Source organism: Amblyomma americanum, chromosome 10 (assembly GCF_052857255.1).
Source record: "Amblyomma americanum isolate KBUSLIRL-KWMA chromosome 10, ASM5285725v1, whole genome shotgun sequence".
Classification (NCBI taxonomy): Eukaryota; Metazoa; Arthropoda; class Arachnida; order Ixodida; family Ixodidae; genus Amblyomma; species Amblyomma americanum.
The window spans coordinates 28,180,913-28,322,603 of NC_135506.1; the positions used below are offsets into that span (position 1 = coordinate 28,180,913).

A 141,691-nucleotide genomic window follows, 5' to 3' on the forward strand; every position below is an offset into this window, starting at 1 on the left:
CTGCGAGATTGATGCCCGGTGACATATTTTCGAAGAGATCATAGTTATTAACCCACCACCCCTGCCATTAACGCGATCTACCCTGAAAACACAAAATTTTTTTAATGTGAATGATTTAAGTGGAGAGAGCCACGTTTCTTGTAAAATCACAATATCTGGATTATGTTTATGAAGAAGTAATTCAAGATCCGGTAAAGAAGAAAGTACGGAGCGACAATTCCACTGCATAACTTTTAGACCCGCCATGATTATCGACTGATTAAAGAGGCATCAACAGCCTCCTTCAGCACATCAGTCTTGGGAATTAATTTGGGGGGTCCTTTCTTTGCTTTGACTTGCGGAACAGCTGACTTCGAGGGTGAGGAAGAAGCTCGACGCTTCTGGGAAGTGGTGAGCATTTCAACGTCCATGCTACAAGTATCTACGTGAGCAACACTGTCAGGAGCGCTGTTGGCAGGCGGTACTTGGGGCACGGTAGGAGGCGACATGGAATGACTCTTACTAGCAGCACTTGGGAGTGATGCCGGTGTAGCCGTCGAAACATGTGATTCAGTAGGCAGAGATTGGCCAGCATAAAGTTAAGATAGAGCCTCGGTGAAACTGCCCAGCATTCGCTCGACCACCACAGAAAGAGCCTGTTCTACTGAGGACACTATTGAAGTAGTCAAACTTGACGGTATATCAGCAACAGAGCTTCGCGCACGGCTGGCATATGTAGTATCCCTCCGATCCAGAAGTGCATAAGCATCTGCTCTCGAACATCGTTTCGCTTGAATGATATCGAGCAGGCTTTGTTCGTCGGCTCGTTTCGAGCAGTTGACATCATCAGCTGAGTGGTTGCCCTTGCATAGGCAACACTGGGGCTGATCAGAGGCGCAGCTGTCATCTGAATGCCCTTCTCCACAAACACGGCAGCGGGTCGCCGACTTACACGGTTTACCACTGTGACCGAAACGCCAACAGTTGTTGCACTGAAGAGGACGGGGCTGCAGAGGGTCCACACGATACACTATCGGCCAAACGTTGAGTTCAGAAGGACAGGAGGAACCAGCAAACGTAGTGTTAACTGACTCTGTCGCAACACGCACACCACTGAATTCTCTACTGCACCGGTAGACAGAAAGAACCCCCACACCTGCATCCTGAAACTCCTCCAGTATATCCTGCGGGGAAGATGCTGGGTCCACGCCACGAACAATACCTTTGGAACATGCGAGCTGTTCCGGGATGAAGGCTTTACCCGCTAATGACTGAAAACTTTTGCACTGGAGCAGGTCTGTGACACAATCAATGTCAGCGGACCTGCAAACAATGCCTCTCCGGCTGAACGGTCGCACCTCAGAGATCTGGAGGTAGTGGGTAGTGAGAGATCTTAGCTCCTGCTGAAGGACCTTGGAGCTTTTCGTCTTGATCGTTCTCTCACCGATCGGCACGAGAGCCACAGAGATGATGTCAATTCCATTTTTACGAACATTTTCTAGCGGCAAGCTTTGGGTGGGCAAGCTGGCAAGCCGGGTTGCCGACCCTCCACCCGGGGAGGTCAGCGACATACCTGAGCCAAACGCACCCTCAAATGCACATTAACCTGGCCTACAGACCTAACCTGAGACCTGGCCAAATCCCCCACACAGAATGGCTTCACCAGAGATGACCACGTAGGCACCACCAATACACCACAGTTGACCAAAATGCTGTGTGTTATTTAACTGCCAATATTGTTCTGTTGTTTTTATTCATTGATTTTTAAAAATTCACGATTGGTGCTACAATTTTATCGCCATCTTCCATGGAAACGTCTTTGTTTATTCTACTACACCTTGGCCAATCCCTCAGCGTGGGTATGTGCCATGTACCTGGGGTGAAGAAGAAGAAGAAGATGGAATTATTTTGAGGAAGGCGACGTTCTGCAATGCACGGCGCGAGAGTGTGGTGTAGCTTAACACAAGGTTGAGGACATCAACATCATTTGCGGCGATAGCCTAGTCAAATTTTTGCAGCTGTTCAAATGTTCGCGCGGCCCGTACAGAAATTTTAATAAAGAAATAACTTGCATGGCAGTGCAAGCCACTTCCCTGTTTCAAAGGCGACGCTCCTTATTTCATTCCGACCTCATTATGCGGGAAGAGACAAAAAGGAATAGCCAGGTTTTCCAAGAAGAGATTCTTAACTGAATTTGTCAAAAAGCTCTTGGTCATTTATCGAAAGCGCATGAGGCCTTCAGCGGTGATGTGCAGCGGGCAATCCGTTTAAGAAACAACGGTGGAATAATTTCGACCACCCACGTTTCATTTGAAATCTAGATAGAGGGTATTTTATTTGCTGTGTTTAACCCCTACTAAAATGCGGCCACGGCCTCAAAGCAATCGAAGAGTGTTTTAAGAAAGCAATGCACAGGCCTTTTTTCTCACGCACGCTACAGCACAGGACAAGGCACAAAGATCGGAACAAAACTGCTGCAACATGAGATAACACGGGACACGTCCCTGTGTTATGCTCATTGTTTTTTTCTGACGACATCTTAGTGAAGCTTTCATAATACGCATAACTGGCACATAAGTTTCAGATTCCCATTTTACGATGTGCTCACAGATTCTCCCAACTTCATCGTTGTAAAATTATTTCAGAACTACAGACACATGTGTACTACATTAGAATCAGTGTGAAAGCACGCATTCTGTTGTTGACTCAAGGGGATAATGGAGCGTACCCACTGGGCCAAGACACAAAGAGCGCCTGAAATGTGCCCAAAAACTGTTAAAAATGAACGCCGATCTGGCGATTTAATTTATGAACAAGTGAAAAACTATATGATTCGTGACTGAAACTGATATTGTGCCCGTACTTGTAGCCGTTAAAAAGCTTTTGGTTGTGAATTATGAAGAACTGTAGCCGGATGACGGAATTCGGAAAACAACGTTCATGGCATGGCAGCAATTTCATGTCTCAACGAAACTATAAATGGCGGAGAGCACATACCTGCTGCTGGTCGCAGAGGTAGAAGCACCAAGAGAGAGAAACAACCACGAAAGAGAAACTTACATCGTGCTGTCGCAACAGGTGCTGTAGCAGGCGCCTTCGTATAGAGGAGAAAAAGTGGCAGGTCACCAAGAAATGATCGGTCGTTCCGGGTTAAGCGCACAGGGGCAGCAGTGGATATACCGCCAGACCAGACCTACGCGGGTAGAACACAGGTAGCAGGTACGTACGCGACAACGCAGACGCGTGAAGAAACCTCAATATTGCGTGATTGCCAATGTTTACTGCACCACGTAAAGAGAAGGTGCGGGAAGTCGGGATTGGAGGTAACTGTTGAGGCTAAAAAATCCTTCAACAGCAGATACCTACCTGAGAACCTGGCTACTGTATTATATGCGCAACGCGGAAGCATTGTCATGACTGTGCCTTTACGAGGGACCTTCGCCATGGTATCAGCATCGTCATTTAAATTAATTCCTCTGTGTGCACGCATCAGGTCCAACTACAATGAACACACGTGGGGTGGTTGCAAAACATTCAGCGAGCGGTGTGCCAGTGCCTCCGTAGGCGCAGTCAGAGAGGAACACAGGGGCAACGAATCCGTCAAAAATACGGCAGAAGAAAGAAGAGCTGCGCAACTTACGCAAAACCTGGACTACTGCTAAATATTCGTCCATATAAATTGAGAAATCGGAAGGGCGGAGTGAGAAAGACATATCGAGGAAGAGAAAAATACGGACAGTGAGACGTCATTCGCAATGATAGCATTAGAGTGAGAGGTCTATATTTGCAGGTACTGGCACTATGGCTAAAGGTCCATTATTACGGCACTGCAGACGCTCAGCTGTGAACTGATCAGCGAGAAAGACCAATGGCCACACCTTGCGTACAGGTGGGCAAGTGGGCCGCGTAAACGCATCGATGAATATGTTGGTGGGTGTGTCCCTCCTATCCTCCACTCGACTGCATCGGTGAATGACAATTCAAAGTTAGTTTGCTTAGCGCCTCAGACGGCCTCATTCGTGGGTCTACACTACGGACTAACCCTTCTGAACGCGCCAGATGAAGAGTTACAAACGCGCTCACCGGGTGATTGGCGAAGGAGGCAGACGTGAGTGAGACGGCCACACATCCCTGGTCTTGCGATCTGCTAACTATTCCGCGAGTGCCGAACATCCGTCCATCAGTGGTTCCCATGTAGTTCGTGGCGGAGGGTCTCATAGCTGCCCGTACTGCCTCGTGGTAATTTAGTCTCATGAAGCTCCCATCCCCGGAGACGAAAGCAACGGGGATGCAGCTTACTGCGCGACGCAAGAAGCAGCCAAGTAACCACTGATCAGGGGAAAGAGGCCGACCAGGGGGAGCTCCCGTAGCCAGGAGAATTTATGGTCATCACCCGATGTTCACGCTTTCAGCTACCCCGGGAAACAAGAAGAGAATGCTGGAAACGTACCAGAAATTGAAGAGCAAGCGCAGATGCACCGGGTAGTCAGATGAAACCAACGGGTGCACCGAGATCGCAGAGCAGCTCGAGAGTCAGCACGCGTTCGAAGCGCAGGGAGACGGGCAACGGTTGTGCTCACTTCATCTACGTCTTCCCTCCAGCTGGTGGCCACGAGCAACTGGCAGAAGCACGCGCTCTCTCGGTTTTTTGCTACGTAGAAAACGACGATGCGAGGGCAGTGCCGTGGGACGGAGCAGATAGAGTTATGTTGAGGCAGGCGACGGTCTGCAATGCACGGCGCGAAAGGTGGTGCAGCATAACACAAGGCTTAGGACATCAACATCATCATCTGCGGCGATAGCGTGGCCGCATTTTGCAGCTGAAACTTAATAGTATCACTTTAAAAAGTTCGGGCGGCCCGTGTACGAACTTACACCAATCGTGCTTTATTTGCACTATGAGGTGTCGCCACGTGGTTGCCAAGATGGTCTCTCAGCTCAACTCTGGTGGCGTCCTGGCCAAGTACAGATGCAATGGTTAATGAGTTTGCGAATCAATACTCCTTTTTTCTACCACTGCAAGCAAGGTTGATGGTGTTCATGTTGCGTGCGCGCTGGGTGTCAATCAGTACTCCACTTTGTGAATATGAATGTGCCGGAGTAAATGGTCATTAAACCTTTGGCGAATAAGATGGAACTGACAGATTGAAACCTTCGAAAACTCCGGGACCTGACGGGCTCTCAGGCCAATTTTATAAGATAAAGATATTTTATTTCCTATTCTCCTAAAACTTGCTCAAACCAGTATTGATGAGGGATTTTTGCTGCCGATGTTTACCAAAATCTATAATGTCTCATTACCAAAAACTGATGATAAGGGAAAAACTACGATTTCTAGATGGCTGCGGACCGATATGGTTTTGTAATGTTGATTATAAAATTTCCACTTAAACACTCTCAAATAGGCTACAGCTTGCAATCTTTACTTTGATTGAACTTCATCAAACATCTTGCTTGAGGGGACGGTCAGTATAGCCTAATTTACATGTTGCGCACCCTTTTTTGCAGTGTTGCTGTGGCGCTCAAGAACAACTAACACTGCTACAGATTTACCTGGAAAAGTCATTTCATTGAGTGTGCCATGAAGTTTTTTTCTCTTTAGAATCACGTTGATAATTGTTCAGTTGTTTCTTCTGGGTGGCGCACTTGTTACAAGAACGGTTCCACACGCTTTACTGTATTCATGCAATGGATACACAGGCCACCGACGTATCTTGGAGTATATTTGAGTGTCTAAGCACTGTGCACAATACTGAAAAGAAGGCGCGCCAGCTCTTCACCGCTATGCTCTCACATTTGTCCCCCATGATCGCTGAATTTTGTGCAGAGTGATGCATTATAATAAACTGCACATTTCAAACCAAAATTTTAAATTTAACAGAAAATTTTCCAAGCAGACTCGGCTCCTTCATCAGGGGTGACTGAGGGCAATAGCTAGCGTCTTTTAAGTATGAAGGGGGGGGGGGGGGTGTTAAGAACGACAGCTGTGTTGCGAAAGGCGCGGGGGAGGGGGGTTTAGGCTGTTAGTCACGCTGGCGCACTGCAGGGAGGTGCTGAATGGAGACTTTTCTTTCGTTGAAGAGCGAAGTCCCTGGGCATATACTGGGGGAAGGTTTCCTTTTGTGCGGTTGATATTTTTCGGCGTGGTTTGGATATGCCAGGATTCCAGAAGTAACCTCTTGTGGTAATTTGTTTCGGTTCCGAGGATGCGGGTTTCTTCAAAGTTGATTCTATGGTCGGAGTCCTCGGAATGTTCGGCTACTGGATTGCGCTCTCTTGCGAATTTGCGGACGTCGTTCTTATGTTGCCGAATTCTTTATTTGAAATTTTTGGTTTCGCTGATGTAGCTTGCGTCGCAGTCGGTGCATGGAATTTGGTAGACAATGCCTTGGGCTCTTTCTCTCGGCGGCCGGTCTTTAGGAACAAATAGGCAAAGCGCAACAGTGTTTGTGGGCTTGTGCGCAACCCGGAGACCCGATTTTTTCAGGATTAGGGCGATGGTTTCGCTGACACAAACGACGTAAGGTAAAGTGACGTATTTTGGTGGTGGCGTTGGTCTTTGTGCGTTGATTTCTTGACGAATGTTGTGTTTGTGAAGTCGAATGGTTTTTCAATAAAGTCTTTTGGGTAGCTGTTCATGATGAGTTCTTTTTATATCGTGCGTTGTTCTTTTTTTCTGACAACTTCTGTGCTGCAGTGTGTCAGCTCTTCTGAACAGCGTCTTCACCACTGTTGCTTTATGGACTGTCGGGTGGTTCGAATAGAAGTGGAGGTACCGGCCTGAGTGGGTTGGTTTGCGGTATACGGAGAATGGAAGGGTATTGTGGTTTCGGGACACGAGCACGTCCAAAAAGGGCAGCGAGTTTTCTTTTTCCACCTCTAGCGTGAATTGAGTGTCAGGTTCCACGGAGTTTAAATGACGAAGGAAATTTTCAGCCTCAGATCTTTTAATGACGGAGAAGCAGCCGTCGACATACCTGAGGAAAATCTTTGGTTTCAGGTGGAATGAGTTGAGTGCTCATTGTTCGACGTGTTCCATGGTTAAACTGGCCGTCACGACAGAGATGGATGCTCCCATTGGTGTTCCTTTCACTTGTCGGTGAAATTCCCCGTTTGTCGAGAATTATGTGTTACTCAACGGGGTTCGTGCGCTGAGTGTGTAGTCGCGTTGTAGGGCGTCTCGGGTAGCGGTCACCGCAAGCTTCACGGGGATGTTTTGTGAAAAGGGACGCCACTTCGAAGCAGTCAAGGCATTCGTCGGCCTCAAGGGTGGCTTGGGATACCAGTTCGATGAAGTGACTGGAATGACGAATTTGGGTCGCTGTTTTTCCTGCGATTAGGGATATGAGTTCGTGAAGGTATTCTGACAACGAGCGAAGAGGGGAACACCAGAAGTCGACAATCGAGCGCAAAGTGATCCCCGGATTGTGGACTTTGGGTAGGCCGTAGAATGCTGGAGCCGATCCGTTGGTGCTCAATAACTTAAGGTAGAGGTTTCGGAAAGTGGGGTGTTTTTGGAATGCTTCTTTCAATGTTTTGTTTAGCCTTGCTTGGAAGTGGTTGTGGGGTCCTCCTTCAGTTTTTCATATTCTTGACTGCTGAGTAAGGTGGATATTTTCTCTGCGTAGCCACGTCTGTCCAGAACGACTGTTCTGTTGCCCTTGTCCGCTGGGAGGATCAGTATGTTGGTGTCGGTCTTGAGGCCTTGCAGGGCTTGCCTTTCGTCCGGTGTAAGGTTTGATTCTTCTCGGTGTGCTTGCACTGAATTCAGTACACCTATTGTTTTGAGTCTGACCTCTTCTCGTACACTCTGTTCCAGTTGCCGGAAACCGAGTTCAAGCGAAGATACGATTGCTGGATGGGGGGGTCTGTTCACCTGGAGGTTGAATTTGTGTCCCTTGGATAGGATTGATGTTTCGGGGGTTCTGAGCTTCCTGGAAGAGAAGTTGGCGACCAGGTCAGTACGGTCCGGTGGGGGCTGTTCGGGCCGGCGTTGAAGTTTCGGCATTGAGGCTGGCGTTGATGTTTCACAAACACAACATTCGTCAAGAAATCAACGCACAAAGACCAACGCCACCGCCAAAATACGTCACATTACCTTATGTCGGAGGTGTCAGCGAAACCATCGCCCAAATGCTAAAAAATCGGGTCTCCAGGTGGCGCACAGGCCCACAAACACTGTTGCGCTTTGCCTACGTGTTCCCAAAGACCGGCCGCAGAGAGAAAGAGCCCAAGGCATTGTCTTCAAAATTCCATGCGTCGACTGCGACGCAAGCTACATCGGCGAAACCAAAAAATTTCAACGAAAGAATTCGGCAACATATAAATGACGTCCGCAAATTTGCAAGAGAGCGCAATTCAGTAGCCGAAGATTCCGAGGACTCCGACCATAGAAACAACTTCGAAGAATCCCGCATCCTCGGAACCGAAAGAAATTACCAGAAGAGTCTCCTTCTGGAATCCTGGCATATCTAAACCACCCCGAACAATATCAACCACACAAAAGGAAACCTGCCCCCAGTATATGCCCAGGGACTTCGCTCTTCAACGCAACGAAAAAAAAAGTCGCCATTCAGCACCTCCATGCAGTGCGCCAGCGTGACTAACAGCCTAAACCCCCCTCCCCCGTGCTTTTCGAGACACAGCTGTCGTTCTTTTCACCCCCCCCCCCCTCCATATTTAAAGAGGCTAGCTACTGCCCTCTGTCACCCCTGATGAAGGAGCCGAGTCGGCTTCGAAACGTTGGGTTAAACTTAAGATTTTGGTTGGAGATGTGCAGTTTATTATAAGTCTTCAAATCCACCAGACAGGCAAATCTGTCAAAATGTTTAGTTTTCAGAGTGATGCATGTAATCCGTTTCTCGCTACTCAACTTCATTACCCACTACAAGTTATTCATCCCAGAAAAGTCAATATCCAGTGTTTTCGCCGCTTTTCTGTGGGATTCGTTTTTTGAATCTATGAGGCCTGATAACTTTTTCCAACCTGTAAATGCTGACGCCCTTGGTTTAGTTCACATTTACGTCCGGCAAATAGTTTCGCCTTTGTTGTTTTTCCGCGAGAGTATACACGGCGAATAGAGCGGGTATTCTCACAATTTTGTTCATGTTTTACCGAACCTCACTGTGCCTTTTAGTGCTTATGATCGATAGTGTTTTTATGGCTTCAAGCATGAGATGTATTGGGCCTGTTCGTTTCCTGCCTGTTCGTTTTTCCACAAAGTTCCTGTTTTCAGTGTTGAGGAAACGGTTGTACAAAAACGTAAAATTTATGTTGTTCCCTCCACCCATGTTCTGTTCTATGTATTCTGTTTTACCAGGACATGAGGCACTCAAAAGAGAACGTAAAATGCCCCGCTCACCGTGCACCACGACATTTTCCTCTAGGCCGCATAGCGAGACATTGCCTGTTAGAACATGGTTAGAAAGGGGCAATTTTTGTGACCACAGCTTATCTCCGACTTTGTGATGCTCCACAAACGAGTGAGGACTGTTTCATCGATTGCAAAGATGCAGTGCACTTTTGGGATATCTCGCTACGGACCGAGAAAAAAAACAATTATTTGACACCACATTCTGTGAGCTATCTCTCTGCACTGCCATTTGTTGGCGAATCCTTACACATGATCTTTCTGATTGGACTACATAGCCCGTGGAAAACGCGCATGACGGACCTACATTGTGAACCTGTTTTTTCTACCAGAAACCACTTCAGCAGAATGACTGTTCAGCTAAAGGAATTGTATGCCCAGAATGAATTTGAACCAGAGTCCCAACCACTCCTAGTACTGTGCTCTTCATTTCCTTGTTTCTAGTGACCCGTTGCTTAGGTATATGTGGTATTTTGATGTTATTGTGATATGGCCTGAGTCACGACTTTTCACGTGCTTAAATGTTTAGGTGATTCCTTTTAGGCATTCTGTTGGTTTGTGCCTTTTTTCTTCATTATTTGTACATAGGTCATGCTTTTAAAAAAAATGGCGATAGCCCAGTGGTTTCGCGCAGCGGCCTTTCGAAGATGACCTGTTCGCGCCATCGCGGGTTTGAAAACCGGTCATGGATATTGATGCGGTTTCATTTTCTATCGCGGGACGGCGCGCCCCTAGGCACATACAGGCACAATACACACCAGAGACGATTTTGCCCTGGTTGTGAACGTCCGGATTAGTACTTTCGCTCTAACACGAGAAGAGTATGGTATGCGCCCCTGTGTTAGCGTTGTTTTTTGTCACGACGTGTACTGACCAAGGTCTATGCTACAAGCGTGCGTTAGAACTGGCGCCTACTTCCGGAAGAGACCAATGCAATTTCCGCAATGCCGCTGCTTGTTTCTGTTCTGTCACGTAGACAAAAGTTCTAACTATCACTAATTTTCTAAGCCTTCGTGTATGGGATCAACAATTAGATTTTCGTGCCTAACGTGACTTACCCACGAATTACACATCACTGCCATTGTGCGGTTGATGAAACCGAAACTGAAACACCAGAAGAGATTCAGTTACACACTGTTTGAGTACCACGTCCTGAATCAATGAGCAACGAAAGCTCTTGAGAGGCCCTCGCAATCCGAGATGCACGCCAAAAAGTGTGTCAAATGTCAAGCGCTTTCGGGAGCACTACTCGGAGTCTTTGGCCGACGGCGCAGACAATAGAAAAGATAGGCCCATCGGCATTGGCTGGTTGAATCTCTGCTGCGCATGTGCAACCACGCAGACAACGCGGCTGAGGAAAGCGAAATGAGAAGGGGATAGCAGAGACGGGTTATGGTTCGAGCTAGAGGGCTATCGACATGGGGTTGCAAAGCGCACGACAAGGAAGGGGCGCAACACGAGCGCTTTTGCTCTGTTGCTTCCCTTTTGAGCACTATGCACTCCAAGAGAGATAGCAGGGGGAACCTTCATGAACGGCTACAGAAACTGTGACATAACCACCTCTCTTGAGTTGTTTCCTTCGTCCATATTGGGAACCATGTATTTTAATGGTTAACGTGCATCACTGGCAAGAGGAAAATATTAATGTAAAGATTATGTTAGTGGTCCTTTAACACCACGCCGGAAAGAGAAGCGGTCGATAGTGTTTTCAGAGAACGGGAATCTGCTCGCGAGAAGGCAGGCAAGAAGAAAAAAAACTATTGTACTCTAGTGCTTCTTTTCAGCGGTTTTTTGGCATCGTCAGAGGTGTTCTCTCCTTGGTTGCATCTCCAGGAGTCTTCTCTGTCGACCTCGTCCACTTCCAACCAATGGTCGGTTCCTCTCAGCCCAGGGCTCCGATGCCCACTGCCGCCTGTGGAGCTCGCTGTACCAGATTTTGTTGGCTCTCGCTGCGGTCGCTGGACAGCACAGTCGCCCACTGCTCTGCACTCAGGTTTTGTATTTTGGGGGCCAAGTGTGCTCTTTGACAGGCCCATGTGATGATATAGTGAGGATTTTTGGTCGCATTCGGGATATTTGCCCGGGAATATAGTAGGGTGCAGTTTGTTAAGTGTGACTAGTCTTGAAAGTGAACCTGCCTCTAGTTCTTTCGTGCCCATTGCGGTGCAAAGAGGTGTAAGATTTTTTCACGATAATGTTGGACATGAATCCTGCATTTGTAAGGTAATGTGGGCATGGAATAATATTCGTCCAGTTCCCGGAATACCAGAATCGGAAGTTGAACGCTGCGTCTGCAGCTGGTTATTATTGCGTTGGGACCCGGTGAACAAGGGCATACACGCTCTGCGCACACTTCTGCAGCATTCTTGATTGATTCCCTCTCTCAACAGTCTCTTTTTCTCATTTCCTTTTCGTTTGAAAATTCTGTCTCTCTTCGCGGCTGATGTGTTTAACCGGAATGATGTAGGCGCAAATCTGCTTCTTGATTCTATTTGATCCACACTCTGATGTGTACAGATTAATTACGCTGGACGCTGGAGTGGAGATTTTTCGCGAAATCAACACCGCACTTCGGTGAGGCCACGTACTCGATTTGGAGGGTTCGGCCTGCGGAACCGCATCGATAGCTGCGTGGCGTGAATGGTTTCGCCGACACAACGAGGCGTTGTCTCAGTTGTCAGGCGTAATTCTTCATTGGCTGACGAGAGGCGTGGACGGAAGCTGGAGACGGAAGTTGTAGATGGAAGTTGTCTGCAAAAATGTCTGCACTCACCATCAACCATAAGTTGAGTGGTGATTGAAATATAATGAAAACTTGACTGTAATCATAGTAGTGACAGTAAATTGTTATATAGTGATAGATATTAATGTAGCTACTGATAGTTACAGCGACAGTGCTAGAGATAGTGGTAGTGGTGGTAATGATAGTAACAGATACCTGCTGATAGTGATATTGAAAGCTACTGATAGTGAGAGCAAGTGATAGTGATAGTGACGATGACAGTGATCATGACAGCGAATGTGATAGTTCGTGATAGCGATGGAGAAGTAATTAAAAATAAAAAAGAAAAAATTAAATGTTTTAAGGTAGAAAGTCAACTCAAAATAAAAATGAAATATTAAAATAAAATTGAAATAAAAATATCGTAATAAAAATCACCAAAAACGAATGAAAATAAAAGAAAAATAAATTAGAAATGGATGGATACGGAGAGGAAATGGAATCGCTTGAGCTTTCCGCTCATAAGCAGACTTAAGTGCAATTCTGTATTGTATTACTTCCTTGAAAATATACCTTACGAGCCCTGTTAGGTGCATGCATGCATGCATGCTGACGAGATATAAGGGGTGGTAAAGGTTATTGCGCAAGTTTTTAGATGCCAGCAATAATGAGAGAGCGTGGGGGCTGGAAGGTTTCATGATGTGCAGTGGAGAGCTTTCAAAGCTTTGAATGCGCAGTTATAACCAAGCCCCACGCCTTTATATCTGAAGAAATGATGGGCATACTGCATTACAAGGAGTGATATATTGATTTGCTCATACCTTTACTGAGAAAATGGTGCGTGGTAATCATCGATTAGAATGAGACGATAAGATTGCATCATCGTGGCCTTAGATTCATTAGTTTCCTTCCTTCGGCTGCTTACAAAAAATTTAGAGATCACTGCGGCTGCCCGCATTGGAAGACTGCGAAAGCGTTCACGCCTCCTGAACACTGGTCGCCTTTCAAATTTTGGGCCATGCTTGTGTTCTCATTCACTTGTTTGATTGGTTATTGATTAACCCTGATTACACCCTCGTTTCTTTTTTAACGCGCCCCATGCAGAATGGGGCTACTCAAATATAGCAGTAGAACGGGAACGAACCTCTGAGAAAGCTCGGGCGCTAGGGCACACATTACTTACTCATCGACCATGACAAACCTACGCGCTTTGGTAACACTGTAACCAGGGGTACGTGCCCCGACATTACATTTGTAAGAAATATCACCGATGTGAGGGGAGAATCTCAACATTAACACAGGGGGCGATCACCATGTGCTGTTGTCCACTTTCCGAAACACGCATTGCAGAATGCGTCTCCGGAAAGTGAAGCACACGAATTGGGACGCCTTCAGATTTCTCCGCTCGCAAAGACCGGCGGAGGGCATAGCAGGTTTACGACAGTTTACGGAGCGTTTGCCTCAAGACACCGCCAACACCTCGAAAACTGTGACGCAGCAGGAAAGCGGTCCCAGTCCGGACGGTAAGCTTGTACGCATGATGGAAGCACAACGAAGTATACACGCCCGATGGCGTAAAAACAAGCCTAACGGGCGCCTAAAAATTCGACTAACCCGACTTGAAGATGATGTCGTGACATACACGTCGGAGCTTTGCCGTCAGCAGTAGCATCAGGCTGGCGGCCGCCTTCATGGGCAACTGCGCATTAGGAACACATGGTTTCTACCCAAGCATTTACTCGATTCTACGAAAACTAAGACCGAATCTCACAAGACCCTGCAGAGGATCGCGCAAGCTATCCAGGGCAGCGACGAAGAGCTCATGACCACATTCAAAAATCAGTACCTAAGCACCTCCAATAATATATCCACGCCAGGTGGGTATTCAGTGTCGCATAATGCTCACATGGATACGGTCTTTACCGCAGCGGAGGTCAGAGCTGCTCCTAATCAAATTAACACCACCTCAGCAGCCGGGGATGAACGCATCACCAATAAGATGTCGCGAAATTAGACAAGTCAGTAGGGGTCCTTACGAACCTCCTCCACAGATACTGGACAGAAGGCAGTATCCCCGACGAATGGAAGCACGCTATAATCATTATCATTCCTCAACTGGGAAAAGGACTCGACATTGGTAACAACCACCTAATTTCACTAACATCGTGTCTAAGAAAAGCCATGAAGCACATTCGCTTAAACGGGCTCCAAATGCACGCCGACACGGAATACACGTTTCCCTTCTCCATGATTAGGTTTCGAGCAGGTGTCTCAAATGAGGAAAACATGTGGCACGTACACGGCAAGATGTTCTAGATCTAAATCGCATAAGAGCCACGCGTACAATCGTCGGACTCGATGTAAGGCCTTTGACAATGTGTCACACGTTTCCATCCTCTCACACGTGTCACTGACGAACGTAGACTAACGAACATACGACTACATCGCCACCTTTCTCAGCGAGGACACGGCTACGCTGAATTCCGGGGACAAAAGTAGCGATGAAATTACACTAGCCACCAGAGGAACCACGCAAGGCGCTGCACTTTCCCATTTTCTCTACAACATTACTATAAGTAACCTCCCGCGTCTGTTAGACGCTAACCCACATATACATCATTCTATATACGCCGACGACGTCACCATATGGACCGACTCCGGATCCGGTGGAGAGATTGCCTAGTCATTGCAACGAGCCATCGGCACGGTACACTTTTTCGTGCAGGGAACGGCCTTGCCTGCTCGTCGGATAAATCGGAACTCTTAGTAATCAGGAACAAACAACCCTCTCAGGCAGCACCATCGGTACCCCGAGTTTCACACTGACAACCATCCAATACCTCCCGTAGCCACGATCAGGGTGCCTGGCATTTTGATTCAGAATAATACAACACGGAAGCGATCCGCCGGCTACGGGTCACGGCGCACCAGTTAGGCAGGCTGGTGAGGCGCATTGCCACCCGTTGCACGGGCATTAAACCTATGCAGGTTCATGGAATCATTCATGATAAGTCAAAAAATGCGCCTACCCGTTTTATCATCTGCATCACAAGGACGAAGATGAACATAATAGCATTATTAGAACAGCATACAAATCGCCCCATGGTCTGCCGGCATACAGCAACTCAGATCTACTGATGCAGTTTGAAATTTTTAACACGCTCTCTGAGCTAATCGAAGCCCGTAAGACGCCACAAGTGACCCGCTTGTCACGTATTGTTGCGAGACGCGTAATTCTCGACAAACTCCACATCCACCCCGTAAGTGAAGTATGTGCATCATCACATTTTCAGCTCGACATTACTGCTAGACTATTTGTTAACCTAGTACCCAAGAACATGCTGCCGAAGGCGCTTGAGAAGCAGTAAGAGAACGAACCACGAGCAGTGCACGTCGATGCAGCTCAACACGTCAAAGGCGGAACATACGTGGCCACCCTGGACTCGCCCCATCCTTAGCTAATCCCTTCATTTTGTGGCCGTAGTTAACGCCACAACCTTCATATTTGAACAGCGCAATAAAACTACGGAACACAACGAACACGCTAACTCTATACGCGTCGGAGAAGAAGGAGCTATAGCATTGGCCATCGCGGATCCCCGCACCAAAATTATTTAAGCGATTCTAAGACCGCCAATCAAAATTTCGCCAAAACTCGGTGAGCGCGCTTGCAATGCGAATTGTGCGCAACTGAACTCTCGATCACAACATTCATCTCGTACGCAATAGATTTTTTATTTTTACTTATTTTTAAAGGAAATTCTAAGACTCCTCTTCTTCCTCGCGGTTCAGTATCGCCGACACCGCGACTGCGATGACGATCACGATCGCCGCTGCGATACAGGAAAGTCCAACCCAGAAGAACGGGGACGCGACGAAATCCGACTCCCGAATACTTTCCTTTGCTGCATCCTCAGCTTGCGTTGTCGTGACCTTTGAGGTCGGGGCCCTGGTCGCTGTGGCTTTCGTGGTGGTAGCTATTGTAGTTGTAAAAGGCGGAGGGCCGCAGTCCAGAGGCGCAGGGCCGCAGTCCACTGGTACCAAGTTCGAAGTGCTGGTTAGCCCATCACTGTTAGATACTTGAACTGCCAGCCAAAAGTGCCAGTACAATGGGTCATATGGCTCACACCAGCAGAAGGTGAGGGGAATTGACAGAGTGACGTTGTGCTGGGCACCCGATGGTTTTGGGTCCAGGTTGCCTTCGACGACATTGGCTTCCGTGATCTCAGCCTGGTTTTCAAAGTCGTTCAGTAGGTGTTGGTAGAATGTTGAGACTCGAATAACCACGGCAGAAACTGCGAAAAAATAACGCCATTGAGGGGGAATCAGGAGACCATCCTTTGTAACGTCGTCCTAAGCTGTGCCAACTATTTGCGCTGATATTCTTTAGTTTCCCTCAGCAAGTTCATGCGACAGTTCTGGAGGTATATGTTTTGCACGACGAAACATTAAAAGGGGTCGATCGTGTTCGGGATGCCACGGGCGTCTGCCTGACCCTCTATAGCATCAAGTAGTAGTGATGGGCAAAGACGTGAGGTAACTAAAAACCCACAAATAAAGTAAAAGACCACAAAGAGGAAGTGTTAAGGGGTAAGTATCTTTAATTAGCACACTGGTAGGTGGTAACTATTTGCTTTATTTCAGTTGCACGGAATGGTCGTCAATTCCGCCCTCGTTTACGTTCGCACGTTTTCCAGCGCTAAGTCTGTTCTGATGAGTGCAAATAGTTTCGAAGCTATAATTCTCTCCGCTGTGCTAGCAGTTTTTCCCGCCATGTCTGTTATAGTCTAAAGGTTCAATTCAATTCAGTTAACTTACTTTCCTACATGTATATACAAAAAGAGTGAAATTCCTAGGGAACCTTTTCGTTACCTCTGGATTTTCCTTGAGCTTTTTATTCAAGAATGATTGATGTAGAAACGGTCCGCAAACTTAATATTAATAAATACCTACAGCAATACTGTGAAGCTGTCGGGGCCAGTTGCTGTATGTCTTCGTTATAATGTCGACAACGCAAGACGCAGTACATCAAGAGCCATTTCCACCCCATAACTGCACACATATTCGCCTGTTTGACATGGCAGCTGACCAGCTCAGGGGAAACTTGTCTTTATTCATAAATTACACGTGACATTTGGGTTTCACTATGATATTCATGTCTGTAGGTTTATATGAGACGGTTCTCTGCCGACCCCGGAAGGCAACCACCGGTTCTGAAAGCTTCTTTAAATGTTTTTACGTTTTCCACAGCACTACTGAATATTCGTACTGTGGAGGCAGCGGATAACAATACTGTGGATAAAGCGGGGTGTGTGTTAGCCTCAGTTATGTAAAATGCAGAACGCGTGGGATGAAACTCGATTTTATGGAGCAATCATGAATGCTACGGCAACATAGCGCGAACTGTGCCACGACAATAAAATCTTTACAAATGCTCCCCTCAGTCTTTCATCTGATGTAGTCACGCCTTCGATGAGACTGTCCCATAAATCGTTGCCAACTTGCGCAGTTTTTCATCCTTGAATACTGCACCTAATAAGTGGATTAAGCGCCTGTAAGCCCCGAACACATAACAAAACATGTCTGTTATTTAGTGCTTACCCTTTCCATACGACAAGCGAGCTCCAGGCCACGTCCAAGTTAGCTGCACCAGGAGAGTGTTTTTCTTTCCCGGAGTCGTGTCCACATCAATGGACCAGATCGTTCCGGGTGGGACGTGGTTTATCGTAATATTTTTCGTGACATTAAAACTACCACAGTCGGCGACTCTCCGGTAATCTTCTATAGTCTCCGCGGCTGTGCCGGTGGTGTGGTCGGTGGTGTCGTCGGAGGGGTCGTCGATAATCTCGAACATATAGATCGGGTACCCGGTCGCCAGTTCGGGAAAATCGGACGGCGGTTCGAAGCTGGTTCCCGGGGCTGCTCCTGCGTGAGTCGCAGTTGGAAAAGGGGCATAAGAAGAACGAAGAGGAGATCTCAGACGACAAATGAGTTCGCAAGCTGATGAGTTCGCAAGGACGATGCGCTCGTGCCTTTAGAACGAGCCACGCAACTTGGGCGACAACTTCCGCCATTTTTTCAACTGTGCTCTGTAGGTGTTTTGAGTCTCCGGTATATAGATTTAAAGAAATTGAGAGATACGTGCATGCGCGCACAGTTACAAAGCTCTCTATGTTTTCCATACCAATGCCGGATTCATAAGCAGACGGTTTTACACCAGGAAGACAACGCCGTGAGTGGCGGCTGATGACCACAGTCTGTCGCACGCAGCACAGCTCACAGCACCGCCGCCAGCGGAGAGGAGCGTGGCGCTACTGCCAGGGGAAAGCAGACGAACCCCCTCCCCCTGCCAGGCCGCTGTACGATCGCTTTTTTTCCGCATGCGCCCGCTTCGTTGCGGCAGTGCGCAAGGGCTGCGGAAGGGCCGGACCATAGTCGAACAATGGGGCGCATGAACGCATCCGCCTGTGCGCACGAAGTTCATCAACTTCAACTTTTTGCCGAGAAACGCATAATACTGGGCGCATGTAACTATGACGAGTGTTGTCAGCGACTTCGAGCTTCACAGTGTGCTACAGCGGCAAGCGGCAGTTTCCCTCAAGTTGTTTTGTCGCCGTCTACACTGAGTTGACCGAGCGGCCTTCAAACCTACGCTGTCTACGCAAGACGTATACCGTGCCGGTGTCGCGAAGTGCTTATTTGGAACCGTTTGTTACAGCTACAAGTGTTCTTTATTCACATGAGGATCTTAACGAATAGCAGCGATAAGCAGCTCCCCAGGGTGAATTTCCTTCACAGCGCAGTGACAAGTGTCAATGTAGTGAAAGTGATTGCAGACGGAACGAGTGATTTTGAGTCAGTGATATCGACTGCAAGTATAATTGCGTTAGAAAAGCTTACCACGCACGCCTTGTTATCTGAATGCTGAAATAAACTTAGAGCTGTACAGCAGGTCGTAGTTCGGGTGCACGCATATGTCCCGAGTTTGAGAGCAGCCGTGAGTGCGTCACGACTAAATGAACTTCGTGCTATGCAGCGAGTCGCATTCGTTGCAGTGGTTAAGTGATCGCTAGCACAAGTCGCTGTGCTACAACGTAGCCATCATCGATATCTAACGTAGTTCGTGTGTACTGTGTTTGACAACCGCCGTGAGTGTGACGAGACCATTCTGAAACTTGTGTTTTGCGTATGCGAAACGACCTCGGCTGCACGGTTGTTGGGCGGTTTTCTGCCAGGACTAACAAAGTGTCGCCGAAATTATCCGGCATTGTGCTCCATAAAATGCAATTTGAAACTATGACGCCGCGTTACGATGGTATGCCGGAGGCACTGTGAAAGCTGTGTGAAAACACCGGTGTGCAGGCTCGCTCTCACATTTGTGGCGTCCTTTTTAACTTCCTGTCGGCTGAGCAGGCCCATATCTGCCATAAATAGTGTTAAGCTTGGGTTGTAACATGTTATCACCAGATCGGGAACGTTGATGAAGGAACAAAAACCATTGTCGCAACTTATTCACCGTTGTTTGGCAATGCAGAAGTCTCTAATACGGGCCCACTGGCGACGCTCTTTCTCATGAGAATTTCATTTTATCTGATGCAAAAAAAGAAAAAAAGACCAGAGCAGATGCTTACGCTTCTCAAAGCAAGCAAACCATAGCCTATAAAATTGTGCCGTATTAATATTGTCACCGACAAAGGTAGCAGGAATCGGGAAACACAGCCCTTTACTGGAGCGCGGCTTGCCGAACAGCTGCGCTCATTCGAGACAAAGACGACGATTGGGCAAGCGCTGGGAAACAGGTTCGGCCACCAGGTTCGGCCACTCCACTCGACTGTGACGAAGTTGCTGGCTCTCGGAGGGTTTGTTTATGTGGTCGTCACATACGCGCAAGATTACCCTGCTAGGTTCGGTCGATGACCGCACCATACTCTTGAAGGAAATTCATGCCCAGAATGAGATCTTTAGAACAGTCACATAATTCGGCAAACGTGCCAGTGAAAGTAAGACCGGGGATCTGGATGCGGCTGGTGCACACACCGATCGGCGTCACTACATGGCCACCGGCGGTGCGGATCACGGCTCCACACCAAAGAGTCAGAGCCTTGCGGAGAGTCGTGGCGAGCTGCCTGCTATCACAGAAAAATCAGCTCCGGTATCGACGAGTGCGGTCACTACATGACTGTCGGCGGTTACTAAAATTTCAGCAGAAACTAATCGCTGCAGCACGTCGGTGCGGTCGTCGAATCGGGTCGTCGCCGCTCGGGCCGTCGCATCAAATCTTCGGGTGGAGGCTATTGACACTGTGTAGTGGCGGCGGCCCTACCCCCGGAGGACGCCGTCTTCAGTTTTCTCGGTGAGGGCACGTGCCTTTGAACTGACCAGAAGAGGAGGGCAGACCGGGAGAAGCAAAGCGCCCCGGGAATGGCGATCGCGATTGGCGCAGCTGCGAGGTCGGGGGCAGCACCGGAACGGCCAGGTACTCCTCTATGTACACTTTCTGGTACACTTCTTAAATCATATCTTAATCATCGCAAGCAGTGCGTTGTAATTAATGAATGGTGTTCTAGTGTACTAAATATTACTGCAGGGGTACCACAGGGCGTGTTGGGACCGATACTATTTAACATCTATAAAAATGATATAAGAAATGTTAGCAGACATGCATATTTCATTATATATGCAGATGACACTAGCCTTTTCTTCCAGTCGAATGACTTAAACGATTTAAAGATTTCCGTAAATACAACACTAATGAAATTGCTTCAGTGGACTAAAAAAACGGTGTAGAAATCAGTACTAGCAAAAGAAAAGCTCTGTTATTTGCGCCTGCGCAAAAAAATTAGGGACTTCAACATGCAGCTTGGATCAGAAGAAATAAAACTAGCAAGTGAAGTTAAAAGCTTAGGGGTAATCTTTAATCAAATCTTAAGTTGGAATACGCACGTGGACCATGGGGCAGGAAAGCTAGCGAAAGCTACGGGTTTGCTTTCTCGCTTCCGGCACATGCTTCCAGTGAAAATTAAACTTATGCTTTATAATTCTTTGTTTCTCGCCCATATCAATTATTGTAGCCTTATCTGGGCTGACACAACGCAACATAAACAAATTGCGCCTGCTGCAGAAGAAAGCCATTCGTCACGTAGCAAATGCTCCCTATGATGCCCATACACAAGTACTATTTTCCTCCTTTAATGTGCTTCCTTTACAGCGTGTCCACCAATTTAACCTCATTATGAAATACAAAGAAGCCATAAAAGATGACAGCGTCACTTTTATAAAGCTCTGTAATCTCAGGAAAAATCCAGAAGCACCCTATCCCATTAGAAAAAGAGAATTCTGGTCAATTCCCTTTTCACGCACAAATTATGGCCTACAAAGACTACAGTACCACATACCGAAGTACCTTAATCTATTGGAAGCAAATATTATTGACATATGTAACATCTCAAAGAAAAAATGGAAAGAATACCTCATACCAGAAAGCATGTAACTCTACCATTTTTTTTATGATTCCGGAGTGGCAAGGACTGTATTTGACACAAATTTGCATTTGAATGTTCTATCCTTTTTATGTTTTCTGTCGTATTGTTGTTGTTAATCTGACCTGTAAATGACTTTTGCGATGTTGTGTTTGAGCGCGTGTATGATTATGGCGTTATTTATGTTTTGTACATAAGTGCCTGTTGTCTGCTACCCATGCCAAGACAGGGGCAGGAACTCCGTCAAACTACTAGGGTAGTAGCTTTTTGTTCCTGTCCCAGTGTTTTTTCCTGACTTATTATGGAAAAAAATGCTGAATAAAAGGATTTGATTTGATTTGATATGTCCTGCGGCCTTTCACCCTAGCGCGGTCGAGGCGCGTGAGGTGGGAATCCTCTAAACCCCTCCGTTGGTACGGGAAATTCCCCAGATTATGGCCGGGCTCCCCCGAAGTGGTAGCAGAGCGGGCGATTGTTGGACGTTCGCCAAACGTGCGCTTTGCTGAAAGGAGGGCACAGGTCCTGCTGCTGCTCGACGTTACGCAGGTAACGACGGGGTGGTCGTGGTCCGGCAACACGGCGAAACGCTTACGGCTCGGGACAGATCGGCGCAGGGCATCGCTGTAAGACATGACGTGCGGCTCCGATAGTGGTACATGTGGTGGCTGCGCCCCTCGCCGGATTTCGTCACGGAGGACAGCGCCTTTAGAAGGTATGCTTACCGACGGAGCATCCAAGTGGAGGTTTCGCCGTTCTTCGCGGACAATGCTCCGCACAAGCTCTCGCACCGCCTCATCCCTGGGGACTGGCAAGGACCTGCTATATTTGCTTCACGGCCGTATTGGGCACTCTGTTCCCGCAATGAACGTTCCATGCCAGTAGCTTCCTTGGCAAAGGCGGTGACAGTTCTCGAAGGGTCGCGCATGAGGCCAGCAAACAGCTGTCCTTTACACCTGGCATAAGGTGCCGTACCTTTGTAGTTTTGGGCATCGCCAGGACGGCCGGTCTGCAGGGGAGGGTCATGTACTCAATAAACATGGCCACGCTCTGGTTGGACTGCTGTGAACTGGAGAAAACTGCAATTTCAGCATTTTCCTTTCGCTCACCCGAGCTGGATGTGGCGAGCAACTCACGGCGAAAAGCTGCCCATTTGAAGAAGGACGCCTCGAACCACGTTTTCGCGGAGGCTTGCAGTGCGAAATACACATTCATCAGCTTCCTCTCGTCGTCCCTTTGGTTGAATGCAGCAACATGGTCAAAACTGGCCAACCAACCTTCAACATCCTGGAACCGGTCGTCATGGAAGGATGGTGGCGACAGGGGTGCGAGAAAGACGAACGGCGGGGCACTGCCGGAGTACTGACCTGTCTGGGTGCCAGTGGTGGAAGTCATAGCTCGTACAGGCCTTGTCCGTGGCTGAGGCCTCGCAGGCGATGGCTCGCTGTGTGGACAGGTGTGGCCTCCGCGCGTCGGGGAGAAGCGTCAACGATATCGTCGAGGTCAGCCTACGTAGGATACGCCCCAGCACCTCCACCTAATGTCACCGACAAAGGTAGCAGGAAGCGGGAAGCAGAGCCGTTTACTATGGCGAGGCTTTGCCGAACAGCCGCGCTCATTCGAGACAAAGAAGAGGCTAGGCTACGGGCTTTGAGACAGGTTAGCCCACCAAATGGCGGTGGCAGAGTGTCAGCAGTGTAGCAGTACGAACACTTTGGTTCTGGATCAGAACTGTACGTACAGAGTTTTCCGTAATAGCGAACAGTGATTAAAAATTAAAAGCATTTTCAGTAAACTGCTGTGATTACAATGTGTGTTTTGCTTAGCAGCATGGAGTCAAGTTGGATTTTAGACAGATGGTTGCAATATTAAGTGCATTATCATGGTTGCCATGGCTATTAGTAAAGTGCAGTGATCTTGAAGTGCTCCTTGAGCCATGAAAATTGGGATAGAGACTGTACTCTTTGAATCAGCACCTGATTCCATATTTATTGTTGCTTTCATTACGCTGCTGTCGCCGAGGTGCTTAACAACTTGGCTTTTTTGGTGTCGAGCTGTTGTTAGCCAGCGTTTCCTAAGTAAACAGTACCAGCTTGTGTAAGACATTCTCGAAGCCTTTAGAAGGATATGTCATCAATGCACATGCACACATGCATATTCTGCGTTCATTTACCTGTGACTACCGGCAATTTACATTATTTGTCTGCTGGATGAAGGCGCTGGTCCGCCGATGAGAATGTAATTGTCAGAAATGCAAAACGCTTTCTAGATTTCCTATGCCTTCTTTCAATTGCCGCATTTCTAAATTTGTTTGCTTGAATGTATATGCTTGCTATGCGCTATTGCACTGTGGTTGGCCCTGCAACGCTGACGTTGTGCCGTTTCTGAAAGTCCTACAGTGTCGGTGCAGCCATCGAGCTATCGAGGCTGTAACCACATTTAGTTTCAACCCATTTTCTTACTGCTTGATTCTTGTTTGGAGATTCTCTGCTTTGCACCTGCCGAGTTCTCCCCGTGCCCGAGATGCTTTAATTGGAGTAGATTTTTTTTCTTTGTACCGTGCGCTGTGTTAAAAAAACATCAAATTAGTGTTGCAAGTAAACATCTGTGAGATTATAACAACAAGGTTATACAGCTAGCGAGCGGCTTAATTATTTATTTGTGCAGGGAACAAAAGTGGCCCAGAAAATGAGTCGCCGAGCCTTTCAGTGCCAATGATTTTGACACCAGGAAGAAAAGTGCTTTGTCAGTCAGAAAGTGCAAGCGGAGAGAGTTGGCTTGCATGGCAGTTCAAGGTTTAACAAAAACTGCAGGCTCTGCTACAAGTGGTATCAGAGCAATTCCAGGGTGCAACAGCCATATTATTGAGTCTATTTGTCGCCACTTCTAACAGTCCTTGCGCTCTGTTGTAGTATCTGGTTACCACAGTCCAGACGTTCGCAATGATGTCCATATTACACGACAAAAATATGCGAGTCCCAGTGGGCTTTGTGCATTCAACCCCTGTCAGTTTTCCAAACAGAATGCTTCCATGTTAAGGCATGCATGCTATGATAAAGTTTCATCCCTAGAAAAACTGTCCATAATTCAAGCCATCATTTTACAGGGTGGATACTAACGAGGCAAGGCTGCATACAGCAGAATGTGGATTTTTTTTAGTTCTGCTAATTTATCAAGCAACAAATCATAGCGCCATTTCTATGATTATCATGGGTTCCTAAGCGTGACAAACACTGTGTACTAGTATCACACTGCTAAATTGTTGTGGCCAATTAAATCGTTCTTTCGAAATCGGTACGCTTTTTGAAAAGCATTCCCGCGATAGCCAACTTTTCGTTCTTCGTGACATACACTTGCACCTTAGTTCCTTTCAGAAAAAATGCGACAAAATCCTTTATAAAATAATGCCTTGCATCGTATTATTCTGAGCGGGATTTAAGTTATCATAGCCAGCCAACAGCAGTTGGCCAATGCAAACGCTTTCTCTGCCTGCCTTTGTTTTTTCGTAATCTCGGGCAACTCCAATGGTATTGTACTTGGCCCTTCACTTTTTCTTACATTCAATAATTGCATTCCTTTCACTGTTTCATTTAACTAGTCTTCATTGATTGCTATATGGTCCGCCATCCCACTATCAATATCAACATTCCTACCCTCCGGAATAACCTTCTGCGTGCTTGAGAATGGCCTATTTGCCAATGTTGATAGGACTGCATTATTAGTTTTTATACTGTCAGCCATAGGCGTCTCCATTACGAGCTGATATGTGTCAGTGTTTCCTTCGTGCTTGTATAGTACTATGTTTACACATGTTGTTACCATGTACGTCGAAGATAATAATAATAATAATAATAATTTGTTTTTTGGCAAAGAAATGGCGCAGTATCTGTCTCATATATCGTTGGACACCTGAACCGCGCCGTAAGGGAGGGGATAAAGGAGGGAGTGAAATAAGAAAGCAAGAAGAGGTGCCGTAGTGGAGGGCTCCGGAATAAATTCGACCACCTGCGGATCTTTTAACGTGCACTGACATCGCACAGCACACGGGCGCCTTAGCGTTTTTCCTCCAGACATAACGCGGCTTTTCCGACGAGCTGACCCAGCCATGTTGTAAGCCAAAAAGCTGCGCCACCTAATGTGCGGTGTTAAAGAAAAGCTTTTTGCCGGCCTCGTGCGCTGTACTCCAATCACTGTTGTCTAGATTCTAGCGGAGGCAGTCACGATGGAGCAGGTCCTCCGGCAGCGTTCCACCGCGTACGACCGGCCAGCCTTTGCTCGTTCTGTTACTGAGTCCCTCACGGCTTTCAACAACAATACCGAGTTTCTCCGCGACTTGATCCGTGCTTTTTTCTGTGAGGAGCTAGAGAAGATTTGTGGTAAGTCGCAGCCAGCGGCCAGCTCCTTTATCAGCGTTATCCGCGAAGAGGTGCAGCAAGATATCAGGTCTCCTTTACTACGCGCCGAACCACAGCCAATCCAGACAGACTACTGCCGCCCGACATGCGCTGAATCTCTGCGAAGCCCTGCCCCAAATCCATCGGCATTTACACCGCCCAAGAAGACAGACTACTGCCACATGACCTGCGCTGACGCTCTGCGACGCCCTGCACCAGTTCTACCGGCATTTACACCGCCCAACGAGACAGACTACTGCCACAAAACCTGCGCTGACGCTCTGCGACGCCCTGCCCTAAATCCAGCGCCAGTTTTTTCTAAACATCGCGACGTCTTGGTATCCTCTGTGCAGCCAGGGCAGCACCGCATCCCGAGTGATCGAGAATCCCTGCGCAGAGCGGACGTCTGGCGTGGCCCTGAGCGCCGGCGTTTGTGCTTCCACTGCTGGGTGCCCGGTCACCTGTTGCGCCGGTGCCATATCTAGAGCTTTTTTGCTCCGATACTCCCAGGCCCCGGTTTGGCAAAAAGCCTCATAGAGTTGAAGAGTACCTGACCCAGCAACCTCAGTGGTCCATGGCGCGCCGTCAGCCCCGATCGCCGTCACCTCGCCGTCCATCGTTTTCACCGAATTTGCAGAACTCCTCGCGAGCGACGGCGGACCGCTCGCCCAGCCCTCGCCTGGAAAACTGAGGACAGCGCCATTCGGAGGCGTGGCCGCTGGATATCGACGCTGTGAAAACCCCGTGATGATGCAGACGACGCAGACATCCGATGATAGAGCTTTGACGATGTCGACGACAGCAGCTGAACTTAAGGACCGCTTTTCCTTCGACATACCCGTGCTTCTCGATGGTCACAGCATTAGCACGTTGGTGGACACAGGAGCGGAGTTTTCAATTATCAGTGGCAAATTGGCAGCGCTTCTAAAGAAAGTTACAACCCCTTGCTCTGGTGTGCAGATCCAGACGACGGGGGGCCACTTGGGCAGTGCACGGCTAGAGTCCAGATCAGCGACTCGACGTTAATAGTTAGCTGCCTGGTTCTCCGCGACTGTTCTCGTCACCTGATTTTGGGCGTAGATTTTCTCCGTGAAATTGGTGCTATTATTGACCTGCGGCACAGAACTGTTACGTTTTCTATAGCGAAAGCCGACTACACTTCCGACGTTTGTCAAAGCAGCTCCGCCCTTCTCAGCGCACAAACCCCGCTGAGTGTAAATGATGTGTGCCGCCTCCTGGAGTTGTGCCCATCAAACACATACTTGTCGTCAAACGGGGAATTATACCGACAAGTGAAAGGAACACCAGTGGGAGCATCCATATCTGTCGTCACGGCCAATTTAACTATTGAACACATCGAACAACGAGCCCTCAACTCATTCTACCCGAAACCCAATATTTTCCTCAGGTATGTCGACGACTGCTTCCCCTTCATCAAAAGATCTCAGATTCAAAATTTCCTTCGTCATTTAAACTCCGTAGAACCTGAAATTCAGTCCACGCTAGAGGTGGAACAAGAAAACTACATGCCGTTTTTGGACGTCCTCGTGTCCCGAAACCACAGCACCCTTCAATTCTCTGTATACCGCAAACCAACTCACTCAGGCCGGTATATCCAATTCTATTCGAACCACCCGACAGTCCTTAAAGCATCAGTGGTGAAGGCGATTTCAGAAGAGTTGAGACACACTGCAGCACAGAACGTGACAGAAAAAAAGAACAACGCACGATATTCAAAGAACTCATCAGGAACGGTTGCCCAAAAGACTTTATTTAAAAAACAATTCTACGTCAAAATCACAACATTCGCTAAAAAATCAACGCACAAAGACCAACGCCACCACCGAAATACGTCACTTTACCTTATGTCGAAGGTGTCAGTGAAACCACCGCCCGAATCCTGAAAAAAGCGGGCCTCCAGGTAGCGCAAAAGCCCACAAACACTCCTGCGCTTTGCCTACCTGTTCCCAAAGAGTGGACGCCGAGAGAAAGAGCCCAAGGCATTGTCTACAAAATTCCATGCGCCGACTGCGACGCAAGCTACATCGGCGAAACCAAAAATTTCAAAGAAAGAATTCGGCAACATAAGAACGACGTCCGCAAATTCGTAAGAGAGCGCAATTCAGTAGCCGAACATTCCGAGGACGGCGACCATAGAATCAACTTCGAAGACACCCGCATCCTCCGAACCGAAACAAATTACCACCAAAGGCTCCTTCTGGAATCCTGGCACATCCAAACCACCCCAAACAACTTCAACAGCACTAAAGGAAACCTGCCTCCAGTATATGCCCCGGGACTTCACTCTTCAACGCAACGAAAAAAAGTCGCCAATCACTACCTCCCTGCAGTGCACCAGCGTGACTAACAGCCTAAATCCCCCTCTCCCACGCCTTTCGCTTCACAGCTGTCGTTCCTTTGACCCCCTCCTCCCCCCCATACTTAAATGGCGCTAGCTGCTGCCCTCAGTCACCACTGGTGAAGGAGCCGAGTTGGATTCGAAACGTTGGGCTAAATTTAAAATGTTTGGTTGGGGATGTACAGTTTATTAAGTCATCAAACCCAACCAGACAGGCAAATCTGTCAAAATGTTTAGTTCTTAAACCACTTTAACTGGAACCAAATAGTCCAAGTTAGAAATTTTCACCAGGCCATTTGATTTATGACACTTTTCATATGTGGTCTCCCTCAAAAGGTAAAACTTGTCTCATTATGCACTGTTTCACTAACATTTCAACTACTTCATGCCCATTAAAGTAGGGCGCCTCTACATACATAACTCTAAAAACCAGCTGTTGTTGAAAGACGAGCTCTCAGAATTGTTTATGACCGGCCAAATAGACACTCCACTAAAAATTTATTTTCCAGGAATAAGCTAATCATCGTTTAAAATATTCATGCTTATTGACTGCTGCACAACTTTAAGATAGAGCAGCGAAAATGCACAGGCAATATATCGGACTTAGCCAACACTGAGCAAATTCATTGTATATTTCGAGGCGTTTACCACCTATGCTGGCTATTACCGCTCACGAAAACACACCCCGGATCAAAATGGTTTCATTTCAACCTCCTTTCGTACTTAATAATGCTATCTGACACAAATATAAGCAGAAAGCATTAGCTACACAAACCTCCTAGACTTCTTTATTCCGGCAATTTTCCATCCTTAGAGTTTTCAAGATGCATGTGTAAACGCTCCAATGCAGTAATACCCTCTTGGGGTCAAGCTGGTGCATGTTTTTTTTTTTCAAAATCATGCACCAACCATGCACCACCATCAAGCCGCAAGATGAGCTTCTACCGCACTAGGCGGATGTATTGTTGCTTGAGCGCGGAACTTATCTCTGGTCCGTCAAGGGAACGATTTGCTCCAAGATATATTTCCCAAGCGTCTCACCCCAGAAGAGCTGAGCACCAGGCCGGAGGAAACCTTGCACTCAATAAGAAAACCCGTTGGTCCCCGGCGGCACGGCGGATCGAACCCAGCATCTGCCGAATGCGAGGTGGGTGCTCTACCACAAGACCATGCTAAGTGTTTTAGAAACGCGGTTTCAGATGCCATTATTGTTGTTGTCTTGATGTATCTTTTCCTCAGCGAACAGTTTTCTGTTGCTTACGATCAAGTCAACTTTGCCTGTTTATTTTTGTTACATTCTTTTTTGAAATCGTGATAGAAGCGCGGTAGCATGGGACTGCTCATTTGCTGTGAAAGGAGTGGAAACATTGTCAGGCGTTAATTGCTTTTCCCTCCCCCTCCACCAACGTCCGGTAACGGAAATATAATTATTATTACAAAGAAGCTTAAATGTTTTACTGCCAGAGATTGAAACCAAGAATTGGAAAGCGTGTCTTCCTCTTATGCGGTCAGCATAATGCACACCTGATTTGCAGGACATACCTAAAGTAAGGCACTGGGACATTGAACTTCTTCGTGCTTTCTTCGTTCAGAAAACTTTGGTGGGAATCTCTACGCAATGTGCAGTGACCTTCTTCGACCTAAAGTCACTCATTTGCATTCGGAGAAGTTTTGCGGTATGTGTTTCATGAAAGTGGAGTTTATGGCAAGTTCATGAATGCCATAGCAGCTGCACCAGAATGGGTATGTGAGGGGCGCTGCAGGTACGTAAGCAAGAAGGCACGAATGCAACGAAATAATTGTTGCGGGTACGTAGGAATTTACGCCCTAATGCGACACATGGTTGATATCAGCGAAGTCGCAGTGGAGGGTAAAATAATAAATTATGCCACGTGGGGTTTTTTAACACGCCGTCACACCGCACAGTACACAGGCCTTTACGCATTTTGCCTCCTTCGAAATGCAGCCGCTTCGGCCGAGGTTCGATTTGGCCATCTTGGGATCAGAAGCCGAACACGAAAACCTCTGAGCCTCCGCGGTGCATTCAACCGCCCGAAGACATCAAACTCAAATTACCTGTTACAAAATTGTGCCTTCAAAAAAATTTCACGAGCTGCATTAGTAACAGCCCATTTGGCAGTTGGCGATATCGCGGTATTATTCCACTTTGATTTTTACATGTGCACAGGTGCGTCATCGCAACCCAGGCACCCACTGCAACTGCGCACTCTTGCGCACACACCTACTACGTATGCCGCTGACAGGCTGCAGAATCGTCAGTGTTACTGCGAATCAAGAATTGTGACTGAAAAGATTCCTGTTAATCAAATTCATTTATAAAACAGGGAAAATCAAACACGCCTCGACACTGGTCACGTTTGGACACCCCTGCCATTCTGCACGCTTACTAACGACGACATGACCATCATAACGAGGCGAATTTAATCCAAATCTATTTTGAATGTTCCCGCCACTCGACTTTAGCTCAATCAGCGACACTCCCCTGCTATTATTGTAACCAGCCTTTCGTCGAGGTGGGGAATAAGGAATGAATATAGTTGAAGGAAAAAGCGGCGTTACATTACCCCCCTCCCCCTTGTAGTCCCAATTCCCCCCTCCCCCCCCACCTTTGTATTCGAACATCACCAATATCGGCATTCGCTCGTAATCGCATTGTGCTCGCATGACGGCGATTCTCCATTGCCTTTACTCATAAGCACGTTCTTTTTCTTATAATTAGTGCGCTTGGTGGTTCTGCGATTGCCTGAGAGGTAAATGGGCCGAGTACATGGAAACTCACCCGTCGTCGCATGAAGAAATGACGTAGTGAGGAAGGAATCCGAGCCACTCAACGCGTAGGCCAGGCGAGTGGATTTCTGGTTAGAGACTTCCACCATGACGGTGTATCGTCCCTTGCCTATGAAGTCGACGAAGAAGCCGCCGTACCATCCATCATTTTTTTTATTATCGGGGTCTGGAAAAAAGTTCAGGAAAGGCACATGATGAAAGAAAGCGAGAGAGCGGAAGGAAGTAGGATTGAAAGAAAGAGAGACAGCGGACGAAAGATGGAGGGAGAGATAGCGAGAGAGTTGAAGAAAAAGAAGGCAGAGAGAGCAAAAGGGAAATGAAAAAAAAGAAGAAGAGAGGCGGAAAGAGACCAGCGCAGGAAACACTAATGCAACACCCATAACAGTGTGTTTTTAATGGATCAGAAGATTCACTGACCATGGTTACGTGAAAAATCCGCGTCATGTGGTCCTCCAGCTTTCCATAATCAATTATCATTAGACTATTAACAGAAACGCTGAACATCAAAAGAACAAATTCAACAGTCCGACATTCACTCTTAATCGCGCTTTTAATGCTTCGGTAGTAAGATATTCCCCTGGAGGTCTTGATTTAGGGTAGGTTCAGGTGTTTGGTAAACCGTTCAGATTTCTTGTGTTGCTCACCACAAACAAGGGAGACAAAAAGACTCTGGAGAACGTCCGAGCACAACATTTGTTTGATAGTGTTAGACTGCGGAAGAGGGCCGAATGTCTATTACCACACCTAGCACTGGCTCTTACATTCTCCGTCGTCATGAAGTGGGAACTTTATCGGCAGAGGATCCTTCTCCGGGCGGTAAACTCTGGCGAGGACGACGGCGTCTAGAACCGACTTCGTACCCTTGGTGACCTTGGCGAAGACGACCGCTCGGTCGGACTTGTCCACGATCAAGTAGGGCATCTTGCAGGTGACTAGTATCGGCTCGTAGTCTTTTGCTCTGGGTTCGGACTCCACCCGGACGCTGACCTTCACTGGGGTCGAGGTGAGACTCGTCATATGAGGTGTCCTGTTTCCAACCTTGTGGGCAGGAAAAAAGTGTCAGTGAGCCTTGGTAATGCTCAGCCACTAGACAGCCGCCTTTCAGTGCATTCAGGAAGCAGCTACGCGCTTGCACCAGCACTTGCAAGGTGACTTCGCGGACTAGCAGAAGTGGTGTAACGACAAGAGAGCTCTAAAGGCTGGATACTTGTCCCAGGATTGATTTAAAGATATATACACTTAATTTCATTGCGCGTTTTCACCTGTCAAATGATGCGTTGTACATTAGAGTACACGAATTACCGGGTGGTATTTGCCAAAGTATTTTACAATTGCAATTTTTTTTCTCATATTGTTTCGGTTTCGGTTTCATCGACCGAACGAAGACTGTGACGGCAAGTTTGTTTTGGTTACATTATAAACAAGAAAAACTGATAAATAATTACAGATATGTAGTTTTAAATCACTCTAACATTTAATCCGGCCTCTTCCAAGATCTAGAAATACAAAAAATGACCCGTGAAGAATTACATAGCCGATTTTTTATGCCTTATGGGACCTAAACACCAACCACATGTTACAGTCATCGTTACGCTGATTAATCCCAAAACCTAAACGGTGTCAATTATATTCAATTATAAATTATTTAGCGGTTGTTTTTATTATTATTCAGCTGTTATATTGAAATATAGACTTTTTCAGTTAGGAGAGCGATTTTATCGACATAGCATTGTGAGCAGTACAGTACCTTATAATAAAGCTAAGACGAGCCAGAGAGCAGGCTGGTTAACTAATGTTGAATGATTAACTCAACTATTTCTCTTATGCTTCTTAATTTTTGAGACGCGTGTAGCCTACCGTATGTAGTATCCATTTATGTTTCTAGAAATTCAAAAAAGCGGTTACTATCGGCGCTGTGACGCGAGAAATTTTGGCTACATCGCGTCAGAATACACGCGCTTTTGAAAAGCTTGCGGGCAAAGCAACTTCTTTAGTTCAGGTTACTCGTCGAAGTATTGAAAATTTGTTGAGCCAAAGCGCTGAGGGTATCTGCCTTTTCGAAATTCTAAAAACAGATAGGGATATTATTTTCTGTAATTCAGGAGCCTAACTTCAATAGTTAGAAATTTAACTGTTGAATATTAGTTAATTAGCCTGCTAACTAGCGCGTACTATTTGTTTCTTGATGTAGTACACCATTGAGAATGGTAAATCCAAAAAGCCTTCTTCTAAATCATTAAGCCGATTTTTAAAATTTGTGTAAAGTCTTAGATGAAACACCCTCTATTATAAAGCAGGTAAAAAGAGGCAGGCGAGTACCAGTCGCGATCCTCAAAGAGAGGACAATGACGGAGATGCACAGCGATACGAAAAGTAAACTGTCGCAGATTGTGGCAGTTACCGTGGTAATCGTAGCAGCGGGACTGAACAGTGACGCTGTGCATGTGGTGGAAAGATTAGCTCAAAAAGTTCACGATAGAAAAGCAATAGGACAGCAACGGCTGATTGGGGGGTGGACACTGCAGGCACAAACGGTGCGTAGAGGTTGACAGGGATGTGGCGATTGAAAATCGGGAAATTAGGAAGTCAAGCCTGGATAAAGGTTTGCACGTGGAAGAAACAATAAGGGTGTGTGGAACACGGTTTGGCAGAGGGTTTGCACGAGACGGCATCCCCCAGTTGAAGAGTGGGAGCAGAGATCGGCTAGCAGGCCATGCATTGGCTTTTTTAGGGACTCCGCGGAGACCCTGGACGTAGGACTAGCTGGCGGCGAAGCAGGAAGCATAGTAATGTAGGTTGTGCTCAATAAAGTGGCCACTTAGAGTTCAAGGAAGAAAAATATAAAAATAAGTTTATCACAAGGATCAGATATACAAACCTAGTAAGGGGTAGAAAGAGAGGGAACAGGTTAGAAACAGCACAGCACTTCGAGGACGATGAATAGGCGTGTACGCTCTATGCGCGACGCAACTGAGGGATCTGAAAAATCCTCCGCTTATCAGGGGCTATGTCTTGGAAGGGTGCAAAAGAAAAGGAACGGGGAAAAAGAGGGAGGGGAAGGGGTCGGTATTCTGATTCATGAAGGACCAAATTGGCACAGATTAAATCAACTTGCAAAACAAGTCTGGGTAACAGGAATAATTACCTGCAAAAGGACATTGTTACGGGTTGTTCATTTATGGACATGTGGCAATGGTATGCAAAAAAAAAACAGGTTCTAGTTAAGTGTCCCAATAACGATATGAAACAGTTGCGAAGTGCTACAGTTGTAATTGTATTCGACGCGTCAATGGTCACGTTGATGATCTGGATGGGTGCGCAGATTATAGAGGGAAGTTAATGCAAGACCTCTGCGAGCAGCGGGAATTATCTATTATAAATGGAGAAGCTATATGTGATAGACAGATCATCTAAGAATTACGGAATATGCAGACAACCTTGACTACGGCCTTATCTCGCAGAGAATTTGTAGCAAGCTCACAAAAATAGAAATAGGCGAGGAAGGGGAGTAGTGTCTTGGAAGCGATAATAAGCGTATTAATCTGCAGATTGGCGCCAGGATCAGTACAGGAACGCAGAAAATACAAAAAAGAAGCGAGAAATGAAACGAACAAAGAGTGATGATAGCACCAAGCGTTGAGGAACCAATACAGAAATGCCTAATGAAAAATTGGTATGGTAATCAATTAGAACAACTCATGAGTACGACAATCAAACAAGTGAAAGCGGCAACCCGCTAAAAATGAAAGAACATGCCACAAAGCTGGTGAAAAAGTAAAGCAAGGAGGCCAAGGGAGAAAAACGGCCAAACTGATCGCAACACAGAGTTTATGGTTTATGGGGGTTTAACATCCCAAAGCGACTCCGGCTATGAGGGACGCCGTAGTGAAGGGCTCCGGAAATTTCGACCACCTGGGGTTCTTTTACGTGCACTGATATCGCACAGTACACGGACCTCTAGAATTTCGCCTCCATCGAAATTCGACCGCCCCGGTCGGGATCGAACCCACGTCTTTCGGGCCGGCAGCCGAGCGCCATAACCACTCAGCCACAGCGGCGGCTCGCAACACCGAGTGGCGAAAAAGCCGCAGTTATCAAAAGATGAAAGGGAGAATAATGAGAATCTTATATACAAAAGAACGTGAGAATGCTGGCCCTCGCCAAGGGCAATGTAAAGCAGTCGACCGATCGCTGAGTGGCTGAAGTTGGCGATTCAATTAGAGGTGGTGAAGAAAATTCTGGAACCGTACAAGTTGTCTGGGTAAAAAGAATGAGATAGGAAGAATGGATTCAGGATACCGAGGGAAAATGCTTAGATGAGACAAAATGCTTAGAGGAGTACGATGCTGGTGGTAAGTATATTACATCAATTATCGCTGAGTCATTTAGGAGCGAGGATAGGGTGATCTCTCCGAACGAAGGAGGAAAGCAGGACTGCACGCTAGAAAGAACTTAGAACTGATTAATTTTTAAGTGGAAAATGGCTGAAGCAAATAATCTTAAATGCGTATCCTCTGAGGTGTACAAAATTATTATCAAGCCGATTAATGAACTCGGTTTTAGGAGCAAGAAAACTTTGTTAAATGCTATTCAAAATAGTAAACACAAACAAGAAAATTCTGGACAGCAGGTGACAGAGCAAACGCAATTTGATTTATGAAGGAAAACGACACAGGATCAACATAAAATTCCTTCAGACCGATTACGACAGCATCAGTTATTTACAGGCTGGCAATACAGGCGGTGAGATTAAAAATTCAGACATGAATAGAAACTAATATTAAACTCAAAAACACACAATGGGTGCAGGCGGAATAGGCGCTTAGATGATAGCCAGTTTCTGCTTACTGAAATAGCTAGTGCGGAAAGGAGACGTATGTATTTAGCCTTCCTGCACATAAGCGGTGGATACGTCAACGTGAACAGGGAGCTCCTGTGAAACAGAACAAGATGAAGGCATCTGTCATGAGATAATTGATTTCGAGCCGGAAATTTGGTGAGATATTGAAGTTGAAAGTGCGTTTGAAGGAATAACAACATTACCCTTTGAGGTACACAAATGATTAAGGCAGGGTTGCCTTCAGTCACTGCTGCTGATTATGCTTTATGCGATAAGTATGAAAGTGAGGCTACAAGAAAGCCATCTAGGTTGTAATCTGTCGTACAGACTAAGCGAAAATGCCATAGAGTAGCGGCTCATTGGTTTACTGTGTGCGGACAATACTGTACTATTAGCAGATGCGCGGAGGATTTGCAAACTCTGGTTAAATCTTGTGGAGAAAAAAGAGACGCTTTAGGGCTCACAATTAGCGCAAATATCCAGTTCTGTTGATTTTTAATGATTGAACTGACCAGGTGCTTGCACAAAAACGCCATGAAATAAAAAGATTTGAAGAAAACGAATATTTCAGGGTACGGGAAAGGAATGATGGCTCCAGGGCATAGTTTCAGGAATGCGGTTTTTTGCGTGAAGGCAGAAGTACAACCCAATTAGAGATTAATCACAGAGCCCTAAGAACATTAGTACTGGGTGCAACGTCATAATTAAAAACATGGCAGTACAGGGGGCAAAAAAGAATTTTCAAAAGGAGTAAATTAAGTGACTCATTAGTTTCTTTAAAAGTACCAATGTAGATAGATTACATTCCTAATTATTGCTCGCAAAAAGTGATGGAATCGCGTCAAATTAGTGCCGCAAAGAAATGGAATTACCTTGAATTTACCCTTTAGTTCTCGGGCATAAGAAACCAAAATAAACCGAGCAGAAGAATCTGCAACGTCTCTCGAAGAAGACATTCGTTGGCCTACACGCCAAATACCGTCCCAATCAATTATTGCCGCATCCTTTAGGGCCGGCCATTACAAAGATGAGGTGACGCCAACAAAACAATTGAAACAAGCAGAGATGAATACTCGTCACTCTCGGTGCGCTCAAGACCTGAGCGGTGAACTCATCTTGCTATCCTGAGCTCTCTCCAGAAGCGTAGCCAGCCATTATTGCGCCCGTAAGCAACATAACCTTTTGAGTTTGACATTTGGGAGTGCGGCACTCGCAATTGCAGCGGGACGCCATAAAGCCTGCCAGACGTCACGTGCTTTCGAAAGGAATGCTGGGAGTGTTTGGCCGACAAAACAGCCAGTAGTAACGCTCGGCACTGCGTCGTCGTCTGCTGCATTGTCTGCTGCGCATGCGCAAGTGCTCTAAAGCGGCCGCCAACTAGCAAGGAAGAGATGTCACGCCCGGCTTCAGAAAATATGACATAACAGTTTCTAAGTTTTTCTTTCCTCTATGTTTCGGGAGAAAGCTTCACAAAGCACTTGCGGTAGGAATAAGGGCACGCACCACGTCCGTTAAAATATCTGTGTGCGGCGGTGGAGAACACCCTCAATGTTAGCCTACTCTTAAATAAATACCTCCAAAGTAGAAGGCGCGACATGTGCCCATTTCATTCAGCTGGTAGAGCATCGCTCTCTTCTTGCGGAGGTAATGGGGAACGAGTCGTTGCGGCAACATATGGTTGCTCTTTCTTTTTTGTTCTTGCAATTACTCTAGCATTTAAAAACTATTAGAGAAATATTTTACCGGCATAAATTAAACCAGTAACAACAGACAAGCGCTTGCATTCTCAGCTTTTTTACGCGACCTGAAATAAAACTACTTCCAGGTATTCAGCGTAAGCAGTGTTTGAATAGATTATTGTATTAAGAATATTACAGAAAGAAAATATTGGAGGACGCCACAGCGCTGTTTAGAGTATGAATGCTCATAGCATTCATCCATCCATTGCCACATATACGCAGCAGGGATGGGAAGCTTACTCTAATTAATGGCGCCTTCTACCAAATGTCAAACTGGTCAAGAGCGCACTGAATTAAGCGGCCAAGTACCATTGCCGGACTCGGTATGGCGACGGTTGTTTCGTCCGCGTTCGCACTTTCCTGGCAACCCTGGCACGGCTGCCCGGTGGGGTCGATGAGGCTGGTCTGCATTCGCATGTTGCTAGGGCTGTTTTGCTGCACTTGCACCACCGTCGAGTTTCCCACGGCGGAGTCCACTTGGTAGTTACTGTCAAGCGAGCTCGTGAACTCTTCGTCGGCATCCAACCGCTGTTATGGGAAGAGATTGTCGAGAAGAATTAATTGAATGCAGTCAGTCTCAGCAGTGGAAGTAGAACTTATGCATAAGTGAAGAAAAAATAAAGAAGGAAAAGAAGGTGCAGCGAAGGTTGGCATGTATTCATTCTGTACACGTGGACACGAGAAAACCGTCTCTTAGAAGCTGGGGTAAAATTTTGCCCTTTGACCTTCGAGAGAAGAAAAAACTTACAAATGGCGAGCTTTATGCTCGGCATGCTGCTCCTTGGCTACAGCTGTAGAAAACAATCATTACAGTATAGCGAGTTCTACCAATGCTACAGACACACGTCAGTGCCAGCGCAGGCGGTTCGATGGCGCCGGGTTTCCGCAGGTGGCGCAGGGGAGACCGCGCATGCGCACCGGCGGCAGTAAGCGGTAGGTTCTGTTAACTTTATTTTCTTTCAGACCAACAGAACAGAACATTTTTTTCCAGTTCGGTTCATCTTAGATCTTGAAAAATTCGAAATTTCTCGCTTAATTCACACTGCATTTTTAAGGAAACGAAAAATATGGCGGCATCCATAAGCAGGAAACCAAATTTCTGTTGCATGTTATGCTTTCGGAATGTGTTCAAGACATTAGCAAACGACGGCCAGCATATTGAATTCGGCTGCGAGCAACTCATCTCCACTAGGATGCTGCATGGTGCAACGGGCGCCCCAAAGTGAGGCTACCGGAAGTAAGCAGCCTCATCCCGGAAGTCAGCCTTTGGAAGTGCACTAAACCGGACCTCAGCATGGTCTTTCGCATTCATTTTTCGTTTCATTCATTTATTCATTTATTTAATCCTTAAAGGCCCGAGAGCATTACATAAGGATGGAGTTTACAAATGGTTTTGCATAAATGCACTCATGATAAAAACAAGTGCAATGAACCCAACACTGCAACTCTAAAACCGCTTAAGAAATAAAATAGGGAGGATCAAGTGCTTACAAACAGAGCAAGCAAAAAAGCACAGAAATACAGAGAAAAATATAGGAAAAAGAACAGGGCAACAAAAGATTCACGTGTTGAGTTTCACTGCTGAGTTTCGCGCGAAACGATTTCCGATCGCTGCATGAAACTATGTCGTTGGGAAGGGCATTCCAATGGATCATTGCGTCACGAAAGGAACTGCTCATTGCTGAAGTACGGCCCTTGGTGCTGGCTATGGGGTGGCTGTGGCTGAGGCGACTGGAAGTCCTGGTCGGTGGTTTCAGCAGGGGGTGCTAGGACGTGGAATGGCAGAGAAAGCTGTGCAGTAGGCAAAGGCGTGAACTGATGCGGCTCGACTCAAGTCTGGGGAAGGAGATTGAGTGCAGTGATGCTACTCTCTCGTGTGTATTCAGAGGTGAAAAAACGGGGGGCGCGGTTTTGGATGGCCTCAAGTTCAGCGGTGAGGTAGGGTCGAACGGGATGGGTGATGCAAATTCAAGTTTGGGACGAACAAATGTTAGGTACGCAAGCATTTCGTCTTTTCGCCCTTCTCATCTTTTTACACGACAATGCCTACCCGTTAAGCCGTCAACTGCATGAGAAGAGCAGCAAAGTAAGTCTTCGGTAAAGAAGTTAACAAAAATAACGATCCATTGCATCGCCATGGGACGACGGTAGCAGACGACAGGACGCCGCTACACACAGCACATACGGAGCATGGTGAGCTCTGTGTCAAGCAGGTGCGTAAGCGTTGCAAACTCTGCTTTTGATATTGACGCACGTTTTCGCTCTATAATCCCAAGTTATGCCACCAATAGGGATAAATTTAAGAAAGAATGGGTGGAAACCTTCGCCACGCAGCCGCTGTCTCAGTGACCTCACATTTTACTGAATTATGCTTAGACTGAACGGGACTGAGGGCGAGGCTACTAACTGGAGAGGTGCCGACCGTGTTCTGCTGGTTTACATTAGCGCCTGAAAAAGTTAAGGCACTGCTTTTTCGACGGAGGGTATCATGTACTCTTTCGTACATGATACCCTCATGCGTGAATGGGCTTTTACTCGTGACGCTTAATGCAGTCAACTTCTAACAGCGCGTGTCACCCGCCTTGCAGCCTTCGTATTTCTCCTGAGTCGTTTCTCTCACGCTGTGCTGCTGAAACGTGGACTGTGCTATGGAGTTTGGTTAAAAGTACGTCTGGAAGATAAACAAACCTGCCATAGCTGAGAAGACACATCGTCCGCCACTGACTGGAAACTGAAACGGCGGCAGCTCTAAAACGAGTGGCTCTTCGAGTGTCAGAATTTCCGCGCCATCGACCAGTTTTTCTTTGCTACAATAAAATTTGGTTTTAAGACTACCTAACCTCATCGTCACTCCGCTACTTCTTTTTTACGCTTGGAAGACAAACAGATAAGAACATTGTGTTCGATGCACGTACTCATTTCTTCATTTCTTCGGTTTGTAGGAAATTACAAGGTTGCCAAACAATCTTCACATTTCGTGCGTTGAGCTTGCCTATTCCTTTGAAATTATACCGTAGATCTTAAACGTGATCAACGCGAAAAACTAAAGACGGAAGTTCTAAAGACGCGGCTTTCTGCAATGAAACACACAGCAGACACAGGACTTCCGGGACATGCCGCAAAACTTCCGGCGGCTGCCCTAGCGCCCACATCGGGTGGTTGTGGTGGTTACAACTTTTCTGCCACAAAATAAAAGAGATTAGTCGGGGCTGGGACGAATCCATGGTTGCCTCTAGTCGGGGGTGACCCCTTGAGGTCGCTTGATGAAGGCCAGTTGCGTTGTTTTCCTTGAACTGTCCAAGAGCTTGCCCCATTCTTCGGTCAAGGGAGCTGGCAAAAGTGTCGTCGGAGGGGTTTGCTGGCGCGTTCCCACAAAATTTGGCCGTGGGTGGCGTGCGTTCAGTCAGCGCAGTGCGGGCATGCAGGGACACACTCACCATTTGTGATTAAACATAATCAGTAGGGGTTAAGGATTGTCTTTGTTTGTAGGTGTCTCAGTCGTGTCTCGCGTCCTTTCCAGGTCGGGATGAGGTCGGAAAGCGGGAATGGGGCATCCAGCCACCTAGTGGAGGCCAGTGGTGCGAGCAGCGGAACGGTCGCTTTACATCACGTGTAGAGCTCATACTAAGTGAGGCGTCCAAGAGCTCCAGTATAATCGCTCCCTGTCCATGTGGTCGCAATAGCCGGTTCCAGCAGCCGGAAAGAAAGTGAGTGAATGAACAGCTATTGAACAGTTTTACTCACTCGTACCAAAAAGGCTTTACGCGCGTGGAACTCTTACGAGTTAGGAGTTCGCAAGGGCAGTGCGCAGCGGGTCTACGTGGGTCTCTTGGACGTAGGGGGTATTTCGAATCTTGCGAGTGTGCCTTGCACGCGTAGAGGGCTCTGCGCGCGATGATCTTGCATGATATCTAACAAGAAAGAGCGTTAAATGCAAGACGACAGCCGAATGCCGCTGATAGGTTGCGTTCAGCAGCTCCGTGTATTGATATTCAGAACATGCCGAATTGGCTTCGTTGCGACCCGTAAAGGAATGCAAACCCGCCGAGGAAAGCACGCGAGATGCAGTTGAGGTGGACGGACATTGCAGTGCGCTTTTAAGAAATGAAATAGTGTTCAGCATCCGCACGCACCGCACGGACCTGCAGCTCTTCTGGCCGAAGCGCATCGTTGGAGGACTAGGAGTGTACGTTGGAGGTTGAGGCACTTTGCAAGACACGCTGCACGAAGGCGTACGCGGGAGAGAGCTTCGGCAGCACAGCCGAAATAGGCGCAGAATGACGCCAGATAACGATTACACGAGTCACGAGGCGAGACATGCCCAGAAATTCTGAACAAAAACATTTTTGAGCGGGAAATCTTTGATGAACGGAATTGTTTCATAATATGCAAGATTTCTTTATAACAATCAATATACCCGGAGATCACCCGACGGCGGTCTTTCATTTTATTATATAAACGTTTTTGCTATTTTTAAAAGAGTTCCTCATTGGTTTTCTCGCGCAGTCAGTACTTTTCTATGCGATGGATGGAAGCACTTTGAAAGAAAGATTTCGCTGCGTATCAAAAGAATGGACCGTTTCCTCCGATATTTTCATAACAGTATCTTTAATTGTCCAGTTTTAAGAAATTTTCTCTAGACCTTTGGACGCTGATGGCACGGCTCAACGTACGCTAGCAGTACATATTGAGCAGAATACGTCCACATAATCGTTTTTTGTGTACGTCGCGTATGTGTGACTAAAAGCGTTTCAGAGGACGTGCGGATTCCGCCCGCAGAGTTCTCCCATTTGCGTCGGTGAAGTCTCCACGAACGTTTACTACAACTGCTTTGCACTGTGATTCTTCATGGTCTTGCGTGAAACCCTCTACTTGTGACGGACGTACCCGCTGTTTGTCTGGCGAAATCGAAGCCACAATGGAATTAAATTTAATCCTAAATCGTTTGCCAAGCGCAGCCTTATTTCACATCTCAGTGCATGGCTAGTGCTTTACGCACCATTCCGAGGAAATAACCCGGCACGAAAAATTTCCTCTCGGTTCAGGTTTAAGGGAGAAAAAGAGCGAGTTGCTTTGGGAGAATGCACGAGGTTTTTGAAAGAATCAATGACCGCCAAAAGATTTTGCTCACCCTCGTGCTTCTTGAAACGTTCAACTCAAGCGCCACGCGCTGCTGTAGGTCTTCGTCCTCCTGTGCTTCGTCGAAGGTCACCTCGATTCGCTTGGACATGTCCGGCATGGGCAGGCTGGAATAAGAAAACAATTCGCATTCGTTCTTTCCTTCGTTTTCTTGGACAGGTCGCACAATAATATGTGCAGATTCTATATTCATTAACCTCCAAAGAATAAAAACAGCCGCAAATTTCTGTTAGGCACGTTTAATAAATAGGTTGTAATAGCCACCGAACTCGCGTCTGAATTGGTAGTTCCTTTCGCACTGCAGGCTCTTTTTTTAACTTTCCGCGGATATTTATTGCATATCTGCAGGTAGTGCTAGGAAACGGGTATCGCTGAATAAAGAAATTTGTTTTTATCAGCGCTGAATTTTCAAACCACTTCAGGCATCATGATGCAAGAAAAAGTTTACTTAGAGAGATCTTTGCCGTACGCCACTCGATTGCGTTGGTGGGGAAAAGTAGGTTATGTCTTATTCGAGACAACTTCACTAAGCTATGTCATTCAGATTTCGTGTTGTATCCGACCTCTTAATGGAGCTCACTCGCCGAGTGCGCGGCCAGTCGTTGCGGTGCCGCGCGCTCACAGCAGCTGGGCCAATCGGAAAGCCACGTGCGGCGCGCGTGCTCACATGTGGCAGTTCAGATCATCGGCTTGCAAGTGCTTGCTCGCCGAGCGACAGTCCATTGGGGCCAGCGCTGCTATTCCGAAGTTAAGTAAAAAGCCGAGTCCGAAGAGACGCGCCCTGGCTGGCTACCATACCCACAGAGTAGCGTCGACGTTCAGGCGCTAAGTGCCGCCGATTCGCACCGAAGCAGGACGGCGCGAAACAACAGCGCCTACAGCAGGTACACAGAGAGGGTGGCTTCGATGCGCAGCGAAGGCTGAGTAAGAAGGGTGCCTAGAAGAGATGCGGAAGTCGCTCGACAATGCCGTGGTCGCGAAACCACCGATCAACACGAGGGTGGGCTCGAAGAGAGGCGTGAGGTCAGGCGTCGACATGCGTCAGGAGAATCATTACAGTGGTGTCGATGCCTGCTATGCACAGCACTTCACGCAGAACGAGTTCGGAGTTTATTACAGCGTGTGCGAAAGATGGCGTTTACGTAGGGCCTCAGTTGTGTCCACGGTCTGTGCGATGAGAAACTCTCACTATGCCGTGTTCAAAATGAGTCGCTTCATGAGGTCATGAACAAAGCTATGACTCTTCATCAAATCTTATCATAGCCAGTGTTCATGCAGCTTCTCCTCCCACAGGACGATAGAGCTACGTTATCGCAGCAGCCAATCCCGCCTCTTGCGGAACTGCGACACACTCTCGCTCTGTGCATTGCACGTCATTGTTCACCAAATTCCATCTGCGGCGCAAACAGATCAGACCAGCTTATAAGCCCGATCAGAGCTCAACCAGAATCTATTATCGACGTCGGGTGTTCCGACGACCCAGCAAAGCAAAATCTTGAGCCAAGCAGGCTAAACACGCGCTTTCGCACGAATGCTCGGTTTAGCTGCAGGATAAAACCCTAACACTTTTTATTGCTGAAGTCATGAGCTTAAAATGACAGTGAGGATGCGTGGAATTTGGTATGTATCTTTGTACCAATCAACGCATTCAAAAGCCAAACATGCTATTCACTTAAAGCAAGCTAAACAAGGCCCAAACGTTTTTCACATACCACAATATTGGCAAATAAACTGCGGTTCATCGACAGAGTTTTATGGGTGCGAATAGAATTGGGCTCAGTTATATCGCGATTCATTCCAAAATCCCATTAAAACTGTGCTCATGGAGTCCTTTGCGCGCAGACGTCATAGTCAAGAAAATTCTAAAGGAAATTTTTGACTAATAAACACGTCTTTCGCAACAGGATAAATATCAAAAATTCAAGAAAGAGGCATAAAGGCGGTTTTTACTAAGGATCAATCAGGACGGAATTGCTGTTAATGCTATTTAAGGTCCCAGACTAGCAATGTTGAAACTTGTTTCGATGTTCCTTGCTTCAGCCAAATGTTTCAGACGAGCAGTCTTAGTGAAGGCACTAAATTAGTGGTATAAGTGGCTCCGAGCGGTATTTAACTACGCGCTCATATACTCTCCAAATTCTTTGTTGTTGTTAGTTGCACACTATAGTAGGATACAACTTAAAAAAACTGCAGTGGTTAACACTCAGCTTTGTCTGCGGCGTACTGTATTACTCGCCAGCCAGAAGTTTCGAAAACGGATGACGTTTTATCGTGGAGGAATATTGTGCGCCGGTGCTTAATGTGGGCGGAGCTTCACTGCAGACTTACGTTTTATCCGACTATAGGAACGCAGTTTAAAAGTCTTGTTTTCCCATGAGGCTGTTTATTCCTGCTTTGTTTTGTTAATCAGAATACTTGCTGATTCTCAACATTGTCTAAAGTTGCAGTGCTTCGGTTGGTTGTGAAACTTTATTTCCAGCGGATATAGAGGAGCGACACGAAGTCGCCCCCCGCTTAAACGGCGGCCGCTATCCCTTGGGCAGCGGCGGCGTCTTCAGCCAGCTGGACGAGCTTGATCTGTATCCCCGGGTCGGGGCTGAGCAATAGAGCCTCCCAATGAGCAGAGTCGGTAATGAAGTGACTCGCGGGTAGGGACTGCGGGCAGTTCCAGATCATATGATTTAGATCGGCTTTCGCATCACAATTTTTGTATTTGTTTGAGTAGAGTCCTTCCGAATAGAAGCTACACAATTGGGGATTTGGATAGGTGTATGTTTGAAATTTACGCCAGGCTTTGGCCTGTTGCTTGGAGAGCGTTTTATCTGCTGGGGGGAATCTGCTTCGGTCAGGAGTCCGTATGTCATTAAACATTGAATTTGTTTTTAAGGAAAGGAAATTGCGCGGTATCTCTCTCACATCTTGGCCCCCAACGAAACTGCGCCTCCCTAATAATAATAATAATAATAATAATAATAATAATAATAATAATAATAATAATAATAATAATAATATGAATTGGTTTTGGGGGAAAGGAAATGGCGCAGTATCTGTCTCATATACCTTTGGACACCTGAACCGCGCCGTAAGGGAAGGGATAAAGGAGGGAGTGAAAGAAGAAAGGAAGAGCGAGGTGCCGTAGTGGAGGGCTCCGGAATAATTTCGACCACCTGGGGATCTTTAACGTGCACTGACATCGCACAGCACACGGGCACCTTAGCGTTTTTCCTCCATAAAAACGCAGCCGCCGCGGTCGGGTTCGAACCCGGGAACTCCGGATCAGTAGTCGCCGCCCTAAGGAAAGGGACAAAAGAGGGACTGAGAGAACAACGGAAGAAAGATGTGCCCTTGTGGAGGGCTCCGGAATAATTTCGACCACCTAGGGATCTTTGTGCGAATCTTTGCGCTCATACATTTTTCAATCGTTTGTGTTAGTCAGTTACACTCCAGGAGTGCAATTTAACAGCCTTGTCTTCCCTTGAGGCTGTTTTACACTATAGCTTTGTTTTGTTAATCAGCTTACTTGCTGACTGTCAACACGATGTGAACTTGCGCTGTTCCGGCCATGAGTCCCCGTGTCTCCCTTCATTCATTTCGTTTTCGAATCGCCACGAATGTCTTACATGCCGAGTTGTCACCGCAGTAGTTTAGAAATAACCCTACTCTCTCTACCATGTTTTTAAGATGCTTTGTCGTTTACTCCAGGTATTGGCTTTTGTACACCAAAGCATGTATGTATTTCTCAACCACAAACTAGTCTGTAGAAAAGAAAAGAATATTCTGAAGCTATTTCTTCGCACACTATTAAAATTATTAAAAGATATTAAAACTATTATTATAAATATGTGTTAAAAGCTATTAAATTATAAAAACTATTAAAAGCTCAAGAAAATTCTTTGACAACATAGCGAACAGGCGGCAACGCCAGCACACTCGGTCTTTAAACCCAAAGCGCACAAAAACTTATTCTATTGGGAAACAAGCCATGCGGTAATTTAGTGCGCGAATGAATTTGGAAACTCTTTATTTCTCCTCTAGGTGGTGCTGTCATTTAAACATTTCTCAGTTTATTTGAAACAAAGCTCTGAAACATGTGTTCAGTAAGTTTTTACACCTGGGTGACTTTTATAATTAAAAACATTGATTTTAATCCAAGAAAAGATATAAACATTATAAATAAGTTTTTCTTTTTTATAGGAATAACCCATCCTGGCTCTTTCTGAATTACGGTGGGAATGTTGGAAGCAGGTGAGGATATTATTGCTATTATTCAAATAGTTCACTACTACGACAAGTCCCAGTGATATTACTTATAAGCTGCAGCTGCTAGGACTATCCCACTCACTTCTTGAAGTCATCGTGTTTGCTGATAACATCCCAAGTCGAACGTTGATCGCAGTACTGGTTCTGCTTGTTCGGGGCGTACGGGATGTGGGGGCAGGGTCCTTTCCGGCTGTCACTGAACTGGCTAACCTGCAACCGCGGAGAATGCGTTGATGCACAGCAGCATGGGGTGCGATGTTTCAAAGGAGAGGAGGAGGAGGAGCAGGTAGAACTTTATGGCCTCGAGGACTCGGGCAGCGGAATTGAACCTTATTTATTTAACAGCTGTAAGCGATAATAGCCGAGAGATAAAGACAAACACGGAAAGAAATGTAGGTAGGTTAACATGTAAAAGAGCAAGAGGCTAAGGAGGTGCGTGTGGCATATTCACAATTTATCAGGCAGGCCAGACTCCCTCAGGAATCGATACAGTATTTTGTATCACTGAGATGCCATCAATAAGAAAGTAAAAACAGACACCTAATTCCATTATGAGTAAGCAGCTTTTGGTGCCTTTACCGGAAGTGACACAATTTCCGTCGTGCTGATATAACTTCTTGTCTGGTAAGAAAGATTTTTTCTTTGCCGTCATCTGCAGCGCTTTTAGTTTTTAACACGTCTTACTTTCCTTCCAGCCATTGGGAAGTCCTCCGTCCGCAGACGTCCCATCCATGGAGACAATAGGCGAATTTTATGACTGATAACGCATTCCGGCGCCTTGGGCTTCACTAATATCACTAATATATGAATTCGGGCGGGAGTTCAGTCCACTCTCATAAATACAGGTTGCCTCGCACAAACTGCAGTTCGATCACGAAAGAGTGCAAGAAAAATGGCTGACCTACCGCCTTGTACTATATGTATATTTTGACACCATAATCACCCTTTTCTTGAAAGCAACCAGCGCTGCATATTTAGACGAATACACATAAAGGCATGACAGGACGGGTGCGGTGTATCAATCTAAATATGCAGTGATGTTTAATTTCAAGAAAAGAAAAATCCATCACCAACTAGCCGTGCGAATAGTTTTATTAAATGGTTGACCCGCAGCCCTCTTACCCGCTGGCCCCTGGCTTGCTCTGCTTCACACACTAAACCAGCTTTTGTTAACTATCAGCCCCATCAAACCGTCCGGGTGATGCCGCACTTCTTCACCAGAGTAAGCGAATACTTCTTACATTGGTGACGTAGGGCATAAACATGATGGAAGACTGGATGGGGTCATGCTCCAACTGCTTGATGATGACTTTGCAGTTGCGATGTAAGCGGCACTTTTTGTTAATTGAGCACAGTCTTCCTTCTGCGGTTCTCGGGCTGAAGACAATTCGGCTCGAGCAGGCGTTCAGCCGTACCTGAGAAAATAATTCGCGCGCACATATACGAAGTGATGAGCACATCTGGTACGTCAACGATTCAATGCAAATAAAAACATTGGTGTTGTGGGTCTTTTTGCTATTCCCCTTATTAGCCATCAACAAATAATGTACAGCTCTGCTGATACTGATATCGTTAGAACGGCTCCATGGCCAAATAGTCCGCTAAACTCTTTCGATTGTTGGCAGGGTTTATTTTCATTAGATTGTATTCAACCCACACAGTTGATATCCCGCGTTTATGGCTATGTCATATATTCTATTAAGTTTTATTGATCTGACTTACAACTGAACTCGCTCTTCACTTCGACTAAACATCCGTGAACTGTTTTCGTGGCCGTTATGAACGACCCCATTTCGAGCTTGCCAGCTGCACTGCCATCATCATTATCATCAGCAGTAACCTGAATACGCCCTGTGCTGCTGCTAGCGTTAAAGCTAAGAGGGATTAGAAATGATTTTTTTCATATAGACTATATTTGCATTCCATAGAGTAGATTCGAACGCCCTTTCTCAAGGCATTATGCGTTGCTTCATGTCACAAGCTTTTTCCCCTGACTCACGTCTGGAGAAAACGTTGCAAGAAAACTTGCGAAGTGCACTTTTCATCACCGTTGCTGCTAAAGGGTACTAGAAGCACTCAAACTGTGTCATTATAGGGAGATATCGACGCAAAAATTCTCGCTCCTTGAGTGGCGGCCACGAGGGCCGACGCCCCGGTGCTCTTGAAACTCTTGCAAACCTCTTGATCCGCTAATACAGATTGCGGTGCTTCAAGCGAACGACTAATGCTCCTGTATATGCTATAGAAACGCTAGAGAGCTTTAAATCTTTTGTTAGACAGGACTTCTCTAAGCGTCGTTGGGTTTTATTTACGGCGTTAAAACTTATCCCTGGCTTGCGATCCGAAACACGAAGCGATGGTTGTGACAACCGACGAAACCTGCACGCCCACATCATCAAATGTGCCATCGAGGGCTGAAATTCCAGCCGCACTACGACCTGTAACATGCAGCAGGTGTTAGCAAGGTCTAAGCGTTGGCTACTAAATGTTTAGGCTGAGACTCAAGTGCTCTATAGTTGTTGTGAACGCGATCATCTTTAAATAAAGTTTGTCTGGTTCGGTTCGTAACATTCAAGGTTCGTAATAATGAAGGCGCCATTCGAGCACCAAAACCTAGATCCAACTCTTAGGGATTAGCTTCGTCCTTCCCAAAAGAAATCATGAACATACACTAGGAACCTCTGCTCTTCACATACGTAAAACGCCTAAGTCAAGCCACGGAGAAAAATGGCCGTCTGCTGCCTGCTAGGTGCGGGCAATTTTAGCCGCCTTTCAAGAATTAAAGAACGGAGTACGTCACAGAACATTGGGTTTTGATTTCGACTCTTGGTAGACCGCACTGTCTCCTTGTATATGCATAGTTATTTTCTAGATTCTCTTAATATCTCCTTGTAATGCGTTTTTTTAAAAACTCTCTGCCGGAAACTGTCCATCCCTCCCATCTTTTCTCCTGTCGTGCAATGTTTCCCGTGTGCCTCACCGTGTTGTTGTAGCAGAAGGTCAGGGGGTATCTGCTGTCGTTGAGGCTGCCGTAGTCGTCGAACACGCCGTACCTGAAGTGGGCCCACTCGTGCACGAACACGTACGCTGGGAAGGTGGGTCTTTATTAAACGCACTTTTAAGCGTGAAATGCCTTTAGCATCCCGCTGTCTGCGCCGCGGGTGGCCTTGGTGCCAGAATAGAGCAGAACACAGAGCTGAACCTATACTAATGCCGGTGTTACCTTTTCATTTCACTTCTTCAAACGGCAAGCTATCCTTTATTTCCGCTGCCAAAACTCAGGTGCCGCCGCCGTAGTCATGGCATATGCAGGGGTTAGCAAAAATCTTTCACCTTCCTTTTTGTTTTTATTTTACATTAGGCACTAATACTACTACTACACCGGCGAAACTGTCGGTTCACGCGCCCCTGGTGAATACGTGCTGCACCGCCACGGGAGCTGCGCATGCGTCAACAACAGCGTCGTTATTGTCTCTTGATGCTAAAAGCCAGCGTCGGCCCGGAGGAAGTTCTGCCCTGCAGTCCGATAGGCGCGCGCGCAATCCTTGTGGCAACTGCTGATCGAGGCAAGCGGCTGCGAGTGGGGCGGCAGTCCCTGGAGAGTTTCCGTCATTACGCAATGCGTGCGCATGTGCACGGATACCTGTGGCGCCATTAATTAGCACGGCGAGTAATCAGCTGTGGTTAATCAGGTCCCGTTATATAAGCCAATTTTTAACAAATTTTCTTTATGCGAAAAATTCTCGCTTCCTTGCCGTATTCTGGAGAGGAAAAGAGACGACACCTGATGGCCTGCAGGCTGTGCTGCACACTCTCATAGCACACATCCTGTAGCACTATTCGAAATATTTCATGGTGGGGCATTGCACCCGCTGCAGCAGCCTCGTGCTTTCCAGCTACATTCCGTTGTGCTTTATATTGAGTGGCGCGTCGCACTCTGTCTCGGCAACTTCACCGTTCCTTTCGCCACATCGCTCCGCGCATCAATTCGCCGTTTTCTGCTGTTCTGTTTGCTCCGCCCAGCGCTTCTTTTTTTTCCAGCCCGTTTGCAAGCGAACTGTTCCTCGCAGTGTAGCAGTCGTTCCGGCGGCATGACGGCTGTATCCCGACAGCAGCTTCCTACTCTTTCCAACTGCACGAACACAAGAGCGCGCCACGAGAAACGCATCGACGACCCGCCTCCTGTCAGCAGAGCTGTACGCTGGCCAAGGCCAACGCGACAAAGGCAGACCCGCACAATGCGCGAACCTTTCTCCATCCTCGTGTTCCTTAAATCCCGACGGTCTCAAGGTTGTAGGGAGCTTTAGAATAGAGGGATAGTTAATGGAAGAAGGGAAATAGAGGGGCGCCAATACGCAAGCCAGAACACTCAACCTAGGCAGTAGGCGGACTCTTGGTTAGTGCTCTTGGCGGGGGTTGCGGGGGGTGCACTCTGCGCACAAGTACTGGCGCCCCACTTTTGCCTATCCCTCTTACCAACGAGTTTAAGGGGATAGGGAAGCACCCTGATATAGCCACTTTTGCCATCTGTTCTAAATGCCTCCTTGCCAGATCCGTAGGAGCATATTCTGCTCTTGCCTTATTGCTTTCTCTGCAGACTCTCTCCCCTTTCTCCCAACCACCATGGTAACGTCGTTTTCGCTCTTCCTTCTTCAAACCTGTCCCTCTCGCAAGCCCCAGATGCTGCGAAGGCGATCATACGTGCTTCCGCTGGTCTTCCTCGGTAATAAAAGCTATCGCCGTAAACAACTTAAAGCGAAATTATCGTGCAGAAAACAACTTCATTTACCTGGGTTAATAAACCTCTTAGCCGTAGAGTTGGTAAATGTGGCCAGAAATCCGGGAGTGAGGTGGATGAACTCCCCCGGCTCGCCGCACGGCTTCACCTGTGTTGTGAACGGCCTGTCTTCGTATGGCGGCGTGGGCATGTCGATAAGCACGTCGCTCTTTTCGGAGGCGTTGGACGACGGTGCCCAGGAGCTATTTCTCTTCGGCCACGTCTTGGGAACCTCTATGATGACGTGTTTGAAGTACACTCGTCCATTGGTAGCCTTGTGAAGGAACTCTGTTGACGATCGGAACAGTGCCTGCACATTTTCATCGTTCGCACAATCTGCACTCATTGCGCCACAAGAAATTCAACTTTAGGTTTTCCGCTGTTGCTATGCATATAGTCTCTTAGTGTGTTTCGCTTTATTGGGGCGAGGCATGTGCACCTGCCTCTGCTTAATCTTTATCGCTGCTCCTTATTATCTATCACTCGCTTTTTATCGTAGGTTGCCTGGCTTGTAACACATTACCTGCGCCGATATTCTTGAGGACGTTACAACCCGCTGGTCACGTTGACTTCGGGAGGCTGAATACAGAGGAGCTGTGCACAGGTTGACATGGTGGACCTGCCTTCGTGATATGCACGGGCGGAGGTCGCCTCTTCTCGTTATCGGGACATCGAATGCTATCCGATGAATAGTATTTTTTATGAAAACATGAACGCATCACGCCTTGACGCGAAACGAGCATGCCAAAAAGAACTGAACACGAATAAACAAATAATTTCAATAACGGAGAGCTTCCTGACTAAAAAAGCGCGCTAGAACGTAAACACGAGAACCGACGTAGAACGCTTCTCTGAGAGAGAGAAAGGAATGATAGAGGAAGCGCAGGGAGGTTAACTGCAAGGGTGTTCCAGTTGACTACTCTGCAATGGGGGAAATGGATAAAAGGGGCATAAAAGGACAAGATAAAGTAAAGAAATGCGGTCCGTAGCAAGAACATCAAACAATGACACGCACTGAAAGTCGGAGGGTGCCGCAACCGTAGCCTGCACACCATGAAGGTTGTCGAGCGCTTCGACCTAAATAAAACACGTCCACCGTCTTTCATTGCTCAGCACTGCGCCGTAACGCAGCGAAGATGTTCCACCGGGAAGAAAGGCTGCTTGCTGTGGCGGTTTTGAATGTAGATGACTAAGTGATATATCCCGACTTGTCGGAACGATGAGGCTGGAGGTGCCAGCTACTTGTGCCATTGTGCCAGCTACTGAAAAGCTGCAGCGACTAGATTGAGCATATCCACACCCGTAGTGCCTTTTGTGCAGCTGTCGTGTGAACGCTGTAAAGCAGCGCACGCATGGTGTTGACGAAAGTCCTCAGCTTTGCAATTACCTGCACGTGTCGAACTTGCACTGGTGCCAGGGCTAGGGTTCAAACAACAGCAGGCTCAGCCCACTAGGTGCGTACGACTGTTTCATCACTAAGGATGTGCACTATTTGGGGAGCGACAGCCAAATGACCTGCCGATCCCGACCTTGGAGCAGAGTTGGTCCTTGTGCTTGATTAGCGACAGACTAGGTACTTTGAATGCGCAATACCTGTTCGTTCACGGTGGGCGTGGGTGGCTCCGGCCAAGACCCGTCTGCGACAACCGTCCCTGCATCACTACTCGCATGGCCCCCGTTGTTTAGGGAGGTATGCAGAGGGCGAGGACAAGTTGCACGAATTCCTGGACCACCCTTCTCAATGGCCACTACACTTCTAGAAGACCTTTTACGTGATTGACTGCTTCGCCGCAACTTAGCAGCGTCCCCTCTGGGTGTGGAATCGTGTCTTGTCTTTTCTTGTGTCGCTCGCTCCTTTCAGGCTCAGTAATGACCGCCGCGGCAAATGGCTCTTTTGGACTTCCGCCAGGCAAGCATCGCCTTTGTGTGGCTGAGAATACAGAGGTTACTTTGGACTAAAGAACAACATCTGCCAACACACGGACGCAGAAAAAGACTAAGGACAAGCGCTAGCTTCCAACTCTGTCTTTCTTTGCGTATGTTTTTTTCGCGCTTTTCGTCTTACATCGATACACTTGTTTGGTCATCATTCTCCTAATCTTATTCCACCAACTAGCCCGCACCCACACCTTACTAAGTGAACAGATGAAGACACTGGTGGTGCCGCCCGGGGCAGGTGGCGGTTCTGATGGCTTTCTCGCAGCTCGGTCGATAGAAAGTTGAAAACAAAGTCCTCGATCACTGTCGTGCTGTTGTCACCACAGCAACAAGGTCACTGCCTTCTTGAGAAAAGAATGGCAGGCCGATTCCCAGCAGGTGGACAGGGACAAAGACGGATCGAACACTGGGGTGGGATCTTCACCATTGTGGAGGGTTTGGTGTCACGGTGGAAAAGTTATGTCCAGACCTTTCCCAGCAGGTGCATTAACGACCTTGTAATCTGCCGCCTGTGGTACGAAATGCGGGAACTCAGTCGAGAGGCCCAGTGTGACCGTTGCAAGCACCACTCCGTCCGGCGACCAGAGGACAGAATCGGCCACCTGACGCCGCCACTGTCACCGCTGCTTCCGTGAACGCCAGGCCTCACAGCTGCGTTTAATCCCAATGACTCATGCGAGTTCACGTTGGTTTTGTAGCAACATTCCCCAGGCACGAATTCACCGATCTTGACAACGGCAATGTCGACGTCGAAAATGGTGCCTGCCGTAGCGCAGCTGCCCAGGAGGACATGCCATGAACGGACACTGATGCCGCCGACCATTTTGATGATGCTCAAACTTTCAAGCACGATACGCTCCGTGACATCAATGGCAACAGCATTCCCATAACGATTCACACTCACGTCTTTGATTGACCCCGGGAACGAGCCTCTAGGAACCTAAACGTGGCTTGCCTGTTGATGTGGTTAATATTGTCGGTGGGGGTCTCTGGCATAATTAGAACAGTATGTGCCGATTTTTCTCGCTTCGGGGTGATTAGGGACTCACTCGACCCCGAAGAGACCTCTTCTTAACGCAGTCTCCGTTTTGCCTTCTTGCTAAGGACTCGGATGAAGCCGTCGTCAGGTTGAGAGTCATCGCCAACAACAGAGCACAACGCAGTGTCCTGGCTGCTTGAATCAGTCGTGAGGCCGCGACGCATCCTCTGGTCAGCAGCGGCTGACCCACGGGGCTCCACAGGAGGTCCGAAAGAGTTCACTTCCATCACCGTCACCAAAAAGAGAACAGTATCTCCACGATATTACGGTAAACTTGTAAGAAACTGAGGAACGAAGGGATGGTGTATCATCCTGTTTCTGGTTTCTCGAGTATCTCTCCTCTACTCAGCCCAGTCTCTGTGCAGAGTGTTTTCTTTTTCGCCTAGGATTTGTTGAACATATATTGACCTAGCTTGTCTGGGTCCTTTATGCAGGTTCGGGTTCGGATCCATGTTTTCGGTATCGGGACTCTCCTGAGTGTGTTGCGATATTCGTCAGGTATTCGCTCTGTTCTTTTTCTTTCTTGTAGAGCACCTTCGTAGCCGCATCTATTTTGGAGCGCTATCCCCGCTTCGGTTTGTTTTACCCTTCGTATCTGCGCCGCATGTTGGGCTTCTCTCAGCTCTTCAAAAGTGTTATGCAAACAAAGGGCTAGGAGTCTTTACGTTGAGGTTGCTTGCGGTAGGTGGACTGCTGTCTTATATGCTTTCCTTATTACTGTGTCTGATTGAATCATTTCTCCCTCAGAACATTTGTAGTATGGGAGCCTTTTGTTATTTTGTTTACTACGAGGCTGCTGACGAATATTAAAGTGTCAACTTCCCGCATGCCTTGCCTCCTTCTAGAGACCCTAGTTATCATGCGGGCCACTGGAGTCGCCGTAGCTTTGATTAAGTTTAGAGTGTGTGTGCATCTTTGGTTCGATTGGATCGACATTCCTTGTATTCCAATCACCGTTTTTTACGGTATTGGTTGTTCTTCTAGATAGACGTTCATCCTGAGTTCCTCCTCATCCGGTACTTTGTGACTTTTGTCTGCTTCTCCAGATTCTTAAGAGTTCTGACTTTTCTGTTGAGCAGGCAAGGCCTCTATCTCTGACGTAGTTCTCTACGCATGCGGCTGCTTCCTCTAGCTTTCCCTCTTCCTCACCGAGCGAGCCCTCCTTGACCCACACTGTGATGTCGTCGGCATATATTGCGTGCCGTACGCCTTCTATGTTTTAGAACTGCTTTGCTAAGCCAATCATCGACATGTTGAAGAGGATGGGGGAGATTACTGATCCCTGCGGCGTTCCTTTATTGGGCGTGCGGAAACGCTCGGAGCGAATTTCACCGATTCCTATCGTTGCTGTTAGGTTTGTTAGAAAAGCCTTGACATACCAGCATATTTTCTTGCCGCAATCAACGTTATTTAGGCCCGTTAATATTGCTTCATTGCTGACGTTGTCGAACGCCCTTTCATGTCTTGCGCAATGATTACGTGCTCTCCTCCTGTCGTGACGTTAGTGAAAAACTCGTCTCTGATTTGGGGTAGCACGTTTTATGTTGATAATTTGTTTTAAAGCCAAACATGCTATGGGGGTATAGCTCGTTGTCTTCCATAAGGTATTGAAGGCGTCTCCTTATTATCCTTTCATATAGTTTGCCTAGGCACGATGTAAGGGATATCGGTCTGAGATTTTCGAGCAGCAACTTTCTCCCTGGTTTTAGGATCATTACTATCTCTGCGTGCAAGGGATGGTGTTCTCGCGTAAAACCACTTTATCGTCTTCATCTGAGGCCCCTCGGACAATGAATTCTGCCTTTTACCGGCACACGACACTTATTCTGTTCGCTGTTTAGAGCAATGCCAAAACCAATGCGCCGTAAAAAAAAAAAGCTCCGACATGCCATGGGGAAGGGGGAGAGAAAATAAAAGCTTACTTTGATGTTACCAATGATGGACTCGTCAGGAGTCACGCTGTTGCTGATGGATACCCGCAGTTCCGTGTAGCCTCCATCCGACGTGTCGAGTTGCACTGACGCGGCACTGCTTAAGAAAAGCAGCAGAACGGTCGTAAACACGAACATCCCGCTCATTGTGATGTCACCAACAGTAGGCCTGGGAAACATTGAAAAGAAATATTTAAAGGCGAAACCACCGCAGCTGTCCGGTCAGAACTATGTAACAATGTTGTAAGATTATAAGAATAGAGTCCAGAATTCTGGGTTTGTTCTGGAGAAGTGCGAGGAATCATGTTCTTTGGAGTTCAATACAAGAACTGGCGCTCCGTAGCAAAGTATCGAAGTTTAGTTTCCAGTCTCTGTGCTCATCACTTCCTAGGCGTAGCTTGCAGCAAAGCTGTGGATGAAAACACTTAACTGGCGAAAGTGTGAAGGTCCCGAGAAGTCCATATTATAGCCACCGTCAGAACACCCGCAATAATCGAGCGTTATAAATTACATCCGCAGAATTGTTCTTTTCTTTGGGGGAATAAGGGTAACTGATCGGTCGCAAATTTTATTTACCGGGTCCTTACCTTGCACATGAGAATTAGTGTAAGTACATTTTGCAAAACAACCCGTCGGATGGACAGAGTAAATGACCAGCTTCCGCTGACTTAAGTAAAGCCTGTCTAATACAGCCATGAATTTTAGCAACCTTTGGACAGGCACAGAATTTTTTTTCCTTAAATTTCAGCCACTAGGCATCTCACAGGCAAATATACAGGTTTTTGAAGCTAACGCCAACATTCTTTCATGATCGTCTGCGTACAATATTGTCGACGCCTGCAGTGTTATTGCTGTCAGCTCAGTATCCAAAAGGTGGATTCCGGTTTGCCGCTGCAAGCTTCCATGGCAACTGATGTCCGACGCTGATTTGCTTTAAATATCACTGTCAACTACAAAAGAAAAAAAACCTTACACGACTCTTAATGTCGCTGCCTAAAGTTACAATCCTAGACCGCAGAATCTGACGCGGTAGTCCTTGTAAGTACAATGAATGCGAAAAAGAATACATGACATAATAATAACCAGTACGAAAGATCTTAACCTTACTGTTTCCTTCTTTGCAACTTCCTTTCCGTATAGTAAACCTAGACTTCCAGGTTTTCTTTAGTACAGCAAAATTAAGTTCATCAACAAATATTTTTGTTCCTTCCATTTGTGGAACTCCCTTTAGGTTGTTTAGTTTAGGAAGGGCGATTGTCGGACTGGTCATCATGGGAGAGGTCATACACCCCCTGTACTTATATCTGGTGGTCTGATTGCCCGAAATTTAGAAGTTACGTGTTCCAATGTACTGCGTGGACATGGTTGACAACGGTGACGGCACCTGGCAATAAAATTACAGAAACAGATGTAGGTACCAAGATCCTTAAATATAATAGTTCGACAAGCAAATTACAAGTCGAAAGATGCCAAATATGAAGGGTTTCGAAGTAAAGACAACGAACTGCAATAGTTTTTGAGTTGCCGCTGATTATGCTAACTTCCTGCTAAATCTGCTGAATTTCGGTCTCACTCTAGATCTCAATCCACGATTTGACACATGGGTTATATTTGTATAGAAATATGGCTTAAGAAAGTACTCCAACAATATTCTCCTGTATAAAGTAGTCTGAATGGTCGTGCGGCTTCCTAGTTTAATCAATAGCGACTGAATTGTACAATTGGCTTATGGCGGAGAAGATTCGCAGAATCTTGTCAATTTTTCCGGAGCCGAAGCATACGCTCTACGCTTTGCTGCCGGCACAGATATGATAAGCTCGGTGTGTTTCAAAGACAGCACAGATTGCCAGCTAGGGTCCTTAAGCACTTGTTCATAAAGATCGTTGACTCATATTGGTGGAAAACTACTAGAAAACCAGCCAGTAAATATATAAGAAACAGCAATAGGGAATCAAAAAACTTTACAAAACGCCGGATCGAAAAGGTACAGCGTCAATACTGGATAAATTGAAGACAACCAAAAGCATAATCTGGGCCTGCATAAATGGAAAGAAAAGAACAAAGCAGGGAGAAATTTTTCCTTGATAATTCTAGAGGAAGCGCTGTGCTGTTTGAAGTCAGAATAGGCTGGCTTCTACCACCGCCACGCGGCCGTTTTGAAAGCCCATTCAGTTGAGACTCTTCGATAACACCAATCTCTGTCGAAGTGGAAAGAGCTGTGTCATTCCTACAAGGCAAATTCGATTGCCGTAGAGAACTTTCATCATCTCACACAGAGGTGTCATGGCGCCACCGTCGACACCTATAGTATTGCAGGCGTGTCAGTAATCATTTTGTAGGCACCCAGGCAAGTCTGAGCTGCAAAGGTTAAAAGAAAATGTCTATTCATTACAGTAATACTATTCACTCTTGGAAATTTATTTTTTTCATTCGGCACAAGCTGTACAATAGCATTCATGCACTGTTTATGAAGGTGGTGTTGGTTACGTCTGTTTTGCTGGTAGCAATCGTTTTATGCTTGCTGCACTGTTTTGTGCACCTCCAAGTCTTATATTCTGGAAAGCTAATTGTATATTCTGACTCTTCAGTATTTTCAATCAAGATATCGTTGCGATTTTATTTTCCAGTGCCTTGCGCATCCGGATCGGCATCCGAGATTGCGACATCACGCTGCTGGAAGGCCCTAGAGATATCGATAGACTCGATATCGATATCGAAATCGATATAGTTCTACGGTGCTGCGTCGACGCGACAGACATTTAACCCAATGGCCATCGAGGCCGCCCGTGTAGCAGCTCTCGGTTGGCCTTTGAGTCGATAGAATATCTGTACCGAGTGCCTTTCGAGATGTCCCTGCGACAGGGGTATCACAACGCGAAGATATCACCAGAAATTTAACGAGGTTGACAACGCATGTGCACTGCGCGGTAAATCAGTAGAGCTAATTGAAAATCTTTAGCTAGAATGGGGCAGCATCTATCCACATGATGCAGGCCCAGTCGGTGCCCCGAGGTCCAGTGTTTATTGAAGGTAATGGTAATATATTTGCGGGAGACTAACAGCGGTTGAGGAATTGGTGCCTTAAATGCAGGGCAGAGACTTATGGATGCAAGTTCGGAATCCGGACTGGCAAAGCGTAGACATGAATAAACTTTACGTATCAATAAAGAAATTGAGCACTTCTAACTTTGATGGTCTGGTTTATTTTGGTTTATGGCGTTTTTAACGTCCTGAAGCGACTCAGGCTGTTAACCAGGATGCGAGCCAGGGCTCCGAAAATTTCAACCACCTGGGGTTTTTTAACGTGCACCGGCATTGCACAGTACGCGGGCCTCTACAATTTCAAATTTTGAGTTTGGTAGATTAGGTAGAGATCTGTTTATAAAACAATACCGTGCATGGCAGTACTTTCCACTACTCAGATTAAGAGGGGACGCTCATTACTTCCATCCAACCCCATGCTGCGCGAAGCGACCGAAAGGAAAAGCCGGGTTTTTCAACAAGCCAGGTTTTTCCGTTTGAAATCTCGATACAGGGCATATTTGGTTTCGTTTTACCTGTACTAAACTGTGGCGGTAGCCTTTAAGCCATCAAAGAGCGGATTAAAAAAAAGGAAACGTACAACCCTTTTTCTTACTCTACACCAAAGCGAAAGAACATCAAGCAATCTTGTAATAAACTGTTGAGAAAACGAAGAGAGAAAATTTCGCATTGTTTGAAAAGATGCCATCAAAGCCAAAAGATGGACGCAGAGTTGGCACACACCGGAAGATTTTCCAAATTCGTGACGTTTAAGGAGTGAATAAGAGACCAGCTTTCATTTGGGGCATGAAGCGACAAATCAAACATTTCTGCAAAATTTTGGACAGTTAAGGGTTAAAGTCTGCATGGTGATGATGAATCGGCACTTATAGGTAGGTAACACAAATAGCCACAAACTTTTAGAGGCCCTGACAGGCACAGCACCTCCGGCTACAAGAGAAGAAGGTTATGGTTTAGCGGGGTTTAACGTCCCAAAGCGACTCCGGCTATCAGGGATGCCGTAGTGAAGGGCTCCGGAAATTTAGACCACTGGCATTCTTTATCGTACACTGACCTCGCACAGTACACGGACCTCTAGAATTTCGCCTCCATAGAAATTAGACTCACGCGCCTGGAATCGAATCAGAGTCGCAGTGGTGACCCAGTGGTTATAGCGGTCGACTACTGACCCCTCTTACAAAAATTTTTATAGACAGTCTAAAGACTCTCCATACACTTCCGCCTATAAATTCTATAGACACACTGTACAGAGCAATCTACACGCAATACAATCCCCACAGAAAGACTATAGGCAACCTATAAAATTATGGGCATACACTTGGTGGACTTTTTTCTATTGACAGTATATAGACTTTGAATAGATAAAAAGAAATATCTATATCAAGGCAACAGTCTATAAGAAGTCTATAGACTGTCTATAGGGCATTTTTTAAGGGCCAAAAGAAGGAGGGGACGAAGCTTATCCCCAGTAGCTGCGGTGAACAAGGCATGCTGCAGAGCCGAATTTTGTAGCTGGTTGGGAATACAATTTCTAAATCATCAGAAGTGAGCGCCTTCTCGTTACGGAACGCATGTTGCTTCGCCTGCTCAGCATGCTGATCGCTCAGGCTCCTTCCGCAGTAATCTCTTCTCTATGGGCCCGATGAATTTGATTGCTTGCACTTGATGAATTACATGATAGCGATAAACAATAGAGATATCAACTTTATAAGAGAACCGGAAAACTAATAAAACGCATACATTATCATTAATGGAGAGCTAAATATCGTCTAAACACTGCTCCAAGACATTGAGGTAAGACTGTAAGGACTGATGCTCAGAGTGTCCATCATTCCAGGAAGCAAAAAAAACGCAATTTCATCTGAATACGCACAGGTTATCACATTATGGCTGCACGAAATACAGCAAAATCAAACGTTGAAAAGAACAGGCGAGGGGACCGCACGTTGGGGCACTCCACTTGTCTGTCGAAATCTGTCAGAAAAAAACACCATTCTGGAAACAATAAATTTCCTCCGTCAGCCAGAAATTCAAAAATTCGAGCTGCAGAATACTCGGAAGCCCTGCTGCCTGCCAACTTTTCAACAACCTCCAGTGCTCAACGCTGTCATAAGCCTTAGACACATTTATTGTAAAAAGCGCGGCATATTGCTTTCGGCGACGAGCTAACTGCATGCGGCTCTTCAGTCGGGTATGAGTGTACCATATAGAGTATCTTGGCCTTAAACCTATTTTTCAAGGATTCAGTAACCCATTATCTGAAATGATTGACAAGATTTCGCCACGCAACACCCGATCAATTAACTTAACGAGATTCGGAATTAAAGCAATCGTTGTTACATTGTCTAACACTTAACCTTATCCCTCCTTTTTTGGAAAAGGAAGAACATTCGCTTGACGCTACTTGTTTGAGATCCATGTACCTTAAAGAGAGTAATTTTTAAGTGCCAGTAAGCCGTAAGAAGTGATACCGTCAGTGCCAGGGACCGCCGGTGGAAGGCGGGACACAGTTCGCGAGACCTCACTGAGGGAGACCTCCCCCAAATCCACCAATTTGCTGACAATTCTCGAAAATGTCATCCGTTGTCTGAACTAGGGAGACTGATTCATTGCGGTCGTGGTCAGCTTCCTCTTGGTTACGAAATCAAATAGCGCACGCAGATTAGCTGATATAGAAAGAAATTCAGAGGATTGTGTATCATACACGTTTCCTGCGCGAGATATGGTGCTCTTCAATATAGGCGCAATGAAATTATAATCGACTCCTGTCTTTGGGGCATTGGTTACGTAGATTTTTTTCATGCAACCTTGCGGCGCCTATAGTGCCATGTGCAATCCACAATCAACCAAAAGCATGGCGAGGTGCCTGTAATGACCTGGACCAAAAAGTTTTTTCAAGCTCCGTCCAAAATTAAACAAATGTGGAAGGCCTTGTCCCCACTGTCTGAATTAGACAATGCTTCAAGATCTGATCCGAAGATGTCTTTAAAGCTGTTGTATTTAAAGGAGGTGTGTCGGTGGCTGTTGGGATGATCAACGGGCACGCAATCTGGCCGCTGATCGGTACGTAATCCCTATTGGAAGCACAGTCAACTCGAGCCCAAGAAGAAAAATCCATCCGAGGGGAGGAAGACTTTAGGTCTAATGCAGAGCAAGACTAGCCTCGGAGGAATTCGGGGAGCCCAGAATTTAGGTTGCGAGGTTATCGTAGCAATCTGTTCTATACTCCCACGGAACATGATGCGAGTTAAAGACACCGAGAATTCAAACTTGTGGCCTGCAACTTGATAAAAACAAGTGTAGAGGACGAATATCATGCACACCTGTAGGAAAATGTACATTAGCTAAGGTGATAGTTGGTATCCAGGACATTCAGATCCACAGCCTGTATTTCGCACTGACTGTCCACATATTGAAATAACACATGTGCCCTGTGGCAACATTTTGAAGGTACGAAGCATTCAAAACCACCACCTTTTAAAGTACGATAAAGCGTGGAAGAGGTATAGCTTTGTTTGGTTTGTATCTGTAATCTTGTGTAAGCCACATTTCCAGAAAGTGGAATTACATCTTGATTTAGACTATTTCTTGAACAAACTAAATCTTGTGAAGCGGAGAGAATTGACAGGCGGTTCCACTGAGACACTGTGAGCGACTGTTTTTTTTGTAGTGCCGCAGCGGATACCACCTCTTCCAAAATACCAACTTTAGTTTAGAGCGACCATTTTTTTGTGTACATAAGAGGAAAAGCCGTACCAGCAACAGCTAATGAATTCCCGCTGTTGTTTTGAGCTCTAATGTCACTCTTGATGTTAACGCACTGGCTGACACTTCCGCAAGATTGTGATTCGGATATCTTGTTGAAGAAGTTGACAGAGCTAATGGATTGGTAGCCAATGGAACACAGGATTGGGAAGGTGCAGTGAAAGCTGATGCCACTGCGCCACAACGAGGAATAGAGGAGGCTTGCAAGAAATTCGACAGATGAGATGTCATCACCTGCGAGACGAACACAGATTCTCTACTATGAGATCCATGGCACTCGCAATTGCGTTTCACACCGCAAAGCTAGCGTTTGCGACAAGGTGGAATCCACAACAGTTGCATGCCTGCTGCCTACTTGGATAGGCAGGTGAATTATTCTTTATAGCTGCTAGAGTCTCTCGTCTAGTGCACCTACGATTGTTGACGGTAGCACCTCAACTTCTGCGGCCCCCGCTTAATAGTCCGAGTGGCTTGCTGAGTGGCCACCACCAGCACGCAAACAGCGCTTCTACTCAGAACAACCATTGGGTTCGTGGCTCTCTCCGCACCCGCAGCAACCAGGTCCTGATATACAGGTCTTGGCACCATGGCTAAAACTCCATTATTTACGGCACTGTGGAGGCGCAGATGTGAACTGATCAACGAGAGAGACCAAAGGCCACACCTTGACTTCAGACGGGCAAGTGGGCCCCGTAAATGTAGCTATGACTATGTCGTTGGGTATCTGCGTCCTATCCGCGACGCGACTACATCGGAAAGTAGTTTCTCTACCGTCTCGAAGGCACTCAGTCATGGGTCTATGCCGCGGACTAACCCTTCTGAAGGCGCCAGCGGAGGAGGTACAAACGCGCTCACCGGGTGATTGGCGAAGGAGGCGAGTGTGAGCAAGACTGCCACACATGCCGGTATGGCGGTCTGCAAACTACTCCGAGAGGGCCGAGCTGCCGTCCATCAGTGGTCCCCTGTAGTGCGGGGTGGTGCATCTCAGAGCTGTTTGTACCGCCTCCAAGTAATTTCCCCGGAGACGAAAGCAACGGGGATGCAGCTTACTGCGCAACCCAAGAAGCAGCCAAGTAACAACTCATCAGGGGAAAGAGGCCGACCAGGTGAAGCTCCCGTGGCCAGGAGAACTTGTGGACACCAGCCGATGTTCACGCTCTCAGCTAACCCGGAAAACAAGAAGAGAATGCAGGAAACTTACTAGAAATTGAAAAGCTAGTGCAGCAGCACCGTGTACTGAGCCGGAACCGACGGGCGCGCCGAGATCGCAGAGCAGCTCGAGAGTCAGCACGCGTTCGAAGCGCAGGGAGACGGGCAACGGTTGCGCTCACTTCATCTACGTCTTCCCTCCACCTGGTGGCCACGAGCGACTGACAGAAGCACGCGCTCTTTCGGTTTTGTGCTACGTAGAAAACGACGATGCGCGGGCAATGTCGTGGGACGGAGCAGATGGAATTATGTTGAGGAAGGCGACGTTCTGAAATGCACGGCGCGAGAGTGTGGTGTAGCTTGACACAAGGCTGAGGACATCATCATCATGTGCGGCGATAGCCTAGTCAAATTTTTGAAGCTGTTCAAATGTTCGGGTGGCCCGTGTACTTACTCACACCAATCGAGCTTTATTTGCACTATGAGGTGTTGCCACGTGGCTACCAAGCGGGTCTCTCAGATGTACTCTGGTGGCGTCCTGGTCAAGTACAGATGCGATAGTTATGAGATTGCAAATCAGTACTCCTTTTTTTCTCCCACTTCAAGGCAGGTAGATGGCGTTCATGTTGCGCGGTGGTTGTCAACCGCTATTCCACTTTCTGAATATGATTGCGCCTCAGTAATAGGTCAGTAAAGCTTGGGCGAATAAGATGTAATTGACCGATTGCAACCCTCGAAAACCCCGGTACCTGACGGGCGCTCAGGCCAATTATATACTATAAATATATTTCATTTCCTATTCTCCTAAAAAATTGTTGAAACCAGTGTTGATGGGGACGGAATTAGAGGGCAAAAACCAATCTTAATGGCCGCCGCCTTGGATTCGAGAAACCGAAACTATGCCCTCATTTAGTCGCCTGACGCCATACTCACATAGTTCCACATCTATGCAAAAAAGTCGTCGCGACAGTAATAGCCTCAGGCTATAAGGAGATAGCTTGCGCGTCGGCACGAGACTGCACGGTAACCGGGGGAGAGGAAATGGTTATCGCTCTAGCGGCCGCGGAGGGTTATCGCACGAATAAGTCCTTAACAATCCTAACAGATTCGAAAGAGGCATGCCGTAACTACATTAACGGCAGAATAGGTGATAAAGCGCTCCAAATCCTCCTACGCGCCGGCTTACCCAAAGATCACGTTAGACACACCATTTTCTGGATACCGGGACACACCGAGATAGAAGGCAACCAAAGGGTCGATAGAATCGCTCGCGAGTACACTAACCCAGCACTCTTGAACGAATACCCGGAGGACTTCTTGAGGGTAATCTCGACGTACTCCGACATTGTAAAGTATTAAAGAGAGACGAGACTAAAGTATCCTCCTCCTCACAAACCAATTAAATCAACAAGAAGCAGTTTACTGGCGGAAGCTGCAAACTGGAACCTTCCCCAATTTACACATCCTTAGCAAAATGTTCCCGCACCAATACAGGGACTTCTGCCCACGGTGCCGTGCAACACCCACCCTATACAATATTACTTGGGATTGTGACAGAAATAAAGCATTCCATGGCTCAGTTATTCCGAGTGCGGAGCAGTGGGAGTGTGTGCTGTCCAGCGGCCTCCAAATCCTCCAAGAGGATAGGTCATCCATTGCCAGCGAGCGGTCAAACTCAGCGGTGCCCTGGAATAGGAGCGCCGACCTCTGCAAGACGGAGAGAGACATCTGCTTGAAGAGGAAGACCTCTGTCTGACCGAAAGACCTGTTAGAGCATTAAGGCGTACCCTATTCTATCCTCTCGTATCCACCTCAATCCACCATATTGGACCGCGACGTCAGCAACGCAACGCGGCAAACGTCTGTTTCTATAATGCTATTTTAGACGGCGCTACAAGTCTCAATGTGAGATGCGCTGCTTTCTAGATGCAGCCACAGATGGCGCTTTGATCCTAGGGTGGTAGGAAACCTCACGAAATCTCGAAACTTGATGAGTAGTTGCTGCCACAGATGGCGTTGTGATCAAGGGTTGTTGCAGACCCCACGAAATCTCGAAACGGGAAGGTTAAGAGCTAATGCTCTTAAAAATGACAATATACATCGCTTATTGTCACTCCAGCTCTTGAAGCGGCATGAGATGAGTGTAGTAGTTAATTAAACCTGTGTGTCTGCGATTCAGTTAGATTTTCGTGCCTAGCATGACTTAACCATCAGCTACACATCACAGCCATCATTCGGTTTATGAAACCGAAACTGAGAAACCAGAAGAGATTCGATTACAGATTGTTTAGCGTTCACGGGCGAATACCATGCGCTGAATCACTCAGGAACGAAAGCTCAGGGGGGGGTCTCGCTATCCGAGAAACGCGCCAAAAATGTGTCTGATGTTAAGCGCTTTCGCAAGCAATACTCAAAATGTTTAGCCGGCATTGCGTGCATGGTTTGTCGGCACACGAGGCGTTGTCTGAGCTTTAAAGCGTTAGTTTTTTTTTGGCACATGACCGGAGTCGACGGATGTTGTAGTCGGAATCTGTAGATGGATGTTGTCTGCAAAAGAGTCCACCCGAACTTCCATATTTTTAATAAATATTAGTGATAGTAAATAGTAAAAACAGCGACAGATAGTGATATTGTTTGCTACTAATAGTGGAAGTGCTAGAGATAGTGATAGTGAACATGATAGCTGCAGATAGTGAGAGTTAGTGCTAGAGATAGATATTGATTGTGATGATGACGGCGATAGTGATAGTTAGAGAGCGGTAACGAAAGCGATGTAGAAACAATTAAAAATAAAACTAAAAGGCAAAACTAAAAACATAAATTAAAAACGAATGTAAAAGGAAATAAACACTAGAAATAAAAATAAAAATGTATAAATAATTGTACAGAAAAACGAATAAATATAAAAGAAAAAGAGCAAAAATGTAGGGAGTCAGAGACGAAAGAGAAACGCTTTCGCATTGCCGCTCTTAAGCAGACTTAAGTGCATAGCTGTATTGAATTATTTCCTTAAAGATATACCTTACGGACTTCAAAAACTGTTGCAAAGTGACGAGTTAAGCGGGTGGTAAATGTTATTGCCAATGTTTTAGTTGCCAGCAATATTGAGCGAGCATGCCAGCTACAAAACTTGCATCCTCTGCAGTGGATCGCTTTCAGGACCTTGAAAGTGAAAGGAGCACCGCCTTCATATTTGGTGAAATGAAGGGCGTAACCGTATGCATGTAAACGCTGGGACCTATGTGTTAATAACCATTGCTCAGCACACACTACTAACGCAAAGCGCGATACTTATATACGTGTATGCTCCTGTAATCGCATGCCTCATTACGGATTGAGTGCAAAGTGATTTTCTATCAAGAAGAATGCGGGGAGGGTGGGGAGGGGGCGAGGGGGCAAGGGGGTCATATAATGAATTCGTTAAGATCAATTTCGCAATGTTTATCCGTGCACTTCATTGTAATCTGAAGCGTTTGCCGTGACTGGAAGTATGACCTCAGAAAGGGGCGCATGGTAAGCATAGATTAGATTACGACGATAAGGTTGTATCATTGTGGGCTTTCATTCATTACTTTCCTTCCATCGGCTGTTTACGAAGCAAGTTTCAAGCTCTATTAGCTTGGCTTATAACCCCAGTCACATGGCCGCTTTGAAAGTCTATTGAACTGAGCTCACACTGCTTGAAATTATCGATCGCTATCGGACTCGAATGAGCTGTGTCACTGCTAAAAAAAGAACCCGATTACCGCCCGGAACCTTCTTCATCTCACACCACGGCGTTATGGCGCCACCGACGCCGCCAATAATTTGCAGACATGTAAGCAATCATCGTGTAAGAGTGGAAGTAAGTCAGACCTTGAATGGTTAAAAACGAAATGTTCATTTTTTACTGTAATAATATTCACTCTTCAAATTGCTGCTGTTCTTTCGGACAAGATGTGCACAAGGATTCTTGATCAGATGGAGAAATTGGTGTTGGTTATTTTAGTTTCCTTGGTAGCAAACCACGTTCTGCTGGTTCCAGTGTTATGTATGCCGGCCTGTCTTGTTTTCTCAAAAAGAAGTTCTAGATTTTGATGTTTCCAATTCTTCAAACATGATACTGCTGCGATTCGTTTCCCAGTGCCTCGCTGAGTGTGGCTCTGCGTCCGGTAATGCTCAATAGGCTTCTCGAAGGCCTTCGAAATCACGATAGAGTTCCAGGCCGGTCCGTTGACGCGACAGATTTCTAACCTGGTGACCGTCGGAGCCGCCCTTGCAGCAGCGCTGGGTTGGCATTTGAGGTGACAGACTATCCTTTAGAGGGCATTCGAAATGATCCTGTGATAGGCGGATCACAATGCGAAGCTACTGTAAGAAATTTATTCAGGTTGATAGCGCATGTGGACTGCGAGGTAAATGAGATGTAGCTATAAAGGGGCAACATATATCCACATGATGCAAGCAGAGTCTCTGTCCCGAGGTCAGTGCTTAAGGAGGGTAATGGCAATATATATTTGCTGCAGATTGTAAACAGCGGTCGAGGGAGTGGTGCCTTAAAAGGAGGGGAGATGCTTAATGATACAAGTTCGCGACTTTGAATTGGCATAGGGTAGATGTGAAAGAATGTTTAGAAATAAAATTGATTATTCCTATTTTTGAATTTAGCAGATTAAGTACAGAAATTTTAATAAAGAAATAACTTGCATGGCAGTTCAAGCCACTGCCCTGTTTCAAAGGCGACGCTCCTTATTTCATTCCGACCCCATTATGCGGGAAGAGACCACAAGGAATAGCCAGGTTTTCCAAGAAGAGGTTCTTAACTGAATTTGTCAAAGAGCTCTTGGTCATTTATCCAAAGCGCGGGAGGCCTTCAGCGGTGATGTGCAGCGGGCAATCCGTTTAAGAAACAACGGTGGAATAATTTCGACCACCCACGTTTCATTTCAAATCTCGATAGAGGGCATTTTATTTGCTGTGTTTAACCCCTTCTAATATGCGGCTACGGCCTCAAAGCAATCGAAGAGTGGTTTAAGAAAGCAATGCACAGGCCTTTTTTCTCACGCACGCTGCAGCACAGGACAAGGCACAAATTTCGGAACAAAACTGCTGCAACATGAGAAAACACGGGACACGTCCGTGTGTTATGCTCATTGTTTTTTTCTGACGACATCTTAGTGAAGCTTTCATAATACGCATAACTGGCACATAAGTTTCAGATTGCCATTTTACGATGTGCTCACAGATTCTCCCAACTTCATCGTTGTAAAATTATTTCAGAACTACAGACAACATGTGTACTACATTAAAATCAGTGTGAAATCACGCATTCTGTTGTTGACTCAAGGGGATAATGGAGCGTACCCACTTGGCCAAGACACAAAGAGCGCCTGAAATGTGCCCAAAAACTGTTAAAAAATGAACGCCGATCTGGCGATTTAATTTATGAACAAGTGAAAAACTATATGATTCGTGACTGAAACTGAGATTGTGCCCGTACTTGTAGCCGTTAAAAAACTTTTGGTTGTGAATTATGAAGAACTGTAGCCGGATGACGGAATTCGGAAAACAACGTTCATGGCATGGCAGCAATTTCATGTCTCAACGAAACTATAAATGGCGGAGAGCACATACCTGCAGCTGGTCGCAGAGGTAGAAGCACCAAGAGAGAGAAACAACCACGAAAGAGAAACTTACCTCGTGCTGTCGCAACAGGTGCTGTAGCAGGCGCCTCCGTATAGAGGAGAAAAAGTTGCAGGTCACCAAGAAATGATCGGTCGTTCCGGGTTAAGCACACAGGGGCAGCAGTGTATATACCGCCAGACCAGACCTACGCGGGTAGAACACAGGTAGCAGGTACGTACGCGACAACGCAGACGAGTGAAGAAACCTCAATATTGCGTGATTGGCAATGTTTACTGCACCACGTAAAGAGAAGGTGCGGGAAATCGGGATTGGAGGTAACTGTTGAGGCTAAAAAATCCTTCAACAGCAGACACCTACCTGAGAACCTGGCTGCTGTATTATATGCGCAACGCGGAAGCATTGTCATGACTGGGCCTTTACGAGGGGCCTTCGCCATGGTATCAGCATCGTCATTTAAATTAATTCCTCTGTGTGCACGCATCAGGTCCAACTACAAAGAACACACGTGGGGTGGTTGCAAAACATTCAGCGTGCGGTGTTCCAGTGCCTCCGTAGACGCAGTCAGAGAGGAACACAGGGGCAACGAATCCGTCATAAATACGGCAGAAGAAAGAAGAGCTGCGCAACTTACGCAAAACCTGGACTACTGCTAAATATTCGTCCATATAAATTGAGAAATCGGAAGGGCGGAGTGAGAAAGACATATCGAGGAAGAGAAAAATACGGACAGTGAGACGTCTTTCGCAATGAGAGCATTAGAGTGAGAGGTCTATATTTGCAGGTACTGGCACTATGGCTAAAGCTCCATTATTACGGCACTGTAGACGCTCAGATGTGAACTGATCAGCGAGAAAGACCAATGGCTACACCTTGCGTCCAGGTGGGCAAGTGGGCCCCGTAAACGCATCGATGACTATGTTGGTGGCTGTGTCCCTCCTATCCTCTACTCGACTGCATCGGTGAATGACAATTCAAAGTTGGTTTGCCTAGCGCCTCAGACGGCCTCAGTCGTGGGTCTACACCACGGACTAACCCTTCTGAACGCGCCAGATGAAGAGTTACAAACGCGCTCACCGGGTGATTGGCGAAGGAGGCAGACGTGAGTGAGGCGGCCACACATGCCTGGTCTGGCGATCTGCAAACTATTCCGCGAGTGCCGAACTGCCGTCGATCAGTGGTTCCCATGTAGTTCGGGGTGGAGGATCTCATAGCTGCCCGTACTGCCTCGTGGTAATTTAGTCTCAAGAAGCTCCCATCCCCGGAGACGAAAGCAACGGGGATGCAGCTTACTGCGCGGCGCAAGAAGCAGCCAAGTAACAACTGATCAGGGGAAAGAGGCCGACCAGTGGGAGCTCCCGTGGATAGGTGAATTTATGGTCATCACCCGATGTTCACGCTTCCAGCTACCCCGGAAAACAAGAAGAGAATGCAGGAAACGTACCAGAAATTGAAGAGCAAGCGCAGATGCACCGGGTAGTCAGACGGAACCAACGGATGCACCGAGATCGCAGAGCAGCTCGAGAGTCAGCACGCGTTCGAAGCGCAGGGAGACGGGCAACGGTCGTGCTCACTTCATCTACGTCTTCCCTCCACCTGGTGGCCACGAGCGACTGGCAGAAGCACGCGCTCTCTCGGTTTTGTGCTACGTAGAAAACGACGATGCGAGGGCAGTGCCGTGGGACGGAGCAGATAGAGTTATGTTGAGGCAGGCGACGGTCTGCAATGCACGGCACGAGAGGTGGTGCAGCATAACACAAGGCTTAGGACATCAACATCATTATCTGCGGCGATAGCGTGGCCGAATTCTGCAGCTGATACTTGATAGTATCACTTTCAAAAGTTCGGGCGGCCCGTGTACGAACTCACACCAATCGTGCTTTATTTGCACTATGAGGTGTCGCCCCGTGGTTGCCAAGATGGTCTCTCAGCTCAACTCTGGTGGCGTCCTGGCCAAGTAGAGATGCAATAGTTAATGAGTTTGCAAATCAATACTCCTTTTTTCTACCACTGCAAGCAAGGTTGATGGTGTTCATGTTGCGTGCGCGCTGAGTGTCAATCAGTACTCCACTTTGTGAATATCAATGCGCCGGAGTAAATGGTCATTAAACCTTTGGCAAATAAGATGGAACTGACAGATTGAAACCTTCGAAAACTCCGGGACCTGACGGGCTCTCAGGACAATTTTATAAAATAAAGATATTTTATTTCCTATTCTCCTAAAACTTGCTCAAACCAGTATTGATGAGGGATTTTTGCTGCCGATGTTTACCAAAATCTATAATGTCTCAATACCAAAAACTGATGATAAGGGAAAAACTACGATTTCTATATGGCTGCGGACCGATATGGTTTTCTAATGTTGATTATAAAATTTCCGCTTAAACACTCTCAAATAGGCTACAGCTTGCAATCTTTACTTTGATTGAACTTCATCAAACATCTGGCTTGAGGGGACGGTCAGTATAGCCTAATTTACATGTTGCGCACCCTTTTTTGCAGTGTTGCTGTGGCGCTCAAGAACAACTAACACTGCTACAGATTTACCTGGAAAAGTCATTTCATTGAGTGTGCCATGAAGTTTTTTTTCTCTTTAGAATCACGTTGATAATTGTTCAGTTGTTTCTTCTGGGTGGCGCACTTGTTACAAGAACGGTTCCACACGCTTTATTGTATTCATGCAATGGATACACAGGCCACCGACGTATCTTGGAGTATATTTGAGATTCTGTAAGCACTGTGCACAATACTGAAAAGAAGGCGCGCCAGCTCTTCACCGCTATGCTCTCACATTTGTCCCCCATGGTCGCTGAATTTTGTGCAGAGTGATGCATTATAATAAACTGCACATCTCCAACAAAAATTTTAAATTTAACCCAAATTTTCCAAGCCGACTCGGCTCCTTCATCAGGGGTGACTGAGGGCAGTAGCTAGCCTCTTTTAAGTATGGAGGGGGGGGGGGGGGGTGAAAAGAACGACAGCTGTGTTGCGAAAGGCGCGGGGGAGGGGGGTTTAGGCTGTTAGTCACGCTGGCGCACTGCAGGGAGGTGCAGGGAGAGCAAAGTCCCTCGGCATATACTGGGGGAAGGTTTCCTTTTGTGCGGTTGATATTTTTCGGCGTGGTTTGAATATACCAGGATTCCAGAAGGAACCTCTTGTGGTAATTTGTTTCGGTTCCGAGGATGCGGGTTTCTTCAAAGTTGATTCTATGGTCGGAGTCCTTGGAATGTTCGGCTACTGGATTGCGCTCTCTTGCGAATTTGCGGACGCGTTCTTATGTTGCCGAATTCTTTATTTGAAATTTTTGGTTTCGCCGATGTAGCTTGCGTCGCAGTCGGTGCATGGAATTTGGTAGACAATGCCTTGGGCTCTTTCTCTCGGCGGCCGGTCTTTGGGAACAGATAGACAAAGCGCAACAGTGTTTGTGGGCTTTTGCGCAACCTGGAGACCCGATTTTTTCAGGATTAGGGCGATGGTGTCGCTGACACCAACGACGTAAGGTAAAGTGACGTATTTTGGTGGCAGCGTTCGTCTTTGTGCGTTGATTTCTTGACGAATGTTGTGTTTGTGAAGTCGAATGGTTTTTCAATAAAGTCTTTTGGGTAGCTGTTCATGATGAGTTCTTTTTATATCGCGCGTTGTTCTTTTTTCTGACAAGTTATGTGCTGCAGTGTGTCAGCTCTTCTGAACAGCGTCTTCACCACTGTTGCTTTATGGACTGTGGGTGGTTCGAAGAGAAGTGGAGGTACCGGCCTGAGTGGGTTGGTTTGCGGTATACGGAGAATGGAAGGGTATTGTGGTTTCGGGACACGAGGACGTCCAAAAAGGGCAAGGAGTTTTCTTGTTCCACCTCTAGCGTGAATTGAATGTCAGGTTCCACGGAGGTTAATTGACGAAGGAAATTTTGAGTCTCAGATCTTTTGATGACGGAGAAGCAGCCGTCGACATACCTGAGGAAAATCTTTGGTTTCAGGTGGAATGAGTTGAGTGCTCATTGTTCGACGTGTTCCATGGTTAAACTGGCCGTCACGACAGAGATGGATGCTCCCATTGGTGTTCCTTTCACTTGTCGGTAAAATTCCCCGTTTGTCGAGAAGTATGTGTTTGATAGTCACAACTCCAGGAGGCGGCACACATCATTTACACTCAACGGGGTTCGTGCGCTGAGTGTGTCGTCGCGTTGTCACCGCAAGCTTCACAGGGATGTTTTGTGAAAAGGGACGCCACTTCGAAGCAGACAAGGCATTCGTCGGCCTCAAGGGTGGCTTGGGATACCAGTTCGATGAAGTGACTGGAATGACGAATTTGGGTCGCTGTTTTTCCTGCGATTAGGGATATGAGTTCGCGAAGGTATTCTGACAACGAGCGAAGAGGGGAACACCGGAAGTCGACAATCGAGCGCAAAGTGATCCCCGGATTGTGGACATTGGGTAGGCCGTATAATGCTGGTGCCGATCCGTTGGTGCTCAATAACTTAAGGTAGAGGTTTCTTAAAGTGGGGTATTGTTGGAATGCTTCTTTCAATGTTTTGTTTAGCCTTGCTTGGTAGTGGTTGTGGGGTCCTCCTTCAGTTTTTCATATTCATGACTGCTGAGTAAGGTGGATATTTTCTCTGCGCAGTCACGTCTGTCCAGAACGACTGTTGTGTTGCCCTTGTCCGCTGGGAGGATCAGTATGTTGGTGTCGGTCTTGAGGCCTTGCAGGGCTTGCCTTTCGTCCGGTGTTAGGTTTGATTCTTTTGGGTGTGCTTGCACTGAATTCAGTACAACTATTGTTTTGAGTCTGACCTCTTCTCGTACACTCTGTTCCAGTTGCCGGACTCCGAGTTCAAGCGAAGATACGATTGCTGGAAGGGGGGGGGGGGGGGGGTCTGTTCACCTGGAGGTTGAATTTGTGTCCCTTGGATAGGATTGACGTTTCGGCGGTTCTGAGCTTCCTGGAAGAGAAGTTGGCGACCAGGTCAGTACGGTCCGGTGGGGGTTGTTCGGGCCGGCGTTGAAGTTTCGGCATTGAAGCCGGCGTTGATGTTTCAAAAACACAACATTCGTCAAGAAATCAACGCACAAAGACCAACGCCACCGCCAAAATATGTCACTTTACCTTATGTCGGAGGTGTCAGCGAAACCATCGCCAAAATGCTAAAAAATCGGGTCTCCAGGTGGCGCACAAGCCCGCGAACACTGTTGCGCTTTGCCTACCTGTTCCCAAAGACCGGCCGCAGAGAGAAAGAGCCCAAGGCATTGTCTTCAAAATTCCATTCGTCGACTGCGACGCAAGCTACATCGGCGAAACCGAAAAATTTCAACGAAAGAATTCGGCAACATATAAATGACGTCCGCAAATTTGCAAGAGAGCGCAATTCAGTAGCCGAAGATTCCGAGGACTCCGACCATAGAATCAACTTCGAAAAATCCCGCATCCTCGGAACCGAAAAAAATTACCACCAGAGGCTCCTTCTGGAATCCTGGCATATCTAAACCACCCCGAACAATATCAACCGCACAAAAGGAAACCTGCCCCCAGTATATGCCCAGGGACTTCGCTCTTCAACGCAACGAAAAAAAAGTCGGCATTCAGCACCTCCATGCAGTGCGCCAGCGTGACTAACAGCCTAAACCCCCCTCCATATTTAAAGAGGCTATCTACTGCCCTCAGTCACCCCTGATCAAGGAGCCGAGTCGGCTTCGAAACGTGGGGTTAAACTTAAGATTTTGGTTGGAGATGTGCAGTTTATTATAAGTCTTCAAACCCACCAGACAGGCAGATCTGTCAAAATGTTCAGTTTTCAGAGTGATGCATGTAATCTGTTTCTAGCTACTCAACATCATCACCCACTACAAGTTATTTATCCCAAAAAAGTCTATATCCAGCGTTTTCGCCGCTTTTCTGTAGGATTCGTATTTTGAATCTATGAGGCCTGATAACTTTTTCCAACCTGTAAATGCTGACGCCCTTGGTTTAGTGCACCTTTACGTCCGGCAAATACTTTCGCCTATGTTATTTTATTGCGGTATTCTCACAATTTAGTTCATGTTTTACCGAACCTCACTGTGTCTTTTAGTGCTTATGATCGATAGTGTTTGTATGGCTTCAGGCATGAGATGTATTGGGCCTGTTCGTTTCCTGCCTGTTCGTTTTTCCACAAAGTTCCTGTTTTCAGTGTTGAGGAAACGGTTGTACAAAAACGTAAAATTTATGTTGTTCCCTCCACCCACGTTCTGTTCTATGTATTCTGTTTTACCAGGACATGAGGCACTCAATAGAGAGCGTAAAATGCCCCGCCCAGCGTGCACCACGACATTTTCCTCTAGGCCGCATAGCGAGACATTGCCTGTTAGAACATGGTTAGAAAGGGGCAATTTTTGTGACCACAGCTTATCTCCGACTTTGTGATGCTCCACAAACGAGTGAGGACTGTTTCATAGATTGCAAAGATGAAGTCCACTTTTGGGATATCTCGCTACGGACCGAGAAAAAAAAACAATTTGACACCGCGTTCTGTGAGCTATATCTCTGCACTGCCATTTGTTGGCGAATTTTTAGACATGATCTTTCTGATTGGACTACATAGCCCGTGGAAAACGCGCATGACGGTCCGACATTGTGAAGCTGTTTTTTCTGCCAGAAACCACTTCAGGAGAATGACTGTTAAGCTAAAGGAATTGTATGCCCAGAATGAATTTGAACCAGAGTCGCAACCACTCCTAGTACTGTGCTCTTCATTTCCTTGTTTCTAGTGCCCCGTTGCTTAGGTATATGTCGTATTTTCATGTTATGGTGATATGGCCTGAGTCACGACTTTTCACGTGCTCAATTGTTTAGGTGATTCCTTTTAGGCATTCTGTTGATTTGTGCCTTTTTTCTTCATTATTTGTACATAGGTCATGCTTTTAAAAAAAATGGCGATAGCCCAGTGGTTTCGCGCAGCGGCCTTTTGAAGATGACCTGTTCGCGCCATCGCGGGTTTGAAAACCGGTCATGGATATTGATGCGGTTTCATTTTCTATCGCGGGACGGCGCGCCCCTAGGCACATACAGGCACAATACACACCAGAGACGATTTTGCCCTGGTTTTGAACGTCCGGATTAGTACTTTCGCTCTGACACGAAAAGAGTATGGTATGCACCCCTGTGCTAGCGTTGTTTTTTGTCACGACGTGTACTGACCAAGGTCTATGCTACAAGCGTGCGTTAGAACTGGCGCCTACTTCCGGCATAGAGACCAAGGATATTTCCGCAATACCGCAGCTTGTTTCTGTTCTGTCACGTAGAAAAAAGTTCTAACTAGCACTAATTTTCTACACCTGAGGTACTCACAACCAGATAAAATCAATAGAGTCGTATGGCCATTGGCAGATGCTTAATGGATTACAGACATCAACTTTTTGTTTACATATTGTCTTCTTTCAAATGGTGGATTATGCGTTGGTATACATGCAACAACGCATGATATTCGCCTATGTACCAAAGATAATTTATGATACAATTACTTCTTGATGCTCGCTTGGGGTAGTTTTGAGCAGCCGAACTATGGGTATGACCTGTAGTTGGTGTTTAGATCACCTGAAGCACGAAACCTTCGTGTATGGGATTAACATTTAGATTTTCGTGCCTAACGTGACTTACCCACGAATTACACGTCACCGCCATTGTGCGGTTGATGAAACCGAAACTGAAACACCAGAAGAGATTCAGTTACACACTGTTTGAGCACCACGTCCTGAATCAATGAGCAACGAAAGCTCTTGAGAGGCCCTCGCAATCCGAGATACACGCCAAAAAGTGTGTCAAATGTCAAGCGCTTTCGGGAGCACTACTCGGAGTTTTTGGCCGACGGCGCAGACAATAGAAAAGCTAGGCCCATCGGCATTGGCTGGTTCAATCTCTGCTGCGCATGTGCAACCGCGCAGACAACGCGGCTGAGGAAAGCGAAATGAGAAGGGGATAGCAGAGACGGGTTATGGTTCGAGCTAGTGGGCTATCGACATGGGGTTGCTAAGCGCTCGACAAGGAAGGGGCGCAACACGATCGCTTTTGCTCTGTTGCTTCCCTTTTGAGCACTATGCACTCCAAGAGAGATAGCAGGGGGAACCTTCATGAACGGCTACAGAAACTGTGACATCACCACCTCTCTTGAGTTGTTTCCTTCGTCCATATTGGGAACCATGTATTTTAATGGTTAACGTGCATCACTGGCAAGAGGAAAATATTAATGTAAAGATTATGTTAGTGGTCCTATAACACCACGCCGGAAAGAGAAGCGGTCGATAGTGTTTTCAAAAAAGCACGGGAATCTGCTCGCGAGAAGGCAGACAAGAAGAAAAAAACTTTATTGTACTCTAGTGCTTCTTTTCAGCGGTTTTTTGGCATCTTCAGAGGTGTTCTCTCCTTGGTTGCATCTCCAGTAGTCTTCTCTGTCGACCTCGTCCACTTCCAACCAATGGTCGGTTGCCCTCAGCCCAGGGCTCCGATGGCCACTGCCGCCCGTGGAGCTCGCTGTACCAGATTTTGTTGGCTCTCGCTGCGGTCGCTGGACAGCACAGTCGCCCACTGCTCTGCACTCAGGTTTTGTATTTTGGGGGCCAAGTGTGCTCTTTGACAGGCCCATGTGATGATATAGTGAGGATTTTTGGTCGCATTCGGGATATTTGCCCGGGAATATAGTAGGGTGCAGTTTGTTTAGTGTGACTAGTCCTGAAAGTGAACCTGCCTCTAGTTCTTTCGTGCCCATTGCGGTGCAAAGAGGTGTAAGATTTTTTCACGAGAATGTTGGACATGAATCCTGCATTTGTAAGATAATGTGGGCACGGAATAATATTCGTCCAGTTCCCGGAATACCAGAATCGCAAGTTGAACGCTGCGTCTGCAGCTGGTTATTATTGCGTTGGCACCCGGTGAACCAGGGCATACACGCTCTGCGCACACTTCTGCAGCATTCTTGATTGATTCCTTCTCTCAACAGTCTCTTTTTCTCATTTCCTTTTCGTTTGAAAATGCTGTCTCTCTTCGCGGCTGATGTGTTTCACCGGAATGATGTAGGCGCAAATCTGCTTCTTCATTCTATTTGATCCACACTCTGATGTGCACAGACTAATTACGCTGGACGCTGGAGTGGAGATTTTTCGCGAAATCAACACCGCACTTCGGTGAGGCCACGTACTCGATTTGGAGGGTTCGGCCTGCGGAACCGCATCGATAGCTGCGTGGCGTGAATGGTTTCGCCGACACAACTAGGCGTTGTCTGAGTTGTCAGGCGTAATTCTTCATTGGCTGACGAGAGGCGTGGACGGAAGCTGGAGACGGAAGCTGTAGATGGAAATTGTCTGCAAAAATGTCTGCACTCACCATCAACCATAAGTTGAGTGGTGATTGAAATATAATGAAAACTTGACTGTAATCATAGTAGTGACAGTAAATTGTTATATAGTGATAGATATTGATGTAGCTACTGATAGTTACAGCGACAGTGCTAGAGATAGTGGTAGTGGTGGTAATGATAGTAACAGATACCTGCTGATAGTGATAATGAAAGCTACTGATAGTGAGAGCAAGTGATAGTGATAGTGACGATGACAGTGATCATGACAGCGAATGTGATAGTTCGTGATAGCGATGGAGAAATATTTAAAATAAAACAAAAGAAAAATTTAAAAGTATTAAGGTAGAAAGTCAACTCAAAATAAAAATGAAATATTAAATAAAATTGAAATAAAAATGTCGAAATAAAAATCAACAAAAACGAATGAAAATAAAAGAAAAATAAATTAGAAATGGATGGATACGGAGGGGAAATGGAATCGCTTGAGCGTTTCCGCTCTTAAGCAGACTTAAGTGCAATGCTGTACTGTATTACTTGAAAATATACCTTACGAGCCCTGTTAGGTGCATGCATGCATGCAATCATGCATGCTGACGAGATATACGGGGTGGTAAAGGTTATTGCGCAAGTTTTTAGATGCCAGCAATAAAGAGAGAGCGTGGGGCTGGAAGGTTTCATGATGTGCAGTGGAGAGCTTTCAAAGCCTTGAATGCGCAGTTATAACCAAGCCCCACGCCTTTATATCTGAAGAAATGATGGGCATACGAATTACAAGGAGTGATATATTGATTTGCTCTTACCTTTACTGAGAAAACGGTGCGTGGTAATCATCGATTAGAATGACACGACAAGATTGCATCATCGTGGCCTTAGATTGGTTAGTTTCCTTCCATCGGCTGCTTACGAAAAATTTAGAGATCACTGCGGCTGCCCGCATTGGAAGACTGCGAAAGCGTTCACGCCTCCTGGACACTGGTCGCCTTTCAAATTTTGGGCCATGCTTGTTTTCTCGTTCACTTGATTGATTGGTTATTAACCCTGATTACACCCTCGTTTCGTTTTTAACGCGCCCCATGCAGAATGGGGCTACTCAAATATAGCAGTAGAACGGGAACCAACCTCTGAGAAAGCTCGGGCGCTAGGGCATACATTACTCGTCGACCCTGACAAACCTACGCGCTTTGGTAACACTGTAACCAGGGGTACGTGCCCCGACATTACCTTTGCAAGAAATATCACCGATGTGAGAGGGGAGAATCTCAACATTAACACAGGGGGCGATCACCATGTGCTGTTGTCCACTTTCCGAAACACGCATTGCAGAATGCGTCTCCTGGAAGTGAAGCACACGAATTGGGACGCCTTCAGAATTCTCCGCTCGCAAAGACCGGCGGAGGGCATAGCAGGTTTACGACAGTTTACGGAGCGTTTGCCTCAAGACACCGCCAACACCTCGAAAACTGTGACGCAGCAGGAAAGCGGTCCCAGTCCGGACGGTAAGCTTGTACGCATGATGGAAGCACAACGAAGTATACACGCTCGATGGCGTAAAAACAAGCCTAACGGGCGCTTAAAAATTCGACTAACCCGACTTGAAGATGATGTCGTGACATACACGTCGGAGCTTACCCGACAGCAGTAGCATCAGGCTGGCGGCCGCCTTCATGGGCAACTGCGCAATAGGAACTAATGGTTTCTACCCAACCATTTACTCGATTCTACGAAAACTAAGACCGAATCTCACAAGACCCTGTAGAGGATCGCGCAAGCTTTCCAGGGCAGCGACGAAGGGATCATGACCACATTCAAAAATCAGTACCTAAGCACCTCCAAGAATATATCCACGCCAGGTGGGTATTCAGTGTCGCATAATGCTCACATGGATATGGTCTTTACCGCAGCGGAGATCAGAGCTGCTCCTAATCAAATTAACACCACCTCAGCAGCCGGGGATGAACGCATCACCAATAAGATGTTGCGAAATTAGAGGACAAGTCAGTAGGGGTCCTTACGAACCTCCTCAAGAGATTCTGGACAGAGGGCAGCATCCCCGACGAATGGAAGCACGATAAAATCATTCTCATTCCTCAACCGGGAAAAGGACTCGACATTGGGAACAACCACCTAATAACACCAACATCATGTCTAAGAAAAGCAATGAAGCACATTCGCTTAAACGGGCTCGAAATGCACGCCGACGCGGAAGACACGTTTTCCTTGTCCATGATTAGGTTTCGAGCAGGTGTCTCGACTGAGGAAAACATGTGGCAGGTACACGGCAAGACGTTCTAGATCTAAATCGCATAAGAGCCACGCGTACAATCGTCGGACTCGATGTGAGTAAGGCGTTTTACAATGTGTCACACGTTTCCATCCTCGCTCACGTGTCACTGACGAACGTAGACAAACGAACATACGACTACATCGCCACCTTTCTCAGCGAGGACACGGCTACGCTGCATTTCGGGGACAAAAGTAGCGATAAAATTACACTAGCCACAAGAGGAACCCCGCCAGGCGCTGCACGTTCACATTTTCTCCTCAACATTACTATAAGTGGCCTTCCACGTCTGTTAGACGCTATCCCACATATGCATCATTCTCTATACGCCGAAGACGTCACCATCTGGACCAACTCCGGATCCGGTGGAGAGACTGCCTAGTCATTGCAACGAGCCATCGGCGCGGTACACTTTTTCGCTCAGGGGAACGGCCTTGCCTGTTCACCGGATAAATCGGAACACTTGTCAGGAGCAAACAACCCTAACAAGCAGCACCCTCGGGAACCCATCGAGTTGCACACTGACAACCATCCAATACCTCCCGCAGCCACGATCAGGGTGCCTGGAAATTTGATGCAGAATAATACAGCACGGAAGCGATCCGCCGGCTACGCGCCACGGCGCACCAGATAGGTGGTCTGGTGAGGCGCATTGCCACCCGTTGCAGGGGTATAAAAAGAATCCGACCTATGCAGGATTATGGAATCATTCATGATAAGTAAAAAAAATACGCCTACCCGTTTTATCATCTGCATCACAAGGACGAAGATGAACTTAATAGCATTATTAGAACAGTATACAAATCGCCCCATGGTCTGCCGGCATATGCCAATTCAGATCGACTGATGCAGTTGGAATTTTTTAACACGCTCTCTGAGCTAATCGAAGCCCGTAAGACGCCACAAGTGACCCGCTTGTCGCGCATTATTGCGGGACGCGTAATTGTCGTCAAACTCCACATCCACCCCGTAAATGAGGTATGTGCATCATCACATTTTAAGCTCGACATTACTGCTAGACTAGTTGTTAACCTAGTATGCAAGAACATGCAGCCGCCGGCGCTTGAGATGTAGTAAGAGAACGAACCACGAGCAGTGCACGTCGATGCAGCTCAACACGTCAAAGGCGGAACATACGTGCCGTGTGTGGCCACTCCAAAGTCCGCCCTGGTTAACGCAACGACCTTCATATTTGAACGGCGCAGTAAAACAACGGAACACAACGAACACGCTAGCTCTATACGCGAGGCAGAGGAAATCGCTATCGCATTGGCCATCGCAGATACCCGCACAAAAACTATTCTAAGCGACTCTAAGAGCGTCAATTAAAATTTCGCCAAAACTCGGTGAGCGCGCTTGCAATGCGAATTGTGCGCAACCGAACTCTCGATCACAATATTCATCTCGTACGGGTTCCGGCTCACGCGGTTAACTCCGGAAACAAGGGGTCGACCGTTTAGCTCAAGTTTTAACAAACCGGGGGGCGGGAGATCTCTGGGGAACGGACGCCCCCGCCAACGCGCCTCGCTCGTAAGCGGAGATTACAAATTGTTGTCGCGAGCTACCATGCACGTATCCTGCCCCTCACACCGATCTGGACAGGGCGCAAGCCGCGACACTCAGACGCCTACAAACAAAGGCCACTCTTATCCATTACCGATTATATTTTAACACTAACGGTGAATATTACCCTGCGTGCCCGCACTGCAGTGACGGGACGCACTCCACTCAAGACCATTATTATGGGAATGTTTTAACAAACCCCCTCCGACGGCACACTTACCAGCTCCCTCGGTGGAGGAATGGGACAAACTCTTGGCCAGTTCAAGAAAAACAACGCAGCTTGCCCTCATCAAGCGAACTCAAGAGCTCCTCCCCGACCGGAGGCCACCCTGGAATCGCCCCAGCCTCAGCTAATCCCTTCCATTATGAGTCAGTAAAGTTGTAACCACCCCCACCAGCCTCATTTCATCCCGACAATCAAATCAGGTTTTCAAATTTTCCGCCACGCTTCGTTGCCGCTCACTCTCTATATACCTGCCCAGTCTATTTACCCATCTTTTACCTTTTCTCTTCTCATTATCTAATTGCCTCTAATTTATCATTAGAGGCACGTGAACAGAGACTGACTCTGTCACACGGCCTCGCGTTCCTATTCAACTGTCGTCTTGTCTTGGACACACTTTAGACAGTTTAAATCAACCTGGACTGCGAACTTTTGGAAAGCAGTGAGCTGAACGCAGTGTGAAAGATTTTGACAGTTGATTTTTGAGGAAAGAAAATGGCGCAGCAACTGTCTCACATATCAGTGGCCACTTGAAATGCTGCGGAAGGGAACAGATAAAGGACAGAGTGAAAGAAAAAATAATGAAAGATGTGCTTAGCGGAGGGCTCCACAATAATTTCGAACACCTCGGGATCTTTAACGATCACTGAAATCGCACAGCACACAGGCGCCTTTTGCCTTTCACCTCCGACCTTTATTTCGACACCGCATCCACTGACCATCTCTACTCCGCAAACATTAATTGGAAACAAAACTTTTGAATGCTCCCGCACCGTTCTAGAGCATGCAGTGCGATTTTCTTTAAAACGAGGTGTTTAAGTGCCTCTTTATTTTGCGTTTCTTTTCAGGCGTGGGTGAAATTTTCGAACAAACGGCGAAGCAGAGAAGCACATAATGACCATCCCCGCCAGGGTGGCACGAGCACTGAAACGTGGCAAATCTCGCGATTCAGCTGCGCGAACGGTGGATTACGCCGTTGATCTAGGTAGCAGCGACTACTGAGCATGCTGCCCTATCAGCGGAGTTACTTCAAAAGGTAATGAAGACCTGAGGGATAAGCCAAGAATATCGTGACGCCATTGTAAAAATACTCTATAGACTTGACAAACACTTATGCAGTCTATTGCAACCCGATACATATTTCATTTTGTCTAAAATTAGTCTATAGACAAAAAATTTACTAAATATGTTCACCCATGAAGTTATAGATCGTCTTTGGAATCCCTACAGATTTAGTGGAAAAATCTGTGGATGTTCTCTACGTTCTGTGAGAATGTTTTTTTTATGGTTATGTTATAATGCACGAATGCATTTAACATCTACATTTTCGGACCTCACCACGACAAAGCTCGAGCAAATAACACACACTCGAAAAGCTACAGGTTTGAGTGGTATTAGTGCAGGAAGCTTTTAGACACAGTTATGGGCAGAGGAAGCGCTGTGTGGTGTGCGCCGATGCAAGCGGACGGCACTGTTGCTCCTGTGACCTAAGCAAGAGAGAGGACGAAAGAGCGCGTGCCTGTCGGTAAGCTTCCTACTAGGCCATTAACACTAACGATTTCTGACTAACGTTGAGAAAACAGAAAGCACATTTGTACGTCGTACACGTTATCTCATCGATGTGGCCACGTCGGTGCTTAGAAGGAACGTAAGGAGAAAAATGCATGAGGTTTTCTTCGGTCACAACCTTTCCGCTGTTGCACCTTGTGTATGGATGACAAACACGTTCCTTCAGTGAGTAATCTAAACGCAGCGCGGATTAGCAAACAATTTGTTCGCATTTCCATGGCTTGCGCAGCGAAGGGATCGGCCGACTTTTTTGCCCAATGTCTTGCCAAAATATTAAGCTTCAAATAATTTTTCCTAGCAAAAGGATTATACGACCAAGATGTATGTTACTTAAGAAACGTTCGCAGTTGGATTAGATGTTATTCGGTTTCTATAAACTTTATCCTTTTTAACACGGACACGTTTTTGCGAGTTTTGCTCAGTTTTCGTCTAATACTCTACATTTCGTCAACAAAGTTTTACTATAAAAGCGTAATGCTTTAACGAAGATTTTGTCCCAGAAATGTGTTTAACTGGCTGCATTTGCGAGTACTGTAATAAAGTGTAAGCCTCATAGCGTTTGAACTAAAAATAATAACTAGGGGCTTTTAACACGGATTACACTTATGCAGTTTATTGCATCCTGATACATATTTCATTTTGGCTAAAATTAGTCTGAATTAGTCTATATGTACAGTCAAAATTTGAAAATGGGCGTAAATATTTCAGTTGCGAATACAGTAAGGACCACAGGCTTCAGATGGAATGAAGCGGCGGCATTAGTTGTGTCAAGCACAACAGTCTTGCGCTAGTCGCACATCACCACAACCGACATCATCACTACCGCCGTGCAAAGGCTGATCACGGAAAGAACAGCTGCCCAAAATCACTACCTGGCTGTGGAACTGCAGGGGGCACAGGAAAAAGCAAAGCTCCCTTGCGACATGCCTTGAGCACACTTCATCCCCCCCACCCTGACTTCATCGCAGCAAAGGAGACGAGTATCTCCAATCGGGCTCTGCCTGGCTATCAACCAGCGGCGACGTGACTTAATTCGCACGGCCATCCCAATCCGTAGAACGCTTACCTTTGCCTATATCCACCATTCACCGCGTCAAGGTGCACCTAACATAATATCATAGAACTGCTGCCTTCAAACGCAGCGATGGAATCTAATTTGCAGACAGTGAATGTATACAGTCCACCCAAAGCCAAGCGAAAAAACATATTGCCATATCTCGTAGCGCGTGCGTCGCACAGTCATCGCATAACTGACGAGGATTTCAACGCTGGACACAGTGCTTGGCTCTAGCAGTCCAACACCCCTAAAGGAAACACGATCAGTTCGTGGAACACCTTTAGACATCTTCTAATCATACCTGAAAAATCGAAAACAATCTGTCTATATCGGCAATCATCACTCTTCTTTTCTGGCGGTACGAAATGGTGTGCCTCAAGGCAGCATTCTGGGCCCGTTGCTTTTTAACATCTATACAAATGACATCGTGCATATTCACAATAAAGCGAAATTTATTATATGCGCCGATGATAGCGGTACACTTATCTCTGGTCACAACATAAAAAAAGTAAACAGAACAGTGCAGCGTAATCCTTGCCAAACTAGAGAACTGGTCCTCTTCTAATTGCCCCCAAATTAACCCTACAAACAGAAATGTAATAATCGTCCGTGCAAGGAACAAACCAGTCGACTACAAAGCGCTCCTAAATACGTAGGTTAGGAAATTCAAATTGTCAACAACCACAAAATCCTTGGGGCTACTTTCTCGTCGCATCTCAGCTGGGATCGGCATGTGGAAAATATTTGTAAAAAGCTCTCTTCATAAGCAGGTGTTGTATCACGATATCGATGGCTTCTCACTCACGAGAAAACGCAATTTTATCATACTCTTTCCGGTTCAGTATTGAATTATTGTAACTATTCGGGCAGCCATCACAAAAACAAAATGATAAAAATACAGGTTCTGCGGAAGAAAATGATCCCCTTTCATCTCTCTAGAATGTAACTTGCATTCTGGATAAAAAAAAAAACGAAAAGAAATGAAATGAAACATATCCGCACGACGTGCACTATATCTCGTGACGGACCCCACCTTGCACACCCCAACTGGCACAAGCATCACACGTGACACACCATTCCAGACGGCTGTGAGCCAGGCTGTGATCATGGCCTTGAGCAAAGTATTGCCGGATACGCTGGGTTATGACTACTGAGCCAGAGGTCCTGGCTAGAACCCGCCGCGGCGGCCGCGTTTTGATGAAGGCGAAACTCAAAGACGCCCTTGTACTCAGCCATGTCAGTGCACGCTAAAGTGGCTGTGAAACCGGGTCTCAACAAAGGTGCAATGTGCCTAGGACGCTAAAGGACGCCGCTTCACAAAAATCCTCAAGCAAAAATGTTTTAGATGCGCTTCGTAGAAGCTAAGTTATATGCATAATCAAAATTTGAATGTCGGCGTCCTCGCGCTTTTCCCTCTCCTCTCGTCACTTTTTGCACGTTAAATTACCGGCGCTCCTCCGTCGGCCCCTCGTACTAGACCCCTCCGCCGGCTGCCGACGCGCGCGAACCAGAGCTAGCAGTCCGCTGCTGATGTGGCGAGTGCTATATGACGTAACGAGCGCGGATTCGTTGGCCGAGCCACGATGGGAACTGTAAAGTGCGCTAGGCGCGGAAGCGGGCAGTTTTAAAAGTTGTATCGTAAATTATCGGGTCGCTTTAGAGACCTTCTACGTGGCATGAACGCTTGTTGGCCTGTACTCTACACAATGCGACATTTTATAGACAACCTCAAACTACCTTTTAGGGTCCCTTTAATGATCCCCAGGTGGTCGAAATTGGTCCGGAGAGACCCACTACGGCATCTCTTCTTCTTTCCCTCCCACCTTCCTAACTTCCATCACGGCCTGGTTCGCGTGTCCACCTAAATACGGAGAGAGAGAACCGTACTGAAACATTTACTGCGCAAACGGGTACGTCTCGCCGGTAATAGTGAGCCGCAAGCACCCGGCCTGATACTCACCTCAGGCTCCAGAAGCCGACCTCTCTGCGTTCCTGCCCGAAACCACGGGCCGCAGGGCCTGTGCTGAGTCCATCTCGCTCTTCCTGGGAGGACGATCTGCTTTCTGCCGACCAGATGAACAGGAGCCCACACTAGTCATTCGGTGAGATGGAGCCCAAAGGGCTCCTGGTCATTTAGGAGCCCTGACAGGGTGCAACTGATTTTTTATTTTAACTTATTTAAAAAAAATTCTAAGACTCCTCCACTTCCTCGCGGTTCAATATCGCCGACACCGCGACCGCGATGACAATGACGATCGCCGCTGCGATGCAGCAAACCGCAACCCAGAAGAAGGGGGACGCGACTAAATCAGACCCCTGAATGCTTTCCTTTGCTGCACCCTCAGCTTGCGTTGTGGTGACCTTTGAGGTCGGGGCCCTGGTAGCCGTTGCTTTCGTGGTGGCAGCCACTGTTGTTGTACCTGGCCGAGGGTAGTAGAACACTGGAACCACCCTCGAAGTTGTGGACTTCAACCCGTCAGTGTTAACTACTCGAGCTCCCACGTAAACCTGGCAGTTAAATTCGCCATCTTGCCGTAGCGAGGAGAAGGTGGGGGGAAGTGACAGAGTGATTGTGTGCTGGCCACCAGGTGGTTTTGGGTCCAGGTTGCCTTCGGCGACATTGGCTTCCGTGATCTCAACTTGGTTTTCAAAGTCGTAAATTAGGTCCCAGCTGTCTTTTGCGACTCGAATTTCCAGAGCGGAAGTTGCGCAAAAGGAACGCCATTGAACGGGAATCAGGGCACCATCCTTAGTAAAGTCATCCTAAGCTGTGGCACTTATATGCGCCGATATTCTTTAGTTTCCCTCGCCAATTCATGTGACCCTCCTGGCTGCATATATTGCGCGACGGAACATTAAAAGAGGTCATTCTTGGTAAGAATGCCGCGAGCGTCTGGCTGACCATCTGTACAATCAAGTAGTCGTGATGGGTCGCAACGTGAGTTAACTTTTTCGAGAATAGTTAGCCTAACAAGAGTTACATACTTATGTCGATGAAAGATACTGTGCTTTAACAGCGTGCCGAACACCGAATTATGTGTTTTTTTATTTCTATAAAGGGATGAGCTAAGGCTTATAATTGTCGCATGTTGAAACAACTCATTCTGAGAAGCACGCAATGATCGTCAATACCGACCTCGTATACGCTCGCACCTTTTCTAACGATAAGTCTGTTCTGATGAGTGCAAACAGTTGCGAAGTTATAATTATTTCAGCTGTGCTATGCTAGCAGTTTCTCACATTCTGTCTGTCATAGTCTGAAGGTTCAATTCAATTCAATTTACGTACTTTGCAACTTGTGCGTGTGCAATTCCCTGGGAACCGTTTCGTTAACTCTGAATGTTCCTTGCCCTTTTCTTTCAAGAAAGGATTGATGTAAAAACTGTCTGCGAACTTAATAATAATAAATACCTGCAGTAATATTGTGAAGCTGTCGGGGTCAGTTGCTCCGTGTCTTCGTTATAATGCCGAAAACACAAGGCACAGTACATCAAGAGCCATTTCCACCCCATAACTGCACACATATGCGCCTATTTGCTATGGCAGCTGACTAGCTCAGTGGGAACTTGTCTTTATTCGTAAATTACACGTGACATTTTTGGATTCACTGGGATATTAAATTTAAAGTGTGTAGGTTTATATGAGCTAGATGGTTCTCTGAGTGGCCCAAAAGGCAGCCACCCGTTGTAATTGCTTTTTAAATGTCCTAACGCTCTCCACAACACTACTGGATAACACTACTATGAAGACAGTGGATAGCAATACTGTGGATAAAGTGATGTTTGTATGTTAGCCTCAGTTATGTAAAATGCACCATTAGGTTTATTTAAAGGAATACAATTGCATTTAGAGAACATGTTTTCCCGCGCCTGAAAATCCTCATAATTATGCCACACTTGTGGGATGAAACTCGATTTTATGGAGCAATCATGAATGCTGCGGCAACTCAGCGCGAACTGCGCCATTGAAAAAAAGAAAAACTTTACAAATGCTTCCCTTCCTCTTTCATCTGCTGTCGTCCCGCCTTCGATGAGACTGTCTCATAAATCGTTGCCAACTTGCGCAGTTTTTCATCCATCAATACTGCACCTAAAAAGAGGATTAAGCGCCTGGAAGCCCCGAACACTTAACAAAACACGTCTTTTCTTTAGTGCTTACCCTTTCCAGACTTTATATGAGCTCCTGGCCACGTCCAAGTTAGCTGCACCAGGCAACTGTTTCTCTTTCCCGGGCGTACGTCCTTCACAGCGAAGTCCAGGATTTTTCCTGGAGGCACTTGCTTTATCGTAATGTCTTTCGTGACGTTCAAATGACCACAGGAAGCCGCTCTCTGGAAATCTTCCATAGTCTCCGCTGTTGTGCTCTTGTCTTCGGGGAACTCGTCAACAATTTCAAGCATTTCGAGTGGGTACTCGTACTGAAATTCGGGAAAATCGGACACCGGATCCCAGCTGGTTCCCGGGGCTGCTCCTGCGTGATTCGCAGTTGGAAAAGGGGCATAAGAAGAACGAGGAGGAGATTCAGGCGAGCAGTGAGTTCGCAAGCTGATCACAAAAATTATAAGGACGAATACGCTACTCCCTTAATGTGAAATCTAAGCTTAGCTCTGTAGGTGTTTTGATTTTGCGATATAAAGCTTTGCGCATTTTTATCATGGAAACTTAATTTTCCCGCCTCAACCGCTGGCTAATTTGAGGTGAAACTGCACACAGAGCTTGCGTATTATGGTAACTTCTGTATCGTAGCAGGTTTTACAAGAGCGCTTACTTATTTGAGCCGTGCATGATGCAAAAACGTAATCGCCTGCGTCGAAATCGGCGAGCCGAAACCCGTAAACACCGTTTTTTCCCTGACGCGCGGCAGTGTCGCCACCTGTTTCTGCTGCCACCCTCCGATGCTTTCGGAGAGTCACGAAAGCAGACGATACGAGCTGAAGTAGATATAGTCACTTCATAGAAAAAGATATCAAGTAATATTTTTTCGGTTCCCCGCTCTCGGCGCAGGCGATTACGTTTTTGCATCATGCACGGCTCAACTAAGTAAGTACCGTTGTCAAATTTGCTACGATGCAAAAGTTACCATAATACGCAAACTCTGTGTGCAATTCAACCGCAAACGAGCCAGTCGTTGAGGCGGGGAAATTTTTGAAAGTCTTCAATAAAAAAATACACTATACTGTACAGAGGTAAAGAAAGTGAAAGAGATGTGTATATGTGTTCAGTTACAAAGCTATTTTTCTTTTCCACACACACTCTTGATGTAACACTTCTCTTTGATTTCCATGAAGGTAAGTGGGAGAAATGTATGGAAATTCGTTCAACCTGCTGCACTGATGTCGGATTCATAAGCAAACGGTTTATACACCAGGAAGACAACGCTGCGAGTGGCGGCTGATGCCCACAGTCTGTCGCACGCTGCACACCTGCACAGCACCGCCTCCAGCGGAGAGGAGCAGGGCGCTACTGCCAGGGTAAAGCGCGTGTGTGCGCGTGCCGCTGCACGCAGACCCTCTCCCCTTCCTTAGATCCCCGATTTCGGCACATGCAGTGGCCATGGACAACGGCGCGCACCACTCTGCCGCCATCTATGAGCGTGCGGCGATAGCTTCGTTCGCTCGATATGGCCGGTATCGAAGGAAATGGACTCGAACTCTCCTCGCTGTCTTTCTCTCCCCTTGATATCCTTTTGCGCTCAGTTGCACCTCTGATGGCGTCGCGGCTCAGCCCGCAAACGGTCGCTTGAGCCGCGCTCTAATAAGTGTCGAATTACAACAAGCAGACATTGGGCTGCTGGACCGTAGTCCTTTATACGACATATGATAACAGGAAACTGCAGCACCGTGTGTAGCACCACTGCAACACCGCACCGCTACCACCCGTGGTAATGTGCGCACGCAGATGGCTCCGACCAGTTATAGGGGCAGAGCAGATCGTTGCGCACCTGCCCTCTTTGGACCATCTGCGCATCCGCAATGCGCGCAGCTTGCACAGAAGTGGCAATATAGGCTGCGTTTTTCTTCGAGTTTACAGGCACACACACAAGTTTCCCTAATATAGAAATCACGTTTGGCAGTGGCGAGCAACGGACGCACGCGCCTTGCATACCATTTTTTCGCACTTTTTTCAGGACATATCATCCGCTGTCAGGTTGCTCCAACAACCAAGCGCTGCTTCTACCGTCAGCGGTAATCGGCAACGCCCCCCGCACTCGACAGTAGCAGTGTCGAGCGACGGCACCACCCTTGCACGGCTTGCACTTCCTTTCGCGCTTTTTCCGGGTTGGTGGATTCTTGCTTCCTGCGTTAGCTCTGTGTATCGACTCTGCTGCTGGAAAACTTTAAGTAAAGTGGTTTCTGTACGAAATTGTTCTCGATGGGAGATACAGATTATGAAGTTTGCGCTGCTTGCAAGAGAGCAACTGACACTCCTGAGAGCCTAATCACATGTAAAGAATGTCAGTACTCATAACATGTAGAAGGCTGTTCAGGAATTCCTCAGTCGGGCATGCCAATCTGTCATGGTTCTCACTGAGCATTCCACTGTCCAACGGGCAAAACAGGTTCATCTCGCAGTGGAAAAATGGCACCCGCAGCCAAGGTTCCTCCTTGTTGCATTGGCTCTGCATTCCTTCAGCTGTCAAAAACTAAACAGTTTAATGTTACTGATAGAAAAAGTTGATAACATTGAGCAGTCCGTTCAGACAATGTCTGGCCTCTTTTATGAAATCATGAAACGTCTGGACAATGAAGACAAGGAAATCGCGCACCTGCTAAAAAAATGGCACAGGTTGAGAAAGCGCGCGTCGATGAACAACTCTCTCAGCTCACCCTTGATTTGAACGGGCTGGAGTATCGTAACAGAAAAAAGTACATACAAATTCATGGTGTTTCTGAAACTGAGCATCAGAATCTCCTAGGCACAGTTAACGATGTGGCTAAACAATGAATGATGCCGATATTAGTAAAATGAGCGATATTGAGGCATGCTACCGGCTTCCGGCAAACGCGAACAATATCAGCCATTATTGTGCGCTTCCAGCGACCAGCTAAACGAAACCAATGACTTCGAAACAAGAAAGATTTCGTAGAGATGGGTCAACGCGTGTACCTGTGTGAAAACTTTACCCAAAGAACAAAATCCTTTTCAGGTTTGTTTGGTGTTAAAGGTGCTTGTTCGCCGAAGGAAAGGTGACACGGCTCAATTAAACGTGTTGAATGTGAATGTAAACTTAATTGCGGACTTGTAATAGTAAGCAGCTATCGTTCGTGAACGCTGCACACAAAGGCACACCAATATATATCCTCTACCATGTGAAATTCATACCATGAACTGGAAATGCCATACATAATTAAGTTTTCATTTAATTTCTCGATCAGTCAGGGAAAATTTGAGATCACTGAGGTAACCACCTTTGGATTAATGCGAGAGCATTGATGCCTCCTTGGCACTCGTCGCCTCTTTGCTTCTTTATTTTCTTTGCCCCCCTGGGCACTGACGGCTTAGACATACGCCCACACAACGCGCAGTTAAGCAGTACGGCCTCAGCGCGCGAACACAGCATCGGCACGCGGCAACGGCGAGAGAGTGACTGGCGTACAAGCGATGCGCCGAAGCGGAATTGGCTGTATGCTAATTTCAAGTTTTTTTTTTTGGTGCGCCGTCGCTCTGTTTCTCACATGATCGTGACGTCACATCAGCAAACCGCCAAGGTTGTAGCAGCGACGGCCTTCATTACTCATTACTTTCATTACTCTTTAACTAATTGACTGCGTTTCGATTAACTGCGCAGTTTCCCTCGTTTCATCTCAGTATTCATTTCGTGTGTTCAAATTTTGCGCCACTCTTGCCCCGGCCCTGCCTACATTTTCGAAACTTTTGGGTCTAATTAAGTATTCAGCCGATTTCAAAAATTTTTGTTCGTGCAGCATCCTCACATCATCTCTTTTGATTACAACCCCTCCTTTAGCGCTGCCTCCTCTGAGTTCCCACAAATGCTGCGGACACGTTTTTGCGGACACGAAATTTTCAAGATTGCCTAGTAAAGCTTTCGCTATAATATGCGCTATGAATTATCTATGTTGTAAAGAGCTGTGGTTTTGTAGCGAAAGCTACACTACGCTAGTCGGAGCGATTTCGCCCGTCTTGGCCATCTGCTCCTACTGCGCAAGCGCGAATTTCGAAGCAGGTGTGCCGTGCGTGACGTCACTGCTGCGCCGCCGCTACGACGGCCGCCGACTCCGCCGCCTCGCGCCCTCACCCGCTGCTCGTTGACGCCAAGAGTAGCTATGCGCACGGCCGTCGGTTGCAAGCCATGTTAGAAGAGAAGGCTTGCTCGTTGCGGCAACTTTCGATACGTATAATAGGCATAGCAGAGTTAAGCCACAGCAAATTCTTTTGATGCAGTTATGATTCAGAGACTTGGCTGATTGACAGCGATAATATGTTGTGTTGGGTTTAATGTCACCTAGGCAGCTAAAGCCATCATGCGCCAAGCACGAGGTATACAAGTTTACTGCAGAATTGTGTAAAAAATGTGAAGTCATCACTGGTGTAAATGGCTTAAAGTGTCGGTTTTACTACCTAGTGATGCCAAACAAGACTTTTTTTTAAATGGACATTGGTGAAAGCTGTACACAATTGTCGGGTAACCTCTGCAGCCATCCTTGCCTGCGCAAGGATGTCGAGGCTCCCAACAAACCGACTAAAACTAGACCTCAGCCGCCTTCTCAGGAATGAGAAATTGGCTGAGGTGCGGTTAAAAAGTTGATGGTTATAAAATGACTACTACAAAATGACTGCAATTTCTTTAAGAGGCCTGCTCTCTTTAAAAACTAAAAAACCCAAGAGTAATTTGGGATGGAATGGTGTGTTCGTTGTAAAAACTGCAAAATGTTTTTTTCCCCAGTGTTACGAGTTTTCAGTATGAAAATAGACATGGTTTATTGTTAGCTCATCTTTGCATAATGCGCATTGGGGCTTCTCTTGTTTTGTCAATAGGAAGTTACGTGTCAGGTGTGTATGTGCTCAAAGAATACGACAGATAATCACTTCCTTGAAATGTTCTTGGCGGGTGCAGGACTTTTATTCTCTTAAACTGGTTTTAAGAAGTGTATTTTGTTGTCTGCTTCATTGTCCCATGCGGACTGCCGTTTTTCCTTATTTCACAATGTACCAATTTCATGCAATCTATAAATAGAATAGTTACTTTTTCAATTCGCTTGCCACGAGCCTTCGCAGCGCAGAGGGCTGCTCTCTCGTTTCCCCTAATTCCGGTATCACTCGGCGCTCGGAAAAGTTTTATATTTTTCCTTGAGCTTCGACTTCTGTTATGTTGTGTATGCTGTCACCGAACATGGGAGTAGTTGCATTTCCAGAATGTAGAGCTGTAAATAAGCTGAGGGAGTGTGTGTAAATAATACTGCCCTTGAGGTTCTCATTTGATATTTTTCTTACGGCTAGGCATAAAACGTGACGCTAAGCCGTAAAAATATTCCCGCACTGTTGAAGTCTGAATGTTTCCGTTTCATGTCCACGCGCTACTGCGCTTCCTACGTAGGCATCCGTTTTTGAACCATATGTAAAAAAGTCCGTGAAACCATTGTATTTTTCCTCGAGTGCTGGAAATTCTTGCAGTAGATGTTGTCGCGGAGTATATCATTTGTGAAATGGCGTAAGAGTGAAATCGCATATCACAGGAAAATTGTACCATGGATGCAGTGGATCTCGTCTATGTGCAACGCTAGGTAACATATCTAGTGCGCCGAGATTGTGGCACGTCTCTTCAAAACGCAAGAATAGTGGTACGGTAGTTTGTGGTTTGTTGTTAAAGAGCGCTCTAAATGGGTACTTTGTAACCATTTCGTAATAGATATGTTTTGGTAGGGAACGGATTTTTAGAATGTATCAACATAAAGACATAAAGATAAAGACTGTTTATGGGGGACGTCCTGCATGCGCCAGTGGAAAGACGCAAACCCAAATTATGCTCTGGATCTAGTCGTTTCAAGTAGGACGGCCTTGCTGAACCATACACTATGCAGCTATAGTCTAAGCAGGATCGTGCCACAGAGCGATAAATTTGTAGAACGCATACCCGATCGGAACCCCTGTGTTTGCTTGCGATGACTTTCAGTGTGTTCAAATACTCTGACGCTTTCTTTTTCAGCGCATCTATGTGAGGCAAGAAACTAAGTTTTTTTGTAGAAAATTATGCCTAGGAATTTATTTTCATTTTTTTCAAGTAGTTCAGTATTGTTTAGGTCTAATGTGGGATCAGCTTGTAGGCCCCGTTTTAGAGAGAAAAGTAAGGCCACTGATTTCTGTCGAGAAAAATGGGGTCATTTCTTTCTGTCCATGTTGCCAGTTTATTTATTGTAAGCTGTATTTTTCTTTCGCGTGTAGATATGTTGGATGATGTGCATGCAATCTGAAGATCGTCAACATAGACAGAATACATAAAGGACATCGGGACTATTTTCCTAATAGAATTCATTTTTACTACGAAAAGTATAGTATTTAAAATACATCCTTGAGGTACTCTATTCTCCTGTATAAAATTCTTTGAAAGGGTTGAGCCTAGGCGCACATGGAATGAAAGGTTGGATAAGATGTCTTCTCAGCAATTCAACATTCTGCCTCGGATGCCAAGCTCGGCAAGGTCTTGGAGAATTCCGAACCTCCAGGTTGTGTCATATGCCTTTACTAAGTAAAAAAGACATCAAGACAGCGTTGTTTGTCTATAAAAGCATTTCTGAGATATTCTGTAGACGAACCAAGTGAAATTTAGTGGACCATTTCCTTTTAAAACCACAGTGGTTGATTTTAGGAACTTCACAAGAATGAATGACAAATGCTAATCTGATTTTCACATCACTTTCAAAAGCTTTGCGAGGCAACTGGTAAGAGCTATGTGTCTGTGGGGGAGGTTGCTCCTTTCCCAGGTTTAAGAAATGGTACAATATGAGCTTTTTCTCGGCTGCGGGTAGTTTCCCTGATACCGAAAATTTGTTAAAAAATCTAAGAAGTGTCTCTACTGCTGACTAAGAAAGATGGGCCAGCATTTCATAGTGTATGTGACCGGGTCCTGGAGCGGTTTTTTTGCCGGCAGATAGTAAGTACTGTATTGATTTCCTGGAGGGTAAATAATGTATTCTATTGTTCATTAGCACCTCCACTTGTTGGGAGTCTGTTTTTCGGCCATGTTTTTGTGTTTTAGAAATGATTGGGTGTAATGTGACGAGCTAGAAACTGCAGCGAAGTGCTCCCCTAATATATCTGCCTGTTCCCTTATAATTGTTTGCATACCAGGTTTTGTCAAAAGCGGAATTGTGTACGGTGCGAAGCTGTCATTCAATTTTCTTACCTGTTCCCACATTTTTTTAAAAAGTGATTTGACTATTTATGGACGACACATACTCTGCCATGATGCTTACTCGGCACTGCGACGGCCGTACCGAGCTTTAGCTCTTGCCTTTCTAAAATTTACTAGGTTTTCGTGTGTGGGGTTCCGGCGAAAAATACCCCAAGCTCTATTCTGTTGTTTTTTTGCATCCTTGCAGTCTTGTGTGCACCAAACTTTATGATTTTTCCATATCGATTCCCGAAGACTTAGGAATAGCCAATTGTGCGGCAGCTACGATACAATCAGTGAACTTTTGATTTGTGTCATCAATGGCAATGTCTTCAAAAACTTTTTTCTAAACTGGCGTCTGATCTGAAAATTTGCCAGTCAGCTAAAGCGAGCTCCCCGCGGTGCGGTTTTGTCGGCGTGGTTTCATGTGCTGATATCACTGATTTTTATGGGGAGGTGATCGCTACCATGTGAGTTGTCTATGGCATCCTATTTAAAATTGTTAAAAACCGATGAACTAAAAGCCAACAGCTTATTTTCCGGGACGCTGGAGAGCAGTATGTAGTTATTTATTTATTTATTTATTTAGGACATACTGCAGGCCCAGTGAAGGGCCCTGGCAGGAGGGGCACAATAAACACAATACAAAAAAGCACAAAACAAAAGTCAATGAACGGCCTGTTCAATGGCATCAACGTCAACTGTTGATGATGGTGGTAACTGATTCCACTCGGTAATGGTGCGGGGAAAAAAAGAGAATTTGAATATGTTAGTTCTGGCAAAGTAAGGTTTTAACGATTCAGTGTGCCTGTTTCTTGTTGACCTGGACGTTATCGGTTGGAGATACAAATCGGGGGCCATTGACAGTTTGTTAGTTTTCAATAGAAAGAGAAATCTTAACCTTAATATTCTACGCCGAGTTTCAAGGGACTGTATATTATGTTGAAGCAACAGAGCAGATGGTGAGTCAGTGGTGCGATATTTAGAAAATATAAACCGAACTGCTTTGCGCTGAATTCTTTCAAGGACATTAATGTTAGTCTTTGTGTGAGGATCCCAAACAGTGCATGCATACTCAAGTTTTGGTCTAATCATGGTGTAATATGCCAATTGCTTAACGTTAGGGGGAGCTAGTTTTAACTTGTGCCTAAGAAAACAGAGATTGCGAAATGAAGAAGAGCATACGGTTTCAATATGTTTATTCCAACTAAGATTATTCGTTAGTGTTACTCCTAGGTACTGTATTCTTTGACTTCTGAAAGGTGCCGAGTGGGAAGATTATATGAAAAGAAATGACTGTTTCTTTTATTAGTAATCCGCACAAATACTGTCTTGTCAGCGTTTAGTTCCATCCCCCATTTAACGCACCATACACTAACATTGTGTAGGTTATGATTAAGTAAAATCTGGTCGTCTTGAACTTTAACTTCATTAAACAAAACACAATCGTCGGCAAACAACCTAATTTGAACAGGATGAGAGATGATGTCTGTAATGTCATTAATATAGATAAGAAACAGTAATGGCCCAAGGACACTGCCTTGCGGGACACCAGAAGTGACTGGAAGTTTGTTAGAACAATGACCATCGATACTAACATATTGAAATCGGTTAGATAAATAAGCCGCAACCCAATTAACAATAAAAGAAGGAAGACCTATAGTTTCTAGTTTATGGATAAGCTTATTGTGCGGAACTAAATCAAAAGCTTTCTTAAAATCTAGAAATATGACATCTATTTGGCCGGAATGGTCCAGAACTTGAGCGAAATTGTGAATTACGGATGTAAGTTGGGTGACCGTAGAAAAGCCTTTGCGGAAACCATGCTGGAAAGCCGATAATTTGTTGTTGTCATCGAGAAATGTTTTAATGTAATTGGCTACGATATGTTCAAGAAGCTTGCAGCATGAAGAGGTCAACGATATGGGACGGTAATTATTAAAGAATGCGGTATCACCTGTTTTGTGTATGGGAACGACACGGGCCACCCTCCAATCGGGTGGTAGACTTGAAGACAAAAGAGAAGCACGAAAAATGATAGCAAGAAAGTGCGAAACCATCTCAGCATAACGATGTAAAAATGAATTAGGTATTTCGTCAGGCCCAGGAGTTGCTTTTGTTTTAAGATTCAAAAGCATTGCAAAAATACCAGGTTGAGAGACGAGATCGTGCACAGGCTGGGAACAAGAATCACGAGGTGTGAAATTATTTGCAGATTGGGAAAACACACTGTGAAAATATGAATTGAACTTGTCAGCAATATCTTTTTTGTTGGTGAGCAACGTGCCCTCATGCATCATCGCAGGCAGGGATTTTTTTTCTTTGCTTAAATAATTCCAAAATTTCTGAGGAGCGTTACGAATGAAATTCGGCAAAATGTTTTGAAAGTAATGTCGCTTAGCAGCCGCAACAGCTTTGTTCAAAGAAGCCTGCTTCATTTGAATGATGTTGTGAGGGACACGGGCTCTTCTTAAGCGTTTAAGTTTTCTTTTGAGATGCAAGATTTCTTGCGTAATCCAGGGATTAGATTTGCCACTTTTTTTAGCTCTTGATGGAATAAATTGGTTGATACAATATGTGCATATGTCTTTAAACTTGATCCAGAGATCAGATGTGTCAGTTCCGACAAAGGTGCTGAGACACAGATCTAAACAATCTAATACACTCTCATCCCTGGCACGTGAGAAATCTTTTACAAGTACGGTTTTGGACGGTACGGCACATTTATCAGCGACGAAATCGCAAGTGAAATACACCAACTCATGATCAGATAGTCCTTGATGGATCGAAACTGAAAACATTTCAAAAGAGCGGTTCACAAAAATCAGGTCAAGAATGGAAGCAGATGAGCCATGAATACGTGTAGGTTGTCCAACTACCTGTTTCAAATTGTGACACAGCATAATATAAATAAGTGCTCAGCATTTGCGCAGTGTCGTGAATTAGATGAGGCCAACTCCCAATTAGTGTTAGGTAAGTTAAAATCACCGACAAGAACTACGTTTTTATGTTTGAATGATGACATGTGTTCCGACAAATCGCGTAGAAACTGAGGAGGGGAATCTGGAGCTCGGTAAACAGCAAAAAGAAAAATGGAACGGCCCCTAAAAGATAGCTTTAGGGAAATGCTTTCATGGTCATCAATTTGCCGAGTTAAAGTCGCATGAATATTGTTTTTGACTAAAACCGCCACTCCACCACCTCTTGATAATCTGTCACGCCGATAGATTTGATAAGTTGGAGGAAAAACGTCTTTGTTATCTATTTCATCGCCAAGCCATGTCTCCGTAATGATGACGATATGTGGATTGTACCCAAGAAGGAGTGCCTCAAGCTGTTCGCTTTTGTTGATTATACTCCGCGCATTAATGTTAATAAGTCTTAATTCCTTCTGGATCCGCGCACTACGTCATTCACTTTTTCGTGTGTTCCTCGATGGCAGTTTCACTCTTGCGCTAGTGGTATCATACCACGAAATCATCTGGCCAGCAACGAGCAATTTATCATTGATTAAGGTCACCTTCATTTTCTTGTCTCTTTCAGTTTTAGTACTATCCCATAATAGTTTTCGTTCCCTGAGGGTTTCCTTTGAGTAGTCATTCTGAATAGATACTTTTTTTCCTTTTAGCTTGTGAGCGTTTTTAAGGACTTTTTGCTTTTCATTGTAATCCTGAAAAAATATGATCACAGGCCTGTTGACCGTGTTCTTTCCTAAACGATGAATTCTACCGACAGAAGTGCAATGGACATCAAGTGTTTCCGAGAAAATTTCAGTCAGAACCTTCTGTTTTAGATAAGATTCTGTCTCATCTGGTTCCTCGTTTACACCAAAAACGACTTAATTGGAACGTCTACTGTAATCTTCCATATAGACCAGTTTCGACTGCAAGGCGTGAATTGTGCGTTCCATATTATCAATACGTTCAGTTTGTTTTTTCAAAATCCGCAAAGCGAGAGTTTAAGTCAGATATTGTTTTTTCCAAATCTACTTGTTGTGTTCTGAGTGCTACAATCTCTGCTGTTAACTTGGAATGAGCTGTAAGCAACTGCTTTAATAGTTCTGTACTGTCCTCATTTGAATTATCAGGCCCAGGGTTACATTCAATGTCACCACATAAAAGCAGCGCGCAAACACAAAACACGTCTTGGGCAATGATGACACATCGTTGTGGGCACGGCAGGACCAAAAGACCGCGGCAATCACTTCTAATTGTAGTAGAATAACAACCAACCTGTGCAAAGCAGAACAACGAAGCGTAAGGCAACATGCCTATGTGCGGTCCGCTGTGCCCACTGAAGTTGAAGCCTGGCTGTCGGTCTTTTAAACGAAGGTCCGGGCAGGTCACATGGAACGGGGGCGGTGCTTGAAGAAGGTAATCATTCCGCCAGGAAATGAAATCTCCCGCATCTGTTGTCAAATAATCTTGAAGGCACGTGTCGACTGTAGCGGTATCCTGATGAAGAAGCAGTTTGGACGGACCGAGCAGAAAAACCTGTGCAAAGCAGAACCACGAAGCGTAAGGCAACATGCCTATGTGCGGTCCGCTGTGCCCACTGAAGTTGAAGCCTGGCTGTCGGTCTTTTAAACGAAGGTCCGGGCAGGTCACATGGAACGGGGGCGGTGCTTGAAGAAGGTAATCATTCCGCCAGGAAATGAAATCTCCCGCATCTGTTGTCAAATAATCTTGAAGGCACGTGTCGACTGTAGCGGTATCCTGATGAAGAAGCAGTTTGGACGGACCGAGCAGAAAAACCTGTGCAAAGCAGAACCACGAAGCGTAAGGCAACATGCCTATGTGCGGTCCGCTGTGCCCACTGAAGTTGAAGCCTGGCTGTCGGTCTTTTAAACGAAGGTCCGGGCAGGTCACATGGAACGGGGGCGGTGCTTGAAGAAGGTAATCATTCCGCCAGGAAATGAAATCTCCCGCATCTGTTGTCAAATAATCTTGAAGGCACGTGTCGACTGTAGCGGTATCCTGATGAAGAAGCAGTTTGGACGGACCGAGCAGAAAAACCTGTGCAAAGCAGAACCACGAAGCGTAAGGCAACATGCCTATGTGCGGTCCGCTGTGCCCACTGAAGTTGAAGCCTGGCTGTCGGTCTTTTAAACGAAGGTCCGGGCAGGTCACATGGAACGGGGGCGGTGCTTGAAGAAGGTAATCATTCCGCCAGGAAATGAAATCTCCCGCATCTGTTGTCAAATAATCTTGAAGGCACGTGTCGACTGTAGCGGTATCCTGATGAAGAAGCAGTTTGGACGGACCGAGCAGAAAAACCTGTGCAAAGCAGAACCACGAAGCGTAAGGCAACATGCCTATGTGCGGTCCGCTGTGCCCACTGAAGTTGAAGCCTGGCTGTCGGTCTTTTAAACGAAGGTCCGGGCAGGTCACATGGAACGGGGGCGGTGCTTGAAGAAGGTAATCATTCCGCCAGGAAATGAAATCTCCCGCATCTGTTGTCAAATAATCTTGAAGGCACGTGTCGACTGTAGCGGTATCCTGATGAAGAAGCAGTTTGGACGGACCGAGCAGAAAAACCTGTGCAAAGCAGAACCACGAAGCGTAAGGCAACATGCCTATGTGCGGTCCGCTGTGCCCACTGAAGTTGAAGCCTGGCTGTCGGTCTTTTAAACGAAGGTCCGGGCAGGTCACATGGAACGGGGGCGGTGCTTGAAGAAGGTAATCATTCCGCCAGGAAATGAAATCTCCCGCATCTGTTGTCAAATAATCTTGAAGGCACGTGTCGACTGTAGCGGTATCCTGATGAAGAAGCAGTTTGGACGGACCGAGCAGAAAAACCTGTGCAAAGCAGAACCACGAAGCGTAAGGCAACATGCCTATGTGCGGTCCGCTGTGCCCACTGAAGTTGAAGCCTGGCTGTCGGTCTTTTAAACGAAGGTCCGGGCAGGTCACATGGAACGGGGGCGGTGCTTGAAGAAGGTAATCATTCCGCCAGGAAATGAAATCTCCCGCATCTGTTGTCAAATAATCTTGAAGGCACGTGTCGACTGTAGCGGTATCCTGATGAAGAAGCAGTTTGGACGGACCGAGCAGAAAAACCTGTGCAAAGCAGAACCACGAAGCGTAAGGCAACATGCCTATGTGCGGTCCGCTGTGCCCACTGAAGTTGAAGCCTGGCTGTCGGTCTTTTAAACGAAGGTCCGGGCAGGTCACATGGAACGGGGGCGGTGCTTGAAGAAGGTAATCATTCCGCCAGGAAATGAAATCTCCCGCATCTGTTGTCAAATAATCTTGAAGGCACGTGTCGACTGTAGCGGTATCTTGATGAAGAAGCAGTTTGGACGGACCGAGCAGAAAAACCTGTGCAAAGCAGAACAACGAAGCGTAAGGCAACATGCCTATGTGCGGTCCGCTGTGCCCACTCTGGAGAGCGACGCTGGAGAGCAGTATGTAGTTTTATCAGAGCTCAGCAAACAAATACAATTTTGTCCGCAAAGTTTCGAGACTTAGTCCATTAAAAAAATGCGCTTAACATTGAAATCATTTGTGCAGTACTCCTTCGAAATAGTATCCCTTGCAGTCGATACACATCTCCCAACGCTTCTTGAGGTCTTGGAAACAGTTGGAAATCGCTTCTTTGGCAGGGCTCTCAGTTCCTTTGTTGTGGCGTTTTGAATGGCTCCTCATCCAGCGACCTTTTAGGGCTCCTTCACAAGTGAAAATGGAAAAACATCGCATCAGGAGAGGTCAGGAGAGTATGGCGCATGGGGAAGTACAGTAATGCGGCGTTTGGCGAGAAATTTTGTCACGATGAGAGCAGCGTGCGGCCTTGCGTTATCGCGGACAAGGCTCCATTGTCCAGATGCCCATAACTCAAGGCGACGGCGTCGCAGCTCAGGTGAAAATGTCCTAATTAAATTCTTTATAGTCCAAGCTCAAAACGTTTCTCCGCCCATTACCTGTAGCTGCTGGCACCAATAGCTGTTGGACCATCAGCTTCTTGGACCGGTTAATGCATGCTGATAGCAGGGACATTTATTTGGATAAAGCATACGTGTAATATGTCCCTAGATTTCTAACCTTTCTCACAAGTTACAAAATATTTTAAAAAGGTGCTTAATGATAATAAGCACACTCAAAAAATTCAGGAAAATACTGAAATGAGTCACCATGCAGAACCATACAGATCTGCCTATAGTGAGAACACGCAGCTTTAATCGTAGCAAGCGCCAACAGCCCAACAACAGAGCACTGTAATACACATAACCTATTTGAGAAACACACACTCACGTTAATACAAACTGTTATTACATGAGGTCATACTATATACTCCCTCATAAAGAGCATCCGACAGGTGTTAGTGGGGAACAGTTAATTTTCTCACTAAATTTTAGCTCTATTTTTGCAATTTATAGCAGAAAAACTCTAATAGATTAAGGTTAAAAATTTTGTTAATTGAGGAATACCATTACAACATAAACAACAAAAAGTTGTCAGTCGAACAACAAAAAGCTCTCTGTAGGAGCCAGTAGACGCCACTTCAGAACCAGAAGCTTCCAGCAGGGACTAGAAGGGGCTCCTTAATTACAGGGACCATTTAAACGAGCAGGAAACCAGAAGGCTTCCTTCTGGGACCAGTATACAGCACAAAACCAGAAGGCTTCCTTCTGGGACCAGTAGACCCCAGAACAAAACCAGAATGCATTCCTTCTGGGACCCGTAGATACAAGCAAAAAACCAGTTGGTACCCTACCGGGACCATTTCAAACAGCGGCAAACCAGAAGGCTTTCTTCTGAAACCAGATGAAACCATTCGAAATTAGCAGAATCCCATTAACAAATTTTCACATTGAAGTGCATCACGCACGTGTTGGATCACACTGATATAAATCTCCTGATTCACCGTCTGCCCTTGTAGGACGAACTCGTGGTGTATGGCACCTCTGGCATCGAAAAAAAATCTCAACATCGTCTTTGTTTTGGTCTTCTGTCGCCGCACCTTTCTCGACGCCGGAGAGCTTGTAAACCGCCATTCGGAGCTCTACATCTTTGTTGTAGGATCTTATTGAAAACACCATATTTCGTCTTCAGCAATGATGCTGTCGGCGAATGCAGCATCCTTCTCTGCCGTGGAGAGGAAATAAGCGCTTAGTCATGCCCGCGTGTCCTTCTGGTCCTGTTTGTGGCAGTGTGGCACAACTCTGGCATTCAGCTTTCGTTTCCTCAAGTTCTCACACAAAATATGGTGGCATGTTGTCTTACTAATGTTGAGAGCATCTGATAGCATGCGGTCATCTTGCACTATTTCCCTGATCCGAGCCACGTTGTTTTCATTCCGTGAGGTTGAGTGGTGCCCCTGCCTTGTGTAGTCTTCCACCGACTTCCTCCACGAAAGGAACCTTTTGTGCCACTCGCAAACTCGCGCCCGCGATAATGTTTCGTTGCCGTAAGCATCACGAAGGAGCTCATACATCTGTGTGGCTGTTTTGCCAAGCTTCACACAGAATTTTATGTTTACACTCTGCTCGAGGTGGACATCCATCTCTCCACATTCACTCACAGTATAATGCGCAGACGACTAGTGACAACGTATTTTCTACGCGTAATGCCCACTAGCGGCTGCCATATCAATTACCATAAATAGCTCAGGTTAGCCTGAAAAATGGCGCTACACATACGCGCCAACGTTTGTTTTGGGGAATCATTTCTAGAGAAGAAAATGAATGAATCTCGGAACTTTACGGCCAAACGTTGTTTTGCTGCTGAGAATAATTTCCTCTATAATTTGACCTCTACTATCTGTTTTTTCACTTCCCCATCAAGAAGAATGCCCGTTAAAATCCCCAACTAACAGATAAGGCTCTGGTAGTTGTGCTAAAAGTTTTTTGAATCTATGCGGGTAACTTTCAGATGTGGCTCTAAGTATGCAGAACACACTGAGAGTGTTTTATAAGTGAGCAGAGTGGCTACCCCTCAAGATAGGCTTGTTTGCATGCTCTTCGTCATGGCGGAATATAAATATTTTAGTACCTTTGTATTGTGTTGACCTAGGTTAGTTTTCTGCAAGCACTGGGCCATTGGAGAGAATGAAGATAAGATATCTTCTTTGTCGCTGAAATTTTTTATTGTCCTCTGCAATTCTAGTGTATTATGGATTCCATCTTCCGGGTTTAGAAACTAGATTTAGGTTGGCCCCTGGATTTGGGTCTTTTCTCTTTTTTTTCGATCCAGCGAGTTCTGCCGTACTTGTGACGTCGACGGTACGGAGCTATCCTGGCTCGTGTCCGTCACCTCCTCATAGTGCTGGATGATCGTGCAGAGTGCACGTGGGTCGTTATGGGAGACCTCACCTCCTGGGCAGAGGCCTTGAGGCCCGCTGCCTCGAGAGGCAGCACGACCTGCTTTGGAGGTTGTGGAGTAGTGTTAATAATTTGCCATTTTTATACGTGTTCTCGCCTCTGAAGGAAACGTCCTCTTTAGTTTTCAAAGTAATCACTTCTTTTTCCGTCTTTCACGATGGGCAAGGCCTGGAGTAGGCTGGGTGCTCGCCTTTACAGTTGGGGCAGCGGAATGCTGCTTCGCAATTTCCGGCGGTGTGTTCTTTCGAAGCGCCCTTTACGCAGGTTTTTCGTCCTCGGCAACTCAGGGAACCATGGCCATATCTTTGGCAATTGAAACAACATCTGGGGTTGGGAATGTATGACCTCACTGTAATCTCTGTGTAGCTCACTTCAATGAAGTTTGGGAGTATGCAAGAAGTGAAAGTAAGTGTAAGGTGTTTCATAGAGATTTCTTTGTCATCATTTTTTATTTTGATTCTTTGGACTTTTGTTACATGTTGATCGTCGAGGCCTTCCCGCATTTCCACTTCGGTGAGACCCAGAAAATCAATTTCCGAGATCACACAGCGAACTGTGTTTAATGACCTGTGGGGTGTGACAGAGACTTAATATCGCCAAATGACAGAATCTTGGAAAGTTTCGGAACTAGAGCTTTTTCACGGATCTCAAGGAGCAAGTCTCCACTAGCTAGCTAGTTTGGTCACCTTGTAACCGGGGCACAAGGCTTGTTTCAGGCATTTCGCAGCTATGAATGGGGATATTTTCTTTGCTGGTTTTTCAGGATCATGAATGCGGGCCACGTGATATTTCGCAAAGGCTTCATTGGTTTTTTGAAAAAATTGTTTGGTTGCAACGTTACGCCCTCTCTTGATTGGGCGACCATTTCGTGAAGGGGACAGAGCCATGGAACAGGTGTGTTGTTCGGCCGTGGTGCCAGCGGCCCAGCATGGCGGCCAACAAGGGGACGGGACAGGAACTAGCAAGCAAGACCTGTCCACGCCAGCTGTAGACCTCAACTATAACCAAATATGACGAAACCCAGGGTAGTTCGTCACACAAGGTTAACCCTAGCCGCCAGGAAAAAAGGGTAAACCAAGATTGAGACGGGAGAGATGTGAGAAAGAAGATAGGAAAGTAAAAGATGGAGAGGACAGGAAAGGGCTACTGCCGATTTCCCCTGGTCGGGTCAGGCCGGAGGTGCCGTCTACAGGCAGCTGGGACCAAAGTGGTGTGTTTCCTCCGCCGATGGGCATAAAGGTCCGAACGCTCGTCATCGGCTCAACCACCATGATCCCCTTTTCCCCGGACACGGTGATGCCACGCACGGCTAGGCGCGGGTGCTCCGGTCCGTGGTGATGCACATTTCACCATCATCCCCCTGCGGGGATGTCCCTGCGGATGCTCGGGAACCCATGGTGTCGCCACTCACCAACGCCTGCAAGCTGCAGACACCCCCTGCGGGGAGATTGACTGCGACAGCTTCGAGTTGCCCTCGTTTTCAACAATTTCTTGAAATCGGAAAGCCTCTCGTGGAGGTCGCGTATGCATGCTTGTTGGAGCACGGTTTGTGAAATTTTTCTCTAATTGTGTTACTTTCGGGATTATGTTGAAATTCTGTCAGGTATATCAGGAAACGCTTTAATGCCTGTTGTTTACAGGCAACCATCTGATAAATTGAGCTCATTTATTGAGACGATAGAATCTTATTTAATGAGCTCATTTATTGAGACGATAGAATCTTATTTAAGTCTTGCAACTAGGAATAATTATGATGTCATCATTGGTGGCGACTTCAACATGTTATGTGCAGCTGTGAGCTGTGCATATTTCGATGTTTTACTCAAATGTTTTTGTGTTACAAATATACTTTCGAATCGAACCCGGGAAAAAAATTCCGGAAGGCACTTTGATTACATAAAGTGCGGTGAGGCGAAATCCCTTAGCCCGGTGTTGGTGCTTGTTCGACTGATGTGCGGTTAAGATGTTAGTTAGGTACTTGAATTTGCCCGCATTCTGAGACTCCATTGAAGCAAGCGCTAGGAAGGAGGTCGCGCGGCGCTCGACTCGCTTGACAGCTGCGAGGCGTCTGGCGCGGTGCGCGCGTCGGTGGCGCCACCTCGTGCATCCGCAGTGAACTACCAGTGCGGGTGATCGAAGGGCGGACGGACGGGTGCAGCATGAGCCGCGCCATTAAAGGCTTTCGCCTTAAAAGCCCCGCCTTTAAAACATGCACTCATATATTCTTAAATGACATCGACTCCTCACTCATTCACTCAGTAGTTGCATGCTGGGACATGATTGATCATACGGGTATTTATTTTGCAAGAAGAAGGTTCCGAAGCGTTACCTTCGTGACAAAGTTGTATTCCAATATGTAACAGCAGGTTCTCTAAGATTTCGTTCGAATGCTCTTGGTGCTGACTGGTCAGAAATATATAAAGAATGTTGTGGGGAGAGCTCTTATGAGTCATTTCTTGGAAAGTTCACTCTTATCAATAAAATGCATTTTTCTCCAAAGTTAAACAGAGTATCTGAGACAAAACCAAGCCGTGGAGATCGCGTAAATTATACAAGCGTATGGAAGAAAAGCACATGTTTTATCAACTATTTATTCACACCAGGGATGTTCTTGTTTTTCAGCGCTTCAAGAAGTATAGCAATAAATCGAATTCAGACATGACATGCTAAGGACAGAAATTACTTTCAATCTGTATCGAATCAGCTTGATAAACGTAGCGTAATCTTCGGTCACTCGACTCTGCCGTCTCGCTGTTTAGTAGTCTCCGTAAGAAAACTAACAATGGCATAGAATATTGAAGTAATCATCTGGCTGAAGACTTTGACAAATTTTTTACCTATTCATCGAATTCCTCAGCCCATTTATCTCGCCTAGGCATTGATAGATGGCCTCCTCCTTTTATTGTAGAACCTGTTGCTTTGCATGAAATTTTCTCAAAGTTTAGAGACTTCAACAGCTGCTCGTGTGATGCGGAAAATGTCCAGATACGTTCAGTTAAGCTCGTCATCGACAATGTTGCTGCGCCATCAGAACGCATTTATAACTCGTGTATCGAAACCACCCCCTCCCCTTCGAAAATACAGGTTGCTAGAGTAGGAGTATATATACAAGCAGGTGATAAAGAGAATTTTGGGAACTATCGTCTAATAAGTAGTTTCCTATCTTATCAAAAATATTAGAGAATATTATTCCTAATCGAGCTTAAAGTTTTTTAAATAAACACAGTATAATCTCCGACTGTCAATAGGGCTACAACAAAAACCGTTCAACAAAAACTTGCTGTTGCACACCTTAAGAAATATATATTATAAAGAACATTGAAAGTAGGAAACTTGTCTTAATAATAATAATAATTGGTTTTGGGGGGAAAGGAAATGGCGCAGTATCTGTCTCATATATCGTTGGACACCTGAACCGCGCCGTAAGGGAAGGGATGAAGGAGGGAGTGAAAGCAGAAAGAAAAATAGGTGCCGTAGTGGAGGGCCCCGGCATAATTTCGACCGCCTGGGGATCTTTAACGTGCACTGACATCGCACAGCACACGGGCGCCTTAGCGTTGAATTTCTTTTTTAGGTTACAGCAAAGCATTTCACTGCATAAATCATAGCATCTTGTTTCAACAGGAGCTTGGTTTGGGCTAGTTGGTAACAGTTCTTAGAAAACATAGCGCAAAAAGGACACGGACGACACAGAAGTGGACAGGACAGGATAGCGCCTGTCCTGTCCACTTCTGTGTCGTCCGTGTCCTTTTTGCGCTATGTTTTCCAAGAATTGTTTCAACAGCTTGGTTCTTGTGGAATAAGAGCAAAAGCATTACTTGTAATGAAACCTTATTTGGCAATAAAAAAAAATTCTATACAAATGAATATAAGTCAGTTCCGAGAATAGTCTCCAGCGGGGTACCCCAAGGGAGTATCCTGTGACCGTCGCTATTTAATCGGTATATTAAAGATGCAATAATTGTGGCTACCAATGCTCGGTTCATAGTTTGCGCTGATGATACCAGTTTGTCTGTATCTGGCGATACAAATAACAATTCAATAAGCAGCGCGAACATGCTCTTGTAGAAAATACAGATATGGTGCTGTAAAAAATCACTCTGTACATACTAGTTCATCCAAAAAACAAAAAAGTGCAGTGAGCTCAAACTACTATATATTTTATAACAATGAACAGGTTGAAATATTAAGGTTATTTAGGCTGCTTGGCGTAATATTCACCAAAACAATCTTGTGGCATGACCACATTACCAATGTAGCTTGAAAAGCCTCCAGAGCCATTGGATTTATGACGTGTTTCATAAGTTGTCTCTAGCAAAAGGCAAAACATGCTCTATTAGGCATTATTTCGTTTGCATTTGAACTACTGCCCATTACTTCAAGGCACCCCTACAAACATCAAGATGTGAAAACTAGCTGTTGAAAGACGAGCTCTCAGATATGTTAATGACCTGCCAAATAGATTTGTTTTCCAGGAATAAGCTGATCATCTTTGAAAATATTCATGTTTATAGACTCCGGCACAAAATTAATAAAGAATAGTTATAATGCACAGGCAATATATCGGACTTAGCCAATATTCAGCTATTGCATTGTAACTTTCGACTCGTTTACAATCTACACTGGCTGTTACCGCTCAAGAAAACACACCACGGGTGCCAAATGCTTTCATTTCAACTTCCACTACTACTTAATAATACTAACTGATGCAAAATAAGCAGAGAGCATTAGCTGCACTAACCTCCTCGCATTATTTATCCACGAAACTCAACGTGTGGTATGCACGAAACATGCACCATGAAGGAACACGATGAGCTTCTACCGCACGAGGCGGATTTATGGTTGCTTGACAGCGGAACTCTCGTCTGGTCCGTCAAGGGAACTGTTTGGTCCAAGACCTTTTTCCCGAGCGTCTTACCCCAGAAGAGCCGAGCATCAGGCCGGGGGAAACCTTCTACTTATTAGAAACTCGGTGGGCCCCCGGCGGCACTGGTGATCAATCCCGGCACCTGCCGAATGCGAGGTGGGTGCGCTACCTCAAGACCATGCTAAGTGTTTTAGAAGCGTGGTTTCAGATGCCATTATTGTTGCTGTTTTGATGTGTCTTTTCCTGAGCGAACAGCTTTCTGTTGCTTACGATCAAGTCAACTTTGCCTGTTTATTTTTTGTTTACTTATTTCTTTGAAATCGTGACAGAAGTGATAGAAGTGATAGAAGACACGCTTTCCATGAATGGGAAAGCGTGTATTCCTCTTATGCGGTCAGCATAATACACACCTGAATTGCATTTGCAGGACATACCTAAAGAAAGGAAGTGGGAAATTGAACTTCTTCGTGCTTTCTTCGTTCAGAAAACTTTGGTGGGAACCTCTACGCAATGTGCAGTGAAGGAACGGGGAAAGTTTTTTCTTGGACTTTCTTCGACCTAAAGGCTCTCAGTTGCATTCGGAGAAGATTTGCGGTACGTGTTTCATGAAAGTGGAGCTGATGGCAAGTTCATGAATGCCATAGCAGCTGCGCCAGAATGGGTATGTGAGGGGCGCTGCAGGTACGTAAGCAAGTAGGCACGAATGCAAAGAAATAATTGTTGCAGGTACGTACGAATTTACACCCTAATGCGACACATGGTTTATATCAGCGAAGCCGCTGTGGAGGGTAAAATAATAAGTTATACCACGTGGGTTTTTTTAACACGCCGGCACACCGCACAGTACACAGGCCTTTTCGCATTTTGCCTCCTTCGAGATGCCGCCGCTTCGTCAGAGGTTCGATTTGGCCATCTTGGGATCAGTAGCCGAACACAGAAACCTCTTAGCCTCCGCGGTGCATTCAACCGCCTGAGTCATCGAACTCAAATTACCTGTTAAAAACTTGTGCCTTCAAAAAAATTTCAGGAGCTGCATTAGTAACAGCCCATTTTGGCAGTTGGCGATATCGCGGTATTATTCCAATTTGATTTTTACATGTGCACAGGTGTGTCATCCCAACCCAGGCACCCCCGGCAACTGCGCACACACCTACGTATGCGAAATGTGACAGGTGAAATATGCGCCGCTGACAGGCTGCATAATCATCAGTGTTACTGCGAAATCAAGAATTGTGATTGAAAAGATTCCTTTTAATCAAATTCATATATAAAATAGGGAAAATCAAACACACCTCGACACTGGTCACGTTTGGACACCGCTGCCATTGTGCACGCTTACTAACGAAGACATGACCATGATAACGAGGCGAATTTAATCCAAATCTATTTTGAATGTTCCCGCCACTCGACATTAGCTCAATCAGCGACACTCCCCTGCTATTAATGTAACCAGCCTTTTGTCAAAGCGGGGAATAAGGACTCAATATATTTGAAAGAAAAGCGGCGTTACATTACACCAGCTTTGTAGTCCCAATTTCCTCCACACATTTGCATTCTAGCGTCAGAAGTGTCGGTGTTCACTCGGAATTGTAGTGTGCTTGCATCGTAGCACTTCTCCATTGCCTTTAATCATAAGTGTTTACTTTACTTATAATTAGTGCAGCTGGAGGTTCTGGGATTGCCTGCGAGGTAAATGGGCCGAGTACATGGAAACTCACCCATCGTATCTTGAAGCATCGACGTGGTAATGAAGGAATCCGAGCCACTGAACCGGTAGTCCAGGCGAGTGGAATTCTGGTTAGAGACCTCCACCTTGATGGGGTATATTCCCTTGCCTATGAAGTCGACGAAGTATTCGCAGTACACGCCATCATTTTCCTGAACATCGGGGTCTGGTAAAGAAGATCAGGAAAGGCACATGATGATAGAAAGCAAGAGAGGGGAAGGAAGAAGGATGCAAAGAAAGGGAGACATGGGAAGGAAGAAGGATGGAAAGAAAGTGATAGAGCGGGAAGATGAAGGATGAAAAGGTAGTTAGTGGAAGGAAGAAGGATGGAAAGGGAGAGAGAGAGCGGAAGGAAGAAGGATGGAAAGAAAGAGAGACAGTGGGAAGGAAGATGGATAGAGAGAAAGGGACAGAGTTGAAGAAAAAAGACAGAGAGCAAGAAGGAAAGGAAAAGAGAAGAAGAAAGGCAGGAAGTCGCCAACACAGGAAATACTTAACACGCGTAGCAGCGTGTTTTTGATGGGTCAGATGATTCACTGACTTTGGTTATGTGAAAAGTCCGCATCATACGTGCCGCCAGTTTTCCAGAATCAAGAATTAATACACAATTAACAGAAACTTTGGACATAAAAGAAGAAATTTGATACTATGACATCTACTTTAATCGCACTTTTTAGTGTTTTGGTGGTAAGATATTCCCCTAGAAGTCTTAATTTAGGGTAGGTTCAGGTGTTTGGTAAACCGTTCAAATTGCTTGTGTGGCTCATCACAAACAAGGGGGAAAAATATTCTGGAGAACGTCCGAGCACAACCTTTGTTTTATAGTGTTAGACAGAGGAAGACGGTCGAATGTTCATTACTGTACCTAGCAACGGCGCTTACCAAGTCCGTCGTCATGCAGTGCGATCGTTATCGCCTGCGGATTCTTCTCCGGGCGGTGAACTGTGGCGAGGACAACGGCGTCCAGAACAACCTTCTTGCCCTTTTTGATCTTGGCTAAGATGACCGACTCGTCGAACTTGTTCACGTGCTGGTGGCTTACCCTACAGGAGACTTCTAACATCTGTTCGTCTTTTGTTCTGGGTTCGGACTCCACCCGGACGCTGACCTTCACTGGGGTCGAGGTGGGACTCGTCATATGAAGTGTCCAGGTTCCAACCTTGTAAGCAGGAAAAAAGTGTCAGTGAGCCTTTGTAATGCTCAGCCACTAGACAGCCGCCATTCAGTGCATTCAGAAAGCAGCTACGCGCTTGCACCAGCACTTGCAAGGTAACTGCGCGCACTAGCAGAAGTGGTGCAACGGCAAGCAGAGCGCTAAAGGTTGTATACTTGACCCAAAATTGATCTAATGAACTACAGACACCAAATTGCGTGTTTTCTTCTGGGAAACGATGCCTTATACATCAGAATAGCTAAATTACCGGGTGGTATTTGTCCAAGTACTTTACAATTGGATTTTTCTCTCATATTGTTTCGGTTTCTGTTTCATTGACCGAGCGAAGCCTGCGACTTCAAGTTGATGTTTTAGTCTCATTATGCACTAAATCTAAAACACAGAAAAACTAATAATATAATCACAGATATGTAGTTTTAACTCACTCTAACATTTATTCCGGCATGTTCCAATACCTGGAATTAACGAAAAATAACCTGTCAAAAATTCCATAGCCGATATTTTAGGCCTTATGTGACCTAAGCACCAACCACACGCTACAATCATAGTTCCGCTGATTAATCGGAAACCAAAACAGAAACAATGTCAAGAAGAAATTAAATTATAAATCATTTACAGCTCGTACACGAATACCATGGGGTGCTCCATGTGCACGCATGTATAACGCGTGGTTTGAAAGAAGAAATCACGCAAGCCACAGTTTGGTGTCTGTAGTACTAAAAGACTGCGGTTTTTATTTTCAAACTGGGCAGTGCAAGACGGTAGTATAATCTGGTACTGCAAAATACTTCATGCTTCAACCTATTTCCAAACTCAAACAAGGGTCGAATAAAAACAGCAATTTCTTTGTAAAATGGGTTCCGGGAGAATAAATTATATGGTAATTTTTCACCTCGAGATATTTTTCTGCCTAGAGGGCTCTTTTTCACGGACATTTCATCCGGTGACCTTTTTTCCGGGGAGCTTATCTTGCATATTAAGCGCTCACCTTGACAGACTTAACGAAGAAAACGCCGCATTAGCGCCACGTGCAAATACCCTACAAACAAAACTAGACGTCGAAATGGAAAATAAAAAATGCGCACACTGCCATCGGAAACCGCAATGGCTGACTGAGCCAAGCGGATGGGGCCTGCACTTAGGTAGGCAGCCAACGTAAAGTAGGTCAAGCATGCTTGGACAGGGACAGCTATCACAGGTGGCAGCACAGAAGCCAGGAGGCTACGGAGAGGAAGGGAACAAGCTGCATCTCAGGAAAGGGGTGGCAGACATAGTCAACAGCTGGACAGAAAGAATGCCCCTCAGTGATAACCCGGGCAAGAAACCTGATGATGGGAGGGAGAGAGATTACCCAGGTGCCTACCCTTGGTGGCTCAAACATGAAGACGTGGTCAGGATATAGAGGGTACTTCGCGTTGAGGTTTACGCAATTATTCAGATATAGTCTACTTGAGTTAGAAGAGCTATATCTCCACACAGGATTGTAGGCGGTATATTACTTATAATAAAGGTAAGACGTGCTAACTTGCAACATGGTTAACTAATGTTGAATAACTATTACTAATAACTCCAATAAAACCAATTATTACTGTTAGGCTTCATAATTAATGAGACGCGTGCAGCCAGCTGTAACATCCACTTAAGTTTTTAGAATTTCAAGAAAGCGGTTACCCTCGGCGCTGTGACGCAGCAAATTTTGGCTACATCGCGTCGAAATACATGCGCTTCTGATAAGCTTGCAGGCAAAGGAACGTCTACAGTTGAGGTAACTCGTCTAAATAGACAAAAGTTTGTTGAGACAAAGCGATGAGGTTTTCTGCATTTTCGAAATTATAAAAACTGATATGGATATTACTTACGCTTGGGTGCATGCCTTTTTCTAATAAAGGAGCCTCAGAGCAATAGTTTGCAAGTTAACTATTGAATATTAGTTAATGGGCCTTCTAACTAGCATGTCCGAGCTGTACTCTGAAGTACTATCGCGATAGAAAGAAGCGCGAACAACACTGCGCCTATTCGCACTGCTGTTCGCATTTCTTTTGATCGCATTTCTATCTTAGTGGTAAGAAAGAAAAAAGGTTATCGTCCTCCTAGACTGCATAATGAATGATTCTAGCGTACTTTAAGCTACCATCGAAGTAAGAGCGTGATAAGTAAGTAAGCGCTAATTAAGAGCGGGGCGCCCAAGCTGCGCTCTGTTCGCCTCTCATTCAATCGCCACTGTACTACGCCCCTGACTATAGTAAATCGACAAATGCGGTCTTCTAACTCATAAAGCCGATTTTTAAAAGTGGTGTAAAGTCTTATGTGAAACACCCTCTATTATAAAGCAGGTAAAAAGAGACAGGCGAGTACCAGTCACGATCCCCAAAGAAAGGGCAATGAAGGCGGTGCTAACGATGCGAAAAGCAAACTGTCGCAGAATGTGGCAGTTTCCGTGGTAATCGTAGCAGAGGGACTGAACAGCGACGCTGCGCATCTGGTGGAAAGATTAGCTCGAAGAGTTCGCGATAAAAAGGCAATAGGACAGCAACGGCTGATTGAGGGGTGGACACTGCATGCTAGGACGGTGCGCAGAGGTTGACTGGGATGGGGCGATTGAAAATCGGGAAGTTAGGAAGTCAAGAATGGATAAACGTTTGCACGTGGAATAAACAACAGCGGTGTGTGTGGAACAGGCTTTGGCAGAATGTTTGCACGAGACGGCATCCACCAGTTGAAGAGTGGGAGAAGGGATCGGCTAGCAGGCCATGCATTAGCATTTTAGGTGCTCTGCGGGGACCCTGGACGTAGGATTAGTCGCAGTTATCTCAAGAAGTCGCGGTCATGCGAAGGAGAAATGGGAGAATAATAAAAATCTTATTGAAAAAAGAAAGGGAAAATACTGGCCCTCACCTAGGGCAAAGTAAAGCAGTCGACGGATCGCTGGATGGCATAAATTGGCGGTTCAATTATAGGTGGTCATAAAATTACTGAAACCGTACAAGCTGCCTGGGTAAAAAGAATGAAATAAAAGAATGGATTCAGGATACCGAGAGAAAATGCTTAGAGGGGAGAAAATGCTTAGAAGAATAGGATTCTGGTAACAGTGGAGAGTACATTATATCAATTATGATCAAGTCATTTATGAGCGCCGATACCGTGATGTCCCCGAACGAAGGAGGAATACAGGACAGCACACTAGAAAGAAGCTCAGAAGGGTTTACTTTTACCTGAATAAAGGCTGAAGCAAATAATCCTAAATGCAGATACTCAGGGGTGTGCGAAACTATCATCAAACCGAATAAAGAACTCAATTTTAGAAGCAAGGAAACTTCGTTAAAAGCATTTGAAATAGTAAATACGAATAATAAAATTCTGCAAAGCATGTGACAGAGCAAAATCAATTTGATTTATGAAATAAAACGACACAGGATCAACATAAAATTCTTCACACCGATTACAATAGCATAAGTTATGTACAGGCTGGCAATACAGACGGGGAAATTAAAAATGCAGAATGGATAGAAACTAATAAGATATTCAGATAACTACACAACGGGTCCAGACGGGACAGGCGCTTGAAATAGCTAGGGCGGAATAGAGACCTGTGTATTTAGCCTTCGTGCCCATAAGCCCGGCATACGAGAACATGAACTTGGGAACTCCTGTGAAATAAAGAAAGATAAAGGAATCGGTCATGAAATCTTTAGCTAGAAATTTAGGAAGATATTGAAGTTGAAAGTGCATTTGAAGGAATAAAAACATTACCTTTTGAGGTACGCAAATGATTAAGGCAGGTTTGTTCTCAGTCACTGCTGCTGCTTATCCTTTATGTGATAAATATGAAAATAAGGCTAGAAGAAAGACATCCAGGTTATAATCTATCGTCCAGATTAAGCGCAAGTGTCATAGAGCAGCGGCTCCCCGGTTCATTGTATGCGAACAATACTGTATTATTAGCAGATAGCACCAATGTAATTGAATGACATTCGCAATTATTGCCCGCAAAAAGTAATATAACCGCGTTAAATTCGTCCCGCAAAGATATGGACTTATTTTAAATTTGCCCTTTCGTTCTCATGCATACGAAAGCAAACTAAACCGAGGAGAAGCTGCAACGTCTCTCGAAGCAGACATTCCTTGGCCTTTGCGCTAAATACCGTCCCAATCCATAATTGCCGCATCCTTTAGGGCCGGCAATTACAACGATGAGGTGACGACAACAAAATAAATGAAACAAGCACAGATGAACACTCGTCACTCTCGGTGCGCTCAAGACCCGAGCGGTGAACTCATCTTGCTATCCGAAGCTCTCTCCAGAAGCGTAGCCAGCCGTTATTGTGCCCTTAAGCAACATAACCTTGTGGGTGTGACACTTGGGAGTGCGGACCTCGCCATAAAGCCTGCCAGACGTCACGTGCTTTCGAAAGGAATGCTGGGAGTGTTTGGCCGACAAAACAGCCAATAGTAACGCTCGGCACTGTGGCGTCGACTGCTGCATTGTCTGCTGCGCATGCGCAAGTGCTCTAAAGCGGCCGCCAACTAGCAAGGAGGAGATATGTCATGTCCGGCGTCAGGAAATGCGTGATAACAGTTGCTAAGGTTTTCCATCGTTTATGTTTCGGGAGAAAGTTTCACAAAGCACTTGCGATAGGTATAAGGGCACGCATCACGTCGGCTAAGATTGCTCTGAGCGGCGGCGGTGAAAAACTTTAAGGTTAGCCTACTTTTAAATAAATACCTCCAAAGTAGAAGTTGCGACATTTGCCCCTTTCGCTCAGCTGGTAGAGCATCGTTCTCGACATGCGGAGATAATGAGCAACGAGTCGTTGCGCCAGCATGTGGTTGTTCTTAATATTATGTTCTTGCAATTGCTCTTGCATTTAAAAACTATTCCATAAATATTTTACCGGCATAAATTAAACCAGTAACAACAGAAGTCGCTTGCATTCCCAGCTTTTGTATGCGGCCTGAAAGAATACTGCTTCTAGATGTAAAGCGTAAGCAGTGTTTGAATAGAGCATAGTGTTGAGAATATTATAGAATGAAAATATTGGAAGACCTCACAGCGCCGTTTTGAGAAAGAATGCTCATAGCATTCATCCATCCTTTGACACATATACGGATAAGTGATGGGAAGCTTGCTCTAATTAAGGGCGTCTTCTATCAAATGTCAAACTGGTCAAGAGCGTACTGAATTAAGTGGCCACTTACCATTGCCGGGCTCGGTATGGCGATGGCTGTTTTGTCCCCGTTCGCACTTTCATGGCAACCCTGGCACGGCTGCCCGCTGGGGTCGATGAGGCTGGCCTGGATTCGCATGTTGCTGGGGCTTTTTTGCTTCACGTGCACCACCGTCGAGTTTCCCATGGCGGAGTCCACTTGGAACTTCTTCTCAAGCGAGTTCGTAAACTCTTCTTCGGCATCCAGCAGCTGTTACGGGAAGAGATTGTCGCGAAGAATTAACTGAATGCAGTCAGTCTCAGCAGTGCAAGCAGAACTTATGCATAAGTGAAGAAAAAATAAAGAAGGAAAAGAAGGTTTAGCGAAGGTTGGCATGTATTCATTCTGTACACGTGGACACGAGAAAACGGCCTCTTAGAAGCTGGGGTAAAATTTCCCCTTCGGCCATCGAGAGAACCAAAAACTTTCAAATTCCGGCATACAGCTCCTTGGCTACACCTCTCATAAATATGGTATAGCGAGCAATGCCACTGCTACAGCGCGGCGTAAGTGCCAACGCAGGCGGACCGATGGCGTCAGGATTCCGCACGTGGTGTGGGGGCGACGGCGCATGCGCACTGGAGAAAGTAAGCGGTAGAGTTGGCGCCCTCTGCGCTTTGTTGCGCACAGAGGCACGCGAAGTCAATACGTACTTGTACAAGCTGCATTGAAGGGAATACTTTGTTATTTCGATTGCTATATAATTACGAGGTAGGTCCTCATTTTTGTTTTTAAAGCATGAAATGACTAACATTGCGGCACTTCTGCTTTTCGGTGTCCGATACTTCTTGTCAATTGAACCCGGTCTATGCGGATTCGAAACGCCGAGAAACGGAGCAACGTCCCTTATGCATTTTCCGCTTGAATATACTGGCTTCAATGAGAGCGGAGAGCCCGAATGAACAATACAAGTCTAAGGTGCTTTGGGCAAGCAGCAGCAACCATTTATTTGAAGCCCTAGGTGAGAGCTTCGAAGCATACACAGGCCCCTACATCAGCTCTCCTAAAAGAAATGCAAAAGGATGTATGCCCAACAACTTAAAAGGGTTGCCCTATAGTTGACGAACAGCAAGGATTTTCCGCGGACAACCGTTTGCACTTGTATTTTTAAAATAGCGTGGTACCTTTGACGGTGTTTCAAGGCTAAACATTCTCTTTGCGTGCTAAATTTTGCCTTTTACACTGCTCGCCGCTGAAGAAGTCGCCGTCTGCTCAGATCACGACCAAACGTACGGGCCACCTGATCGAGCGTACCGTCTGTGTCGGCGCAGTGGTCTGGGCATGTGTAGTCGAAGAAAAGAAGGCGGTCTTGAGTTGGAGTGGCACGTTTCCCCGGAAATCGCTGATGTTGAACGCCTTTCCGTGAGTCTTTGTGGAGATAGTCTCTAGCTTGTTGCCAGCCGTGACTCCCAGCGCCAAGGTGCTGACGACGGCCTTTGACGCGACGATCTTTGGCAGCACGTCGTGGATGTATGGGGCTTTATTCTCTTCCCCTTGAGTCACGAGTAAAATGAATGCGCCTTTCGGCGTTTCAGCGCTGTTACTTAGGAGCTGAAAATAAAAAAAAAATTGGCAGTGGCTTAGCTCGGCTACGCCAGGACTAGGGTAGCGAAAACTAAGGAATAGCTTGGTTAGCCTTGGTTAATCTTGATTGCATGTCCAGATTACTCTGGTTGTCTGGCTAGCTGTGGTCACATTGCTCGTCAAGCGGTTGGTCACGTGACCAGTCGTGTGGCTGGTCACGTAGTGCGGTGCAACCGCGGGTGGAATGCGAGCCCGGTGGGAATGCGAGCCCGGCTAAAGTGCCAGTTCGTAGCCAATGTAACTTTCGCTACAATAAAAATCGGCGGACAACTTCCGAAAATGTGCTATGACTGACGCCAACGGATGGTGCTATTCTGAAAGGTGGAGTTCTGATGCATTGCTTTTATTAGATGCTCTGCTAACGTACGTATCTGCTTAACGAGATTTGCTTGTTGGAGTTAATTCTTCTGTGACACTTTTTACACATGCGGAACTCGTATGGCGCTGAGCTGCAATGCAAGGCATGCATCGCTGCTTAAACTCTCTCGGTTCAGCAATCCGCTTTCTTGCTACAGGGCCTCCGAGAGCCCAAACTGTTATAGAAGATGCCGGTATGTTCAGCACAGCCTTCAGACCGCAGCCAACCATGGGGCCTCCGTTGTCGTAGAGCCCGACATGCTGATACCTGCCACGTCCATGTTGTCACGCAGGCCTCGCAGTGTTGCGACGCTTAACGGCACTGCAGGCATAATTTGAGAACACGTAAGAACCTGCACAAGCAAAATAAAAAGAGGAACCTGCCCTGAGAGCCGCTTTGAGACCGCATCCGATGCAGGTGTCTCCTTGGGCGCCAAGCTTCCTGAAAGCATTCAGGAACCCTTGCCTGGTGTTCATGTTGACAGCCTTCAGTGTGTGGACCACCGTAGAGTTCGAGCTGAATGTAACGATTGCCAGTCTTCGGGAGCCATCCTCAATGTGTGCTATGTACTGCTCTGCCACTTCTTTCAAAAGGCCGATGCGGCTTCCCTGCGATTAGCAAAAAGAGTTCCTGAAATCTTTGGAAAAACGAGGCCTCAACACATAACACCGTGCAGCTCGTGGCAATGTTTCACCATAACTTAGTGACCTTTCTGTTTGTCTAAGAGACTGTAACAGTTAGCCCTAAGAGGTCCTGTTAACTTTTTTTTCTGTCAGAGCAACACAACAACATTGTTTTCAACTTAGGTTCATCTTAGATTTCATTCGTTCGAAATTTCTCGCTTAATTCACACTGCATTAAAACAAAAATGAAAAATATGGCGGCATCCATAAGCGGGACCCATATTTTTTGTTGCATGCTACGTTTTCGGAAAGTGCTGAAGACGGTTGCAAACGTCAGCCAGCGTATGGAATTCGGCTGCCGGTGCGAGCAACTGATCTCCGCCAGGGTGCTGGATGGTGCAACGGGCGCCTGACAGTGAGGCCACCGGAAGTAAGCGCCCTCGTCCCGGAAGTCAGCCTTTGGAAGTGCACGGAATCGGATCTCAGCATGGTTTTTCAGATTCAGTTTTCGTTTCATTCATATTTATTTCATAATTGAAGGCCCGAGGGCATCACATTAGGAGGGCCTTACAAATGGTTTTGCATAAATGCACTCATGATGAAATCATAGGCACAATGAACGCAACACTGCTACTGTAAACACTAAAGCAATAAAATAAGCAGGACCAAGTGGTTAAAAACAGAGTAAGCAAAAAAGCACAAAAATACAGGGAAAAATACAGGAAAAAGTACAGGGCAACAAAAAGTTCCCGTGTTCTGAAAATAACTTGTGAGTTTCGCGTGAAACGATTTCCGATCGTTGGATGAAACAATATCGTTGGGCAGGGCATTCCAATGGGTTATTGCGTCAGGAAAAAAGGAACTGCTCATTGCTGAAGTACGGCTCTTGATGCTGCCTATGGGGTGGCTGTGGCTGAGGCGACTGGAAATTGGGATCGGTGGTTTCAGCAGGGGGTTCTTTGACGTGGGATAGCAGAGAGTGAAGTAGGCAAAGGCGTGAACTGATGCAGCTTGACTCAAGTCTGGGGAGGGAGATTGAGTGCAGTGATGCTACTCTCTTGTGTGTATTCAGAGGTGAAAAAACGGGTTGCGCTGTTTTGATTGGCCTCAAGTTCAGCGGTGATGTAGGGTTGAACGGGATGGGTGATGCAAATTCAAGTTTGGGACGAACAAATGTTAGGTAGGCAAGCATTTCGTCTTTTCGCCGTTCTCATCTTTTTACACGACAATGCCTACCTGTTGCGCCGTCAACTGCATGAGGAGAGGAGCAAAGTAAGTCTTCAGAAAAGACGTTAAAAAAATAACCATTAATTGCATCGCCATGGGACGACGGTAGCAGACGACAGGACGACGCTACACACAGCGCGAACGGAGCCTCGTGTGCTCAGCTGTGTGTCAAGCAGTTGCGCTAGCGTTCCAAACTCTGCTCTTGATTGTGATGCACGTTGTCGCGCTCTAATCCCAAGTTATACCACCAATGTGGGGCAACTTTAAGAAACAATGGATGGAAACCTTCATCAGGCCGTCACAGTTACCTTGCATTTTGCCGAATTATGTTTAGACCGAACTGGACTGAGGGCGAGGCTTCTAACTGGAGAGGTGCCTACGGTGTTCTGCTCGTTCACATTAGAGCCTCAAAAATGTATGGCATTGCTTTTTCGACGGAGTGTATGATGCACTACTTCGTAATGTAACGCTTTATGCGTGAATGGGCTTTTACTCGTGATGCTTGGTGCAGTTAACTTCTAACAGCGCGTGTCACCCGCCTTGCAGCATTCGTATTTTTCTTCAGTCGTTTCTCCCACGCTGTGCAGCTGAAACGTGACTGTGCTATGGAGTTAGGTTAAAAGTACGTCTGGAAGGTTAATGACCCCTTAAATTGGAGAAAAACATACCAGCTGTCGATGAGAAGACGCATAGTCTGGCACTGACTCGAAACTGAAACTGCGGCAGGTGTAAAACGAGCGGCTCTTCGAGTGCCAGAATTTCCGCGCCATCGACCACCTTTTCTTTGCTACTCTACAATTCTCTTCTAAGATTACCTAGCCTCATCGTCATTCCGCTACTTCTCCTTTACTCTCGGAAGACGAACAGATAAGAACATAGTGTTCAATGCACATACTGATTTTTTTTTCATTTCTTCGGTTTCTCTGAAATCACAAGGTTCCCAAACAATCCTCACTTATCGTGCGTTGAGCTTGCTTATTTCCTGGAAATTATACCGTAGACCTTACGCGAGAACAACGCGCAAAACTAAAGACGGAAGGGCGAAACACGCGACTTTTTGCAATGAAACACACAGGCAGACATCGGCCTTCCTGGACATGCCGCAAAGCTTCCGGTGGCTGCCTTAGCGCCCACATCGGGTTGTGGTTACAACTTTGCTGCCACAAACTGAAAGGGATTAGTTGGGGCTAGGACAAATCCAGGGTAGCCTCCAGTTGCGTTATTTTTCTTGAACTGTCCAAGAGCTTGTCCCATCCCACCGTCAAGGGAGCTGGCAAGAATATCGTCAGAGGGGTTTGCTGGCGCGTTCCCACAAAATGTGGCCGTGGGTGGCGTGCGTCCAGTAACCGCAGTGCGGGCATGTAGGGACATGCTCACCATTTGTGATTGAACATAATCAGTAGGCTCTAAGAATTGCCTTTGTAGGTGTCTCAGTCGTGTCTCGCGCCCTTTCCAGATCGGGATGAGGTCGGAAAGCGGGAATGCGGCATCCAGCCACCTATTGGAGGCCAGTGGTGCGAGCAGCGGAACGGTCGCTTTTCATAACGAGTAGAGCTGATACTAAGTGAGGCGTACAAGAGCTCCAGTATAATCGCCCCCTGTCCATGTGGTCGCTATAGCCGGTTCCAGCAGCCGGAAGGAAAGTGAGTGAATGAACAGCTTTTGAACAGTTTTACTCACGCGTACCAAAAAGGCTTTAAGCGGGTGTAACTCTTAAGAGTAAGGAGTTCGCAAGCGCAGTGCGCAGCGGGTCTACGTGGGTCTCTTGGACGTAGGTGGGATGTCGAATCTTGCGAGTGTGCCTTGCACACTCGCTTAATGCAAGACAGCAGCCGAAACGCGCTGATAGGATGCGTTCGGCAGCTCCGTGTCTTGATGTTCAAAACATGCCGAATAGGGTTCGTTGCGACGCGTAAAGGAATGCAAACCCGCCGAGGCAGGCTCGCGAGATGCAGTTGCGGTGGACGTACAGTGCAGTGCGCTTTTAAGAAATGAAATAGTGTTCAGCGCCAGCCCTGTTCGCGACCCCACGGACCTGCTGCTCTGTTGGCAGAAGCGCATCGTTAGTGGAGTTGGAACGCACGTCCGTTGGAGGTTGAGGCACTTTGCAAGACACGCTGCACGAAGGCGTACGCAGGAGAGAGCTTCGGCAGCACAGCCGAATTAGGCCCAGAACGACGCCAGGTAACGATTATACGAGTCACGAGGCGAGACATGCCCAACAAAGCATTTTTGAGCGCGAAAGTTGTGATGAATGCAGTTTTTTTCAAAAAATGCAAGATTTCTCCATAACAATCAATATATCCGCAGATCACCCGATGGTGGTCTTACATGTTTTTTTCTGCAAACGTTTTTGCTATCATCAAAAGAGTTCCCCATTGGTTTTCTCAGCCAGTCTGAAGTTTTCAGTGCGATTGTTGGAAACACTTTGAAAGAAGGATGTTGCTACGCATCCGAAGAACGGACTGTTACCTCCAATATTTTCATAACAGTATCTTACAATTGTCCAACTTTCAAAAATTTTCCCGAGACATTTGGACACTGGTGGCACAGAGAAACGTACTCGAACAGTACATATTGAGCAGAATACGTCCACATAGTTTTTTGTTTTGGGTACATCACGTATGTGTAACTAAAAGCGTTTCAGAGTACGTGCGCATTGCGCCCGCAGAGTTCTCCCGTTTGCGGTGAAGTCTCTACGAACGTTTACTACAACTGCTTTGCGCTGTGATTCTTCATGGTCTTGCGTGAAACACTCTGCTTGTGACCGACATAGCCACCCTTTGCCTGGAGAAATCGAAGCGACAATGGAATTAATTTTAATGTAAATCATTTGTGAAGCGCAGCCTTATTTCACATCTCAGTGCATGGATTCTGCTTTACGCACCATTCCGAGGAAATAACCCGGCACAAAAAATATCCTGTCGGTTCACGTTTAAGGGAGAAAAAGAGCGAGTTGCTTTGGGAGAATGCACGAGGTTTTTGAAAGGGTTCGCTGTAAATATAATCGAACTGAATCCTTACGGTGGGATGCGTGGGCGCACTGCCAACGTTACAAGGGCACCGTGCATCTCTTGACGCCAACGTAAATGATCACCAAAAGGTTTTGCTCACTCTCATGCTTTTTGAAACGTCCAGTACAAGCACCACGCGCTGCGGAAGGTCGTGGTCCTCCTGTGCTTCGTCGAAGGTCACCTCGATTCGCTTGGACATGTCCGGCCTTGGGAGGCTAGAATAAGAAAACAATTTGCATTCGTTCCTTCCTTCGTTCTCTTGCACAGGTCGCTCAATAATTTGTACAGATTCGGTATTCATTAACCTCCAAAGCATAAAAACAGCCGCAAATTTTGGGCAGGAACATTTAATATATATTTTGTAAGCTCCATTGAACAAGCGTCTGGGTTGGTAGTTTCTATCGCACTGCAGCTTTTTTTTAACTTTCCGCGAATATCGATTGCAAGTGTGAAGGTAGTGCTAGGAAACAAGTATTGCTAAATAAAGAAATTTGTTTTGATATCAGGGCTGAATTTTTAAACTACTTACGCGATCATCATCCAAGAAAAAGTTTACTTAGAGAGATCTTTGGCGTACGCCGCCCGATTGTGTTGGTGGAGAAAAATAGGTTATGTCTTATTCGAGACAACTTCACTCAGCTATGTCATTCAGATTTCGTGTTGTATCCGACCTCTTAATGGAGCTCACTCGCCGAGTGCGCGGCCAGTCGTTGCGGCGCCGCGCGCTCACATGTGGCCGTTCAGATCATCGGCTTGCAGGTGCTTGCTCGCCGAGCGACAGTCCATTCGGGCCAGCGCTGCTATTCCGAAGTTAAGTAAAAGGCCGAGTCCGAAGACACGCGCCCTCGCTGGCTACCATACCCACAGATTAGCGTCGACGTTCAGGCGCTAAGTGCCGCCAATTCGCACCGAAGCGGGACGCGCGAAACAACAGCGCCTACAGCAGGTACACAGAGAGGGTGGCATCGATGCGCAGCGAAGGCTGAGTAAGAAGGGCGCCTAGAAGAGATGCGGAAGTCGCTCGACAATGCCGTGGTCGCGAAACCACCGATCAACACGAGGGTGGGCTCGAAGAGTGGCGTGAGGTCAGGCGTCGGCATGTGTCAGGAGAATCATTACAGTGGTGTCGATGCCTGCTATGCACAGCACTTCACGCAGAACGAGTTCGGAGTTTATTACAGCGTGTGCGAAAGATGGCGTTTACGTCGAGCCTCAGTTGTGTCCACGGTCTGTGCGATGAGATACTATCACTATGCCGTGTTCAAAATGAGTCGCTTCATGAGGTCATGAACAAAGCTATGACTCTTCATCAAATCTTATCATAGCCAGTGTGCATGCAGCTTCTCCGGCCACAGCACGATAGAGCAACGTTATCGCAGCAGCTGATCCCGCCTCACCTTCAACTGCGACACACTCTCGCTCTGTGCGTTGCACGTCATTGTTCACCAAATTCCATCTGCGGCGCGAACAGATCAGACAAGCTTATAACCCCGAATAGAGCTCAACCAGAATCTATTACCGACGTAGGCTGTGCCGACGACCCAGCAAAGCAAAACCTTGAGCCAACCAGGCTAAACACGCGCTTTCGCACGAATGCTCCGTTTAGCTACAGGTTAAAACCCTAACACTTTTTCTTGCCGAAGTCATGAGCTTAAAACGACAGTGGGGACGCACGGAATTTGGTCTGTAAGAGTGTATTAATTACTGCGTTCAAAAACCAAACATGCAATTTACTTCAAGTAAGCGAATCAAGGCCCAAAAGTGTTTGACATACCACAAAATTGGTAAGTAAACCGCGGCTCATCGACAGAGTTTTATTGGTGCGAATACCATTGGGCTCAGTTACATCGTGATTCATTTCAAAATCCCTTCAAAACTCTGCTTCTGCAGTCATTTGGCGCCCAGACGTCATCGTCGGAAAAACTTTTAAAGCAAATTTTGACCAATAAACACGCCTTACGCAACAGGATCAATATCAAAATAGCAGAAAAGAGACATTAAAGCGATTTATACTAAGGATCAATCTAAACAGAATTGCTGTTACTGCTATGTTAAGGTCTCAGACTACCAGTGTTAAATTTGTTTCGACGTTCCTTGCTTCAGCCAAATGTCTCCAGACGACCACTCCTAGTGAAGGCACTATATTAGTGGTGTAAGTGTCTTCCAGCGTTGTTTAACTACGCGCTCATATATTCTTCGAATTGTTTGTTGTAGTTAGTGGCACTCTATAGTTGGATACAACAAGAAACTGCAGTTGTTAACAATGAGCTTGCTCCGCGGCGTACTGTATTACTCGCCAGCAGGTCACAAAATTAAACGAAATCATCTTTTAATGTTTGAGTTTATTAAACAAGCCAAATGTCAAAATTGCAAACATTACAAGTTTTTTCTCCTGAATAGCTTCTTGTTAAGGTGACAAAAGAGGTTCCGAAAACGGATTACGTTTTTATAGTGGAGGAATATTTTGCCCGGTGCTAAATGTGGGCGGAGCTTCACTGTAGACTTACGGTGTATCCTACTATAGGAGTGCAATTTAACAGTCTTGTCTTCCCATGAGGCTGTTTATTCAAGATTTGCTTTGTTGATCAGCATACTTGCTGATTCCCAACGTGGTCTGAACTTGCACTGCTTCGGTCACGAGTTCATATGTCTTGAAAAATTGAAAATTTGTTTTTAAGGAAAGGTAACGGCGCAGTATCTCTCTCACATCTTGGCCCCTAACTAAACTGCGTCGCCGTAAGGGAAGGGATAAAGGAGGAACTGAGAGAAGAAGGAAGAAAGAGGTGCCCGAGTGGAGGGTTCCCGAATAATTTCGAGCACCTGGGGATCTTTGTGCGGATCTTTGCGCTCATATATATTTTAATTGTTAGTTGTCAGTTACACAATAGGAGTGCAATTCAACAGTCTTTTCTTTCCCTAAGGAAGTTTTACTCTATAGCTTTGTTTTGTTAATCAACATACTCGCTGATTGTTAACACGTCGTCAACTTGCGCTGTTCCGGACACGAGTCCCCGTGTCTTCCTACATCTAGGTGAGTTTTATTTTTGTAAACTTTGACTTTAATAAAACAAAAATTACAAGAAATATAAATAAGTATTCCTTTTTTTATATAAATAGCGTCGCTGGAATGGAACACTGCGTAATAATCCATACTGTATTTTCCGTGCGAGTCACCACGTTTCTAAATTTTACAACTACCCTTGACACCTTCCACAATAGCTGCGGTATAGTGCACAATGCTTCTGCAGACCCCACATGGCTGTTTCTGAATCACGGTAGGAATGTTGGAAGACGGTGTGAATATTATTGCTATTATTCAGATAGTTCACTACTACGATAAGTCACAGTGATATATCTTAAAAGTTGCAGCTCCTAGGACTATCCCACTCACTTCTTGAAGTCCTCGTGTTTGCTGATAACATCCCAGGTCGACCGTTGATCGCAGTACTCGTTCTGCTTGTTCGGGGCGTCAGGGTTGTGGGGGCAGGGTCCTTTCCGGCTGTCACTGAACTGGCTAACCTGCAACGGCTGAGAAAATGCGTTGGTGCACAGCAGCGTGGGTTGCGATGTTTCAAAGGAGAGGAGGAGGAGGAGGAGCAGGTAAAACTTTATGGCCTCGAGGACTCGGGCAGGAAGCGAAACTTATTGATCAAACAGCGGGAAGCGATAATCGCCGAGAGATAAAGACAGAGAGGGAAAGAAAAGTAGGTAGGTTAACATGTAAAAGAGCAACAGGATGGGGAGGTGCGTGTAGCAAACTCAAAATTTGTCAAGCCGGCCAGATTCCCTCAGGAATCGAAACAGTCTTTTGTATCACTGGCAGGCCAACAATAAGAAAATTCTAATAGATAACCTAATTCCATTAACAGTAAGCCGCTATTAGTGCCTTTACAGAAAGTGCCACAATTTCCGTCGTGCTGACGTCACTTCCTGTCTGGTACGAAACGTTTTTTCTTTGTCCTCATCTGCAGCGCTTTTCGTTTTATCCCACCTTCCTTTCCTTCCAGCCATTGGGAAGTCCTCCTTCCGGAGACTTCCCATACCTGCAGACAATAGGCGAATTTTATGATTGAGAACGCATTTCGGCCCCTTGGGCTTAATCACTAAGGTATTAATTGGGCGAGAGTTCAGTCCATTGTCATAAATACAGGTTGCCTGGCACAAACTGCAGTTCAATCACGAATAAATGCAAGAAAAATGGCAGACCTACCGCTCGGTACTATATGGATATTTTGACATCATAATCACACTTTTCTTGAAAGTAACCAGCGCTGCATATTTACAGGAATGCACATAGAGACATGACAGGATGGGCGCTGTATATTCGTGTAAATATGTTGTGATGTTTAATTTCAAGAAAACAAAAACAATTACCAACTAACCCTGCAAGGGGTTTTATTAAATGACCAACCCGTAGGCATCTTAGCCGCTGGCCCCTGGCTTGCTCTGCTTCACACACTAAACCAGCTCTTGTTAACTCTCAGCCCCTTCAAACCGTCCGGCTGATGCCGCACTTCCGCACCAGAGTAAGCGAATACTTCTTACATTGGCCACGTAGGGCATGAACATGATGGAAGACTGGACGGGGTCATGTTCCAGCTGCTTGATGATGACTTTGCAGTTGCGATGTAAGCGGCACTTTTCGTTCATTGAGCACAGTCTTCCTTCTGCGGTTCTCGGGCTGAAGACGAGTCGGCTCGAGCAGGCGTTAAGCCGTACCTGCGAAATTAATTCGCGTGCACATATACGAAGTGATGAGCACAATTGGTACGTCAACGATTCAATGCAAATAAAATGATTGGTGTTGTGTTTTTTTTGCTATTCCCCTTGTTAGCCATCAACAAATAATGTAAAGCTCTGCTGATACTGGGTTCGTTAAAAGGTGTCCAAGGCCAAAGAAATCGCTAGAGTGATTCGATTGTTGAGAGGGTTTATTACCATTAGATTGTATTCAACCCATACAGTTGATATCCAGCGTTTATGGCTATGCCATATAGGCTATTAACTTTTGCTGAGCTGACTGACTTCCAGAAGCAACTAAACTCGTTCTTCGCTGCGACAAAACATCCGTGAACTGTCTTCGTGGCCGTTATCAGCGACCCCACTTCGAGCTTGCCAGCTGCACTGCCATAATCATTATTATCAGCAGCAACCTCAATACGCCCTGTGCTGCTGGTAGTGTTAAAGCTAAGAGGGATTAGAAATTATTCTTTTCATATAGACTATATTTGCATTCCATAGAGTAGATTCGAACGCCCTTTCTCAGGGCATTATGCGGTGCTTCATGTCACAAGCTTTTTTCCCCTGAGTCCCGTCTCGAGAAAACGTAGCAAGAAAACTGGCCAAGTGCATTTTTCATCACCGCTGCTGCTAAAGGGTGTTAGAAGCAGTCAAAATGAGTCCTTATAGGGAGCTATCGACGCAAATATTCTCGCTCCTTGAGTGGCAGCCACAAGCGCCGACGTCCCGGTGCTCTTGAAACTCTTGCAAGCCTCTTGATCCGCTAATACAGATTGCGGCGCTTCAAGGTTACGACTAATGCTCCTGTATACGCTATAGAAACGCTAGAGAGCTCTACAGCTTTTGCTATACAGCGCTTCTCTGAGCGTCCTTGCATTTTATTCACGGCGTTAAAACTTATCCCTGGCAGCGATCCGAAACACGAAGCGACGCTTGTGACAGCCGACGAGACCTGCACGCGCACATCATATGTGGCATCGAGTGCTTAAATTTCAGGTGCACTACGACCTGTTATATGCAGCCAGTGTTAGCAAGGTCTAAGCGTTAGCTACTAAACGTTTAGGCTGAGTGAGTCTCAAGTGCTCTATAGTTGTTTTGAACGCGAACATCTTTAACTAAAGTTTGTATAGTTTGGTTCGTAACATTGAAGGTTCGTAACATTGAAGGCACCAGTCAAGCATCGAAACCTACATCCAACCTTCAGGTATTAGCTTCGTCCTTCACAAAAGAAATCATGAACATACGCTACGGACCTCTGCTCTTCCCGTACGTAAAACGCCTAAGTCAAGCCACAGAGAAAAATGGTGGTCTGCTGCCTGCTAGGTGCGGGCAATTTTAGCCGCCTTTCAAGAACTAAGGAAGTGAGTACGTCACAAAACATTAGGATTTCGATTTCGACTCTTGGTAGGCCGCACAGTCTCCTTGTATATGTATAGTTATTTTCCTAGCTGCTCATAATATCTCCTTGTAATCTGTTTTTTTCTTTTTACAACTCTCTTCCGGAAACTGTGCACCCCTCCCATAGTTGTTCGTGTCGTGCAATGTTTCCGTGTGACTCACCGTGCTGTTGTAGCAGAAGGTGAGGGGGTGCCTGCTGTCGTTGAGGCTGCCATAGTTGTCGAACACGCCGTACCTGAAGTGGGCCCACTCGTGCACGAACACGTACGCTGGGAAGGTGGGTCTTTATTAAACGCACTTTTAAGCGTGAAATGCCTTTAGCATCCCGCTGTCTGTGCCGCGGGTGGCCTTGGTGCCAGAATCGAGGAGAACACAGAGCCGAACCTCAACTAATGCCGGTGTCACCTCTTTAATTTCACTTCTTCAAACGGCTCGCTATCCTTTATTTCCGCTGCCCAAGCTCAGGTGCCACCGCAGTAGTGATGGTAGATTTCGGGGTTAGAAAAAACCACTTACCTTCATTTTTGCTTTTATTTTACATTAGGCACTTAATACTACTACTACACTGGCGAAACTGTCAGTTCACCCGCCCCTGGTGCCTACTCGCTGCGCGGCCACCGGAGCTTCACATGCGTCAACAACAGCGTCGTCATTGTCCCTTGGTGCTAAAAGCCAGCGTCGGCCCGGAGGAAGTTCTGCCCTGCAGTCCGATAGGCGCACGCGCAATCCTGGTGGCAATTGATGAACGAGGCAAGCGGCTGCGAGTGAGGCGGCAGTCCCTCGATAGTTGCCGTCATTACGCAATGCGTGCGCATGCGTCACGGATACCCGTGGCGCCATTAATTAACACGGCCAGTAATCAGCTGTGGTTAATCAGGTCCAGTTATATAAGCCAATATTTAACAAATTTTCTTTATGAGAAAAATTCTCGCTTCCTTGCCGTATTCTGGACAGGAAAAGAGACGACACCTCATGGCCTGCAGGCTGTGCTGCACACTCTCAAAGCACACATCCTGCAGCACTATTAGAAATATTTCACGGTTGGGCATTGCACCCGCTGCAGCAGCGTCGTGCTTTCCAGCTACTTTCCGTTGTGCCTTAGTATGAGTGGCGCGTCGTACTCTGTCTCGACCGCTGCACCATTCCTTTCGCCACATCGCTTCGCGCATCCATTCACCGTTTTCTGCTGTTCTGTTTGCTCCGCCCAGCGCATTTTTTTTCCAGCCCGTTTGCTAGCGAACTGTTCCTCGCATTGTAGCACTCGTTCCGGCGGCATGACGGCTGAATCCCGACAGCAGCTTCCTACTCTGACCGACTGCGTGAACACAAGAGCGCCCCACGAGAAACGCATCGGCGACCCGCCTCCTGTCAGCAGAGCTGTACGCTGGCCAGGGCCAACGCGACAAAGGCAGACCCGCACAATGCGCGAACCTTTCTCCATCCTCGTGTCCCTAAAATCACGACGTTGTAGGGAAATGTAGGGAGCTTTAGAATAGAGGGATAGTTTTGGAAGGGAAATAGAGGGGCGTCAATACGCATGCGCAGAACACTCAACCTAGGCAGTAGGCGGACTCTTGGTTAGTGCTCTTGGCGGGGGGGGGGGGGGGGGGGGTTGCACTCTGCGCACAAGTACTGGCGTCCCACTTTTCCCTATCCCTCTTACCAAGGGGGTTAAGGGTATAGGGAAGCACCCTGATATAGCCACTTTTGCCATCTGTTCTGAATGCCTCCTTGCCACATCCGTAGGAGCATATTCTGCTCTCGCCTTATTGTTTTCTCTGCAGACTCTCTCCCCTTTCTCCCAACCACCATGGTAACGTCGTTTTCACTCGTCCTTCAAACCTGTCCCTCTCGCAAGCCCCAGATGCTGCGAAGGCGATCATACGTGCTTCCGCTTGTCTTCCTCGGTAATAAAAGCTATCGCCGTGAAGAACTTAAACCGAAATTCTCGTGAAGAAAACAACTTCATTTACCTGGGTTAATAAACCTCTTAGCCGTAGAGTTGGTAAGTGTGGCCAGAAATCCGGGAGTGAGGTGGATGAACTCCCCCGGCTCGCCGCACGGCTTCACCTGTGTTGTGAACGGCCTGTCGTCGTACGGCGGCGTGGGCATGTCGATAAGCACGTCGCTCTTTTCGTAGGCGTTGGACGACGGTGCCCAGGAGCTATTTCTCTTCGGCCACGTCTTGGGAACCTCGATGATGACGTGTTTGAAGTACACTCGTCCATTGGTAGCCTTGTGAAGGAACTCTGTTGACGATCGGAACAGCGCCTGCACATTTTCATCGTTCGCACAATCTGTACTCATTGCGCCACAAGAAATTCAACTTTAGGTTGTCCGCTGTTGCTAAGCATATAGCCTGTTAGTGCGTTTCGCTTTATTGGGGCGAGGCATGTGCACCTGCCTCTGAATAATCCTTATCTTTGCTCCTTTTTTTATCTATCACTCGCTTTTGATCCTAGGTTGACTGGCTTGTAACGCATATTACCTCGACCAGTATTCTTGAGGACTTGACAACCCGCTGGTCACGTTGACTTCGGGAGGCTGAATACAGAGGAGGTGTGCACAAGTTGACAGGATGGACCTGCCCCCGTGATATGCATGGGTGGAGGCCGCCTCTTCTCATTAACGGGACATCGAATGCTATCCGATTAATAATATTTTTACAAAAACATGAAAGCATCACGCCTTGACGCGAATGGAGCATGCCAGAAAGAACTGAAGACGAATAAACAAATAATTTCAATAACGGAGAGCTTCCTGACTAAAAAAAGCGAGCTTGAACTTAAACACAAGAACCGCTGTAGAACGCTTCTCTGAGAGAGAGAGAGAATTGATAGAGGATGCGCAGGGAGGTTAATTGCAAGGGTGTTCCAGTTGACTACTCTGCAATGGGGGAAAGGGATGAAGAGGGCATAAAAGTACACGATAAAATAAATCAAAGCGGTCCGTAGCACGAACATCAAGCAATGACACACGCACTGAAAGTCGCAGGCTGCCGTAACCGTTGCCTGCACACCATGAGGTTTGTCGAACGCTTCGACCTCAATAAAACACATCCACCGTCTTTCACTGCCCAGCACTGCACCGTCACGCAGCGCAGAGGTTCCACCGGAAAGAAAGGCTGCTTGCTCTTGCTGTTTATTATGTAGTTGACAAAGTGATATATCCCGACGTCTCCGAACGCTGAGGCTGGAGGTGCCATTGTGCCAGCTACTGGAGAGCTGCTGCGGCTGGAGTGAGCATATCCACACCCGAAGTGCCTTTTGTGCAGCTGTCGTGTGAACGCTGTAAAGCAGCGCACGCAAAGTGTTGACGAAAGTGATCAGCATTGCAATTACTTGCACGTGTCCAACTTGCAATGGTGCCTGGACTAGGGTGTCAACAGCAGCAGGCTCAGCCCACTGGGTGCGTACGACTGTTTCATCACTAAGGGTGTGCGCTATTTCAGGTGCGACAGCCAAATAGCCTGCCGGTCCAGACTTTGGGCCAGAGTTGGTCCTTGTGCTTGATTAGAGATAGGCCAGGGACTGAGTGCGCAATACCTGTTCGTTCACGGTGGGCGCGGGTGGCTACGTCAGAGATGGCCAAGACCCGTCTGCGAGAACAGTCCCTGCATCACTGCTCACATGGCCCCCGTTGTTTAGAGAGGCATGCAGAGGGCGAGGACAAGATGCACAAATTCCTGGACGAATCTTCTCAATGGCGACTACACTCCTAGAAGACCTTTGACGAGAGTGACGACGTAGCTGCAACTTAGCAGCGTCCCCTCTGGGTGCGGAATCGTGTCTTGTCATTTCTTGTGTCGCTCGTTCTTTTCAGTCTCAGTAATAACCGCCGCGGCAAATGGCAGACTTTTGGACTTTCGCCAGGCAAGCATCGACGCTGTGGCTTAGAACACAGAGGTTAGGTTAGGCTAAAGAACAACATTTGCCCTGCCCGCGTGGCCGAGATGCAAAAAAACATTGTACGACCATTAAAAGAAATAAAAATGAAGGAGAATGCAGTGGGCACATTGGAATGCAATCCACTTGGAAAGTCAACGTGATGCACATTGTCTCCCCAAAGATATGAGGTTGCAATATTGATGCGCTGTGGGTAGCTCGTCCCTATAAAGTTTTCAAGTTAGTCGCATATGGTGCTGGCGGCTGCGCTTCAATCCCACCCCATCCAGCTGTCTCGTAGACGGGGGGGGGGGGCTTTGGGTTGTCGGACTCGTTCAGCACTGCAGGTCCCGGCTACGAAGGACGATGTCGGACTCCGCTAAGAAGGAGACTGTACCGTAGGTTATTTTTACATATTTACAATGGAGAAAGTAGTTTGTCGATAACAAACCAGCACGTTAAATAGCCTTCGCATTACCCAGATCCCTGGCTGTAGAATAAGGTTAGGAGAATGATGTACAATCAAGTGAACAGATGTAAGACGAAAAACGCGAAAAGAACACACGGACGCAGAGAAAGACCAAGGACAAGCGCTAGCTTCCAACTCCTTGTCTTTCTTTGCGTCCGTGTGTGCTTTTTTTCGCGCTTTTCGTATTACATCGGTTCACTTGATTGGACATCATTCTCGTAACCTCATTCCACCAACTAGCCCGCACCCACACCTTTTCAAGTGAACGGATGAAAACACTGGTGGTGCCATCCGGGGCAGGTGGCTGTGCTGATGCTTTCTCGCAGCTCGGTCTATAGAAAATTGAAAACAAAGTCCTTGTCGTGTCGTGGTCACCACAGCTACAAATCACGGCCTTCGTGAAAAAAGAATGGCAGGCCAATTCCCAGCAGGTGGACAGGGACAAAGACGGATCGAACACTGGGGTGGGATCTTCACCATTGTGGTGGGTTTGGTGTCATGGTGGAAAAGGAATGTCAAGACTGTTCCCAGCAGGTGCATTAACGACCTTGTACTCCCCCACCTGCGTTCCGAAACGCGAAAACTCCGTCGATATGCCCACTGTGACCGTTGAAAGCACCACTCCGTCTGGCGACCAGAGGACAGACTCGGCCACCTGACGCCGCTACTGTCGCCGCTGCTTCCGTGAACGCCAGACCTCAGAGCTGCGTTTCATCCTCATGACTCATCCGAATTTACGTTGGTTTTCTAGCAACACTCCCCAGGTCTGAATTCACCGATCTTGACAATGGCAATGTCGACGTCGAAAATGATGCATACCGTAGCGCAGCTTCCCAGGGGAACATGCCGTGAACGGACACTGATGCGCCGACCATTTTGATGATGCTCGAACTTCCAAGCACGATTCGGTCCGTGACACCAATGGCAACAGCATTCCCATAAAGATTCACCCTCACGTCTTTGATTGAGCCCGGGACGCGAGCCTCTAGGAACCTACACGTGGCTTGCCTGTTGATGTGGTTAATATTGTCGGTGGGGGTCTCTGGCACAATTAGAACAGTATGTGCCAATTTTACTCACTTCGGGGTGATCAGGGACTCACTCGACACCGAAGAGACGTCACCTTAGCGCAGTGTCCGTTTTGAATTCTTGCTAAGCACTCGGATGAAGCCGTCGTCAGGTTAAGAGTCATCGCCAGCAGCAGAGCACAGCGCAGTGTCTTGGCTGCATGCATCACTCGTGAGGCCGCGACGCATCCTTTGGTCAGCAGCGTCTGAACCACGGGGTTCCACAGTAGGTCCGAAAGAGTTCACTTCCATCACAGTCATTAAAAACAGAACAGTATCTCCAGAATATTACGGTAAACAAGGAAGAAACCGAGGCACGAAGGGATGGTGTACCATCCTGTTTCTGGTTTCTCAAGTATCTCTCCTGTACTCCGCCGAGTCTTTGTGCAGAGTGTTTTCCTTTTCGCCTAGGCTTTGTTGAACATATATTGCCCTAGTTTTCCTGCGTCCTTTATGCAGGTTAGTATCCATGTTTTCGGCATCGGGACTATCTAGAGTGTGTTGCAATATTCGTCAGGTATTCGCTGTGTTCTTTTTCTCTCCTGTAGCGCACCTTCGTAGCCGCATCTATTCAGGAGCGCTATCCCCGCTTTGGTTTGTTTTAGTCTTTGTGGCTGAGCCGCAAGTTGGGCTTCTCACAGCTCTTCAAAAGCGTTATGCAAACCCTGGGCTAGGACTCTTTCCGTTGAGGTTGCTTGCGGTAGGTTGAGCGCTATCTTAAATGCTAACCTTATTATTGTGTCTGATGGAATCATTTCTCCCTCAGTACAGTTGTAGTATGGGAGCCTGTATGTTATTCTGCTTACTACGAGGCTGCTGACGAATTTTAGTGTCAACTTCCCGCATGCCTTGCCTCCTTCTAGAGGCTCTAGTTATCATGCGGGCCACTTGCGTCACCGAAGCTATGATTAGGTTAAGGCGTGTGTGCATCTTTGGTTCGATTAGATCGGCATTCCTTGTATTCCAATCACCGTTTTTTACGGTATTGGTGGTTCTTCTAGAAAGACGTTTGTCCTGAGTTCCTCCTCATCCGGCACTTTGTGACTTTTGTCTGCTTCTCCAGATTCTTAAGAGTTCTGACTTTTCTGTTGAGCAGGCAAGGCCTCTATCTCTGACGTAGTTCTCTACGCATGCGGCTGCTTCCTCTAGCTTTCCCTCTTCCTCACCGAGCGAGCCCTCCTTGACCCACACTCTGATGTCGTCGGCATATATTGCGTGCCGTACGCCTTCTATGTTTTAGAACTGCTTTGCTAAGCCAATCATCGACATGTTGAAGAAGATGGGGGAAATTACTGATCCCTGCGGCGTTCCTTTATTGGGCGTGTAGAAACTCTCGGAGCGAGTTTAACCGATTCCTATTGTTGCTGTTAGGTTTGTTAGAAAAGCTTTGACATACCAGCATATTTTCTTGCCGCAATCAACGTTATTTAGGCCCGTTAATATTGCTTCATTGCTGACGTTGTCGAATGCCCTTTGATGTCTTGCGTAATGATTACGTGCTCTCCTCGTGTCGGGACGTTGGTTGAAACCTCGTCTCTGATTTGGAGTAGCACGTCTTGTGTTGATAATTTGCTTCTAAAGCCAAACATGCTGTGGGGGTATAGCTCGTTATCTTTCATAAGGTCTTGAAGGCGTCTCGTTATTATCCTTTCATATAGTTTGCCTAGGCATGATGTAAGGGATATCGGTCTGAGATTTTCGAGCCGCAACTTTTTGCCTGGTTTTGGGATCATTACTATCTCAGCGTGTAAGGGATGGTGTTCTCGCGTAAAACCACTTGATCGTCTTCATCTGAGGCCCCTCTGACAATGCATTCTGCCTTTTACCGGCCCACGACACTTATTGTGATCGCTGTTTACATATGAGCCAAAAGCAATGCGCCGTAAAAAAAAAAAAGCTCCGACATGCCATGGGGAGGGGGGGAGAGAAAATAAAAGCTGCTTACTTTGATGTTACTAATGATGAACTCGTCAGGAGTCACGCTGTTGCTGATGGATACCCGCAGTTCCGTGTAGCCTCCATCCGACGTGTCGAGTTGCACTGACGCGGCAGTGCTTAAGGAAAGCAGCAGAACGGCCGTAAACACGAACATCCCGCTCATTGTGATGTCACCAACAGTAGGCCTGGGAAACATTGAAAAGATTTATTTAAAGGCGGAACGACCACAGCTGTCCGGTTAAAACTGTGTAGCAGTGTTGTAAGATTAGAGAAAGAGAGTCTTGAATTCTGGGTTTGTTCTGGACAGGTGCGAGGAATTATGTTACTTGGTGTTCAATAATAGAACTGGCGCTCCGTAGCGAAGAATCGAAGTTTAGTTTCCAGTCTTTGTGCTCATCGCTTCCTAGGCGTAGCTTGCAGCAAAGATGTGGATGAAAACACTTAACTGGCGAAAGTGTGAAGGTCCTGAGAAGTCCACATTATTGCCACCGTCAGAACACCCGCATTAATCGAGCGTTATAAATTACATCCGTAGAATTGTTCTTCTCTCCGGGGGAATAAGGGTAACTGATTCGGTCGCAAATTTTATTTACCGGGTCCTTACCTTGCACATGAGAATTAGTGTAAGTACATTTTGCAAAAGAACCCGTCGGATGGACAGAGTAAATGACCGGCTTCCGCTAACCTAAGTAAAGCCTCTCTAATACAGCCGTGAATTTTAGCAACCTTTGGACAGGCCCAGAAATTTTTTTTCCTTAAATTTCAGCCACTGGGCATCGCACAGGCAAATATACAGGTTTGTGAAGCTAACGCCAACATTCTTTCATGATCGTGTGCGTACAATCTTGTCGACGCCTGCAGTGTTATTGCTGTCAGCTCAGTATCCAGAAGGTGGATTCCGGTTTGCCGCTGCAAGCTTCCATGGCAACTGATTTCCGACGCTGATTTGCTTTATAAGTCACTGTCAACTGCAATAAAAAAATTATACACGACTCAATGTAGCTGCCTAACGTTACAACGCTAGACCGCAGAATGTGCCGCGGTAGTCCTTGTAAGTACAATGAATGCGAAAAAGAATACATGACATAATAAAAACCCATTACGAAAGATCTTAACCTTATTGTTTCCTTCTTTGCAACTTCCTTTCCGTAGAGTAAACCTAAACTTCCAGGTTTTTTTTTTTAATGCAGCAAAATGAACGTCATCAACAGATATTTTTGATCATTTCATTAGTGGATCTCCCTGTAGGTTGTGCAAAGGAGAAAAATGCTTAAGTTTAGGAAGAGAGATTGTGGGACTGGTCGTCATGGGAGAGGTCTCCAGTTACTATACACCCCACGTACTTATATCTGGTGGTCTGAGTGCCCGAAATTTGGAAGTTACATGTT

General features: G+C 46.4%; 2 protein-coding genes and 1 long non-coding RNA gene across 3 annotated transcripts; all 3 read right to left on the minus strand.

Moving 5' to 3' along the window:
* Positions 1-15,833: 15,833 nt before the first annotated feature.
* Positions 15,834-56,855, minus strand: LOC144108101 (calcium-activated chloride channel regulator 3A-1-like; the record flags this gene model as incomplete). The annotated part of the gene is made up of 11 exons (XM_077641383.1): positions 15,834-16,366; positions 17,673-17,996; positions 31,101-31,274; positions 31,870-32,146; positions 37,997-38,215; positions 42,819-42,933; positions 47,169-47,296; positions 48,328-48,501; positions 50,067-50,173; positions 51,876-52,173; positions 56,763-56,855. Coding segments are annotated over 11 exons (2,442 nt in total), but the record flags the coding sequence as incomplete, so codon positions are not given.
* Positions 56,856-56,871: 16 nt separating this feature from the next.
* Positions 56,872-71,875, minus strand: LOC144106889 (uncharacterized). The gene is made up of 3 exons (XR_013309152.1): positions 71,794-71,875; positions 70,404-70,536; positions 56,872-56,940 (listed from the first exon to the last, which is right to left on the minus strand). It is a non-coding gene; the product is annotated as an uncharacterized LOC144106889 (long non-coding RNA).
* Positions 71,876-88,322: 16,447 nt separating this feature from the next.
* On the minus strand, positions 88,323-140,470 carry LOC144108102 (calcium-activated chloride channel regulator 1-like). The gene is made up of 14 exons (XM_077641384.1): positions 140,311-140,470; positions 134,919-135,216; positions 133,108-133,214; positions 131,353-131,526; positions 130,199-130,335; positions 126,908-127,022; positions 122,323-122,551; positions 122,161-122,264; positions 121,256-121,552; positions 119,993-120,211; positions 114,505-114,781; positions 113,615-113,788; positions 90,599-90,831; positions 88,323-88,424 (listed from the first exon to the last, which is right to left on the minus strand). Exons 1-14 carry the CDS (start codon positions 140,464-140,466, stop codon positions 88,323-88,325), a joined length of 2,622 nt encoding a protein of 873 aa, XP_077497510.1. The 5' UTR covers positions 140,467-140,470.
* Positions 140,471-141,691: the final 1,221 nt, after the last annotated feature.

Bases quoted from the DNA above. Each gene is read 5' to 3' on its own strand.
- LOC144108102 (XM_077641384.1), bottom strand. From the start codon at position 140,466: ATGAGCGGGATGTTCGTGTTTACGGCCGTTCTGCTGCTTTCCTTAAGC. The intron at 131,527-133,107 runs GTGAGTCACACG...TTAATTTCGCAG, and splicing joins CCTTCTGCTACAACAGCACG to GTACGGCTTAACGCCTGCTC. The intron at 90,832-113,614 runs GTGAGTTTCCAT...CGAATCACGCAG, and splicing joins GATGCTTCAAGATACGATGG to GAGCAGCCCCGGGAACCAGC.